General features: G+C 37.9%; 4 protein-coding genes and 1 long non-coding RNA gene across 14 annotated transcripts; 3 read left to right on the top strand and 2 right to left on the bottom strand.

Moving 5' to 3' along the window:
- Positions 1–45,595: 45,595 nt before the first annotated feature.
- On the bottom strand, positions 45,596–47,838 carry LOC121985714. Of its 4 annotated transcripts, none has more exons than XR_006113253.1 (4): positions 47,697–47,838; positions 46,597–47,608; positions 46,077–46,119; positions 45,596–45,976 (listed from the first exon to the last, which is right to left on the bottom strand). It is a non-coding gene; the product is annotated as an uncharacterized LOC121985714 (long non-coding RNA). The 4 variants fall into 4 exon arrangements; XR_006113249.1 differs by having other exon boundaries at positions 46,077–46,252; positions 47,236–47,608; XR_006113252.1 differs by having other exon boundaries at positions 46,077–46,122; positions 47,236–47,608.
- Positions 47,839–59,774: 11,936 nt separating this feature from the next.
- LOC122043555 (cytokinin dehydrogenase 6-like) lies at positions 59,775–61,520 on the bottom strand. The gene is made up of 3 exons (XM_042604180.1): positions 60,579–61,520; positions 60,196–60,476; positions 59,775–60,108 (listed from the first exon to the last, which is right to left on the bottom strand). The coding sequence occupies exons 1-3, from the start codon at positions 61,488–61,490 to the stop codon at positions 59,775–59,777; spliced, it is 1,527 nt and encodes a 508-aa protein (XP_042460114.1). The 5' UTR covers positions 61,491–61,520.
- Positions 61,521–73,095: 11,575 nt separating this feature from the next.
- On the top strand, positions 73,096–98,098 carry LOC121985689 (RNA polymerase II C-terminal domain phosphatase-like 1). 6 transcript variants are annotated; one of them, XR_006113242.1, is made up of 18 exons: positions 73,097–73,896; positions 75,706–76,182; positions 76,398–76,608; positions 76,805–76,962; positions 77,049–77,119; positions 77,220–77,325; positions 77,401–77,484; positions 77,571–78,137; positions 78,220–78,280; positions 80,465–80,595; positions 80,720–80,773; positions 83,567–83,663; positions 84,021–84,250; positions 84,332–84,418; positions 85,683–85,767; positions 86,144–86,209; positions 86,666–86,739; positions 97,276–98,098. XR_006113242.1 is itself a non-coding variant. In XM_042539300.1 (13 exons), exons 1-13 carry the CDS (start codon positions 73,639–73,641, stop codon positions 84,218–84,220), a joined length of 2,475 nt encoding a protein of 824 aa, XP_042395234.1. In that variant the 5' UTR covers positions 73,096–73,638; the 3' UTR covers positions 84,221–84,268. The 6 variants fall into 6 exon arrangements, 1 of the variants encoding a protein (XP_042395234.1); XR_006113247.1 differs by lacking the exon at positions 85,683–85,767; XR_006113243.1 differs by lacking the exon at positions 86,144–86,209.
- An 11,950-nt stretch (positions 98,099–110,048) lies between these two features.
- Positions 110,049–112,455, top strand: LOC122011350. 2 transcript variants are annotated; one of them, XM_042567842.1, is made up of 7 exons: positions 110,049–110,377; positions 110,508–110,597; positions 111,013–111,230; positions 111,330–111,450; positions 111,529–111,614; positions 111,770–111,861; positions 112,006–112,455. In XM_042567842.1, the coding sequence occupies exons 3-7, from the start codon at positions 111,046–111,048 to the stop codon at positions 112,263–112,265; spliced, it is 744 nt and encodes a 247-aa protein (XP_042423776.1). In that variant the 5' UTR covers positions 110,049–110,377; positions 110,508–110,597; positions 111,013–111,045; the 3' UTR covers positions 112,266–112,455. The 2 variants fall into 2 exon arrangements, with proteins under 2 accessions (XP_042423776.1, XP_042423703.1); XM_042567769.1 differs by having other exon boundaries at positions 110,050–110,377; positions 110,508–110,727; positions 112,006–112,454.
- Positions 112,456–114,787: 2,332 nt separating this feature from the next.
- Positions 114,788–120,806, top strand: LOC121985680 (probable RNA helicase SDE3). Its single transcript, XM_042539281.1, has 3 exons — positions 114,788–116,010; positions 119,232–119,456; positions 119,695–120,806. Exons 1-3 carry the CDS (start codon positions 114,904–114,906, stop codon positions 120,625–120,627), a joined length of 2,265 nt encoding a protein of 754 aa, XP_042395215.1. The 5' UTR covers positions 114,788–114,903; the 3' UTR covers positions 120,628–120,806.
- Positions 120,807–144,179: the final 23,373 nt, after the last annotated feature.

Raw genomic sequence — 144,179 nt, 5'->3', positions numbered from 1 at the left:
CAAGGTATCCAAAGATTTATCTTTAATTAAACTTGATGAATTATTTGCTGAATTTGAATTACATGAACAAATTAACGCTCAATCGTCCAAGAAGGGTATATCTTTGATTGCAAGTACAAGCAGAGTGCGCGAACTAAAAGCAAGATGCAGAACCAAATCGGAGTCAGAAGAAGAACCGGACTCAGACGATGATGACAATGAAATCATGGCCGAACTTGTCAATTTGGTAAGAAAGCTCTACAAAAAGAAGAAGGGCTTCAACAAGAAGAACATCAAGAAGGTGATCCAATCCAAGGAGGTTCAACCAAGTTCAAAGGTGAAGTTCGAAGTAACCTACTACGGCTGCAACCAAAAGAGACATATCAAAGCCAACTATCTGAATCAAAAGGATGCAAAGAAGCAAAGACAGAAGAAAGCTCTGAAGGCAACCTGGGACGAGTCTTCATCAGAAGAGTCCGATGAAGATCTCGAACAGACAAGCTTCCTTGCACTGACGGCCCAAGACCAAACCAACGAATCCGAAAGCGAGAATGAATCAGAAGTAGAATCAGAGAGAAGCCACGGATCTGTATCCATTTTTGAAGGGCCTAACTCCGATGTAAGTATTTCTCGGTTGCATAATCTAGTCAATTATCTTATGCATAAACTAGCTAAATCTAACATTCGGATCAAATCACTTCTAAAGGAGGTAACAACCCTTAAAGAAATGACTAACTCCAAATCCTTGACTGACCCTATTCAGGCTGAAACCTCAACTCAAGTCCAAAAGCTTGAGGAAGAGAATTCCAGCCTGAAAACTCAAGTCAAGAATTTGAAGTTCACATTGGAACGATTTACACTGGGTTCCAAGAATCTTGATTTGATTCTTGGAAAATAAAAAGTCATATACAATCAATTTGGACTAGGATTTAGGACAAAAAGGAAATACCGTTTATATCTATCAGTTGTTAACAGACCAAATAGAAAGACAATCCAAGCATGGGTACCTAAGTCTAACTTGGTTAATCAAGTTGGACTAGGTCAATATTGGGTCCCCAAGGATCAAGTCTATTACCATGATAGACCATATCGAGTCTATGATCCAAGGGGAGCCAATAGAAAGACTGTTTTTAAAATTGCTTGATGATTGCTTTTTCTATTTTTATATAAATGCTTAGATTATGTTAGATTAAGGACTCAGGTGTTGTTTACACTTGACTGGTTAGTCTTAGGAGTTTCAAAAGAAAAAGTAAATATATAATTTCTTTGAAAGGCTCTGTCTAAAAGTGGTGGATGATCTCATATCCAAGAAGGTCTAGTGCCTCGCCACAGCTTGGGAGTCAATCCTTGAAATGTGTATTTAATTGACTAATTGAAAAACCTAAGTCTAACACAAATGTAAATTAATCCTTAGACATAATCTAAATCAAAAGATAAAATTAACCATCTCACAACAACATATAAGGTTCCCTGATTGACAACTTAGAATCGGGTGAGATGGACCTATGATAAACTTGTTGGTGCAACGGGGCCGGCAAGAGGAAAGGGGTGAATTGTCTACAAATAAAGAATACCCTCCTCAAGACTTTTCAACTCAAATAAATAATAGCACCAATAAAAGATAAAATAGCAGTAATAAAAGAGAGACGGGAAATTTAACTTGGTTATAACCCAGGGGGTTGTTAATCCAAGACAGTCGAACAGCTCTACTAGAATGTCTCCTTCACTGTAGGCAGAGAAGTCTTTTTTATACACTAAGAACGCTCAGAAGTTGCTAGGAACTTAATATAGAGTTGAATGAATAATTTCCTAGCTCCAGGGGCCTTTATATAACTCTTGGAAATCTTATCTCGAGTGTTGAGGGTGCCTCCAACGAGGTTGACGGCGCCTCCAAGGGGTTTGACCGGATAAAACTCTATTTGATTGCAAACGACCACTTTGTCCAGGTCGAAGGCACCTCCAATGGCCTTGAAGGCGCCCTGGACTGGTTGAGGGCGCCTTCAAGGCAATGAAGGCGCTTCCAAGCCTGCAGTCAGCGTAGGCACCTTCAGCAATTCGTTGAAGGCGCCTCCAGTTAGTTTTTCCAGCTCCTTTTGACATGCTCTCTTCTTCCAATGTTCCGATTGCTTGGGTGATTGCGGCCAACCAAAATAGGGCTCACCCGAACTCAATTTCCGGCCTTCTCCTCGAGCAGGCTTCCGACCCGACTTCTCACCCCTCGAACGCCGTGCACGTTCTTCTCGTCCATCGGTGTCCTCTTCCGTAGCTCTATCGTCCTTCGGATGCACCAAGCCCGTCGGCTCCCTTCCCGTGCTGTGCTTTTCACTAACTGTATCTTCCGCTCGACTTCCTGCGCTCCTAAGCTCCTGCACACTTAGACACAGGGATCAAATAACAAACAAGGCCTAACCTAATTAACTTGGTTGATCACATCAAAACAATCACGGGGTCCAACAATCTCCCCCTTTTTGATGTGTATTAACCCAAGTTCAAGTTAGGGAAAAAAAAAGATAAGTAGTAATTTTAAAGAAATTACTAAACTAACATTTTAAGCAAAAAGATTGCAATTACAGAATTTGCAATACTAAGTTAAAAAAAATTAACTCCCCTAAACTTGTACCTATTTCTCCCCCTTTGATCACATAAAAAAAACATGGGGTAATAATTATCAAGCAAAAAATTTCAAGTTTAAAAACAATTTTCTTATGTAAATACTCAAGTTTTAAAATAGATCATTTTCAAAAGAAATTTTAAAAAAATATTCTAAGTAAATTTGCTAATTTAGGCCAAAAAAAATTTTTGAGAATTTTTCTAAGTATAAAAATATTTTTGAAAACTTAAAAAAAATGTTTGAAGAACTTTTAAAAGTATTATTTAATTCTAAATTTAATATTTTGCCAGAAATTTAATTAAATATTTTATTTCAATATTTTGGCTTCCAGGTCGTTGCGAGGCATTAAGCCTTCTTGTTATTAGAGCAACAACCACTTCCTTAGACAAAGCCTCATAAAGAAATTTTAACGTTTAATTTTCTCGTTGAAAGCTTTAACTAAAAAAAATTTAGTCTAGTAAAGATTTTGGAACCCAGTAAAGGTTCCTTCCTACTAGATTAATCAAGAACTTAGGGGATACATAACTTTTGGAAATTTTCCTAAGTTGTCTATGATATTTTCTAATGTACCAGTTTAATTTTCCATATAATTTGAGTTTTGATTTTGAAAATTTATTTAAGCATGCATAATTATTTTTTAATTTTTCAATTTTTCAATTTTTCAATTTCTCATTCTCTAATTTTAAATTATCGTACATTTCTAGTGGGCATGTTTTTGCTAAGTTTAACTTCAACTCATTATTCTCCTTTTCTAATTTAGCTAAGTCTTTAGTGAGAACTTTTATGAATTGAAAGGACTGCTTAGAAGTCAGATTACGTACCTCACTTACCTCTATATCTGATGCTCCCCCTTCATCGCAGCTTTCTTCTTCTGATGATCCTCCCCCCTTCATCTATGCTCATCTCCGAGCTGGTTTCTTCGAAAAGATGGTTGGTCATTAGTGCTAATCCTGAGAATGCTTCGACTTCTGATTCTGAGAATGAGGATTCATCCCATGTAGCCTTCAGACTCTTGCGCTTCGAGGACGTCGACCTTTGAGACTTCTTCTTGTCCCTTTTCTTTAGTTTTGGGCAGTCATTCTTGATGTGCCCTTCTTCGTTGTAGTTGTAGCATCGGATCATCCTTTTGTTGCATTGTTGTTTCCTTGATTGCGATCTAAATTTATTAGGTTTAATAAATTTATTTAACTTCCTTACCAATAGCGCTGCTTCAGTTTCATCGATCGACACTTCAGAGTCGGGATCATTCTTTTCGGCTTGTAGGGCAATATTGAGATTTGGCTTCTCTGCTTGTTTAGGCTCTGCAATTCGAGACTCGTGAAGTTCGAATGTAGAAAACAGATTTTCTAAAGTACTTACCTCAAAGTCCTTTGAGATGTAGTATGCATCTATTAAGGACGCCCATTCTTGAGACCTTGGGAAGGCGTTGAGTGCGTACCGGATTGAGTCTCAGTTTGTTACTAATTCTCCGAAGTTGTTCAATTGCGTTATCAGCTCCTTAATTCTCACTTGAAGTTGCGCTACAATTCGCCGTTGTTCATCCGGAGATTAGTCAGCTGAGTCCGGAGGATGTCACACCTTGCTAATTTCACTTCTGATGTGCCTTCGTGGAGCTCTAGGAATTTTTTCCAGAGGTCTTTGGCGGAGTCATAGCTTCTAATCTGACTTACTCCTAGGGCGGCAAAACGCTGAGCAAGTGAAATTCCGCCTTTCCGTTGGCCACGAAATTGGCTTGCTCCTTTTTTGTCTATTGGTACTCTTCTTTATCTTTTAGGGCTGAAAAACCAAATTTCATAGTTAGAAGAATGTCAAAATCCATTTTAAAAAATACCTTCATTCTTCGTCTCCATGTAGCCAAGTCTCCGTCGAACTTCGGGGGATGAAAGCTTGTTCTGACCATCGTCTTGATCCTTGTGTTTCAGTCGGCGGTTAGTCCTTCTGAGGCGGTCTAGCTCTGATACCACTTGTTGGTGCAACGGGGCTGGCAAGAGGGGAAGGGTGAATTGCCTACAAATAAAGAATACCCTCCTCAAGACTTTTCAACTTAAATAAATAATAGCACCAATAAAAGATAAAATAGCAGTAATAAAAGAGAGACAGGAAATTTAACTTGGTTACAACCCAGGGGGTTGTTAATCCAAGGCAGTCAAACATCTCTACTAGAATGTCTCCTTCACTGTAGGCGGAGAAACCTCTTTTACATACTAAGAACGCTCAGAAGTTGCTAGGAACTTAATACAGAGTTGAATAAATAATTTCCTAACTCCAGGGGCCTTTATATAGCTCCTAGAAATCCTATCTCGAGTGTTGAGGGCGCCTCCAACAAGGTTGAGGGTGCCTCCAAGGGGTTTGACCGGATAAAACTCTATCCGATTGCAAACGACCACTTTGGCCAGGTCGAAGGCGCCTCCAATGGCCTTAAAGGCACCCTGGACTGGTTGAGGGCGCCTTCAAGGCAATGAAGGCGCCTCCAAGCCTGCAATCAGCGCAAGCGCCTTTAGCAATTTGTTGAAGGCACCTCAAATTAGCTTTTCCAGCTCCTTTTGACTTGTTCTCTTCTTCCAAGGCTCTGATTGCTTGGGTAATTGCGGCAAACCAAAATAGGGCTCACCCGAACCCAATTTCCGGCCTTCTCCTCGAGCAGGCTTCCGACCCGGCTTCTCGCCCCTCGAACATCGCGCACATTCTTCTCGTCCACCAGTGTACTCTTCCGCAACTCTATCATCCTTCAGACGCACCGAACCCGTCGACCCCCTTCCCGTGCCATCCTTCTTGCTAGCTGCGTCTTCCGCTCGACTTCCTGTTCTCCTAAGCTCCTACACACTTAGACACAATGATCAAATAACAAATAGGATCTAACCTAACTTGGTTGATCACATCAAAACAACCACGGGGTCCAACAGAACTTAATCGAATTCAATCTAACTTAATTTAATTAATTAGTAATTTAATTTAATCAATTTCATTAATTCAATTTAATTAATCAACCTTAATTCAATCTAACCTAATATAATTAATTAGTAATTTAATTTTATCAATTTCATTAATTCAATTTAATTAATTTAATCTAATCAAATTAACTAATTAATTGTACCTAATCAAATTAACTAATCAATTTAACCCAATCAAATTAACTATTTAATTGAACCTAATCAAATTAACTAATTAATTGAATCAAATTAACTAATTAATTTAACTTAATCAAATTAACTAACTTAACCTAATTAATTTAACTAAATCTAATTCATAACTTAAATCTGAATAAACTATCTCACAATCACTCATAGGAATACCATGTTTAATCATCTAGACTGAGTGAGATGGAACATTAAGGAGTGATTTCAATCAAACTATCTCTTGAATCCATTAAATTGACTCAAATCAAATACTTTATGTGTAGGAACATAAAAATTTGGATCAATAGATGCTAGATAGTGGATGCTCCAGGCACATGACTGGAGATAGATTGAAATTCACTAAGTTGAAACTCAAGAACCTAGTGTCAATTGCATTCGGCAATGATGGAACCCTTAAGGTAATCATAACAGGTAATATCTAATTAAGTTCCGATTTCTATATTCGAAAAGTTCTACTGGTTGACCAATTCAATTTTAATTTACTTAGTATTAATCAGTTGTGTGACTCAGGATATTTAGTCACATTTTCAAAATCTGAGAGCTTAATTAAAAACATTAAAAATCATGAAATCACACTTAAGGGAATTAGGAAAAAGAATATTTATGCAATTGACTTGCCATCCTCTTCACTAACGTGTCTATTGACACAAAAAGAGGAAACTGAGTTGTGGCACAGGAGACTAGATCACACTCATACTAGACTCATTTCAAAAATGAGTCAAAATGACTTGGTTAGAGGTCTGCCCAAATTAAAATTTATAGAAAATTCAATTTGTAATGCTTGTCAACAGGGTAAACAAACCAAGTCAACTCACAAGTTAACCAAGTTAAATAGAACTAATTCAATACTTGAACTCTTATACTTAGACCTGTTTAATTCACATTGAGCCTGTTGGTTGCTACTCAGAATATAGTACTGGTTCCCCTGTACAAAAATTTTGTACAAGTCCCGAACCTTCCTTAACAACCTATTGTGTTCTTTAGAAATTAAATTTGGAATCGCAAACAGAACTTAACATTATTGATTCCAAATTCAACTTATCTGTTCTTAGAGGTTTAGACTTGGATCGCAAACGATACTTAACATTATTAATCCAAATCCACCCATGTTACAAATTCGATTAAATATTAATTTCAAAGATTGGCTTCCAAGTTAAACATGGCGAGGCACTAGGCCTTCTTGGGTATCAGAGCATCCACCACTTCCTAGACAAAACCTTTCAACGAAATTCAATATTTAATCTCCTTATAGTAACCCTAGGTTTAACCATTAAGAACAATCGAATCACAAGATCGAAAAACAAAAGAAACACAAAATCGAAACATAAATTTGATAGCCTAGAATCACTAGCCTCTTGTGTTTGGTATTTAAAGATTTAAACAAAAGAATGAACTAGTTATGATGCGGAAACTAATAACTAGTTATACCTTTTGTAGCTTATAGATCTCACGATCTTCTGTCGTATTTCTCTTCTTATCTCAGACGTCGTGTGAGCGACGATCTACTGAGACGAGAATCCACCCAAGACTCCTTCTCCTAGCAAGTTTCAGCCACCAACTCTTCTTGAAGGGAAGCTTTCTTTCTTTTCTTCTTCTCCACAAGCAACCGACCACTAAGATGAAAACAAGCCTCCAAGTGCTGCCGGCCTCAACAAAAGGAGAAGAGAGAAAGAAGAGAGGAGAGGGTCGGCCACCACCAAGGAAAAGAGATGAGAGAAATAATAGATGTGTTGTTAGGTGAGGCACCTCTACCTTCTCTTTTATATTCTTTGGTCTTAGCAATTAAGGAAAGTTTTAAACATAATTAAAACTTCCTTATTTTCCCTTGCCAATGAACAAAAGGAAAATTTAATTAAAAATTTCCTTTTATTCTTTTAATGGTCGGCCCCTACAAGTCCTACAAATTATGAAAGTTTTAAACACAAAATTAAAACTTCCTAATTTGTTTCCGAAAATATTTAAAACAAAAATTTCTCTTTAAAAAAATCCTTTCATGGTTGGTTATAAAAGAAAACTTTTATAAATTAAAATCTCTCTATTAAAATATGTAGATGATTACAAAAAGGAAAGTTTTCTCCAAAATTAAAATCTTCCTTTTAACTACAAATAAGTAAAGATATCAAACATTTCTCTTAATCTTTTGTAGAAACTATAAAAGGAAAGATTTAATTTTAAAACTCTCTTTTAAATCATGCCTTCCACATAAGGAAAGATTTTAAAAATAAAATCCCTTTTAATTTTATTGTGGTCGGTGACCAACTTGGGCTCCAAGTTAGGGCCGGCCACCTACTTGATCCATCCAAGGCTTATCTTGGTCGGCCCTTGCTTGGGCTCCAAGCTTGTCTTGGCCGGCCACCTTAGGATGGGTAAGAAGGTGGGTATGAGTGAGTATACCACTTTATAATTAAGAGATTACGATAGGGACCGAGAGGAGGAATTGATTTTGGTCTCCTGATAAACTTGAGCTTCCCGTGTTCGCCCCGAACACCCAACTCGAGTTCATCAATAATAACTCATTCCACTAAAGAGTTATTATTGAACTACTGCACCAATCCCATATTACTATATGAACTCTTTTTTATTATGAGTGTGTTAATCTCCCTGTGTTTAAGATATCGAATGTCCACTAATTAAATGAGTTACTGACAACTCACTTAATTAATATCTAACTCCAAGAGTAGTACCACTCAACCTTATTGTCATGTCGGACTAAGTCCACCTGCAGGGTTTACATGACAATCCTTATGAGCTCCTCTTGGGGATATCATCAACCTAGATTCCTAGGACACAGTTTCCTTCTATAATCAATAATACACACTATAAATAATATTATTTCCCAACTTATCAGGCCTATTGATTTATCGAACTAAATCGCACCCTTTGATAAATTAAAGAAATAAATATTAAGTATACGTGCTTGTTATTATATTAGGATTAAGAGCACACACTTCCATAATAACAGAGGTCTTATTCTTTTATTTAGTCAGTATAAAAAGAAACTACCTCAAATGGTCCTGCTCAATACACTCAGAGTGTACTAGTGTAATTTTATAGTCAAGATAAACTAATACCAAATTACACTATGATTATACCAATGATTTGTTCCTATCTATCTTAGTCGTGAACAACTGTTTATAACTTATAAGGAACTGATAACAAGATCTTCTGTGTGTGACACCACACACCATATTATCTACAATATAAATTAATTGAACAATTACACTTAGCATATAAATATAGACATTTGACCAATGTGATTCTTTATTTCAAAAATAATGTTTAAAAATAGCTAGGCTTTTAGTATACACTCTAACAATCTCCCACTTATACTAAAAGACTATGATGTCATAAACGCTGTCATACATCTAATTCTCATTCCTTCAACATGCCGATCAAAAGCTTTCGCCGGAAGGGTCTTAGTGAAAGGATCTGCCAGGTTATCTGCTGATGCAATCTTTGCAACAATAACTTCTCCTCGCTTCATGATGTCTCATATCAGGTGGTACTTACGCTCTATGTGTTTACTCGCCTTATGGGCTCGTGCTTCCTTCGAGTTTGCTACTACACCGCTATTATCACAATAAATTGTGATAATTTTGGGCAAACCAGGAATCACATCTAAGTCCATTAGGAAGTTCCTAAGTCATACAGCTTCTTTGGCTGCCTCAGAGGCTACCACATATTTAACTTCTATAGTTGAGTCTGAAACACATTTCTACTTAACACTCTTTCATGCAATGGCTCCACCTCCTAAAGTAAACAAATAGCCTGATGTAGACTTACTATTGTCCCTATCTGATTGGAAGTCAGAATCTGTGTAACCCATAAGGAGCAAATCATCTGACTGGTAAACTCGCATATAATCTCTAGTCCTTCTCAGGTACTTTAATATATGTTTTGCAGCAGTCCAATGTCCTTGTCCAGGGTTACTTTGATATCTGCTAACCATGCCCACTGTAAAATAGATATCCGGTCTCGTACACAACATTGTATACATTAGGCTTCCGACAGTCGATGCATAAAGAACTACCTTCATGTCCTCTATCTCCTTTGATGTCTTTGGAGACATCTCTTAGATAAAGCTACTCCATGCCTGAAAGGTAGAAAACCTTTCTTAGAGTCTTGCATGCTAAAACGAGTTAGGATTGTATCGATATATGAAGCTTGGGATAAGCACAACATTTTTTTCTTGCGATCCCTTATTACTTTGATCCCGAGAATATGTGCACATTTTCCCAAGTCCTTCATATCGAATTGCTTAGAGAACCATACTCTTACTTCCGACAACACTTTGATATTGTTTCCAACTAACAAAATGTCATCTACGTATAGTACAAGGAATATCACCACGTTTTCATCACACTTCTTGTATACACAAGACTCATCCGGACACTGAATAAATTCATACGACTGGATTAATTCATTAAACCGGATGTTCCAAGACCTTGAAGCTTGCTTCAGTCCATAAATAGACCGATTGAGCTTACATACTAGATGCTCTTTGCCCTTTGCAATAAACCCCTCTGGTTGCTTCATATGGATTGTTTCTTCAAGACTTCTGTTAAGGAAAGCTGTCTTGACATCCATTTTCCAAACCTCATAATCCATATGAGCGGCAATAGATAAGAGTATCCAGATAGACTTAAGCATGACCACCGGCGAAAAAGTTTCCTCATAATCGATTCCCTTTTTCTGAGTGTACCCTTTCGCAACAAGCCTTGCTTTGAAGGTTTCCACCTTCCCATCTGTCCCTCTTTTTCTTTTATAGATCCACTTATATCCAACGACTTTTACACCATTTGGTGGTTTAGAACCAAGCTCCCAGACCTTATTAGAATACATAGATTCTATTTCAGAATTCATCGCTCTTTGCCAAGATACTGCATCTTTATCTTGGAGTGCTTCATCTTATGTCCAGGGATCAGGTTCATGTTCACCAGGGATCAAGTCCGAAGACTCTCCCAAAAACATGAATCTTTCAGGTTGTCTTACAACCCTCCCACTACAACGAGGTACTGTATGTAACTATGCATCATTTGTGATATGTGTTGCAGTTTCTTGTGATATTTCATCTTGTATTGTTGGTACTAGACTAGACGTGTCCTCTCTAATTTCTTCTAGAACAATTTCACTCATGGGCTTATGATTCATTACATAATCTTCCTCTAAAAATTGAGCATTAGTGCTAACAATGATCTTCTGATTTTTAGGATTATAAAACAAATCACCTTTCGTTCCTTTAGGATATCCCACAAATAGATAAACTTCTGTACGTGATTCTAACTTATCAGTATCTCCCTTCAGCACACGTGCTGGACTACCACATATCCGAATATGACTTAGACTAGGCTTACATCCATTCCACAATTCCATGGGAGTAGAGGGTACTGATTTAGAAGATACCATATTCAGAATGTACACTATTGTTTCCAAAGCATATCCCCAAAATGAATTTGGTAATTCTGAATAACTCATCATCGATCTAACCATTTCCATAAGAGTCATATTCCTTCATTCTGCCACACCATTCTGTTGAGGCCTACCAGGTGTAGACAATTGGGATTGAATCCCGGCCTCTGATAAGTAATTCCTAAACTCTCCAAAGAGGTATTCGCCACCATGATCAGACCGTAGTGTCTTGATACTTTTACCATGATGTTTCTCCATATCAGCTTTGTACTCTTTGAACTTATCAAAGCACTCAGATTTGCGGCGCATCAAGTAAATGTATCCGTATCTCGAATAATCGTCTATAAAAGAGACAAAGTATTCGAAACCACCTCTTGCCTGGATAGACGTAGGACCACACAAATTAGAATGAACCTGTTCTAACACATCTTTGGCTCTATACCCCTTGGCCTTAAAAGGTCTCTTGGTCATTTTACCTTCCAAGCAAGATTCGCAAGTTGGAAAGTTTTCCAACACTAATGAACCCAAGGGTCCATTGACTTTTATCCTTTGAATCCTACTCAAGTTAATATGACCAAGCCTTAGATGCCAAAGATATGTTTGGTTCATTTCTGAAGGTTCCTTTCTCTTATTAGAATTAGAAGATGTGTTATTAATTTTCATTTGTTGCTTTGTGGGAGTAATTGGATTTAGAGTATACAAATTGCAAACAATGTACCAGAACAGATAATAACTCTATTTTTCTTGACAATCACTTTGTCATTAAAAGAAACAGTATATCCATCCAAAAATAGTTTAGAAACTGAAATTAAATTCTTTTTAAAAGTTGGTACAGAAAGATAATTTCTCAAAATCAAAATCCTATTCCTATCGAATGATAAGTAGACGTCTCCCACTGCAACAGCCGCCACTTTCGTAGCATTGCCCATGTAGACGGTTATCTCTCCCTCATATAGTCGTCGGGTTTCCTGGAACCCCTGTAATATATTGCAGACATAATCAGTGGCTCTTGTATCTACACACTAGGTGCTGGTAGATAATATCGCTAAACATGTTTCTGTTGGAATCCCAAGGTTGTTTTGGTGTGATCAACAAGTTAAGTTAGGTTCTGGGTTGTTCTAACCTTGTGTCTAAGTGTGCAGGAGTTTAGAAACACAGGTAGTCGAGCAGAAGACGCAGCTAGCGAGAAAAACGACAGTCCAAGGGACGAGGTGCTGCGAAAGTGTACACCGGCGGACGAGAAGGAAGCGTGCGGTGGTTCCGAGGGATGAAAGCCGGAGCGGAAGATTGCTCGGGGAACAAGAGACGCAGCTAGCGAGAAGGACAGCATGCGGTGCGTCTGAGGGACGAAGACTGCGGATGAGTACGCCGGTGGATGACAAGGAAACACGTGGCGATTCCGAGGGATGAGAAGCCGGAGGGAAGCCCGCTCGAGAAGACCGGAAGTTGGGTTCGGGTGAGCCCTTTTCCGGATGGCAAAGATCACCCAACCGAGGCGAAAAAAGTCAACCGGAGTTGACTTAGGGTCTGGGGCGCCCGGAACTGTCCGGGGCACCCAGACCAGCCCGAGGCACCCGGAGCAGTCCGGGGCGCCCGAAACAGTCCGGGGCGCCCGAAACAGTCCAGGGCCCCCGAAATGGCTCCGGGCGCCCGGACCTTGAAAATCGACCAAATCACATCAAACGCAATATGAACGTTGGGGATAAAGTTTTATCCACCCCAGGGCAGTCGGAACCCCTTCGGGGCACCCCGACCAAGGCTATAAATATAGCCTTGGTCCAGAAGCTTTTGAACGAACTCAGAACTGTAAATCCAACGCTTGTGCGCTTTAGAGTTTTAGTTGAGCTTCTTTCTTTTTGTACGTCAACGCTGTAGGAGGCTTCTCCGCCTGAAGGAGATCGATATTGGGCTTAATCTTCCTTGGATTAACAACCACATCGGTTGTAACCAAGTAAACACTCGTGCCTCTTATTTTATGCTTTTAATTTATTGCTTTGCTTTTCTTATGCAAGTGTTAGCTTAAAGAGTTCGAGAAGGGTTGTTTGCTTTTGTGTTTGCAGGATTTCCAACAACCCCCTTCTAGCTGGCCCAACGGTCCTACAAGTAGTATCAGAGCCGAGTACGCCTCAGAAGGACTAACCGCCGTCTGAAGCAACAAAACGATGGCCGAAGCTAGCGACTACCCACCTGCATTCGAGGGGGAGTTTTCTGTCTGGAAACAAAAAATGGAGGTATACCTTAATTGAGATTTTGGTATTTCTTTAATAATGAAATTTGGTCATGAAGAACCGAAGAACGCATACGGAGAAGAAATCGATAAACGTCTCTGGACTCACAAGCAACGTGAGGAGTTTATGGCAAATGCGCGAGCTAAATTTCACATTCTAACCGTAATACCTAAAGAAGATCTCGACAGAGTCGGAGAATACAAGAACGCAAAAGAACTTTGGGAAAAGTTCTTGAAGATCTACGAAGAACCAGCTGAAGCCGAATCCGACTCCTTGATGGACACCAAGCCGTTGACAAAATAATCCGAGAATGAGGAAACTGTCGAGATAGTCGATCTCCATCCCGAGGACACAGAAAGCTCATCCCAGGTGAGCATCAATGAAGGGGGAGAGATATTGGAAGAAAACAACTCAACAGGGGGAGAATCAACTGCTGATAAGGTAAGTCAGGTATGGTCTCCACCTTCTGAGCAATTGGATAAATTTATTGAAAACTGCCTGAAAATGAAAAGTTGCTTGGAAATTTTTGCGATTTAAAAATCGAATCATTGAAAGAGTTTTTTGGTTTACCAATAACTTTGAAAGAATTCTGCAAATTAAAAATATTATCAAAAGAATTCTTCGAACTGCAAAATGTTTTGACGAAAGATTCTTACGAATTAAAAATATTGTGATAAAAGAGTTTTGCAAGTTAGAAATTTTGTCGAAAGACTTTTGTAAATTGCAAAACATTTTTTTGAAATAATTATGCAAATTAGAAATGTTGTCAAAAACTTTCTTCTAATATTTTTTCGAATTACAAATTACTTTCTCGAAAGAGTTTTTCAAATTAAAAACTAAAAAATCATTAAATAATAATGAGTTGAAAGAATTTCGAACAATAGCTTGTCGATTAAAGATTCTCGACAAACTAATAATAGAAATTAACATGATACAACTTTCTGCATGTTTAATATTGTCTGCTTTAAATCTGAAAAATTGTGATCTAAAAAATAATGAAAGATTAAAATTGAAATTTAGCGATGTGGCTATAACTTGAGAATGAATTCTACTTAAATAATAAATAAATAAATACATAGAAAAATTTTTTAATGTCATCAATTTTCTTAAATTTTCTTGCATAAAGTTTTGGGCTGAGAAAAATTTTTTTAAGGTGAAAACTTAGAAATTTTCCAAAAATTATTCTTAACTTAGATATTTTCTCTGATATTTTGAGATTGCTGTTGTGAAAATTATTGCAAAATTTTCAAAGTTCTCAAATTTTTCTAAAAAGTTCTTCTTGACTTAGAAATTTTCCTTGACTTAGAAATATTTTCCAAAAAATCATTGAAAAAGATCTTTATAAATTTTCTAAGTGTCAACCCTTAGATTTTTCTTGCATCCCCAATTTTTTTATGTGATCAAAGGGGGAGAAGAAAAAGTATAAGTCTAGAGGGAGGTAGAAAATTAGAATTTTTTTTGAAATTTAATTTTTTCTATCTTGTTGCATGTTATTGCTAAATATATTATTGCATTATTCATGTCTATTTTTGACCCTAGCTTAACTTGGGTTGATCACATCAAAAAGGGGGAGATTGTTGGAACCCCAAGGTTGTTTTAGTGTGATAAAGTTAAGTTAGGTCCTGTGTTGTTCTAACCTTGTGTCTAAATGTGCAGGAGCTTAGGAACATAGATAGTCGAGCAGAAGACGCAGTCCGAGGGACGAGGTGTTGCGGAAGAGTACACTAGCGGACGAGAAGGAAGCGTGCGGTGGTTCCGAGGGACAAAAGTCGGAGCGGAAGATTGCTCGGGGAGCAAGAGACGCAACTAATGAGAAGGATGGCACGCGGTGCGTCCGAGGGACGAAGACTGCAGATGAGTATGCCGGTGAATGAGAAGGAAACATACGGCGATTCTGAGGGACGAGAAGCCGGAGGGAAGCCCGCTCGAGAAGACCGGAAGTTGGGTTCGGGTGAGCCCTTTTCCGAATGACAGAGATCACCCAACCGAGGCGAAAAAAGTCAACCGAAGTTGACTTAGGGTCTGGGGCGACCGGAACTGTCCGGGGCACCCGGACTAGCTTGGGGCGCCCGGAGCAGTCCGGGGCGCCTGAAACAGTCCGGGGTGCCCGGAATGGCTCCGGGTGCCCGGACCTTGAAAATCGACCAGATCGCGTCAAACGCGATCTTAACGTTGGGGATAAAGTTTTATCCCCCCTAGGGCGCCCGGAACCCCTTCGGGGCACCCCAACCAAGGCTATAAATATAGCCTTAGTATAGAAGCTTTTGAACGAACTCAGAACTGTAAATCCAATGCTTGTGCACTTTAGAGTTTTAGTTGAGTTTCTTTCTTTTTGTACATCAACGCTGTAAGAGGCTTCTCCGCTTGAAGGAGATCAATATTGGGCTTAATCTTCCTTGGATTAACAATCACATCGGTTGTAGCCAAGTAAACACTCGTGCCTCTTATTTTATGTTTTTAATTTATTGCTTTGCTTTTCTTATGCAAGTGTTAGCTTAAAGAGTTCGAGAAGGGTTGTTTGCTTTTGTGTTTGCAGGATTTCCAACAACCCCCTTCTAGCCGGCCCAAAGGTCCTACAGTTTCAACTACTAGAGAATAAGATATACCTTTATTGTTCTCTCTCCTACGAGGACAGTTCGCCTTCCAATGTCCCGACTGCTTGCAAATGAAGCACTTACCCTTCGGCTTCTTCATTCCTGCTTTAAGTCCAGTACCTAGAGATTGTTTCACTTTCTTTGTCGAGCCAGCTTGTTTCTTATTCTTCTTCTTGCCTTTCGACATAGAAGTAGAAACACTTTCAGTAAAGTGAATTTGAGAATTATGACGAAATAACCCTTCTGCTGCCTGAAGTTCTGTCAGTAGTTCTGCCAATGAATACATCCTTTTAATCATATTATAGTTCAGGAGGAACTGCTCAAAACTTTTGGGTAGCGTTTGGAGAATAATATCGACCTGGGCTTCCCATCGATTTCAGCCCCAAGGATTTGTATCTCGTTTAAGTAAGTCATCATCTTTAGGATATGATCCCTTACGGGTGTCCCTTCTGACATGGTGGTTGTCATTAATTTTCTCATTGCCTCTTGCCTAGCAGCCTGATTCTGGTGTCCGAAGAGTTCCTTGAGATTGTTCATCATGTCATAAGCAGTTGGCAAGTCCTGATGCTGATGTTGCAGTACATTTGACATTGAAGTCAAAATGTAACACCGCGTCATCTCATCTGCCTTTACCCATTTCTTATGATACTTAATCTTCTCTTCACTAGAATCACTATTAGGCACATTAGGGGAAACCTCTAACAGTACAAATTTATAGGCTTTAGCAGTAAGAACAATGTCCAGGTTTCTTTTCCAATCTATGTAATTGGGACCAATAAGTTTGTTCTCTTTTAGTATAATAGTCAGTGGGTTGAAAGTCATTCTAAGAATCATAAAATAAGTTTTGGTCAAGACTCTAAATTTAGAATAATATTGATTCCTCAAACAATACTATTTAAATTTATCAACACCTCAAAACACCATGAATTTTGCATGCCACGTTAATGTGAACGTATACAAATTCAACATTTGTAAGAGAATGTTTTACCCATTAATTTTATTATCTTGTCATCCTAACTTTATGACAAATAAAATTAATAGTTGGTTTTCCTTTGGTCACGCAGAAAATAGCAGTGATTCCGTTGGGGAGGATACTATTAAATGCGTCTAAGTGTATATCATTACTTGATACTTAGTCTATTAAATAGGATTGTGCCCCTTCAATTGGAGAAGATCACACGCTCCTAAATAATTTCCTATAACCATCCATAAAGGAAGTTTGATCTAGTGATCCGTAAACAAACTCATCCGTTGTGGAGGGAGGCACTCAGAGCTAACACACAAGTTTGTTGTATCACTTACAAACCTGTAATGGAGACCATGGAATTTATTTAAAATCCCTCTCCCACTTAGTTATTTAAGGTGAGGAATTTTTCATGCAAGCATACATCACATGCACACACACATCACAGTAAATAAAAGCAATAAATATGAAAATTAATTTTCCAACTATTATGACTTATTCCATCACTATCCTCCGTGTGCTGTCAACCCTAGGGTTCATGTCGTCGGGTCCATCGAGCTTCCAAGGCTGCGGAAATAAAAGGCAGAGATGCGCTAGAGGGGGGGGGTGAATAGCGCTCGTGGCTTTCACACGTTTCGGATTCGTAAAACTATCGAGTTAAAGGCAGCAGAAATAAAAGAAAACAAACGCGAACACAAGTATTTACTTGGTTCGGAGCCTGTGGCGACTCCTACTCCAAGGCCCGCGATCGTTGATCGCTTTCGATGGGCGACAACTATAATATCGAGAAATATTACAACTGAAGTACAATAAAGATTACAATTAAATAAACTGAAAAATAATACCGACAATAAAAGATTGAAGAATCGCAGCTTCGAGTCGTCGGTAACTTGTCGTAGCACTTCTAGGTCGTCTTGTTAGCAGTACACAGGAGAAAGGTAGCTTAAGAATTGATTATTTGCTGCTGCCTCAAGGCCTTCTTAAATACTTCGTTGAGGACGCCTCCAATGCCCCATGGAGGCACCTCCAACCCGAAGTTTTATCCCGCAATCCTCGCTGTCGATGAGCTCTCGTTGCTGCCTCTTATCCGCCTGAGGGTGCCTCCAATGCCCTATGGAGGCGCCTCCAAGAAGTAGTCCAAGGCGCCTCCACTGTCCTCTAAGGCGCCTCTAAGCTCACTGCTCAGACAACTCCAGCCTTGCACCCAAGGCGCCTCCAAGCTCCATGGAGGCGCCTCAGACACTGTTCATCCGAGGCTTAGTTTGTTCCTTTTATACCTGCAAGACACGTTAGTCCCAAAACAACAACATACCCTGCAAGACAGAGTTAGAACAGATATAAACATGATAAATCAAGTGATCGACAATCATGAGACTGTTTGGGTCTGACTTCGGATTTCCAACCGAAAATCCTAGGTCGACCCGACGCCTACTGTTCCCTCTGCGGGGAACGTGTCCTCACCTACTCTCTTCAGGAAAGATTACCTTATGCCAGTCCGGTCCTCCAAACCAACTGGACTTTCTGCCTAGGGTTACCATCCCCTAGGACCTAGGGTTATCGCCCCCTAGGGCTTTTCTCTACCTAGGGTTACCACCCCCTAGGACCCAAGGTTACCCCCCCCCCCCTTAGGATTTTCCTCCACTTAGGGTTCCTAAGGTTGCCGCCCCTTAAGGTTTTCCTCCACCTAGGGTTGCCACCCCCTAGGGTTTTTCTCCTTGCCTAACCACAGCTAGGACTTTTGCCTAAGAACATTTAGGACTTTCCTACAATCTCCATCAGACATGTTAGATCACAAATAAGCTTAACTTTGACTCTTTTGCCATTATCAAAACTTGGGTTCGATCGTCGGATGCTTCTCGCACCAACAATCTCCCCCTTTTTTATTATGGCAACTAAAATTCAAAGTTAAGTAAAATAAATGCATAAATAATCTTCAAAGTTTAAGTAAGAAACATAAGAAAGCTTAAGTAAATAAATTTAAATGCAAGCATAACTTAAGCTAAAACATACATAAACTTTTAACGATGTAAGGCTCCCCCTTAATAAGAGCTCTTTTTAAATTTTGCTTTGAATTTTCCTACTCTCCCCCTTTGCCATATATCGAAATAAACAAGGAAGTAAAAAGGAACAGTGATTAACGACCTTAGCTTGTTTTTAACCAAGGAAAGTTATTTTGACTTTGAAAAGTAACTCAGCTAAATCTGAAAAAAATATTGAATGGCTTAAAAAGCTAAGTAAGCTTGTAAAATGCTTAATTTGAAAAGTTAAGTTTGAAAGGCTTTGATAAAAATATTTCGTTAAATTCTTAAAGCCTTTTTAAGAGACATTTTCTTTATTTCGAAAAGCTTTTTGAACAATATTAAGTTAAAATTAAAAAAAAATTTCAAAAAAATACTTAGCTTAATTTTAAAAGAATCTAAAACGTATTTAGCTAAATTTTGAAAGAAGTTAAAATGTACTTAATTTAGAAAGCTTTTTGCAGAAAGAATTGAATTTTGAAAATACTTAAAAAAAAACTTTAAAACACTTAGTTAAATTTGGAAACCTTGTAAATAATATTTATCAATTTTAAAAAAAGCTAAAAACCACTTAGCTAACTTTAACAAGCCTTTTGAGAGATATCTAGCTAAGATATAGGTTAATTTGAATAGTAATTTGAGAAGACTTTGAAAAAGACTAAGTTTTAAATAAGCTTTTGAAAAAATAAGCTTGTAAAGTTGCAACTAAGGCCATTTTCACATAAGTTCAAGAAGTCCTAAAGTCCAAGCATGAGTAACTTAAAAATATTAAAATTAATCACTTAATCCTCTTGATCGCATGTCTAACCATTTAACTACTAGTTGATTACCTAGAGGGCAACAACTTTCACTTGGTTAGTCAAGTTAAGTCAATTGATCCAATTAGATTTAACTAGGTTTGGATGACTTAACTTGATTAATGAAATGCTGGTTTTTAACGCACAGACTTACTGCGATGCACAGAAATAAGCATTCTGAAGTCTAGGTTGTACCCTATGCATCTCACGCCGTTCTAAGTTTTTTTCAAACACAAGCAAGTTAAGCCTAGGGTGTTTATGAGATGCTCTGTTGAAACTAGAGGAACATGATTTCTAATGTTAGTGCCTAGGCTAAGTCCAAATTTTGAAAGTCTAATAAAATTGGGATTTTGAAAATATCATTTTACCTAGAGTTTAAAAACCAATTTGAGAGTAAAGAAGATTAAATAAGTGCTAACATAGATGAAAGTACAACTAATCAAACATCTAAGCAACCAAAGTACTAAGGAGATGTCCAGATCCAATATACAATACATGGATGTCTAGAATCAAATACAATGCATAGAAGGATAAAGTTAGGCAGAAGGATCGTCAGCTGGTGGTGGGGGCTGCTCAGGTGCAGGCTGTCCCTGATGAAGTGAGGAAAAGACGGAGGCTATCTCTACGCGAAGTAAGCGAAGTTCGTCCAGGATAAGCCATCATGACTGTGCGGACTGAACCTCGAGACGCATAAGTCGGTCCTCGATCAATAAGGAGGTGGATGGTCGTGTCGAGTTCGATGGCCCTATCGAAGTGGAGGGCTATCCATGAATATCCTCGGTTGTGAACTCTAACCAGTCCTCTCCCTCAGCTGGAGCAAAGAAGGCAATAAACTCATCGTCTGCCTCGGGCCCTCTCGGAGCAACGGCTGGTTGTGGTCTACCTTTCCAAGCTAGGATCCCCTCAGCGATGACGTCTATGTGGGCTAATCTGAGATTACGCTGCCCGAACTCATCATAATGTCCTAGAGGGATAATTGCCCTGAGTGGTATCTATCCCAAGGGTCGAGAAAATAGATGCCAAGATGTGACAGTAGGGCATGTGAATCTCAAGGGGTGTGACTAGACTGGATGCATGAACGATGTTATGGAACATATGTAATACTATATCAATGTCTAAGCGCTGACATAATGCATACAGGAAAAAGGAATGTGAAGGTCGCATCTTCGAGACATCCCGAGATGTGATCGACAAAATACATGCTGTCAAGACTCTGTACATAACATAGTCCTGAACCCTAAAGGAGAGTGACTTGAACTCAGTCATGACCTCTGGTCTCTCTTCCCCAAAGAAATACATGTAGATGATGTCTAATGTGATGTGGGAATAGAGGTTACCAAATGGTAAATCCCTAGCCGGGTAACACAAAAAGGAACATGCAGATGATCTAAGCTCTAGACTAGTGTGAAGCAAAGTAGGGGTAAACTGGATGTCCTGTCCACCAACTCTAATGGAGTAGGTCAGGTCGTCAACCTTCTCGAGGTTATTAAAGAAATGAGCACATAGGTCCTGATTTACTGCATGACTGCAATAAACCAGTTTACTAAGCTGATAGTGCTCTATCATCTGGATTCTAGGTTGACAAAATTGAGCAAAAAATGACCTATTCAAGTACCTAGGTTTAATATGGGTAAACTTATGTCTGGTGAACTCAATCCTATGCCGCTCTGAGGAGAACCTAGGATCGGTGGAAGGTATGCTAGCGGGAGCGGGATCAGTGTTTCGGCGTTTCCTATTTTGATTCAAGCAATTCATACAGCAAAGAAATGGACAAAAGTAAGATATACTGACAATAGATAAGTTAGGAGTATACCTAGGAGGCATCCTGAGGTTTAATGGAGGAAGAAGGCAGAAAATCAGGGTTGAAGGCACCTCGGATCGTTGGTTTTCAGCGAGAAAGTGATCTACAGCGAACTTTTTGTTCGCTGCATATGTCGACATTGAGGGTGCCTTCAAGCTCTTTGAAGGCACCTTCAATGGTGTGTTTAGGGCTCCTCGGACTTGGTCCGAGGCACCTTAGTGATTTTCGACGGAAAATTTCCTGTTGATCCTGGAGGGCTCCTCAACCATAGTAGAGGCGCCTTCGTTCGACGCTTTTAGAAGGGTTAGAAAAAAATTTATTTTTATTTATTTATAATTTTTAAAGAATTTTAAAATAATTTTTAAATAAGTTTTTAACTAAGTTTATAAAAGAATTTTTAAATAAATTTTTAAAAGAATTTTTAAATAAATTTTTAAATAAGTTTTTAAAAAGAATTTTTAAAAAGTCTTTTAAGTAAGTTTTTTAAATCAGTTTTTAAAAATAATTTTTAAATAAGTTTTTTTTAAAGAATTTTTAAATAAATTTTTTAAATAAGTTTTTTTAAAAGAATTTTTAAATAAGTTTTTTAAAAGAATTTTTAAATAAGTTTTTTAAATAAGTTTTTAAAAGAATTTTTAAATAAGTTTAAAAGAATTTTTAAATAAGTTTTTTTAAAATAAGTTTTTTTAAAGAATTTTTAAATAAGTTTTTTAAATAATTTTTTTTGAAACAATTTTTAAATAAGTTTTTAAAAGAATTTTTATATAAGTTTTTAAAATAATTTTTAAATAAGTTTTTAAAGCAATTTCTTAAATAAGTTTAATTTAATTTAATTTAATCCTTAGTCATCTCACCCGATCTAAATTTTTCAATCAGGGAATCCTATAGTTTTGTGAGATGAATTAGGTTCAATTATAGGGTTTGGTTTAACTTTGTGTTAGATTTAGGTTTAGCTTTGGGCTCAACAAATAGGTATTTTTTGGATAAACTTCTGGGCTATGATAGTGACCTGGACATCATTAGAGTAGTCATGCCTTCGAGGTTTTCCAAATAGTCCTATCCACTGAACTTAGTACAAAACCTTGGTCTAACTAGTTAGGATTCGTAAGGGGTAGCTTCGGTCAATTCCACTTAGTCAAATGCATCATGTCGAAGCCATATTTTTCTAGACATGCATAGACTAAGCTTCCCTAACGTATTATCATCCAAAACTTCACCAGTACCACGGGTCAAGTTAAACTGTTGTACCTTTTTATTCTAATCCTAATTACCCTGCCGGGTAGGTTACTTTTGATTACCCTGTCGCGTAGATTATTTTCAGCTATTCTGGAGCCTCCCCCTACATTATTAATTTTTGTATTTATTTAATTATTTAATTATTTATTTATTTAACTTTATGAATTAAATTTGAGTTATTATTCTTTTAATGGTTTATCTTTTTATCAAGATATTTTTTCTATTTGCTCCCCCTGGATCATATCCTCGATATGGTCTATCAAGGTAATGTACTTGATTCTTGGGAACTCAATAGTGACCAAGTCCAACTTGATTTACCAGGTTGGGCTTGGGTACCCATGCTTGGACTATCACACTATTTGGTCTGTTAATGAGTGATAAATAGGACCGAAATTTTTGTTTTACTTTAAATCCTAGTTTGGATCGATTGTAAACGGCTTTCTGTTTTCCAAGAATCAAGTCAAGATTCTTGGAACCCAGTGTAAACCATTCCAATGAAATTTTCAAATCCTCGACTTGACTTTTCAGGCTGGAATTTTCTTCCTCAAGTTTTTGGACTTGAGTTGAGGTTCCAGTCTGAACTGGGTCAGTCAAGGATTCGGTATTAATCGCTTCTTTAAGGAATGTTATCTCCTTTAGAAGCGACTTGATCTAAACATTGGACTTAGCTACTTTACGCATTAAATAATTAATTAAATTGTATAAACGACATTTACTTACAGAGGGGTTTGACCCTTCAGAAATGGATGCGGATCCGTGGCTTCTCTCGGACTCAGCTTCCTATTCATCCTCGCTTACGGACTCGTTGGTGTAGTCCCGGGCCGTCAACGCAAGAAAGCTTGCCTGCTCGAGTTCTTCGTCGTCGGATTCATTGGAAGAAGACTCGTCCCACGTCGCCTTCAGGACCTTCTTCCTTCTTGGTTTCTTTGGATCCTTCTGGTTTGGACAGTTCACCTTGATGTGCCCCTTCTAATTGCACCCGTAGCATGTCATCTTGAACTTTACCTTTGCTTGGGCCTCCTTAGCTTGGATTGAATTGTCTTTTTGAGGTCCTTCTTGTTGAAGCCTTTCTTTTTCTTGTAGAGCTTCCTCACCAGGTTGACGAATTCGGCTGTGAGTTCATCGTCGTCATTGTCTGAATCTGGTTCTTCATCTGAATCTGACTCCGGTTCGGTTCTGTGCTTTGATTTTGACTCGCGTGCTTTTCCTATACCTGCAATCAAAGCCAAACCTTTCTCGGCCGGATGTGAGTTAATCTGTTCATGAAGTTCAAACTCATCAAACAATTCATCTAATTTAATAGCAGAAAGGTCCTTAGAGACCTTGTAGGCATCTACCATGGATGTCCACTAGGTATTCCTCGGAAAGACATTTAAGGAATACCTGATTACATCCCTATTGTCTACCTTTTGCCCGATCGCATGTAGCCCATTGAGTAGATCTTGTATCCGGGAGTGGAGTTGGGTAGCTGTCTTACCTTCCTGCAATTTAATATTATATAACTTATTAAATATTAAGTCTCTTTTACTTACCTTGGTGTCGGACGTTCCTTCATGAAGCTTGATCAACTTCTCCCATAATTCCTTGGCGCTGGAGAAAGGGCCGACGCGGTTGAGCTCCTCTTTTGTTAGTTCACACTGGAGGGTGCAAGTAGCTCTGGCATTTGCTTCCACCTTCTTGATTAATGTTGGATCCCAGTTTTCGCAGGGTGTTGGTTTGTCGTCTCCATCAGTCGGTAGTTCAAATCCAGTCTTGACGATCATCCACATCTCGAACTGGATCTTCAGGAAAGTCTCCATTCTTCCCTTCTAGTACTCAAAATCATCTTCGGTGAAGGGAGGGGGACGGACAGTGCTGTAGCCTTCTTGTTGGGTCATTTAGAGAATATGCACAAAACAGACAAGCAAAAGGAATATCCCAGGACTTGATCTTGGATTAGTAGTGTGGGATATATTAAAGAAAAGCAAACTCAAGTGGTGTTGCACCAACTTCGAGTAGAAATCGACTCAATAAAAAAAAATAGATTGGAATATAGCAACAGTACTAATTCCAATTGACTCCGAAAATTGAAAAACACCACGAAAGACTTGCTTGATTAGTGGTTGCACCAAATCAAAGCTACCCCGCTCTAATACCAATTATTGGATCGAGATGCGCTAGAGGGGGGGGTGAATAGCGCTCGTGACTTTCACACGTTTTGGATTCGTAAAATTATCGAGTTAAAAGCAGCGGAAATAAAAGAGAACAAACGTGAACACAAGTATTTACTTGGTTCGGAGCCTGTGGCGACTCCTACTCTAAGGCCTGCGATTGTTGATCGCTTTCGATGGACGACAACTATAATATTGAGAAATATTACAACTGAAGTACAATAAGGATTACAATTAAATAAACTAAAAAATAATACCGACAACAAAAGATTGAAGAATCACAGCTTCGGGTCGTCGGTAACTTGTCGTAGCACTTCTGGGTCGTCTTGTTAGCAGCACACAGGAGAAAGGTAGCTTAAGAATTGATTATTTGTTGCTGCCTCGAGACCTGCTTAAATACTTCGTTGAGGGCACCTCCAATGCCCCATGGAGGCGCCTCCAACCCGAAGTTTTATCCCGCAATCCTCGTTGTTGATGAGCTCTCGCCGTTGCCTCTTATCTGCTTGAGGGCGCCTCCAATGCCCTATGGAGGTGCCTCCAAGAAGCAGTCCAAGGCGCCTCCACTGTCCTCTAAGGCGCCTCTAAGCTCACTGCGTAGACAACTCCAGCCTTGCACCCGAGGCGCCTGAGGCGCCTCCAAGCTCCATGGAGGCGCCTCGGACACTGTCATCCGAGGCTTAGCTTGTTCCTTTTGTACCTGCAAGATACGTTAGTCCCAAAATAACAACATACCCTGCAAGACAGAGTTAGAAAAGATATAAACATGATAAATCAAGTGTTCGACAGTCATCAGACTGTCCGGGTCTAACTTCGGATTTTCGACTGGAAACCCTAAGTTGACCCGACGCCTACTATTCCCTCTGCGGGGAACGCGTCTTCACCTACTCCCCTCAGGAGAGATTACCTGATGTCAATCTGGTTCTCCAAACTGACTGGACTTTCCGCCTAGGGTTACCACTTCCCTAGGACCTAGGGTTACAACCCCCTAGGGTTTTTCTCCATCTAGGGTTACCACCCCCTAGGACCTAAGGTCACCCCCCCCCCCCTTAGGATTTTCCTCCACCTAGGGTTCCTAAGGTTACCACCCCTTAGAATTTTCCTCCACCTAGGATTACCACCCCCTAGGACCTAGGGTTGCCACCCCCTAGGGTTTTTCTCCTTGCCTAACTGTAGCTAAGGTTTTTTCCTAAGAACACTTAGGACTTTCCTGCAATCTCCATCAAACATGTTAGATCACAAATAAGTTTAACTTTGACTCTTTTGTCATTATCAAAACTTGGGTTCGATCGTCAGATGTTTCCCGCACCAACACACACACCATGTTATCTACAATATAAATTAATTGAACAATTACACTTAACATATAAATGTAGACATTTGACCAATGTGTTTCTTTATTTCAAAAATAATATTTACAAAAAACTAGGCTTTTAGTATACACTCTAACAGAGTCAAGTCACTAAGCAAAAATCAATATTGGTTAGTCATAATCGAAGATTACTCAAGATTTACTTGGGTAAAATTTCTAAAAACCAAATATGAAACCTATGAGATTTTTAAAACCTTTTGTAAATTAATAGAAAATGGAAAAGACACTCAAATAAAAAAAATTAGAAGTGGTCATGGGGGAGAATTTGAAAACCACAAATTTATTGAATTTTATGAAATTAATGGATATAAACATGAATACTCATGCCCTAGAACCCCCCAACAAAATGGTCTAGCAGAACGTAAAAACAGAACCCTACAAGAAGCTGCTAGAACCATGTTGAATGAATATAATTTATCTAATCAATTCTGGGCTAAAGCAATTAATACTACATGTTATATATAAAATAGAATTTTAATTAATAAAATTCAAAATAAAACACCATATGAAGTATATTATAATAAAATTTCCAACTTAAACTATTTAAAGGTGTTTGGGTGTAAAGTTTTCATTCTAAACACCAAAGACTACTGAGAAAAATTTACATCAAAATTAACCCCAAGAATCTTTTTAGGGTACTCTACAACCAGTAGGACATGTAGAGTCTATAATAAAAATACCCTAAAAGTTGAAGAAATAATAAATGTAATTTTCGATGAAGAGAATAATTTTTTCAATGCAATAAATGAAAATATTAATACAGAAAATATTAACTCAAGAAACATAGAAGATGATGAAGAAATTCAACTTAAACCTAGTGAATTACAAGAACCAGTTATTGAGCCAAATATAAGACTAACAAGAGCAAGTACCAATCACCCATCTGACCAAATTTTGGGTGACCCAACTCTAGGAGTCAGAACTAGATCATCTTATAGAAATCTAAGTCAAATAGCCCTTATTTCCAAAATTGAACCCAAAACTATAGACGAAGCCCTACCAGACCCAGACTGGACATTAGCAACATAAGAGGAGTTAGCCTAATTTGAAAGAAATTAGGTCTGGGAACTAGTACCTAAACCCATTAACAAAACCATAGTTGACACTAAGTGGGTATTTAGGAACAAATTAGATGATCAGGGTGAAATAATTAGAAACAAAGTCAGACTAGTAGCAAAAGGGTTCAGCTAAGTAGAAGGGTTAGACTATGATGAAACCTATGCACCTGTAGCCAGACTTGAATCTATTAGGATGTTGCTGGTCAATGCAGCACATAAAGGATTCAAGTTATACCAAATGGATGTGAAATCCGCATTCTTAAATGGGTTCATCAAGGAAGAGGTCTACATAAGTCAACCCCCAAGATTTGAGGACTTGAACCACCCAAATCATATCTTTAGGTTAAAAATGACCTATATGGACTAAAACAAGCTCAGCTCCTAGGGCTTGGTATGAACGACTATCAAATTATCTAATATCTAAAGGATTTAAACAAGGTCATATAGATCAAACCCTATTTATGAAAATCTTAGAAAAAGATATTTTTATAGCCTAAATTTATGTAGACGATATAATTTTTTGTTCAACCAACACTAAATTCCTAAAAGAATTTACCAAATTAATGGAAAGTGAATTTGAAATGAGTCTAGTTGGGGAACCCAACTTTTTCTTAAGCTTACAAATTAAACAAATCAAAGATGGAATTTATATTTTTCAAACTAAATATGCTAAGGAGCTAATTTAAAAATTTAGCATGGAAAATTCAAAAAATATAAATACTACAATGTCAACTAATGTTAAAATTGACTCTGACTTAGAAGAAAAACCAGTAGACTTGAAATACTATCGAAGTGCGATAGGGAGCCTACTCTACTTAACTGCAAGTCGGCCCGATATTCTTTTTGTAGTAGGTATGTGTGCAAGATATCAATCTTGTGGAAAAGAGTCACACTTAACAAACGTTAAAAGAATACTTAGATATATTAAGGGAACCCTAAATATAGGACTCTAGTACCCTAGGACTTGCACCCTTGATCTAAGTGGCTATTCTGACTCAGATTATGTCAGGTGCAAATTAGATAGAAAAAGTACAAGTGGTAGCTGTCAATTTCTAGGTCAGTGCCTAGTAAGTTTGTCAAGCAGAAAGCAACATTGTGTTGCTTTATCCACTACTAAAGCTGAGTACATAGCTCTAAGAGAATGTGCATCTCAACTACTATGGATGATGTATACTCTAAAAGGCTATCAACTAGAATATCAAAATATAAAAATTTCAATTAATAACATAAGTTCAATCAATCTAACCAATAACCCAATTCGCCACTCAAGGACTAAACATATAGAAGTAAAACACCACCTTCTAAGGGATCATGTTGCTAAAGGTGACATTGTACTTAAGTATGTTGAATCCAAGTCAAACCTAGCTGACATTTTCACAAAACCCTTACCTGAACTTGAGTTCAATACACTTAGAAGATAAATAGGGATGTGCTTCGTAGAATAGAACTTATATTTTAAAAAAAATTATTTCTACTTATTTAAAAAAAAGTTTTTAAAACAGCTTGATTTTAAAATTTGGCTTTAAAATTCTAGGAAAAATATTTTTCAAAACTCCAATTTTGTTAGTTTTTCAAAATTTGAATTTAGCTTAGGAATTTCCTAGAAAGCATGTACCCCTAATTTTCAGCCAGAGCATCTCACAAGCACACTAGGATAACCTTGCTTGTGTATGAAAATACTTAGAATGGAGTGAGATGCATAGGGTACTCCCTGGACTTCGAAATGCTTATGTTTGTGCATCGACATAAGTCTGGGTAATAAATATCATATTAACATTAATCAAGTTAAGTTATCATGTCTTAGTTAAATCTAACTGGATCACTGATTTAACTTGACTAACCAAGTGAAAGTGATTGCCTTTTAGGTAAGCAACTAGTAGTTAATGGTTAGACATTTAGCTAAGGAAACTAGGTATTTGGTTTGAATTTTTAATTACTCATGCTTGGAATTAAGGACTTTGGAAAAGAAAACTAAGTTTTTTTTAATTGTCCTACTATTTTTGGTTCTAAGTGAAAGTAGACTTAGTTAAAGTTATACAAATTGATACTATTTAACCTAAGTACTTTTCGATTTTTGCTTTTTGAAACCCTAAAGTTTTTCAAAATATTCTTAAAGTTTTATCAAATATCTTTTTTAACTAAGATTTAGCTAAGTTACTTTTCAATGTCAATAAACTTTCCCTTAGCTAAACTACTTTCCAACCTTAGTTTTTGAGCAAAATATTTTAAAAAAATAAAAAGGAAAAGATTTTTTCTAACAATAGATTATTTTTGAAACTATGATTCCTATTAAACTTTGTGGTTTGTTTCCTTATCTTAGCTAAAAAATTTTACAATAAAATTTGTTCTAAAAGCTAAGTGTTTATCAAAATGGTTTAAGTAAAATAAGTTAGTTTTAGCTAAAGGTTCTTTTCTCATATTTTTAAAAGCTAAGCTTTTATAAGCTAAACTTTTATCACTCTTAATCTTAGTCTCTATCAATTTGTTGAAAAATCAATTTTTTTTTAGCAAGTGATGTCAAACAACATTTTCTTACCCCTTTCTTCACAAAGTTTTTTTGATATATGGCAAAGGGGGAGAATATAAGCAAATTAAAGTCAAATAAAGGAAATTTTGTCACACCCCAGGTAGTCCCTGCCAGAGAAAATTTCGACAGCATCTTCCCTGTACGGGTGACAATATGAAATTTTCTACAATGCCCTCAGGGCCACATATACATCGGTCAACACAGCCGGAACAATAACAATAAAAATAAAGGTACAAATATAGCAAGCATCCACGCAGTTTAATAGTAACAACTAAACATAAGCAAAGATAAGGAAAACATCGCAAAAATCCTACTCAACTACACTCATAAAGCACAAAACTGATATCCTACTCAACTACACTCATAAAGCACAAAACCGATATCATCCAAATAAAACCCCATCAATAACAAGGGATCGTACAAAAATCCAAATTTCAGCAGATACAAGTCTGAAACATAGTCTAACATAATAAGAAAAACCAAAACAAGGATCCAAAGTGGAAATCCTCGCAACCTGAAGGGGAACTAGCGATTGGAACTCCTCCGGACATCCTCAACCTAAAAAGAGTAATAACGGGGTGTGAGTCAAACACTCAGCGAATACCTAGTTGACATGCATAGTAAACTATAACAAATAGCAATAACTATGCGTACAGTCTCCTGATATAACATATAGAAAGTGCAGAACCAAAAGATAAGGAGTAACTATACTAACCAGAACCTGGGTATCAAGGTCGTCAGACCCAAAGTATCATAACTTCTGTATGCATGTCAAACAATGCATCCAACCAATATACAGCATATAAAGTGCAACAAACACAAGCAATAAGTGCACATAATGCATATGATGCCAATAACATGTCTTGGTCACCCCTGACGCCAGTCATCCATCTCACACACGATGGTGAGACCGAGTGGGTAGGGTTGTGACAACCGTGCACTCTGTCGTCACTGCTCCTGATGAGTGACCGAGTAGACGGGATGCTGTCGGAGTACACCTATCCTCCTACCCCAAATCATAAGTGGGGGAGCTCAATGCTCTCATCTCCCTGAGACAATTCAGTGGAGGGACCCCTGACGTGCTACCACGCTGCGTCACGCTACCCATGAGTGAACCAGCGGAGCACTGACAGAGCTAGCACTACACCCTGTCTGATATATCACTAACCCGTGAGTGGTGGTGTGTGCAGATCCATGTAACTGGCAATGCACTCAACAATAATGGAGCTGCTAACCGCTCAGCATGCAATCATGCAAGATGGTGCATGTCACTAAGCCGAGAAATATCCTAATCCTATCCCTCTCCATATAATGTGTACCAAGATATGTGGATCAAATGATATGATCTAGGTACACATGTCAAGCAGGGTATCTAACCAGTGCAGTATATCATAGAGCATGGCATGTCACTACCTCAGAAATAATAAACAAGTAACAAACAATACATGATCAGAAATAAATAGTGACATGCTGATGCAGATATAATCATAATTATTACTACTTGTTAAAATCTACTAGACATATCAACAAGACGTATCAAAATAGATAGGTCAAGGTACCCGCCTCCAATAGAAGTGGTCAAATCCGAAATAGATCCCTCGTCGAGATACCGTCTCGATTCAAAGTCCTGTAATAGCCATATTTAATTTAGCTACATATATATATCACATAGATAAAGAAATTTCTTATTTACCAGAACCCTAATTCATTCCACTATACAATTTGATTTAGGTCTAAACCTAAATCAACTTGAACTCTTCCAAATACGAACCTAATACCAGAGCAAATTTATACACCTTACCTCTACCTCAGACCTAATTCAATAACAACTCAACACGAAACTTAACCAAATTCTGATGCCTCAGCGCTGCTCCAATCCTGAGAAGTCTACTGCCAAATTTCTGGCCGCAGCTACCTGGAATTACTGATCCCTAAATCAAATACTCAAAATCAGCACTGATTGGATTTGTAACCCAACCTCAGATTGAAAGAGTACTACAACCAGTGATCAAATACAATCTAAGCAAAATCCCTAAATCCAAACTCTCTAGTTGTTACCTTGTTTATACCAGATGTTCACTGCTGGTGTCGATCCGACCAGATCCAAATCTATGTTGGCAACCTACCCTTCATCGGAGACTAAATAGACGGTGGCTGAGAGATCGGCAGCAGATCTGTGCCGACGAGGGAACGAACAGGGATCCAACAGAAAAGGAAAGGATGGTCGGTCGATGGATGTCCGACCAGAGAACTACCAGACTCAGATGGTGGCGAGCCGGCGTCGACGCCACGTCAAGGGGTAGGCAGTGGCTAGGGCACCATCAACAGTTCAACTCGGGTGCTTGGCTCCTGTCCCCAACCCGAAGAGGTGAAGGCTTGGGTGATACTCAGACGTCGGCGGCGATGAAGACGCGAGGAAGGAAGAAGAAGGGTTCGGCCGGCGATGAGAGATCGGATTGTGGCAGTCGGCTTCAGTCTAGGGAAAAAGATCGCTCGATTGGGGAGAGGAGAAGACAAGCCATTTCCTTGGCCTCTACTTTATGCACGCGATTAACGGAAGAGGCAAGGGCGCGCGGTTTTGGGAAGAAGAGGTAACGACGACGGGAGACGCGGGGGAAGGCGCGGGTCGGGGATAAAACGACGAAGGAGAGAAAAAGAAGTAAAGAAAAAGAAAGAAAAAAAATCAAACATTTCCTCATTTAAATGGGGTAGCCCAAACAGACTTTCCCGGACCCAATTTTATCCCTGTAACCTAGGTCATACGAGCTCCAAAAAATTCTCGAAAAATTTCTAAAAATTCTGGAAAATTTTCTTATGGTTATCCACCCTTTTTCAATATTTTACAAATTTTTCAAGTCCAAAAAAAAGGGGGAGCTTTTCTTAAGGGGGAGTTTGTTTTTAAAAAATTTATTTGTACTTGCACTGTTATTTAAATTCAGCTATGCTTGCGCTGTTCTTAAAATCTTTATTGCATTATTCTTTATACTTTATGTCTTTTTACTTAACTTTGAATTTTTGTTGTCATAATCAAAAAGGGAGAGATTATTGGTGCGGGAAGCATCCGACGATCGAACTTGAGTTTTGATAATGACAAAATATTCAAAGTTAAGGTTATTTGTGATCTAATGTATTTGAATGAGTTTGTAGGGAAAGTCCTAAGGTATCTTAGGCAAAAGTCCTAGCTGCAGTTAGGTAGGCAGAAAACCATAGGGATGGTAACCCTAGGCAGAAAGCCTTTGCGGGTCTAGGTCTTCGTGTTGGAGTGTATACTGAAAGCCTAAGCTTTTGTAAACATTTGTTTTGAATAAAGAATCACATTTGGTCAAATTATCTACATTTGTTTGTAGTTGTTCAATTAATTTATATTGTAGATAACATAGCATGTGGTGTCACATGCAGAAGATGATGTTATCAGTACCTTATAAATTATAAACAGTAGCTCACGACCAAAATGGAAAGGAACAAATCATTAGAAGGTCGTAGTGTAATTAGGTATCAGTTTATCTTGACTGTATAATTACACTAGTACACTTAGAGTGTATTGAGTAGGACCATTTGAGGTCGTTTCTTTTATACTGACTTTATAAAGGAACAAAGACCTCAGTTATTATGGAAGTGTGTGCTCTTAATCCTAATATAATAACAAGCACATATGTTTGATATTTATTTCTTTAATTTATCAATGGGTGAGATTTAGTTCGATGAATCAATAAGCCCGATAAATTGGGAAATGGTATCACTTATAGTGTGTGTTGTTGATTATAGAAGGAAGCTGTGTCCTAGAGATACTAGGTTGATAATGTCCTCAAGAGGAGCTCATAAGGATTGTCATGTTAAACCCTGCAGGTGGACTTAGTCCGACATGATGATAAGGTTGAGTGGTACTACTCTTGGACTAAGATATTAATTAAATGAGTTGTCAGTAACTCACTTAATTAGTGGACATTCGATATCTTAAACACAGGGAGACTAACACACTCATAATAAGAAGGAGCCCAAAAATGTAATTTGGGATTGGTGCGGTAGTTCAATAATAGTTCTTTAGTGGAATGAATTATTATTGATAAAATTAAGTTGTGTGTTCGGGGCGAACACGGGATGCTTAATTTTATCGGGAGACCAAAACCAATTCCTCCTCTCGGTCCCTATCGTAGCCTCTTATTTATAGAGTACTATACCCACCTATACCCACCTTCTATACCCACCTAAAGGGGCCGGCCAAGCTAGCTTGGGAACCAAGCTAGGGCCGGCCTAAGCATGGTTTAGGGTGGCCGGCCCTAGCTTGAACCCAAGCTAGAAGGGGCAGGCCACATTGAATTTAAAAAGAATTTTAATTTTAATTTTTATTATGTGGAAGATATAATTTATTACAGAGAATTAAAATTAAAATATCTCTCTTTAAAAGATCTACAAAAGATTAAAAGAAAGAGATTAGATCTCTTTCCTTATTTGTAGATTGGAAAGATATTTTATTTTTTCTCTTTGAAAATTATTCACATGTAGAAAATTAAAATTATAGAAATTTCTTTTTATCAACCATGAAGGGATTTTAAAAGGAAATTTTATTTTTTAAAATTTCCAAAGACAAATAAGGAAGTTTTAATTGTTGATTGAAACTCTCCTAATTTTTCTATTTGAGGTGGCCGGCCATGATTAGTTGATTAAGAAATTTTATTAAATTTTTCTTAATTAATTATTGTCAAATAAAGTTAAGGAAATTTTATTATAAATAAATTTCCTTATTTGCTAAAGCCAAGGAATATAAAAGAAGGGGTAGGGGTGCCTTCATGAGTGACAACCTCTATTATTCTCCCTCTCCTATTCCTTGGTGTGGCCGGCCAACATCTTCCCCCTCTCTTCCTCTTTGTGGTGGCCGAAACATCCCTCTTGCTTGGAGTTCTTGTGGTGGCCGGATACTACTTGGAGAAGAAGAAGAAGAAGGAGAGAAAGCTTGCATCCCTTGGAGCTTGGTTGGTGTTTTTCTTCTTCCTTGGTGAAGCGCTTTTGTTTTGGCCGAACCTAGCTAGGGAGGAGAAGAAGGTGATTGGTGGTTTCTCATCTTGGAAGATCGTTGCCCACACAACGTCCGAGGTTAGAAGAGGAATACGGTAGAAGATCAAGAGGTTTTTCTAGAAGGTATAACTAGTAATTTTTCCTTTCCGCATCATACTAGTTATTTATGGAAATAATACCAAATACAAGAGGCTTACGATTCTAGAATTTCGAATATGTTTTTCGATGTTGTGTTCTTTTATTTTTTTTTCTTGTGATTTGATTGTTCCTTTCGGTTAACCTAAAGTTATTTTAGGAAATTAAATATTAGCTTTCTATAAAAGGTTTTGTCTAGTCGGTGGTGGTTGCTCCCATATCCAAGAAGGTCATGTGCCTCGCCACGTCAGTACTGGGAACCAATTATGGAAATTAATATTTAATGGAATTAATAACTTAAGGTGACTTGGGTTGAACGTGTTAAGTTCCGCAGGAGATCCAAGTCAAAACCTAAAAGAACAAATAGATTAAGTTTTGGATCAAACGTGTTAAGTTCCGCAGGCGATCCAAAATTTAATTTAAAAGAACACATGGTAGCTAGGAAAAGGTTCAGATCTTTGTACAAAAATTTTGTACAGTGGAACCTCTAGGTTTTCCGAGTAGCAACCAACACTTCGGGTAAAAGTCCTAGAGTTGGAAATTCTAGGTAAAAATCCCGGTGTCGTGGATCGGGTGGAAAGTCTGGGCGGATCATGGAGCAGACGTCCAGTGGAAAGACCTGAAGACTCAAGCGTTGAGCAAAAGCCCAGTCGATCTAGAGGATTGAACTGGCAACATGTATACTCTCCTGAGTGGAGTAGGTGAGGACGTGTTCCCCGAAAGAGGGAACATTAGGCTTCGGTTTGACCTAGGGGTTCTGGTAAAAAATTCGAAGTCAGAACCGGACAGTCCGGTGACTATCAAACATTTATATTTATGTTTTTATTATGTACTAATTTTGAGCTGCAGGATATGCTTTGTATTTTAGGACTAACATATCTTGCAAGAACAAAAGAGCAAGTCTTGCCTTGGACGAACAGTACTCGAGACACCCTCTATGGAGCTTGGAGGCGCTTCGGGTGCAAGACCTGAGGAGTGCGTGCAGCAGAGCTGGAGGCGCCCTCATGGAGTGCTGAGGCGCCTCGAACAGCCTTGAAGGTGCCCTCTATGGCATTGGAGGCCCCCTCAAGTGGATAGGCTGCGAAAGAGTCAAATCTTATCCACGCTGCAGATCCACCGGGGATGGAGGCACCCTCAAGGGCATTGAAGGCGCCCTCAATGGCTTATATAAGCCTGTCTCGACCAGCAGTTTGAGATATCACAGTTTTGGCAATCCTTCTTCAGCGTACTGCTAACGAGATGATCCGGCAAAGCCGTAACTACATTCCGACGACCTGAAGCTTCCATTTTACGATTCCTTTGTAGTCGATATAATTTCTTTATAGCATTCTAAATTGTAATATTCTTTTGTAAGATTTCTAAACTGATAGTGAATTGTCCAAAATAAACGCTCAACGAGCGTGAGCCTTGGAGTAGGAGTCGCCCTAGGCTCCGAATCAAGTAAAACCAACCTGTGTACTTGGTGTGTCTTTCTTGCGCTGCTTTCTTTTAATTTCTGCTGCATTTACGCGATAGTTTTCTAAAACGAAAGTGAAAGCCACGAGCGCTATTCATCCCCCTTAGCGCGTTTCGATCCAACAACTAACGCTATGTTGGCTCGTCTCACTATGCGCAGGAGCGTTGAGGAGTTTCTCTAGATCTTTGGGAGTTCATCTTCATCAGAGATCATCGGAGCCAGTGCTCATCTTCGTAGATTTTAGACAGGATTATGGTATAAACATATCATATACAAGAAAATATCCAAATACATAATTCATACATCAACATTACATCACAACTTTTTCCTACATCTTAGATCTAGAGATCTACTCCATTGCGTAAGAAATACAACCAAGAGACAAGAAGAAGAATAATCTACAACTTAATATATAAGATAAAGAGAAGAGAATGCTTATCTATGCATCACCGGTCTTGTTGGATGAAATTCTAGCTCCGAAGGTGGATGAATCAGCGAAGATGAAACTTCTAAGGTTCCCCCAAGGAATTATGGCACTACGCAATCCACTCTTTCCCAAAGAATGGGGGCGAGCTCCAAGCCAAAGATGAGAGAAAATTGGGAGAAAATCCCCTTTTATAGCACTAGGCACGACCCTTGCTTGGGTCATGTCATGGTCGTGCCTTTTGGCACGGCCAAAGTATGAATGGTCTCGGGAAAGGAGGTATGCCGTGTGATTTCACATGGCATGCCTATGAATAGGCTCTGGTAAAGGGGCACAACCATGTCTCATGGCCCTGTGAAAAAACTTGACCCTAGCATGACCATGTTTCATTAATACATCTTTTAGACCATCTAAACATAGTTTTCTCTAGTTGAAGTCTAAAGCAAAGTTGTAGATCTTAAAATTGTCTACATTTTGATATTGGAATAGCCTATCACTCCAATCGAGGGAAAGGTAATGTCCATTTTAATTTCAGTATGTAGTGTAAAAAATTTCATATGGTTATCTTTTTTAAGACACAATCGTGCCTAAGAGGCACAACTAGAGCTTGGGAAAGATAGGATTTTCACACAACTATGCCTTATAGGCACAACCTAGAGACTTTGGAGGCTCTAGACTCTATTTTAGCTCAGTTTTCTATCAAATTTCTTTCGTAGGATCATGCACATGTCAAGGAACATGGCTAGAGCATATTCCTTAATTAAAACTCTAATTTGAAAGTCTTTTTAAAAGTCTTTTCCTTCATGTATATTTTATATGTTCATCTAGCCTGTGTTTAGTCTTTTTCTTTTCCGTTCTTCATTCCGAGTTGTGTCTTGTCGATAAAATAAGCAAAGAGTGGATCTCTGAATAAATAAATGGAAGTATGATATAATAATAAAATATGATACAATAAACATATATTATATGCATGAAATACAAGTAGATGTGCGTTAAAAAATGTCTAAAAACATATATAATTTACGCACATCACATTCATAACTACATGATTAAACCATTGTAAGTACTCCTTCAAATGTTGCTTGGGCTTTTGCTTAAGAGCGAATAGGTTATGCAGAGTTTTTTGATACCTTTGGTTGGTGACAAAGTCCTGCATGATCACAACCTCAAATTTCTTGAAGGTTCGAAAGAAGGAAGTGGGGAGGAGGTTGAACCACATCGGCGTTGAGCCTGAGAGAGTCATCAGGAAGACTCGACACTTGATGGCATCTGTGTGTTGATGAAGTAGGGAGGTATTCTCGAACTTGCATATATGGTATTTGGAGTCGGTTGTTCCATTGTATTCCATGATCAAAAGTGTCAGTTCATCTTGAAGGATGCTCCTAGAGAATGGAGGGCCTTGGGGAACTTTTGCTTCGCTAGATATGAGAGCTTTTCCTTTCAAAGGATCCTGATGTAGGGTGGGGGATTCAAAGGAAGACTCCCTCACCGTCGATGTATCAATCTGAGTGGGGAACGTAGAATGATGAGTTTCGATGAGTTGAGTTGACCTATGATGAGTAACCTGCGATACTCCTATAGACAGTTAGAGGGTTGGGCATAAGGGGTGTTGATTATTGGGACTGTCCTTGCAACACTACCTACACCGTCGCAATAACCTACTTGTCAAAATCCTTTGTCGTCATGGCGATGACATTAGGTCTTCCAGTGTCATCCATCTTAATGTTTCAGTTCAAATCTTAACTCAATGTTTCGTCAGACAACGTCAATTTGATTCTGCCTAAGAACGCCAACAAACGAGCCATCGATGAATAAGCATTAGTGTTGACTTGGTTGTCGATCGCCTAGCCATAGTAAGGACTTGTGAAGAGATTTGTAGGAGCCTGAAGGGGAGAAAATGATAAGGAGAGGGTTAAAATGATGGACGAGGGTTCCCTAGTGCAGTCACTCTGATGCTCATGTAAGTTTTTAGTAGAAAATGAAGAAAGAAGAACAGTAGTATAGTGTTTGTGAATGTGTGGTGTGTGCACGTCCCTATGCCCATATAATCGGGCTACCTTTTATAGAGTCGTGACCATGCTCTACGTGCTCCGAGATCCACGTTGGAGTATCCATATTTTCTGAAATAAATAGCTACATTGTACATCTCTTCTGGACTAAAAGGTGGCATTTACCATGTTTTTCAGAGAATAACAGCAATATTGCTCGTATCTTCAACGAGTAATAGCCTATCGCCTTGGTTGATAACAATCAAAGGTGTCACTCTAGTCAGTCAGGTTGATTTGGAATTGAGATCGACGTAGAGACAGACTCGGCGTGGAGTCGGAGTTGGAGTTAGGGTTACATGGAGTCGGGGGTAACCTCTCGTTGACTTTGACCACCATCTTTATGAGACTGTTGACCTTTTCCTACCCATATAGTATCCTTTGATTACTCCCTGTATCATTGAGAATATAAACTTAGCATATGGTTTATTTTAGTTGTACTTGTAGGTAGAAGCACTATAAGAAAATTTACAATTAACAACAGTTAAAAGACAACGATTTTAACAAAAACCGTTGTCTTTTTACATTTTTTTAACAAAGACAATGATTTTTAAAAAATCGTTGTCTTTTAGCATTGTTTGGAGGGGCTATGACAACAGATTTTTAAAACAATTGTGTTTAACTGTTGCTACAAGGGCTACAACAACGATTTTTCTGACCGTTGTCTTTTTATGCTTTTATAGATTTCAAGATAATAGATATTTTAGTTAAAATATTAATTTCATTAAACCTAAATATTTTACAAAGTCCCGAGCGCCAAAAAAACCCTCCCCTTCGTCAAAGACTTGCCTCTATCGCCCCCGACGCTTCTCCAGCAACTCGATGGTGAGGTGTTCAACAATGTCGACCATGACGGTGGCAATGGCAACGGAGATGGCGGTGATGTTATATTTCCTCTTCAGTCGGCTATTGGCTTCAACGAGAGCAGACAGGGAGGAGTGTGTCGGAGGGGGAAGATTATCCAAGGTGGGAGGGAGGATGGCGACGACGAGTAGGAGAAGGATCTCGTGAAGGCTGGCACAACCTCCGCTGATGTGGCGGGGGCGGTGGCGACGTTGGCTGACACTCTTTGATTCACTTACTCAGAGACGCTAGGGAAGTGGTCAATCAAGGACTTGGCCTTCGGGATTAAGTATCTAATGAGGCGGCAGGTTAGTACATTTGGATCTTTGTGGATCAGTTGATCTTTTCTTTATCCACCAACAAACTGTTCTTATGCTCGCATTTGTCCTTTTGGATCTTGAAATTTTGGAATTCTTCAATTGTATGATTTCATATTGGTGTTGTTGTTAGTTCTTTTTTGATTTTTTTTTATAGAATTTTTAAAGAATTGTCTGCTCAATAGGCTAAAAGTACTATTTCTTACTGATGTGCGTAGATATTATGATCGCTTATGCATGTTTTAATGCACATTCACTTACTTTATTTGTATATATTTTTTGCATGATCATCTCTCTTATTGTTTATTCAGTATTTATTACTCTTTTGTCAGAGACCTGTTCTTTGTTTGGTTTTATGTTGATAGGGATAACTTTTGGAGCGAAAACGACTATTGTCGATGCACCAGAGCAAAGCAGAGCACGGTCGTGCAACTCTGCACGGTCGTGTGGCCATTCCAGACAGAGGGCAGAGCACGACCGTGCAACCCTGCATGGTCGTGTGGTCATTCCCTGAGAGAAAGCAGAACACGGTCGTGCAACCTTGCACGACCGTGCCTCACAACCAGCAGCCAAGATCCACATGATCGTGTGAACCTCACACGGTCGTGAAGTGCAGCTCGAGCCAAAGCAAGACACAGTCGTGCAGATGTGGCACGATCATGCCACATAACCTAAAGAGAAGAAGAGCTTGTCCATGCGGATCTCGCACGGCCATGGCATGGGTCGTGCGGTGCCCGTGCCCTAGCCTATATAAAGGCTTTTAACTCTTCTCCTTAGGGGGGAGGCGAGTCGTCAGAAGAGATTTACCTTGGTATCGTTCCATGCTATCCCGGACCTCCGTTCAATGATCCGAGATCACCTTCATCACCGCATCAACTCCAGAAGCAGATGATTGGATCCGAAGATTACTCGACGTTATTGGATAAGAATCTCTTCTCTTTCTCTCTTCTCATTTGAGGATTGTATGCTTACTTATATTATGTCTTTAGGTTTTTCTCTTTCGTCTATAGAGTGGATCCTTTGTTCTAGGATCAGAGAGTAGTTGTGGATAGGGTTTGATGTAAGACTCATGTTTACGCCTTTACTCATTGGATGATTTCGTTTGCCTAGTTTCTATTTGATATGCATGAGACTTGTTGCTGAGATTACCTTGTCATATTAGTTGATTGTGTAGGAATTACTAATTTTGTAAAGAAAGGATCTTAGATCGTATATCCGAGGGGCCCTAGTGATAGGGGTAATCCATTCACAGACATCTAGGATACTTCCTTGAAAGGAGAGACAACTTCTCCAAAAGGAAGTAAGAGACCAAACCAAACCCCTATCTCTATCCCTAATGATACCGATTAGATTTGTATTCTTGTGATATACCAAGGTGCCCTAGTAACAGGGGTTAACCGTAACAGGACTTCACAAGGATCTTCTCTGTTTAGTGCTTAAGGATAGTAGCTTAAACTTCCGGTGAATGCATGTTGATTGACAATGAGGAAAAGATAAAACATGATACATCAGGTTCCACCACAACAAAATCGAACTCCTATAACTCTTCCTAAGCTAAGTTAACCTTTTTCTCTTTTTCTAGTTCTCACATCTATTTCCCCATTTCCTTTCTTCCTAAGAAATAGTTAACTTACAATCAACGGTAGTTTAGCTAATTCTACGTGAACAATCGTTAGTGCTTATAACCAGTTCTCATGGGATCGATAATCTTTTATTACTGATGACGTATTCATGCACTTACGGAAGCGTAACACTTACTTCCTTTCTAATGAATAGTTACTGATAGGGAGAATGCTAGTAATATTTTTGGAATCCACCTGTATTTAAATATAAAGAGGAGACAATGTTTGATTCGATAACAATTTACTTTTTATAATTTTAACCAATAATTCCCTTTGTTCCATCTTATGATTTAGAGAAATGAGAAAAACATGCAAAATAATAGTAAAAAAACTTGGTAATAACAAATTAGTGGCTGAATGAAGTTCTTAAGGACTAAATCATTACACTATCTGCCAATGTATTGATAAATAGTGTGGTCATGTTGATCCGTAACATAATAATTCTATTTGAATTTAAGCCCGTGTTATATTTTTGTTTCTCATAATAGGACAGTCAAATTCTTCATTCTCTAATATGTTTCATATCTTTCCAGAGTAACCTTTATATTGCAAGTGGTTGTACTGGTAGTGATTGTCTAGAGCTCAAAGGTTTTGAGATTATGGTTGAGTTGATTTGTTCATTAAAGTTGGTGAATCTCTACTATCTTTTCTCAAAAAGGCCATTCCTGGTTTTTCTTGAATCTGGTGGTTTTTTCTAAAGAAGATGTACTTCTCCAAGAACCCAAGGCAGGGGTGAGTAAGCATTACAATATACTGATAAGTGCATGCTAGTTCTTCTCTTTATCATATTGTTTAATGAAAATGTTCAGAAAAGACAGATTATGATGATATACTTTGGAGTTTCTGTGAAATTGACATTTGGCTTTTAATCTTATTTTGGTGTTACTCCTCATAATCTATCATATTATAGCTGAGAGTATCTTTGGCTAGGATTGGAAAGACAGTACCCGACGAAGAATATTCTATTGAAGGTATCATAGATTTTTATATTTTAGATTTTCTTTGATAAATTATGTCTTCAAAATGCTTGCATTTTTAACTCATTATACATTCCTTCAAATAATATGTACTCCACAAGTTCGCATTGATGCTTAAGATTATGTTGGACTTGCTCCTTGTTACTCTCTGATTGGTTGAGGTGTGATATGTATTTTTATTATTAATAATTGTTATTTATGGATACAGATGTTTGATTTACATTGCATTTCTTTTGATACTTTTGAATCACAACTAGTTGACTGTAAAAATCATCTAGTTCTTTTTTCTAGGATATTTTTTAGTTGAGCTTGTTGGATTATGGATGTCTCATATTCTTGCCATCTCTAGTTGCTGCTTCAGTTGTCTTTGTTTCTAGATACACTATTGATGCAAAAAACCATCCTTGGGTAAGAAAACTACTTGAGATAGATCTATATCATAACTATATTGTGTCAAGAACTAAACTCTCTTTAATTTATAGAGCAAGAAACTTACTGAGTGCACTGGCTAAAATGAAGTTGACTTGAAAGATTGCATCCAACCTTAAGGGTGTGACTGGCAAGTATTTTGACGATTGTAATGAGAAGGATATGAGTAATCACGCCAAGTATGATGAACTAGTAAGAAAGCTTTGGGATTTAAACGAGAAGATGGTTAAAGCCAATGAGCAAAGAACATTAAAGATAGGACGATAAGTAGCATCTACCAAGATTTTTTAAGTTCATGCAATAAGATATAATCGTGAGTAGTTTTGAATATCTTCTAATTAAAATTTCTTTGTGTGTGAGTAATTATGTTTATTATAGAAGTGTAAGGATGATAATTTACATATTTATATTGATTATTTATTTAATAATATGTTATTGATTGAAGTAGATTTGATTTTCATTCATCTTCTATTTATCTATGATATTAAAAGATAATAGTTTAAAATCATTCCAGAACTATTGTCTATCACATTTAAAGAACACCGTGTAAGGAACTAGGGCGCTAAATACGTGAAAGCGTAGCGGAAAACATCTAGTTCCTCTAGAAGATCCATGTGAAATGAAACCATATACTAAGTTTCTACATGATGTAGGGAGTTATACCTTTAATGTGTGCACATGAACTTCAGACAGCTTGGATTCTAACACGATTACACGTTCACGCCTCCAATGGTATCCACATGAACAAGCTTCTCGTTTGTCTCACAAACTCACAAAGTGGAGAAAGAAATAACCTTTGGTTGTGCTAGCATCCATAAGGTTGAGTTTCAGCCAAGAGGAGGAAGGTAGAAGAAGAAGACTAAAAGTTTTTCATCTAATGAAAATATCATCCATAAATCATATTTATATCCATCTCATGAATATCAAATGGTTTTTTCCTTTGGTCTTCCAATCCAATGGTTCAAAATTGACCATTCAATCCAATGATTCAAAATTAACCATTCATCTTCCTAGTTGAATTCAAATTCACCCAATAAGTCTAACTCATTGAACCATATCAATCCAAATTGACTCCATGAACATCAATCCAAATTGGCTCCATGAATCTAATCTGAATTAGACTCAATCTAATAATTAGATCCAATTGAGTCTAACTCAATGAGTCTAATTTGGATTAGATTCAATCCAATGATCCATCATATGAACTCATCTCCATATCAACTTGTTCTTTGTATGTGACCCAATAGGTTCTCGTAACGTTGACAATGTATCCAAATCAACATTTAGATACATAAGCAATGAGTAGCATCTAGCAAAACATCATTGCTACCCAAGTGATGAGAATATCGAGATCCAACTTAACATTTCCGTGGCTATTATCTTGTATGACTTGGTCCTTCTATCCTTGATATCTAGATTGATCAATGAGGCATAGATCATGTCATCATCTTATCAATCTTTGTGTTTCTTGATCTCTAAGTAGACACACTAAAACAAATAAGATCAATGTCACATATTGACTCATTTGAGCATAACCATGTATTCTTGTGTCCTACTAATCAAGGAGTCTGCGGATATCACTTCCGTCATATGGAAAGGATAGATCTCATCTACATCACTTACATCCCTCAGCATAAGTTATTGCATACCCAGTGATTGACTTTATAGTCTACTCTATTACAAGTGGCGTTTGTCGATACCAAAGTATACGTCTTATGTAGGGAACCGTAGTGACTTCAGGTCTAAAGACTATTCATACCAATAGTCACATGAGAATGTTTATGACACTCATATAATGATTCGTGAAATATTCTCACGGCGGGTCATTCAGTATATATATTCTCTAATATATACTCATGTATCAACCTGATATCTCATATCCATAACTTGTGAAATTAAGTCATCCGTTGACCTACATACTAGTCTCAACGCATTAATATTGTCCTTACATATTAATGCTTGACTAGGAATAGTTAAGAGTAGTGTTCTATATATATTTACACTACAAGAAAACATGGCTTCAGAGATGAAAAAATCCGTCTCTAAAAGTCATTTTTCTGTCTCTAAAGAATGTTTAAGACGGAATATTCCGTCTCAAAAATCAGTTAGTGAAAGCTCCGTAGCTAATTTTGAGACGGAAATATTTCGTCTCTAATTTCAAAAACAGATTAAACAACTGTTTATGAATCTATCTTTAATTTAACTAAATGAAATTAATTTCAAATGCAAATTTTGTTTCTAATTTTGTTTTAAATTTGTTTTTAGTCTGTCTCAATTATCTAACAAATATAATGTTAATCTGTTTATCAATCCATTTATAATTCTGTTTATAAATCCACATATAAATTTATTTGCAAATTTATCACTAATTTTATCAATATTTCATATTTACATATTACTTTGCAACAAGTAATCACAAATTTCAAATAAATTAAAATATTAAAAAAACTAATTTCTAAATCTAAAAGTACAATATGATTACCATTAAGATAAATAAACATTCACATCGTCTCGAGATAAAAGCAATCACACATTACGATTCCAATTTTCTTTTCCTTTTAATAATTTCTCCCTCCGCCCTCTTGCTAGTAACATGCATGTCTTCAATTTCTTGTGATGATTCTTTATTCTTCTTATTAGAGCAAATCTGTTGAAACTTTAATTGTTTGATCTTCCAAACTATCGATCGCGTTCAAGTTCATACACCCTCCCCTTACATGAGTCACCCATCACATCGCAGTAGAAAATTTGTCGCCCGCCACATCACATCATGATTGAAGATTGAATGAAGAATTAGTAGAGTAGTCATCAACATTTGATTTTTCTCTTTCTTGTTCCTGTTCATAATACAATAACTTATATTAGTCTAAAAAAATTTTTAAAAAAATGAGATACACACACGAAAACAATAATGAACAATTAATTATTTTTACTTACACTAACTCAAACCGATTTATTGTCCACGAACTCTCTGATACCGCTGCTAAAAATTAAAAGAAGAATGTAGGTAGATTTTTCAATAATAGAAACAAATATTTTGAATCTTTGTAAAGACTTCACATGGAGCCTGAAGATGGTCAAATATTCAGAATAAATAGAAGTATTATTTACACCTGTGAATGTTTCATCAGAAAGGTCAGAGAAAAAAATCAATTATCGGCTAAGTTAAGAAAGTTAAAAATTTAATCTGGTAAAAATTTTCTTCTCTATATGTTAGAGAAAAACAATCAGTTATTATTCAACTAATATTCATAATTCATAACTTCCTTTGAACATGTTTGCTATTGTATAAACCAGGATGCAAAGAAGTTTGATAGAAAATCAAGTCCTTTTAAAACTATAGGTTATTTGCAAGGAAAACCCAGAAAAAATGATTAAAATGGGCATTAAAACAGCCAAGTGTAATACATTACATCAATAGAAACGGTTATATGGAAAGGAACTAATAAAGAAATACCTTCTTTTGGTGATTAGAGAGATTTGGAAGTTGAAAATAAATCCTTTGCAATAAGAAAACATACACCTGACACATTCAATGAGTTTAACTAGAATACTGATGAAAAATTACTCGTACTTGAAGTAGCAAAGAACAAAGCCACACATCCGACACAGGAAAGGAACACAACTAAAGACAAGGACTACACAACTCAAGAGGAAATATAACCATAAGTAAGAGATTGCAATTGCAAAATGGTCTCAGTAACTAATTTAATACAGTATCTAGAAATCTTGTGACAGAAATGGAGGACACAAGTTGAACTAGTATCCAAGCCTTTGGCAAGCAAGTTGGCATGCTATTGACAGTGAAATGAAGCAAAATAATTAAGCAATTGCTTGTAAGCAAGGTTCTAGTGTGTGGAACTCAACGGATTTGGAGAAGCAAAAGCCAAAACTTACAAAAGGAAATGCAGACTAAAACCAGAATCAACTAAGCAGAAGAAACGGGATATTAATCAAGAAAATGGCACATTGGTAGATGTCGAACATCCAATAGTCAACAAATGCAGCAACAATCGCATCAAAATCAATCCCTAATCCAACACGAAAGGAAATGTCACCCAGCAAGATCACTTCATTTTCAATCTGGCCAACTCACCTATTCCTGCGGTCGCTTCTTCCACTTCCGGGCGGCATTCTGGCGGCATGTCGAAGGCGAAGGAGGATCACACCAGAGCCGGGATCGATGACCATGATCCCCTTGACCGGGAATTAAAGGAACAACTCCTCCTGCGCTCACTCAATCACCTTGCGGAGTGTGCCGTAGTTGAGGTTCTGTCAAAGTAGGTGAGCTCGTCTTCATAGTGCGCATAGTAGGGGCCATAGAGTCGGACCTCGAGGTGACAGGAGGCGTCGTCGTAGGAGAAGCAGTTGACAGACTTGGGGAGTAGCGCGTTAGGGAGGTTGTGGCTGTGGTTCCGGAGGAGGTCGTGGATGGTGGTGGAGCACAGGTGGATTTAAAAACATGGATTCTGTAATGCGATTTGGGGAAAGAAAAAACCTTTATTTGGTTGCTTTCGATCTTAGCGAAGATGACGATGTTGAGCACTAGAGGCTTACCAATGGCCGCTTTGAAGCGGCCGCAAGCGTCCTTGCTGCCGTGGCCCAGGTGTCCTCACCGCCATGCGAGGTGCACAACTTGCTCGAGAGAGGAGGTCGGCTACGAGAAGGATAATTAGGTTAGGAGCGATTTAAGAGGAAGGGAAAAGAAATTTAGAGAAAGGGAAAATAAAATACTTATATTTATATTTTATATGTATTTAATATTTATTTTTTTTATAAATTTATATGAAATATTATTTTAAATTTGTTTTATATTTCATCTTAAATTCCTTTTATATTATATTTTTTAAATGGAATACATCTATATTTTTTGTAACAAATATATGATTCGTATAAATTTAAAATAAATATTTTCATCTCAAGTTGTCATTAAATTTTAAAGGAATTTTTTATAAAAATTATATAATTTAAAATTCTATTTATAATCTATATTTATTTTTATTTATTAAAAGTTATTTATACTTTTGTCAAAATTTTATTTTAATTTATATCTTAATTTTTAAAAAATATTATATTTATAAACTGATCCGGCGGTAAGAACAGGGGACCCCCGTTCTGGAAAGTCAACGCCACGTGGAAGTCAAAGGTCCAGGTGGTCCATCGGAAAAGGATGGACTGACCGGACGCTCAAGAGAAGGTCGGACCGATCGGCCGACCGGAGAAGAGTGGCTGACCGACCGGATGGCCAATCGGTGTTTAACTGACGGCCAAAGGGCGCCCCGATGGGAGTCGGGATTCCGGCGCTCGATTGAGCAGGAATGAAGGGCCGAGCGGAAGTCACGCTCGGCCGAAGGCACAAGGTAACATACTGCTAACAGTCTCCGCAAAGTACATTACCGAGAATCTCCCAAGTAGACCATTATATATGTCCGGACGGACGTAAGGTGGGGGGTTGGCCGGCCGGACGCCCGGCAGGGAGTAAGGGGAAAAGGACAAGGGACAGCTTTTTTTTACAGTGGGCATGTTCTGCATTCAGGCCATACTCAAAATCCTACGACAGAAGGATCCGTTGTCCCATCAGAGACGTGCTCAAACTGTAGCAGTATGGGATCAGGTAAGCTCCTCTGACAAGCCCACACTACGGTATGGGAAAGGACACGTGTACACCTCGGTATGTGTGCACTCACTTCTCCACAGCCCTATATAAAGGCCCTCACCCTTCACCGGAGGTACGCGTTCTACAATTTTCGGAGCCACTTCGTTGTTCGCTTACCTGACTTGAGCGTCGGAGGGTCGTCGCTGGGAACCCCTTCCCGGCCCGACTTCTTTGCAGGATCGCCGGAAGTTCACACCAGCAGTCGAAGACCCACGTCAGCAACCGGAGAGCGCCACGTGCCCAGTGTCCGTTGATTCAGCTTTCGGACAGGATCAATTTGGCGTCGTCTGTGGGAACGCTCCTACATCCGAACGGAAGCAATGGACGAGGCTGGACGACAGCACACGGTGACGCTTTCCACGGAGGAACTTGACGCTCTAATCGAGTTGAGGGCCGCTAAGCTTGTGGAACAAAAATAGAAGGCACCAGCCGAACGGCCTGAGCAGCAAGCCACATCAGCATCAGGTGGCCGAGCGGAAGCACCACAGGCCATGGTTCCATTCCATCGAGCTTTCTTCCGCACTCCTCTTAAAGCCGCAGCAGCTAATCGCGATAGAGGCTCTTCGTCAGATAAAGTACCAATGCGGGATAATAGAAAAGGCAAAGCCCCCCAAGCGGACGCCTCGCCCGAGCGGGTCAATCGTCAGTTCTCAGAGGCCATCTTGAAGGACCCTCTACCAAAGCACTATGTGCCCCCGGCGATCGGTGAATACAATGGGACCACCGATCCGAATGATCATTTGGGTAAGTTCAACAATACCGCTACCCTTCATCAATACACAGACGGGGTTAAGTGTCGAGTTTTTCTTACCACCCTCTCGGGATCAGCTCAATGGTGGTTTCGGAGGTTGCCGGACAGATCCATCACAAGCTTCAAAGACTTCCGTACGACCTTCCTCCACCACTTTGCCAGCAGTCGGCGTTATCAAAAGACGAGTGTCAGCTTGTTCACCATCAAGCAAGAGCCAAGAGAGCCGCTCAGAGCTTATATCCAGCGGTTCAACCAGGTGGCCATGAACATTCCAACAGCCACCTCGGAAACAATTATGAACGCCTTCACACAAGGCCTCGTGGACGGGGACTTCTTCCGCTCGCTCATTCGGAAGTCGCCCCGAGACTACGACCATATGTTACACCAGGCCAACGAATACATCAACGTGGAGGAAGCCCAAGCGGCCCGAAGAAAAGAAACTCCGACCGAGCGGGTTCCACCTCCCGAGCGGAAGCCGCACACCGCTCATCAGCCTCCAAGAGGACCGAGGGCCGAAGCAATCCGCTCCCCCCATGCTATGACCCATTCCAAGAAGTAGCAGCCGAGCGGCCCAAGCCAAAAAAGAAGTGGACCCCCATGTTCTGCTCATTCCACCGGACGGACACTCACAACACCAGAGACTGTCGGAGTCTTCCCTTGATCGCTCATCCCGTTCCCCGGGGTGGTGGCTGTCAATCGCCATCAGCCGATGGGCGACAGAGGCCTCGTGAAGCCGATCGGACGATAACTGACAGGCGACAACAACAGACTCCCGAGCGACATCACTCTCCGAGACGGGAGAATCTCCGGATGTCTATGGAACGGCCCCGATCGTCCGCTCGGGAAGAAGAAAATAGAAGTAATACTTCCCGAGGCGAGATCAACATTATTGCTGGCGGGCAGACCGGAGGCGACTCTAACCGAGCAAGGAAGGCAAGCGTCCGGCAGCTCCAGATCCATGTGGTCGGCTGTAGTCAGGAAAGGGCGAGCGGACCCGAGATAAGCTTCGGGCCCAGAGACTTGGAAGGAGTCGAAGTGCCGTACGACGACGCTCTCCTTATCAAAGCGGTAATAGCCAATTACACTGTCCACCGCGTTTTTATTGACACAGGGAGCTCGGTCAATATCATATTCAAAAAAGCCTTCGACCAACTACAAATTGATCGAGCCGAGCTGCTGCCCATGACGACCCCCCTCTACGGGTTTACGGGTAACGAAGTTCAGCCGGTCGGACAGATCCGACTGGCTATCTCGCTGGGAGAAGAGCCGCTCAGGAGGACGCGGACAGCAAACTTCGTGGTGGTCGACTCTCCCTCGTCATACAACGTCATTTTGGGACGATCGGCGCTCAGCGAATTCCGAGCGGCTGTCTCCACCTTCCACTAGAAGATCAAGTTCCCCGTCGAGGACAAAGTGGGAGAAGTACGGGGAGATCAACTAGCAGCTCGGCGATGCTACGTCGAGATGGTCCGAGCAGAAGCCAATTCCGCTCGGAAGACGCCCCGGATCGAGGTAAACGCTATCACTGAAAAGCCACCCTCTTTGATTTATGAAGAAAAAGAGGAAGTGCAGATTCACCCGACCCGATCGGAGGTCACGACCTTCATTGCGTCCGATCTGGAGGCCAACCAGAAAGAGGAAGTGATCAAATGCCTCCAGAGAAACTGTGATGTCTTCGTCTGGTCGACGCATGAGCTGCCCGGGATTTCGCCGAGCATATCGCAGCACAAGCTACATGTCCGACCGGACGCTCGGCCGGTGAAGCAGAGAAAAAGGGATTTCAGCGCCGAGCAGAAAGCCATCATCCGGGCGGAAGTTGAGAAGCTTCTGAAGGTCGGCCATATACGCGAGGTACAGTTCCCGAGCTGGCTGGCGAACGTAATATTAGTATCCAAGTCGGGCAACAAGTGGAGAGTGTGCATAGATTTTCGGGATCTCAACAAAGCTTGCCCGAAAGACTTTTATCCTCTGCCGCGGATCGATCAACTGGTGGACTCCACCGCGAGCTGCGAGCTGATATGTATGCTCGACGCTTATCAAGGCTATCATCAAGTGCCGCTCGCCCCAGAAGATCAAGAAAAAGTCAGCTTTGTTACAGCCGGCGGCACCTACTGTTATAATGTAATGCCGTTCGGACTGAAGAACGCGGGAGCCACTTATCAGCGCTTTATGAACAAAGTATTCAAAGAGAAGATCGGGCGAAATCTGGAAGTATACGTGGACGACATTCTCGTCAAGTCCGTCCGAGCGGCTGATCTCTTCGAAGATATGGAGGAGACTTTCCGAACACTGCGGAAATACGGAGTTAAGCTGAAACCTCAGAAGTGCCTGTTCGGAGCAAAAGGCGGGCGTTTCTTGGGTTATATAGTGACCGAGCGAGGTATCGAAGCAAATCCTAGCAAGGTGAAAGCTCTACAAGAGATGCTGCCTCCCAGAAATCTGAGGGAAGTGCAGCGCTTGACCAGTCGGATAATTGCTCTGTCCAGGTTCATCTCTAAAACCGCCGACCGGAGCCTACCTTTCTTCAAAATCTTGCGCAAAGCTGCTAAGTTTCACTGGGACGGAGAATGCGATCGGGCTTTCGAAGATCTGAAGACATATTTGAACTCTCTCCCGGTACTAGCCAAGCCAGCTGCAGGCGAGCCGCTCTGTATCTACTTGTCTTCAACCGAGCAAGCAGTCGACTCGGCACTAGTGAGAGCGAGTGGAGAAGAGCCTGTATATTTTCTGAGCCATATTTTAAAAGATGCTGAATCTCGCTACACCGGGCTCGAGAAGCTGGCTTTCGCTTTGGTCCTCGCCGCTCGGCGCCTCCGCCCCTATTTCTTGGCTCATACCATCATCGTCCGGACGAATAGTCCATTGGGAAGAGTGTTGTTGAATCCAGAAGCGTCCGGACGGCTCATCAAATGGACGACAGAGTTGAGTGAATTCGACATTCAATACCAACCCCGTTCGGCGATAAAAGCGCAGTCCTTGACAGATTTTGTCACCGAAGTACAAAGGCCAGAGCCCGAAGCCATGTGGAAGATATTTGTGGACGGATCGTCCACTCGGCTCGGGAGCGGTATTGGTGTATTATTGCTGTCTCCCCAAGAAGAGAAGATGCATCTATCCGTCCGGCTTGATTATAGAGCTACGAATAATGAGGCAGAGTATGAAGCCCTTATAGCCGACTTACAGGCCGCCCGACATGTAGGGGTCGGACGGGTGATGCTGCATTCAGACTCTCAGTTGGCTGCTCAGCAGCTCATAGGTACCTTTGAGATTAACAACGCTCGGCTCAAACTCTATGCCGAAGCCTTTGAAAAACTCAAGGCCGACTTCAGAGAGGTTATTATCCAAAAGATACCCCGAACAGAGAACCAGGCGGCTGATGAGTTAGCCAAACTTGCAAGCTCAATAACGTCGGTCGCCATCCAGCAGCCAATTGAACAAGTATCTTTGGTGGCGCACGTCCACCGGATGGAGGGCCTCACGTTTCCGAGCGACTGGAGGACACCCATCATGGAGTTTCTGCACTCAGGCGCCACACCATCCGATCGGGATGAAGCCCAGCTGTTAAGAAGGAAAGTCGGTCGGTTCACACTCATTGGAGATCAATTATACAAGAAGGCATTCTCTCGCTCGCTGTTGAAATGCGTGAGCTCGGAAGACTCGGCGTACATCCTCCAAGAAGTACATCAAGGATCATGCGGAGGGCATCCGGGCGGACGATCGCTGGCTAAGAAGATCCTGCTGGCCGGATACTTCTGGTCAACCTTACAAGCAGACGCCGCTCAGACCGTGTCGACGTGCCTTTCTTGCCAAAGGTATCATAACTTCTCACACCGACCGGCGGAAGAAATGAGAGCAACTATTGTGTCCTGTCCGTTCGACCAATGGGGAATGGACATTGTGGGTCCATTTCCCATGGCAACTGGGCAGCGGAAATTTCTATTGGTAGCGGTCGATTATTTTTCCAAGTGGGTGGAGGCCGAGCCGCTAGCCAAGATCACCGAGCAGATGGTCAAGAAGTTTATTTGGCAGCACATCATCTGTCGGTTCGACATCCCTCGCCGACTGGTTTCCGACAACGGACGACAATTCACTGGAAAGTTGCTCGGAGATTGGTGTAAAAGTTATGGCATTGAGCAACACTTCACGTCCGTAGCATACCCCCAAAGCAATGGTCAAGCTGAAGTAGCCAATCGGGAAATTCTTCGCATTCTGCGCGCTCGGCTCGACCATTTGGGAGGAAGTTGGGTGGATGAAGTGTCGGGCGTCCTATGGGCCATCCGAACGACTCCAAAGGAAGGAACGGGCGTCACGCCTTTCCATCTGGTATACGGCGGCGAAGCGGTGATTCCTGTCGAAGTCGGTGTCGAGTCTGTCCGGATCCAGAATTACGATGAGGGCAACGCCGAGCGGAGAAACATGGAGCTGGATTTGGTTGATGAGGAGCGAGCCAAGGCGTCCGTCCGGCTAATGGCGTACCGTCAACGAATGAAGCAAAACTACAACCGACGTGTAATCCCCAGATCATTTCAGGTCGGCGACCTTGTCTGGAAGAAAGTAAAGCCGATCGGCGACGTTGGCAAGCTGGAAGCTCCTTGGGCGGGCCCCTTCAAAATCATTGAAAAGCTCCGTTCGGGTGCTTATTATTTGGAGGATGCAGACGGGCGGTAGCTAGATCGACCATGGAGCGCCAATCATCTCCAGCCGTATCGAGCGGGATGAGAGGTGCGCTAATGTAATTTCTCATGTACTTTGGTCGCCTATGTATTTGTAATGCAGGAAGCAAAAAACGATTAAGGATGGCGCATGGTTTCGCCTAACGGCAGGGTTAAAGTTGGCCTTAAAGCCCGTCGAGCTCCGACGTTAAAAATCGAGAGACGAGCTGGCGTCTATAAACCCTCCGAGCGGAAGACCATCGAGCTCCGACGTTAAAAATCAAGAGACGAGCCAGCGTCTATAAACCCTCCGAGCGGAAGACCGTCGAGCTCCGACGTTAAAAATCGAGAGACGAGCCGGCGTCTGTAAACCCTCCGAGCGGAAGACCGTCGAGCTCCGACGTTAAAAATCGAGAGACGAGCCGGCGTCTATAAACCCTCCGAGTGGAAGACCGTCGAGCTCCGACGTTAAAAATCAAGAGACGAGCCAGCGTCTATAAATCCTCCGAGCGGAAGATCGTCAGGCGCTGACGGTAAAATTCGACGTTAAAAGGCGAGCAACCGGAGTCTATAAATCCTCCGGACGGATAACTTTCTGCAAGGTCCTGCTCGGGTCTGCTGATAAGGCAAGAATAAAGAAAGCGTGGGGCCGAGCGGCTCCTTTATAAAATGCACTTAGCGCGAGAAAATTAGGACCGGCGCAAAAAGTTAAGGATGGGATGCTGGTCGAACAAACAAATAACAAAAGAGAAAATTCATTTACGTCGAACGGCGGACAGACAAAATTTATAATAATAGTCGCCCCGAACGGCAAGCTTACAAAAGACAGCAAACACTTAAAGAAAGTTCATAAACCCTTCATTCACTATCATCAAAATTAAAGAGAGAATCAGGGATGGAGCCCATCATGACCACCAGATCTTCGGGGGGGGGATCGACAGCTCGGTTGGTATGTGGCCCTTGGTCTTTAGATATTCGACTGCCACTTTGATCGCCTCTTCGAAAGTTAAGGACAGCTTGTCGCTGAACTTTTCGCCAAATTCATCCGAGCGGACGAATGCTTTGCGCGCTTCCGCCGACCGACCGGGCTCCCCAGCTTGATATTCTTTAAGAGTGGCTCCGGAAGCGTCAAGGGCCGCCTGTAGATCGTTCAAAGCCCCTTCCGCTTTAACCTGGTCGGCCGAGCGGCCCTCCCGTTCAGTCTTCAGCAAGGCGTCCAAGTCCTTTACCCGCTGTTCTAGCCCCCGGTTCTCCACCTTCATCATATCCATGTCGTCGATGGCTTTGCGCTTCCGGGTGGTCGCGGTCTTTATCTCCTTGTCCCGCTGCTTGACCAAAGCCTCGAGTCGAGCCACTTCGCTCGACAAGCCGGAGGACTTACCCCATTCGGCTTCCAGCAACTTTTTTGCCTTCTCCAGGGCGGCCGTTGACTGTCTGCTATCTCCCGCGGCTTTGAGCTTTTTCAGCTCATCCTCTAGTTCGGCTAGGCGATTGCTGATTGCAATATGCTCCACCCAATTCTGCAAACGGATAGGAGCAAGTTAGAAACTAAATCCAAATAACTAACATGGGAAAGAACATACCCCAGTCGCCTGTTGTAAATTGTTGTCGCCTAGCTGACCGGGAGTCATCATTGCAATTCCGAGCCGAGCATCCTCCCAGGCTTTGGCAAGAGGACCCGTAAGGATGATCTGCTGCTCGAGGACCACTGGTCGATCAGCAGCCGCCAAGTATTCCTCCGACGGAAGGCGCAGGACAGTTTTTATCAACCTTGGGCCGCTCGGATCACCCTGGGGCACAGTGGCCTTACCGGACGGCTCAACGGTGGAGGAAGAAGGATGATCGCCCAATCGCCTGAGACGCCGCTGGTTCGGGGAGGACTGGAGGGCGGCACCTCGGAGGTATCCCTTGGAGAGCCGCGCGGCGTTGGGGTACTCTCTATGGAGACCGTCCCGGATAGCACTGGAGCTGCATCGCCCCGCTCGGACTGCGGTTCATCAGATGGAGTTGGTTGAGTGGCTGGCTCTGGCCGTCTGCGTTTCCGAGTTGCCAGGGGTGCTTCGTCAGCCGAGCGGCCCTCCACCTCGACTTGAGTAGGCTCTATATCGCCCGCAGCCTCGCCGAGAGAGGCAGAAGCGTCTAAGGCTTCGGGGACACTCTGAGTCCCCTCACCCTCTCCGCTGGCCGGACCAGCTGAGGCCAAGCTCCGCTCGGCGACCTCCCTATTCTTGGCCGCCTCGATCTCAGCGGCTCGCAATTTCAGCCGCTCGGTAGCCTTGGCACGCCGCATGACTTCGGCTGCAGAAGCAAAGAATAAATCAGTTAGAACAAAAGAAAGGGGACAATAAGAGAACTTACTCAGGCTGCAAGACAAGTCGGCTGGAAGGGGGGACAAGCCGAATATATACATTACTCCTGGAAGGAGCAGCTTGTCGATATGGTAGCGCTGGCCGATCAGCCGGTCGGCTGCATGAAGGTAGGTCGGATCGCCCCTAAACTTGCCGAGCTCCGGCTGTGCTGGCATCGCTGTCTGCCATTTGATACGGAAGGCTGGTGGTTCGGGGAAACGCATGTAGAAAAAATGCTCTTTCCAGTGTTTATTGGAGCTTGGCATGTTATCAAAAAGGACGAAACCTATCATAGATTGGAAAACAAAAGTACCCCACTCGACTTGCTTAGGGTAGTAGAAGTAGTGGAACACTTTGGGGTCTAATGGGATGTTGTTTAGTTTAAAGAGAATTACCACCCCGCTCAGCAGCCTAATGGAGTTCGGAACTAGTTGGCCGAGCGGGATGCGAAAATAGTTGCACACTTGTAAGAAAAACTTATGTGGAGGAAAGCGTAGTCTGGCTAAAAATTGATCTCGAAAAAAGAGGACAATGTCGGGCGGCGGTTCATGAGGCCGGTCGGCGGGGGGTGGCTAATACTATGTGGTGGTCGGCAGGGATTTCATAGGTCCGAGCGAGGCGCAACGCGTCCTCCTCGTCAAACCGGCTCTCCATGGTCGTGTACCAAAGACCAGGAGCGTCGGCGGTCGGCTGGGAAGTGCTAGTCATGGTTGAAACACAGTAAAGAATTCGAGACAAAGAGAAGGGTTCGAACAAGAAAGAAAAGGTGGCAGACTGAAGGGGACAGCTAACAGAAAAAAGAAGAGGGAGGGAGCGAGGAAAAGGAAGGCTTACGAACAAAAGGGATGATCGAAAGGGGCCTCGGGGTCATCGGGGAGCTGAGACACGAGGTCGCCGGAGCAGAAAGAACAACGGGAAGTTGAAGGTCGACGAAGCAAGAATGCGGCCGAGAGAAGAGATCGCGAGATTTATAGCGTTAGCCTCGAACGGCCTCAGCCGTCCGATTCAGGTCGTGAAGAACGAGGCGATCATCCAACCGCTCATTTCAAACGGCGGCTGTCCCATCGGAGGTAACGCCACCGCCATACGCTGACAAAAGCGAGATCGCCACGTGTCAGCAGGACACGGGTCACATTTAATGAACGCCCCTTACTGCGCGCAGTGCACGTGCTTGGCAGTAAGGGAGAGGATTCAGCATGGATTCCAAGGGAATACAAGGCACGGGCAAGACACCGCCGAACGGATGAGCATCCCCAAGCCTGGCCGAGCGGACTAGTGTAGCGGCCGTTACTCAGTCAGATCGGCAGTCCAGTCAGTCGGACTTCGCCTCCTTCGACTAGACTTGAAGGGGAGGCAAGTGATCTGGCGGTAAGAACAGGGGACCCCCGTTCTGGGAAGTCAACGCCACGTGGAAGTCAAAGGTCCAGGTGGTCCATCGGAAAAGGATGGACTGACCGGACGCTCAAGAGAAGGTCGGACCGATCGGACGACCGGACGCTTGAGAGAAGGTCGGACCGATCGGCCGACCGGAGAAGAGTGGCTGACCGACCGGATGGCCAATCGGTGTTTAATTGACGGCCAAAGGGCGCCCCGATGGGAGTCGGGATTCCGACGCTCGATTGAGCAGGAATGAAGGGCCGAGCGGAAGTCACGCTCGGCCGAAGGCACAAGGTAACATACTGCTAACAGTCTCCGCAAAGTACATTACCGAGAATCTCCCAAGTAGACCATTATATATGTCCGGTCGGACGTAAGGTGGGGGGTTGGCCGGCCGGACGCCCGGCAGGGAGTAAGGGGAAAAGGACAAGGGACAGCTTTTTCTGACAGTGGGCATGTTCTGCGTTCAGGCCATACTCAAAATCCTACGACAGAAGGATCCGTTGTCCCATCAGAGACGTGCTCAAACTGTAGCAGTATGGGGTCAGGTAAGCTCCTCTGACAAGCCCACACTATGGTATGGGAAAGGACACGTGTACACCTCGGTATGTGTGCACTCACTTCTCCACAGCCCTATATAAAGGCCCTCACCCTTCACCGGAGGTACGCGTTCTACAATTTTCGGAGCCACTTCGTTGTTCGCTTACCTGACTTGAGCGTCGGAGGGTCGTCGCCGGGAACCCCTTCCCGGCCCGACTTCTTTGCAGGATTGCCGGAAGTTTGCACCAGCAGTCGAAGACCCACGTCAGCAACTGGAGAGCGTCACGTGCCCAGCGTCCGTTAATTTAGCTTTCGGACAGGATCATAAATAGAATGCTAAATTATGTAATAAATCCTTCTCTAAATTACATAAATATGAAATGGATTTTATTTCTATCAAAAAAAAATATCTCTAATTTATATAAATTTAAAACGGATTTTTTCTGTCTTAACTTTCCATTAAATTTTAAACAAATATTTTAATAGAAATTTTACCGTTTCAATTTTTGTTTGTAATCTGTATTTTTTTTGTTTATAAAAATTTATTTGTAATTCCGTCTCAAATTCATTTCAATTCCCGTCTCAATTTATTTTCCAAACATTATATTTTATTAAATTGAAACAGATTAGTAATTCTGTAGTAAGTCTGTCTCTGATTGACTTAAATCTGAAACAAATTTTAATTCTGTCTTAAAAATCTGTTTCTGAAGTCCTATTTTTTTGTATGTTACAATATCTCACTATATATTCAACCAATTGATATGTAGTAGATTAGAACCTCCTACTTTATTTTTTTTATTTAAAAGTTGCTTAATGAGCTTAACGAACGTGTTCATAAACTAACGAGCCGAATATTACGAAGCTTGAGCTTGGTTTGTTTATCTTAACGAGCCTCATTAAACGAGCTCAAACGAGCTTTTATTGATCGAGCTTCGAATAGCTTACGAACAGCTTGGTTCATTTACACCCTTAATTAGAATCTCCTACTTTAGGCTATTATTATACTTATTCATTCGACACTGAATTGAAATAAATATAATAATCAACTTCGTCTTTTATTAATAATAAAATATGATACAAATTAGGAGTCTTTTATAATCATCTCATAATTAATATTAGGGCTAATACTGATACAACGATTTTTAAACATTATAAAATTATTATTATTAATATTAAAAGATAATAATTTAAAAACCGTTATCATGAAGGGAGGTCTTCAATAATAGTATCAGTTATAATGATTTTAGAAAGGCAAAGATAACGGATAAAATCCGTTGGGTTTTAGTTTTATTGTTGCAGTGAAGGTCTTGTCTACGCATGCCTGCTTACGTGCGTAGCTTGATGTTCAATTACTTTGAATATCTGTTGCCCCGGCGACAACACTGCCTTTGGGTCATATCTCTGCTTCAACTGGACAAACTTTTTCCACTTAGTTAGTCCGAAGTGTCTCTCCCAATCGGCTTGCGTAGTATAATGAGGCCAATACTTCTTGAATTTGATCCCTTGTCGATCGCAGAACTCTAATATTTCATTGTTACGGGCATCAAAGCTCTTCCACTCCTCCTCGGTACTGGCAGTCCAAAGAGACTCCACAGTGTAAAAGACCTCCTCATCAGGAGCTACACCAGTCATGATATCGTTCCACCTGTGTGTGTACATATATGCATGCTAGAATTAGCTAAGTACTTTGTGTGCAACTTTACTTTAAATGGGGTATATAGATTATATATACCTGTTCTTGTTCATGGGGTAGAATAATATAACGCCCTTGGGGATAGTATTTTGAAGGATCCCTTTCAAGACCCCATCGTGGATGTCTCGGATTCTCGACATGGGCACCAAGATATGGATCCATGGATGGAAACATGTAGTACAAGAGTCGTCGCCAGTCATGGAGCTTTGTCTATGTGTCATCTCGATGTGGACTCTATTCAGGAAGTCCAGATGGTTCACATCTTTGCTGATGGCAAAGCCAGGGTTGAAGCTTAGCTGCTTCAGCAAGCCTTTAACTTTCTGCGATCAGTAATACGTACAATTAATCCGTCAGGTACTGCTAATTAATTATGGTTTCTTACTGTTTAGCGAGAACTAGCTAGCTATATGATTAATTATAACCTGATCTGCCTCAGAGGCCGAGTCGAAGAACACGGCCCCTTCCAAGAAGTACATTCTGTCAAACTCGGCAGCGAGCCGATTGATTCTCTCGGTGTCTTCGTTCGAGTAGAAGGTCGGGTCGTCGACTTTCTGGTGATTCAGGAGGGCCTGCCCCTCGATGTAGTCGAAACCGTCGGGGTGTGACAACGAGATCAGGAACTCTTGGTCCCTTGTGAAGCTATGGAAGTCGGTGTAGAATAGCCTCAGCCACCGAACCCTCGCCGGCGCTGAGCGGAGACCGATCCGGGCTCGGGTGATGACGCCCAACTGGCCGAGGCCGCCGAGGACTCCGTAGAATAAGTCCGAGTTCAACTCCGGGGAGCAAGTTATCATCTCTCCTTTTCCGGTTATGACGTCCAACTCGAGGACGCTACAAACATGCGGGCCGTGCCGGAAAACCATGCCGCCAATACCGCCATTCGAAAGCGTGCCTCCGACCGTCAAGTATAAGTAGTCCACACATGATCGCAGCGACAGCCCGTGCCGCAATGTCTCCTCCAGCACGCTGATCCACAGCTGCTCGCCCCCGACGTCGACGTACATCCCATCCACCGACACACTGATCCTCCGCCCTCCGACGCGGAGCGCCGCCATGTTGATGACCACGCCGCCGGGCGCGAAGGCCTGCCCACGGGTGGAGCCTCCGTTGCCCCAGGCAGCTACGGGGAACGGCGAGTCAGAGTCGTACGCAAAGCGGAGGAGCGCCGCGATGTCCTCTGCCGACGAGGGGCAGAAAATAGCCGTCGGAGGCGCAGCGCGGTTGATGCCGCCGTAGTCGGTGACGAATGGGGCCATGGAGTCACCGTCGAAATTGAGCTTGCTTGCGATCCCACGTGGGATGTTGTCGATCCACTGTGAGATTGGGATCACCATGTCCACTGTTTGCTACGACCGTGACGGTTAGTTTCAGGTTTTGACAGGTAATGGCCGGAGGGAGTCGGATTTATCATTTCTGGCTGTTGCTGATCAGAATATTTTATATTAAAGAATATCTTAGCTGTATTTCACTCAGTTTTCTAAATTTTTTAAAAGGTGTATTCTATCCAAATATTTACTTCATTCTCAAAATATGTGTTCTACCCCATCCATTTCGCTGTTAATATTTACCTAACTGTACTGTAGTTGAACAGATTGAAAAAAATTATATATATAATAATAATAATATATTGCCATTAACGCTCAACGTTGTAAATGCTCTTACATTTTTAAACAGATTTTTTTTTATTTTATTAGGCCATTTTTGTTAGGTGTAATGGAATTAAATTTATAATGTAATAAATTTATAATATAATATGATATAATTAATATTCTATTATTAGTAACAGAGTTATACCATATCATTTGATTAAAGGGTTATTATATTTTATTTTATATATATATATAGCTATGTAATTTATATTATTATAAAATGATAAAAATAACTTATAATCTCTGTCGGTTACGGTCAACGGTGATGACAAAGGCCATCAGAGTAGTGACGATCGACGGTGGTGGGTGGCGGGCGGTGGCGACAGTCGTCAGTGATCGTTAGCGCTATCGGCGAGTGACGACAACCGTCGACGATGACAGCCATCGGTGCTACCGGTGAGCGGAGAAACTTCTATAAATATATTAGGCTAACAACGTTAAAAAGTATAATTTTCTCAATCTTTTAACTAAGATCAAGTATAGTATATGCTCTTATCAATTTAATATCTAATATAAAAGTTAAGTTAATTTTTTATGGGTGTGACATATCCTTACCAAGTCTAATTTATAGATTTGGAGAACTAATTTATATGTATTTATATATTATATTACATATGCAACTTACAAACTCAATAGTTAGTATAAATAAATTAAGGAGATAAAATAAGAAAGTTTTTGATTTAATTTTATTTTTTTTCTCCTTTTATTTTATTAAATTTGCTTCACCCTGGTTGTTTGCTTACACTACAAGGAAACCTCATACAACTACAAATTTTATCGCTAACTTAGTGATCAAATATTATTTCAGCCGCTAATTAGTGACAAAATTATTTAATCATGTCGCTAAATTAGTGACCGAATATTATTTTGATTGCTAATTAGCGATAGAATTTTAATTTCATTATTAATTAGTGATTGAAATAATATTTGGTCACTGATTTAGTGATAGAATTATAAATCCGTCTCCCATTGCTATATTAGCAACGTAAATAAACTCCCATTGCTAAATTAGCGATGAAAATTTAATTTCATCACTAATGTAGCAAAGGAAATTAATTATGTCGTTATTGTAGCAACAAATTGTAAGCACCCTAGGGTAATTTTGATATGATCAACCGAGTGAAGTTAGATTCTGTAGATTTGATACCTTGTGTCTAAGTGTGCATGAACTTAGGAACACAAAAAGTTAAGCGAAAGATGTAGTGAGCGAGAAGGATGGCACGGGAAGCGAGTTAACGGGTTTGGTGCATCCAAAAGACGAAGAACTGGGAAGAGTACACCGATAGAGCGAGAATGATGAACGCAGAGCATCTGAGGGATGAGAAGCTGGGGAGGAAGTTTGCTCAAGGAGAAGGTCAGAGTTGGATTCAGGTGAACTCAACTCTAGACGACCGAACCATCACCGAGGCGAACGGAGGTTAAAGAATGGTCAACCTGAAAGTTGACCATTCTAGGCGCCTGAATTCCAAGCGATGGATCCCTTATAGGCACCTGGATTGGGTGCCCATGTTAGCAAGATATGTTGATAAAGCGGATGAGGACGACAACCACATCAACGGACTCCAAGCGCCCAGATTGCTTCTAGGCACATAGATCGGAAAAGTCATCCAGAGATGTTGAGCTAACCATTGCTAGAGTGGATCGAAATTGTCGAATTTAGACCCTTGGATAGCTGCCACGTTAACAAATCGTCAAATCGAAGACGAAGGCTATAAAAAGAGGGTTGATGCTCGAAGTTCAATACAACACTCCTGTTTAACTCTTTCTTTTATGTTTTCAAATTCGTACTATGCTCAACTGTTATAAGAGACTTCTTCATCTCTAGATTGTGTTTGAAGAATGAGATCTTGATAGTGTGTTTCTTAGTCTTGAACTAGCGACTTCCTACTTGTAAACTAAGTAAACACTTGGCCTCTTTCTTTTACATGTTATTTTCATTTTGTTATTGAGTGTATGTCTTTACTAGTTCTTCAGCAAGAGAAAAATTATTTTAAATTTGCAGATCGCTATTCGCCCCCCTCCCCTTCTAGCTCTATAAACCACTTCCACTGCACCAACAATTGATATCAGAACTCAACCACTTTAAAAGGACTAACCATGAGCTAAAGTAATAAGAAGATGGTCAGATCTAGCATCGACCCACCTAAGTTCGATGGGGAGTTCACACTTTGGAAGGGTCGTATAGAGGTATTTTTCAAATTAGATTTTGATATATTGCTAATAATTAAATATGATTTTGAAGCACCTAGGGATGAGAACGGAGAAGAGAAGGAAGAGTATCAATGGAATAAAAAGCAGCAGATTGACTTTATGGACAATGAAAAAATACAGTTCCATCTGCTGAGTGTACTACTACCCTAAAAAGTCAATCGGATCAGTGTCCACAACTCTATCAAAGAACTCTAGGAGAAATTTCTAGAACTTCATGAAGGAACATCAGAGACAAAGCTAGTAAGATGGAACATCCTCTGAAATCAACTGACAAACCTTTGGATGAAAAAGGGAGAGAAGGTGGCTCAACTGTACACAAAGATCAAAGAGCTGATCACTGGACTGAACAACCTTAGAAAAACAGTTTCAAATCCAGATTTTTTGCATAGGTTATATATGTTTCTAGGCATTGTTTGACGCACATTTATTTACATTTCATGAGTACAATCTATATTTATTGCATCATATTTCTTTATAATGTCTTACTTCCATTCCTTTTATTCGGGAATCTGCTCTTGACTTGTTTTGATTGACTGGATGCAATTTAGAGTATAATAGAGTGGAAAGGCACATTGAAGCAACTTTGAAAGATCAACAAAAGGGGTCGTGCCAAGAGGCATGGTCGTGTACCTTCTCCCAAGCAAAAACAAGAGCAAGCCATGCCCTTAGGGCATGGCTATGCCCCCCACCAGAGATGAAGTAGGCTCCAGTTGTGCCTACTACTAGAAGTCAGTTAGGGGGTGACCTTGTGAAACCACACGGTCGTGGCCCCTTCTAGAGCTCAACCAAAGGTTGGTCATGCCCTAAGCACGACCATGCCTCCCCATCCAGGGGAGGCACATGCCCTAGCGGTGCCAAGGAGGCACGACCATGACACGGGTCAGGCAGGGGTCATGCTCCCTCCTATAAAAGGGGGTTTCTTCCCTTTTTCACACATCTTATGTTCCAATATAGGATTGAGGCTCCGCTCCTTTCCTTGGGGAACGGTTCTTCCCTCTTGGGAGAACCCTAAAACCTCCATCTTTGCTGATTTGCCCGATTTGTCCACCTCCGGAGCAAGAATTGCAAGCAAGAAGACCGGTGACACATAGATAAACATTCTCCTCTCTTTATCGTGTGTATTGAGTTGTAAATTTAAAATAATTTTTTTGAAAATAATTTTGAAAACCTATAAATCTATTTTCTTAAAAATATTTTTCAACTTTGATTGATTATTGGTTGGGTGTATTAACTATATAAATTATTGTTGTTTCTCACTTAAATCTTTAGATCTTTAAGTTAATCATGACCCTTAGACACATATAGGAATGCCTTTCTTGTGATTAAGAAGGATATCTAAAAAGAGTGTCTAGTTAAGGGGGAAAGATTATATTGAAAGACATATTTTTCAAAATGAAATATTTTTGAAAATCACTTTTATCTTCAAAAAGAGTTTTGAAAAATTTTGATTTCAAATATTCTTTTAAGCATTATCTTTTCAAAATCATATTCTTCAAACTCTTTTTTTTTAAATATTTTTAAAAAAATCATACTTTGAAACTTCCTTTAAAACTTTTTCATACTTTGAAAAACTCTTTGCAAATCTTTTTTAAATTTATTTTTATGAAAACTCTTATTCCTTGTCAAATATTTTTGAAAATATTCTGAAAAAAAATTAAAGCATTCATTCTTCTAGACCTTGGTGTTGTAAAAATATTTTAAGCCCATATATATATATTTGAAAGATTTTACTTATTAAATTCCTTGAAAATACTTTTGAAATTAGCTGAATGAAATTACAAACTCCTTCAAAAGAATTTTTGACACTAAGAACTGATATCTTTGATGGATGTTCAGTTTGAAAAACCCAATAACTGATTAAATTTCTTTACACAACTCACTGTACAGCTTCCTCAAGCCCTCAAGAATTTTTCACACTTTGTATCTTTTCAGAAATTTGTAACAGAATTTGTAAGGCCTAATTATGCAAGATAACCATTTGTTCCTTTCTTAACAGCAAGCATTCTCCCTGTTTGAACTCAAATTCTGAAGTAAAAACTGATCAATTCTGAGGCCATCTCTAGTGGAACTCCTGTATGCATTTTAACAACTCAACAAAAGGGTTCAGAAAATCAGTTCAAGGACTCAATTTCAAAAGTTAGCTTCAAGGTAGTTGCTAGTCTTGAACAATTTTGATAATAACTATAATGCAAAATAGAATTGCAGTATCAGAAAATTGGCAATCTTCATTTAAGGAATTTGCTTGAATCATGAAGAATTAAGTATGGCACAGGGTATCATTCAGCTCTGTAAGAATTAAGCTGATGAAGTCAGCATCATCAGTTGGCATTGCTGCTATAAATAGCATAATGCTAACTAAACAAGTATCCAAGTATCAGAAATACTTTCTTGCTTTTCAATCCAGCAACAACTCGTTCACCACAAGTGTGTGAATGTTCCAAATTCAGGCTTTACAAGAAAATCTATAAATCACAACTCATCAACTCTTCAGATTTTAGATTCCAGAGCACTTCACATCAAGAGTATCAATTTCTGAATTGAATCAATGTCAGTTTAGAAATCAGAATCTATGAGAAGGAATTTCGTTCAACAATGCAATTTGTAACCACCAAGAATTCAACTTAATAACTTCTGATTTCTAGCACTTAAATTTCAGAATCTGAATAACAATCTCTAGCAGACTTCATTTTCAGAATCATAACTCAGACCAACTCTTTTTTTTTACTGATTACTGCATTTGTTGTGGTAAGACAGTTTGAGAAATACTTTTAATTCATTCACATATGCTGCTGCATTTAATTCTTCAATGACCAGAGAATTTCAATGAAAACTTGGCACGCAACATGTTGAAACATCAGTAATGAAACCATTCCCTTCTTTTTTAAAACTACTGCATTTCTTTTTTAAAACTCCACAGAATAAATTTCAGAAATCAGTAAAGTCCAGATTATACATATCCCTTGATTAACAAAGTAAGAAATCTCAACCAAGTTGATTTTTCAAACATCAATAACATGAAACCTTTCAAAAATCAGCATCCTTCATCTTCGAATTCATTCCTACAGATTTTCCATTTTGCAGTTTCATGTCAACCTCTTTTCCTTACACTGCCTGACCACTCTTCATTCCCTTAGAATTGCAAAAGACATAGTTATATAATCCAATTAAATAGATGCAACATTAAACAATAACTAATTACAATCAACATCTAAAATTGAGCATACTGATTAGAATACTCAGCATAACAAGATACCACAGAACACTAAGGAGCTCCATTGGTCAACTTACAGTTTAAGACACCAGCTCCTTTCCTTCTCTTGAACATTTCAAACAATTTCTTCTTACTATTTCATTTCCAGAGGAAGCCAAATTCATCACTTTGATTTCTGTAACAGATTTCAGAGATCAGCTCTTATAGATTTAGTCTCAGAATTTAGATTCTCTTGAACTTAAAAACCTTCAAGCGACTTAATACTCCACAGTTAGTCCAAGTTGTTATCTTTAATGCAATTTTTCAGCATTACAGTTCTGGATAGAACCCAAGCTGCAGAATTGTTTCAGGTTCCATTTTCCAGTTGTGTGTTTCTGTTTGGTATCAATCCCCTATCTTCCAAGACTCTAGAATGGAGTAATCTCCGCAATTCATGAATGCATAGGTCAAATTCAGATATCAGTCCAAACAACTTTAGAAATGAAGCTGCAAATATAAATGTTTGGATCTATGATCTTCAGCAATCTCTTCATAGCATACATTTTAATTCTGCACATTCTGTACTATTCCAGCAACAAATTCTCTGTTTTTTTTTTCAGTAGTAGCATTTGTTAGATCCCTGGATTTAAGTTTCAGAAATAGTATTTCTGGCTTTGACAGGTTTTGAATCACATGCACTAGTCCAACTTTTCAATAAAGACATCTGAACTTTGCAGATTTAGCTCCAGAAAGCTTCAATTAAGGTTCCAATTGACACTCAAATGTTCAGTAGGTATTGCATACAGAATGTGGAATACAGATCTTCACACAATTCCTTCACTGCTGCACCATACAGCAACCCCTTCATAACAATTTCAGAAATGAAACTGATTTTCCCGAGCTGGTTGGAATTTCCTTCAAGAGTTTATAGGAAAGAACATTCTAAATGAATAAGACCAGTGATAATTGTCCAATTCCTTGGCGGTTCCTTTTACTTTCTTTTAGCTTTCCATTCCTGCAAAGTAGCAATTGGCAGCTCTCAGGCGTTTACAGAACTGCACAGGAGTCTGAATTTCCAGATTGGCACACTTAATTGCTAATTCTGATGCTACTGCTCCCTTATTTCAAGCTTTAACAAATTACTTCTATATGACTGTGCAATCATTTCATCAGATAATAGCTTGATTTCCATCATATTTCAGCTTCATAACATCAAAGAGAATGTTTAGTGCAATTCCAGAAATCCATATTTGCAGGATTTCATGGTCTGAACTCATTCTTCAAGCCCTCAATTCCTACTCTTCAAAATCAACAAATAATCTTGGCACTAAACAGTGCAGTGCACTTGAACAATTCCAGAAAATCAGTTGCTTCAGTTTCCATTAAATCCCTGTAATACCAAATGATCAATGAAAGAACAAAATCTGCACTTAAAATGCCCACTGATCAATTCCTGAAATTTCAGAACTTGTATTCTTGCACCTTAAAATCTGCACTTAAAATGCAGTTCTGTTCCAGATTTTTTTAAGGATTAATGATAAACAAATTCCCTAAAAGCTATAGCACAGCTCATGGATAGGCACACCATCAGAATAGTCAGATTTCAGTTCCTTCAACATATGTCTCCTAAGGTCTTGAATGTGTCAACATAGTATCAAGTCTTAAAATTCTAAGCAAGTAGAGCTTACTCTTGACATGATAAAACTCAAGTTATGGATACATTTAGCACAGAACATTTAGAGTCATTCATTCTTAACAACATTTTCAACATTTCTTTTTCCAGAACAGTAGAAATTCCAACCTTAAAACCTTTAGCATTTAACTCCATTGCATCTTTCCAAAATTCCATCATTAGCTTGAATTTGAATCCCAAACATTAACAAATGAATCCAAACATTCAAAATCATTATACCCCTCTCCCACACTTAATTCTTTGTTATCTTGCAAAATCTAACTCATCAAGTATTCAACCAAAATACTCAATAAAAGAATGACCAGCAAAGATTATCAAAAATTAAAATGCTAGATGAGAATGTATAAAGAAAATTGTGAGGAAAGGAATTGAAAAGTATGAAGGGGAACAAAATTGACAAAATCCTCAATTTCCATGCACACAAATGCTATTGTGACTTTGAAAAGAAACTAAGCAAGTTCTAAAGTTTCAATTGCTATGAGTGTATGTCACACAAAGATAAAATAGTGTTTAGGTTTAAAATGGTCCTCTCTAGGTATTTTTATTACAATCAAGCTCAATTGATCAAATAGGAATCCACTATCACACTAACCAATATCATGCAAGAAAAGCATCCAATCATGCCACATGACCTAAAATTGATGATCAAATTTAATAAACTTTTATCATCTTAAAAATATTACTTAGAAAATTCCCATGAAGAATTTATTCAAAATGAAAAGGCTATGTACTAACAAAATACAAAGTATGAAAGCAAATGTAGAAACAAAATGCAAAATGCAAAGTATGAAACTAAAGAAATGCATAAAAAGAATTTATTAACAAAGCATGAATTAAAATGCAAAAGAAAACTAAATTAGAACCAACTCCCCTTTCATTCCGGTGGTCAAAGAAGATTTAGCAAAAGAATCCACACCGGTAGAGGTGTAATTCTGGTTCTACTAAAATTCTTTTTATTCTTCATTTTTTCTTTCAAAGTTTTTTCTGGAGGATGGAGGTGGTTCAGTTCAAGCATCCACTCCGGAAGCTTGTATTCTCCTACAACATCAATAAAAGGAAACTCCTTCCACACGCATGTGGGATAAGAAAAAGATAGGAGAACATTAGTGTGGGTATAAAATATATCAATAAATGAATCACATCTAATAAAATCAATGAACGGTACCTCTATTAAATTTTCTGATGAATCACAAAAAATACTCACCTTGTCGTTTTGAACGGTACCTGGAGTGGTGATTGTTACCTCCTCTTCATCATGTAAATGCTCAAGCTCTGGTTCTGGTGAATGTTCATCCTCATGTAGTGATTCTTGGGTGCTTGGCTCCACAGCACAAGTCCCTACACTTACATCTTCAATTCTTGGTGTTCTTGAGGTAATGCTTCCAGTAAGCATTCCCCTACACTTAAATCATCTTCTACAATTAAATTTTCAATTCCTGCATCATTCACAACATCTAGAGCAACATCATTAGTAGAATCAAAATTATATTCAACTACATCATCACAACAATAAAAAGTACTTAAAGAATCTAGTGAAGAAGTTGATGCAGTGTCAGGCCTGACAAGAGCTCCACAATCCAACTCCTCACTTGCGGTTTGTGTTTGTAACTGCTGAATGGATGATCCAATTTGATCCAACTGATTCTGTATATTCTGTATCCTTGAGAATTGCTGCTCTTGATGGTCTCTCATTTGTTGCATAATATCTTTGAGTTTCCATGTTGACTCATCCATCTGAGGATTATTTTGTTGAAAAGATTGTGGCATAAAATTCGTTGAAACCTCTTGAAATCCATATGAACTCTGGTAAGATGGATATGGCTCAATAAATTGTCCTTGTGCATTTTCATACCTGAAACATGAATGATCCACCCAATTAGAATTAAAACCATTTTGAAATGATTCATACCTATTTTGTTGATCCATGTATGGGTACTATTGATACTCAGGCTGAAAATGTTGATTTTCCATTCCACCTCCAAAATTCTGAAAATATGGATCCATGCTAAAGAAATCTCCTGTTCTTCACTACAACATTAAAAATCAATGTTAGAAGATTCAAGAGCATAAAGTTTCAAACACATGATAACATGAACAGTTAAATCACTTAATAATTCAAGAACAAACCAATATGAAAATACAAAAAGAAATAAGCAATCAAATCAATCAAGATGCTAACAAAATAAATCAATCAATGTTCAATCTAAAATTAACACACACTACTAGTTATTTCTTCCCCGACAATGGCGCCAAAATTTGGTATCTGCCTTTTTCATGTCACGTGACATATCAAATTAATAAAGATTGGAACTAGACTAAAATAATACGTGTAGTAAGGAGTCCCAAGTCATATTTTAACCTATGATAATGTCATTCGGAACTAAGGGTAAAAGCCACTCTAGCATAATAGATTGACATTCAAACATCCATGTAAGATACAAAGCGTTATGTATTGTAACCTTGTGATTTTTAATTTTACATGCTAAATTGTCAGATATGATGTGGACTTCATTTTGTTTAGCATGTTTTTTTTGTAGCTAATGCTGCAAATTTTTGATTTTGTAAGTTAACTTATGAATTATTATTGATTAATATATATTGATTGTAACTCTATTATGTGACATTTTCTATTTGGATTACTATTTGTTATAGTTAGAAAGATTAAAAGAAATTCTCAACATTAAGAGAGAAAACATGAAATGGACAATCCGTATGGATGAAGTATTTATTGAGGCATTATTAAATCAGCACTACCAAGGATTTCGAGTGGATGAGACATTTACAACTAATGCATATAATAACATTATCATCAAATTGAAAGAAAATCTTCAAAGGAATTCACTAAAGACTATTTGAAGAATCGAATGAAGACACTCAAGGAACATTTCAATGAGTCTTATGATTTTTTTAGGAATGGAAAATTAAGTGATTTTTCTTGAAATCCATTTACAAAAACTTGATGGGTTGAACTTGAAGTTTGGGAACAACTTATAAAGGTAGGTGTTAATTAGAATTTTAATTGTTATTTTGTTTCATTTATTTTTCATCAGAAATTGATATGTCTTTTGTTAATTTTTATAGGAGAAACTGGAAGACAAACGTTGTGAGCAACTATAATAATTTGGAAGAACTCTTTGCTAAAGATAGAGCAACAGGAGAAGGTGCTGAAACAACAAAAGAAAAAGGCAAGCTTTGGATGAATAAAATAAATGGAGTGCAGGTTGAAAGTATTATCAATATTGATCGGCTGGTCTGTGAAAAAGAAATAAGTTTGGAAGACTTTTGCTATTCAAGTAAAGATTTGGATGCACCATATTGAAAATATAACGACAAAAAGAATCTAGGTTCAACAAATTCATAAAGGAAGAAAAAAAAAGTCTCAAATGATGAAGAACTCGAGGTTCTAAAGTTTGCACTTGACAATGTTGTTGAGGTAATTAGAGAGGAGATTTTCATTCTCCAAAATTCTAGAACTAGAGTTTATATAAAGAATGAGATCTACAATGAGTTGATTACTATTGGAGCTGAAGAAAATTAGATTGATGATTGCTACATTTTTCTCACTAAATATCCGGATAAAGCAAGAATTTTTTTGGGGTGTCTAGCAGAAAGATGCAAGAATATTTTGAATAAGTTGGTGTTTTATTCTCATTCTTGAATATCAGCATGCTATGAGTAATGAAAATACTTTTGAAGATAAAAAAATTATCTTCAATGATAGATCTTTCTTTATATACCTTTTGTATTAGGATCTATAAATTAAATGAAATTATATAGATGTACATGTTCATGTATGGGTAGAGAATGTCTTGTGTCATTTTTGATGAAGTTAATATCTTGAAATGAATCATGATTTAATGATTACATCTTTATTAAATTGATTTATTTTTTATATTATTGGGAGTTTTGAATTTGTAAAAATTATTTAAATTTTCTTATGGTAAAACATATTTACATTGTCTGTGTTGTTTAGCAACGGATAATTTTGAAGTTTTTCATGATAAATAAATTTATTGACTGATATACCAAACATATAATTAAAAATAAAAAAATAAAAAATATATCAGCCTTTGGTTGGAATGACGGTGACGTGGTCCGTGAGAAAAGCGTGTTTAAATTGCTAATTCGAATGCGGTACAGATCAACCATTATGTTTGTTTTCACATTTAACTAATGTTATTTGGCTTTTAAAGCGATCGCTTTCGCTCGTCACCCTTCCAATCCAACCATCGTAGCGCTAGGGTTTCAGATTCCCAACGCTGGCTCCTGAGAGCCAGCGAAACGAAACGGGGAAGAACACCTAGGAACCCCCGAATCGCCTCCCTCGCGAAACCAACTGTAAATTTCCGATCTCAAACGGCGGAGCCATTAAACCCCTCTTCCCGTAATGAATCCGAGCTCCGGCGATAATTCCTCTTCCAGCAGGACAGATTAAAGAAAACCTTTTCGTAAGAACAGATCTAATCTCTGAGAACCTCGAATTACAGATTTGCACCACTTGGAAGATGAACCCGGACCTCAGAAAGTTTTGGTCTTTTCTTACAGGAGTGAAGATCATAACTGAACTCCTTTTCCTTGGTTGCTGAAAGATCTATGACTCCCTTTTTCTCTCTGCTTTTCCTTTCTGAGACCGGACTTTGAATTTTAAGTGTTTACTGAACGATCGGACCTAGATTTGTTGATCTTGCTGAAGAAAATTTGGTTTTTGATCATCAAATTCCCATCTTGATTCTGTAAAAATGGTTAAATCGGCTGTTTACTACGAAAATTCCTTCCTTGGGGAAGTGGAAATCATTCCCCAGAACTCGAACTCTGGTTCATGGATGACGGAGATCCGGATCTCCCATCTATCCCCTCCTGGCGAACGATGTCCACCTCTTGCTGTTCTACACGCTGTTGCTTCCGGTGGCGTCTGCTTCAAGATGGAGTCAAAGTCGCCACCGTCCAACGATTCGCGGTTGCTCTCTTTGCACTCTACTCTCGACACTGAGAATAAGGTAATATTCCCCAAATGGAAACAAAACACACACCAAAATACTTCTATGACAACTCCTGGATGATTAAGAGTGAATCTTTCCGTACACCGTGTAAAAATATCACGCACATGAACTTGTTAGAGATCGTTCTTTTTGAGGAGGGAATAAGCTGCTGAAATTCACTTTTCATGATCTGATTAGACAAATGTCGCTCTAGCAAAACTTAGTTATCTGGGATTATTTGAATAAGTGAAGATACGATGATTAAAGAGGAAAAGATAATTTTCTTTAATTACTATGTGAAGTTTTACTAATATTCATTTGAGTTGATTGCTTGATCTGTGATGTGTTACATTAATTATCTAGTCGGAGTGATCAATTTTAAGATGTTTAAAGATGATTTTCTTTAGTTGCTGTGCCCACAACTGGGGGACAAAGATATTCATGATAAGTTTTATTAATATTCACTTAAGTTGATTGCTTGATTTGTGAAGTGTTTTGATACTTGTGTGGTTCAAGTGATCAATTTTTTGCAGACACGTTTTTTTTTTTTTTTTGCATTGCATGCTATTGATAAACAGGAAACGGCCATATATATATTATGATTGATTGTGGCATCTTTTGCTTGCATGCATGTAGATTTGTACATTTAACTTACATGAGAGATCATGGGAGATCACATTTATTAGTTGATTATGGTAAAAGTGAAGATTCACTAGCTACGAAAGACATTTGATTGCATCCGTTGCAACTTTTGTAAATAATTTCTATTTTATTGGTTTTCCCCCTTTTGAGACTGTCTTAAACAATTATTATAAAACTTCTAACACTGGGTAAATTTTGTTTCAGTTAGTGTTTATAATCCATTTAGTATGAATTTTAACAACATTAAAAATAAGAGGAATTGACTTACTTTATTCATTCCTTGTGAATTTCTTCGCTATTATCACATTGTCTTGCATTAAAATTTGAAGCATGAGACAACTGGAACATATGAAGGGGATAGAATTCTCATGGCTGTGTAAACAAGAATGATAGCAAGTGGCTGTTGTTCAACAGAATCATTTTTAAGCGTGATTAAAGATATAAAAGAATGAAAGCATTGACTTTTTTTACTGATTTAGTTTAGGTTTTTTTTTGCCTATTAAAGATTGTTTTTGATATAGACAAAAATATACAAGTGTGTGTGTGTTTGTAAATTTCCTTGTCCTGCCTTAGGTAACAATTTTTTTGATATTTCCAATGTCACCAATTTTTTTCTTGATGGATATTCTAGGAATAAATCAATATTATTTTTCACTACTGATAAAGTTTATACATAAAAAATTATATTTTGAAATATATTTGTAAATATCTTTCCTTGATTTTTAAATCCTATATTGTTTTGTTCTTACGCCAATGCTGAAAAATACTAGCACATTTTGTGGCCTACTTGGCTGCAAATTTACTCTTAGATTTGCTAAGCAAATTTCCTGTTTTGTTTTGCATAGTAAACTTCGTATGTATGCAAGGTGTTTTGGATCTACCAATGAGGTATTTGAACTTCATATTCCTTATCTCTGCATAACTCAAGAAGGTTTTTATTGGGTGATATTGAAAAGGCACGTAACATGTCAATATTTCATATGGCGATCATGCTGAAACTATGAACATTGCTTTATTTGCTCAATAAGCTTTCATAGACTATAGCTTAATTTTCTATTCCAGGCTTATGATTAATACTTGTGAGGAGAGTAGAGGAAGGCCTAGGAAACTATTAGAAGAAAGAACGAAGTTTATGATGTAATGCTGCACGTTTTTTTTTTTTTTTGATTTTCAATGTGCTTGCAGACTGCTGTTGTTCCAATAGGTGAAGCAGAGTTGCACCTTGTGGCAATGGCTTCGAAAAAAAATCCTACTCCAATTCCCTGTTTCTGGGGGTTTATTCTTCCATCAGGATTATATGATTCATCTCTTACAATGTTGAATCTAAGGTGCCTTGCTATAGTGTTTGATCTGGATGAAACACTTCTAGTTGCTAATACAATGCGCTCATTTGAGGATCGAATTGATGCACTTCAACGAAAAGTAAACAATGCAACAGATCCTCAACGCATTGCTGGCATGGTCTTGGAGATCCAACGATACCAAGAAGACAAATCTTTCTTGAAACAATATGCCGAAAATGACCAGGTCATTGAGAATGGGAAATTTTATAAGGTTCAAGCTGAGATGGTCCCCCCTTTGTCTGATAGCCATCAGTTGATTGCACGACCAGTAATAAGGTTACAAGAGAAAAACATTATCCTGACACGTGTAAATCCATTGGTATGTTTTTTATACTGCCACTTAAAATCCAATTGCACTTTATTTAGTTTTGCTCTTTCTAGACTTTGAAAATAGTAGTTAATCATGATTCATTGACACCATATTTTGCATGATAATGGAATCATTACATCATTTTATTTTAAAATCTCCTTGCTTTTCTGTGTCAATAAAATCAGTTTGAGTAAAGAGCACAATTTTACTTAATTCTATTTCAGATAAGAGATACAAGTGTTCTTGTACGATTGAGGCCTGCTTGGGAAGATCTTCGAAGTTATCTAACGGCAAGAGGTCGCAAGCGCTTTGAGGTCTATGTGTGTACATTGGCTGAAAGAGATTATGCTTTGGAAATGTGGAGGCTTTTAGATCCAGAGTCTAACTTGATCAACTCATCAAAGCTCCTTGACCGCATAATTTGTGTTAAGTCAGGTATGTCACACACATCTTGTTAGTGTGGTACATGGTATATTATTTTTGTACACTATCATATGCAAGCTCCTGTATTAAGAATACTTGTTACACAACTGTTGAGGTATCTCTGCATGTATCTGTTGATTTTTCTCTGTTTCCGAAGGCCTAGGTTGTGTTTTTTATGTATTGATGTTATTTGATTATCCTACCATAGGCTCAAGAAAGTCACTGCTTAATGTCTTCCACGATGGGGTATGCCATCCAAAGATGGCACTTGTAATTGATGATCGTCTGAAAGTATGGGATGAAAAAGATCAACCACAAGTTCATGTTGTTCCTGCTTTTTCCCCATATTATGCTCCTCAAGCAGAGGTATGGTGAATCCCTTTATGGATGAGATGCTTTATATATTGTAATCATTCTTACTATATATTAAAAAGTGATTCAACCTTTCATAGACAAATATCACCATCCCAGTTTTATATGTTGCAAGAAATGTTGCTTGCAACGTTAGAGGAGCCTTTTTCAGGTAAGTGCTTCATTAAGTTGAGTTTGTTATGCATGCTTCCAGCTACCGTACTATTAGATCTTTCATTTGACAGGTTTTTTTTTTCTTTTCTTTTTCTTAGGGAATTTGATGAGAGTATACTACCACGGATTGGTGAAATATCCTATGAAGATGAAATGAGAGATTTTCCAGCTGCTTCTGATGTGGGCAACTTCTTGATATCTGAGGTAAACCTGGTTTCTAACTTTAGGACTTGTGTTTCCTTTTTCACTTCTATTTTAGTTTTTTTTGGCCTGGTTTAGGATGATTGTTCAACAATGAATATAAACAAAGATCAGCTAGGTTTTGATGGTACAGCTGATACTCAGGCCGAGAGGAAAAAGAAGGTTTCTTTCTTTCTTTTCTCTCTTTTAGTTTTGATATTTCATGCATAAAAGATGTTCTTTTAGCATTGCCAATTTCAATTTTTCAGGAAACAAACTGCAGCATTCAAGTAATTAAGCCAATGGCTACTAACTTTGGGCCAATGCCAGTATCTTCTCCACAACACGTAATTCCTACATTAGGGACCACTTCTTTGGCAGCTATGCAAATGATGGTGCCTTTACCAAATAATCAAGTTACTCAGCCTGTTACAGTAGGTAGGTCTGTAAGTGAATTAACCTTTCCTGAAACTAGCTTCCAAGGCTCTCCCGCTAGAGAAGAGGGTGAAGTTCCTGAATCAGAATTAGATCCAGACACAAGGAGAAGGCTTCTTATATTGCAACATGGTCAGGACACAAGAGAATCTACTGCTACATTTCCTGTGAGCCCCCCACTTCATGTCTCAATATCTCCTGCACATCCACAAGGAAATTGGTTTCCATTAGAAGAAGCGATGAACCCAAGACAGCAGAAAAGAACATCTAAAGAATTAAGCAGAGATCCAGATCCTGCAAGATACAGAAAATGCTCTAGGCATCCATCTTTCATGCAAGGGAGAGATAACTCTGTTCCTTCAGATAGAGTTCTTCATGAAACTAGAAGGTTTACCATGCAGGTAGTGTGTGGTCTTGACCTGGCAAATTTGTCTTGAACTGTGGAATTGAGTGATTTATGTTTACTACATTAATGACTCTCAGTTGCACAATGGAGGCAAATGTGTTCGCCCAAATTATTCATCAAACTTCAATTCCTTCCAAGGTACTATGCATGATCAAAGATTGCATTAATTCACTGATCCCTCTTAGACTTTTATCATATTTCTGAAAAAAATGTTTTTTGATTTTACTCGTGCTCTTTTTGCTTGACAACACTCTTTGTATTCCAACTTTTGTTGGTTGACCATATAGCTCTCTACTTGTGCGACTTTCTATGTTGAATTAATTTGTGCGTAAAAGTTAAAGAATTTTTCTTTGGATTTACAAGGTTGTCAAATTTAGTTTCTTCTAGCTATGCTTTATCAAAAACTTAATTTTAATAATATATTGTCTCTTGTTATGCCTGCTTATATTTATTAGATGTCTGTCCATTCTCCTGAATTTGCGCTTGAAGTTGCTGCATTGTTGTCCCATGTCTTATCTAGGGATCGATATTTAGGCTACCAGTTAGATGTGAATATTTGTTCATGAATACTGACTATTATCTTTCTTGTCCAAATAATTTTCAAGTAAAAAAAGAAGCTCGAATTAGTTGGTGCCACATAAAAACTTTAAAAGTGTGATTATGTAGCAAATATGTCTTGACAATGTTCACAACTATTGCCTGAGTGGAATTGGTATAGGACATTGAAGTTGGAACATACTAACCTTTTTATATTTTATATTTTATATTTTATATTTTATATTTTATATTTATATTTTAACATGTTAGTTTCCTACACTTAGTGTCTTACTTGTATAGGCCTTTTTTTTGGTGATCCAAGTGTTCGGGCTTCGTCCGACTAATCCTTAAGGTTGATAGTCTTTCCCTATTTTGTCTAACGGGTAAATCCGAAGTATTACTTATGCATACTTAGAAGTTGACTTCTAGAATATTCGTCCAATTTGGGATTTGAACCTTGGCTCTTTTATTGTTCCTCTTATTGTATAACCCTTTTCTTGTACTAGCATGTGATGGTAGATTGATTGAACATGGATCCATGTTGAATGGTGAGATAAGATCCATGTAGCCAACTCAATTAGTGGGGACTCATGGTTTGTTGCTGTTGTGTAGAACAAAAGTGGCTGGTTGAGTTCAGAAATGATCAAATGTGGCTGATACATCAAAAAACTATAAAGGCTTAAGGTTAACATTTCCTCTTTAATCGCAGCCTGACATCTATCAATATCCTAACTTTGAACTCAACCATCCAATCTCTACAACAACAAGAATCCATGAATCCCTACTAATTAAGTTGGCTACATAGGTCTTATCTCACCATTTGAGATAGATCCATGCTCAATCAATCTAGGCTTGTTGTTGAATAGATTGGATTGGTTGAGCTCAATTGAACGGTAGTGATACATGTAGGGCTCAGATTAAAGGGGAAAGATTGTGTAACCTTAGGCCTCATTAGCACTTAATTTTTGATGTATCAATCACTTTTGATCATTTTTGAGACGGACAATAAAATATTGAAGCAGTTTTGCTGATCAAAACAGTGCATCAATCATCGCCTGATGCTTGATGCTTCCTCTTGGAGAGGTAGCTATTACTGTCCAATTCATTTTGGAAGGACAGGCTAGGCCAAGTTTGAGGATGATTTGAGGTTTGAATGTGGAAGAGTGATGTCATATCTTTCTTGACATGACTCAGGTTGTTACTCTAATATGTTATTGTAGACACACTTATTGCATTGATAGATGTACCTAGTGATGCAAACATGACTCTTTATTCTAATTGATAATATCTGAGCACGTATAAATGGGAGGGAGTTCTGTCCAAACATGCTGTTGTTTTTATCAGATGAGCCTATTATACCAGTCAGGATACCCGCCATTGGAAGACAGCTGAATTTGTGAATCTGTTCTCTGTTTACTAATGATGCACCCGTACTTGGTTATTGGACAGTATGCCTTTTTATATATTATGTTACTTATTTCTTGCCTATCATGCACATTGCGTTTTCTTTATCAAATAATGTCTTGCTTTGGTTTCCATTCATTGATTTAGCAATTTATCTTTCAAATGGCTGGTGGTAGACATCATAGATGTACATTTGCTGGAAACACATTCACTTATTTATCTCTTGTTTCTTAAGATAAACTGTTTAATGCTCAAAATTTGCTGGATTTCTCCAAGACAATTTTGTTTGTAATCTTTCCTTTTCTGCTTACAACTAAGTTGGTGAGACCCTTCTTAGAATCAATGGACCATTCCATGTTAATCAAACTTGCAATATTGAAGGTGAGATGCTGGTGGGAGAAAATATTTCAAGTCACAAAGCTGCCCAATTTGAACAAAGACAAGCTACCATAGAGAGAGCAGATTCCCCTGCTAGAGTTTTACAAGAAATAGCAACAAAATGTGGAAATAAGGTGTTACTGAATGACTTATATACCTGCTTATATTAATACAAGATGTGTTGAAAAGGAAGATATTCATATAGTAGATATTGGTATCAAGGAGCTAACTATATATTCTTTCTCTACATTTGTGTAGATGGAGTTTCGAACCGCTCTTTCTGATGCGACAGAACTGCAATTTTCTATTGAGGTAAGAATATGGTCAACAATGTTGCTTTTGGGACCCAAATTCCATTTTTTTTTTATTTTCATTAATATCCTCTTGCACTAGTTTAATTTCTCAGATGATTCTTTTAAGTTAATTTGTGTAAGCATTATTCATATATAAAGATTTAAGATTCCTATTTTTTTTTTCTTTTAATAGGGGCATGCTGTTTCATGCCATCTTATCTCAATTATGCTTTGGTTAGCATAACTGATATATCAAGATTTAGGAATTTATTTGATGTAGCACAAGAATGTTTTGATACTAAATTGACTCAACACCAAAATTAAACCCTCAAATTACTTAAAAATATTGAACCAAAATTGATGAAGTAAAGGGATACTATATAGAGAAAAAGAAAAAGAATCTCACAAAGGAAAACATCCCAGAGATTAATCAAAGGAAAATTTTATTAAATGAAAATTGATTAATACAAAGATATATGATATTTTATATTATCAATTAAACTAGAAAAGAAATATCACTAATTGAAAAATATAAATACATTCTCACCAAATTAAAAGAACCCTTACCAAAGCTAAAAGATACCAAATTTTCTATGCCTATACTAGTACAATTACCAAAATAAATTACAAGTTCATCATTCAAATTTAAAATTGGTTCCTTGTTTGCATTATTATTTTGGTTCTATTGTTGTTTCGAGTAGGGGTATCTTATTCTATATGATCTTATATCTATTACAACTATTATTAGTATTTTGTGTAAAAAATAAATACGATAATTTCCTATATTGAAATGAATTTTGTAATAATTTATATATTGAATTCTAATGTGTCGATACATCACGTGGAATTTTTTTATGTCTTATTCTATTAATTTTACAAAATCTATCCAATTGTTTCATTATACTAGGATGTGACCATAAATAAGAAATATAAATTTTAATTGATTTAATTTGATTTTTTTTATAAAAAATTTAATTCATCTTGGACGCATAAATTTAAAATATGGCATACACATCGAATATGAAAAGATAAACCACCAATAGCAAGTTAATATATAAACCTAAATTCGTCAATACTTGCAGTATTAAAACTAACATTATCCAATGATATTGAAAATATTTTGGAAGTTAATCTTATATTCTTCTAAAATTAAACAAATTAATTGAGATATGTTGTAAGTGTTTGCTTCATCAAAGGCTCAATGGCCACTCTAAATATGAGAATATAAAAATACCTTATTATTTAATTTATTAAATTTTTAAATTTAAATCTTTTTTTATCTTGTGTAACTAATTTTTTAATTATATGAGTAAGTGTAGTTCGGGGAACATGTTTAACAATTGGGTTAAGTGATTCTTTACAAAAATTCTCAAATGTGTATTTAGACCCAAAACTAAAAATGATTCTCTTAATTTAATATTAGAATATTTAATAAACTAGTCAATGAAAATATAGACAGTTGTGTTTGAGAATGTTCGGCTCTAAACTGAGTCGGTGGCGTGTCCTTCAATAATTCATAATCGTCACTCGATTGAAATTTATAAGAGACCTTGCAATATTTACATTTTGCACGCATTTCTTCGTACGAAAGATAGTTTTTTCAAAATGTTTAGTAAAAATAATTGATTTTAAAGATGAAGTAACCTGAACCTTAGAAGTTTCAATACTTTCTTGCATCTAACAGAAGTTGCTTTGGTTTATCATCGGTAAATTGAATATCATTGAGATCCACATTCAGAATTGCTATTTCATTATAGAATTGAAGTTGAAAACAATTGAGATTTTAGAATTTAGAGACAAGAGTAGAGTAGAGTAGTTGATGTAAAAATAATGAAATGAATAGCCTATTTATAGAGATTGGGGAATAACGGTCACTTGATCATAGCCAATGATAAAAAATTAGTCAAATAATCTCATCTGTTCAAAAAAAGAGGAAAAAGCTGCTGTAATGGTCAGAATTGCTGGTTCCAATGGTAAAAAAATTGCTTGGACTAGTAGCTTGAAGTTTGAACCGCCGGTTCATGGTTAAAGCTGGGCTTGAAGTGTAACTGACCTGTTTGGGGACAGACCGATTACGATTTTAGCCCATTTAACTAGGTCAATGGGTAATTAGACTGTTGACTCGGTTATGGGTCCGAGCCAGGTCTAGTTGAAAGGGATATAGTGATGGTGATTATGGATGGATTGACAATGGAGGTGGTAGGCTGGTGGAGTAGTTTGATGATGAAAGATGGTGAAGGTAGATGAGATGCAAAAGTGGTAGTAGATGGATGAGAATACTGTGAGAAGAGATCATTAAGGCATTAGACTTTTATACCAATTAATGTAAATACCAATTCAAACTCTTAAAATACAATGAAAATTGGACAGAAAATTGGGATAAAGTTGATAAAACAAAAGAGAATAATTTTGTTGACAGAGAAAAAGAACCTCATAAAGGGGAGAAATTTCACACAGAGAATTAACAAAATTTTATTAATTAAAACTTTCTATTATATTGATAGGGCAACTCTTTTATAGACTCAACTTTAACCAAATTAGGAAAAAAATAGACCATAATCCCATCAAAGATTACTACCAAATTAAAAGATACCAACACCTAAGATAGAAAATTATTAAAATCAATTTATTGTTTTCTTCATTTTTTTGCATCAAATGGTAGCTTAAGCTTATCTTCTTAACTATTGCTAACATATGGTAGAAGAAAGAAAATTGAGTAGCTTAATATGTAATTATAAAAATTTTGAAGGATTTTATTGCTGACTTTTGCTCTTTTCCTAAGTATCTTGAGACACATCCATTTTCTTCCCAGATTTGGTTTGTCGGGGAAAAGTTAGGTGATGGTGTTGGAAAAACAAGGAAGGAAGCTCTACAACAAGCTGCTGAGATATCCCTTAGATATCTGGCTGGTACATCTTTTGCTACAGTAGCTATACTGGAATTATAAAAGTCTAACCTAATGCTAGAGGACATTTAATTTACTGATTTTTTCCAGTTCATAATACCTTGTTTCCATTTCATGAAGTTGTGCCAATTCCTTTTATGATGTATTTTATTAGCCTTTTAGAACTTTGTATTAATGTGATTTCTATTTATCGATTTAATCTAATTCTAACCTTGCCCTGTCAGAAGTTTTCCCTTGTTACACATTATCCTTGAAACCTTGTTTACTTTTTTTTTTTTCTTTTCATTTTACTTTTTTGCAGTCATCATATGTTAAAGAATTTTTTCTGTGCACATAATGATATCCTCATTTTTTATTCCAGAGAAATACTTGAAGACTTCTCTCACTGGCCCAAATATCACAGGAGATATATGTGTGTTCTCAGAGAACAAGAAACATGGTCTTGTAAATGATTCATCTTCTTTTGGTTATCAGTCATGCCCCAGAAATGATGTTTTGCCAGTTGCAAGTACTTCAGAAGATTCTCGTACAATGGATCAAAGATCACTGGGTTCACAATGACCATCTTCTGTCACTTCCCTCACAGAACTTGTCTGTATCACCACTTCTTGATGGCATTTCTCTGCATATTCCAGTTTTTCCCCCCTCGTATTTTATTGTTCTTTTGTGCAGTGTGTTATGGAGGGTTTTAGCCTTGTTCTTAATGACGAGTCTCTAGTTTCAAATGTTGCAGTTAATAAAGGAGAAGTATCTACACAGGTTTTTCTCCAACCTTTAACTTTATTTTTTATATTCTAGTTTGAGGTAAATAAATAATGGACTAATTATTCACCTGCATTGTCATTATGGCTACCATCTTTTGTCAACTGCATTGTCGTCATGGCTACCATCTTATGTCAACTGCAAACCACGTAGTAGATACTTTGAGAAATTCCGAGAAACTCATTTACTGGACACAAAATTGTATCTGATCTCCTTCTGCATATCATTTCTGAGATTGCTTAGTATTGCAAGTTATGAGTAGAAATGTGGACCATTGTATGACCAAGTATTTGGAATACATTTGGTATTTTGTCTGAAGCTAATAAGCTCATAAACATCTGAACCCATTCTCTTCTAATTGATATGGTTTAGGTAAACATCCTTTAAAAGCCTTTCCTGTGTCAAATTGACCAAAATTATTCTTTTCTGGGTTCTCACAACTAGTAAGTACCCAAATTTTCAGGTTTTCTTTCAGATTATTCCTTGAGGATGTATACGCATGGTTGGCAACATCAGTGCTAGTTTTGGAAATTTAAAAACTTATATTTCAGCCGCATCAGATAGTGTAATCGGAACTGGTAAAATTTTTTGGAAAAATATGGATATAATATAACAACAAATTTTAATCAATTTTTATTCTAATCAACTCAATTTATTTAATACAATTAGTTGTAGTTAATAACCTTACATTCAAAATCTAAGTTGAGTTGATGTAATTGCGGTTCAACTAATTAGAATAAAATTCAATTGATCAGATTAATCTATGATTTAAAATTTGATTAATTAAATTACTTTAATAGTTTAAAATCTGATTTAAGGTAATTCTTATTTTAAGTCTGATATAATCCATGTTTTAATCTATTTAAATTAAAATCTGTTTTATTAAATCAAATTTAATTCTGATTAAATCAATGTTATTAATTTTAGTTAATTATATTGGATTCAAAATCCAATTTAAATTTATTTAATCGTAATTAAATTAATTAAGTTAAAATCTGATTTAATTTAATCAATATGATATTTAAAATATTATTAATTAAATTAATTTAATATATTTAAAACTCTAATTTATTTTGTTTAAAACACTTATCTTATTCTTCTTATTATAATATTTTAATTATTATTTTAGTTATTGGCATTACTAAAAGTTAGATAAAACTCTTAACTTACTTGCCTTCATGCAACAAACTCATGAACAATACTTCTCGAACTTGCCCCATCCTGTGAATAGCCAAACTCACACGCATCCATGTTCGAACAGAACTTGCATACAAGGGCGCCCTGGACTTTTCCTATGCCTCAAACAAGTATTCCACAATCTCTCCAACTCACTTCCTTCAAATAAGGTATCATGTCTTACTCAATTCCATCTGTAAAACTTCTATTTTTTTTTTTTTTTTTATTTAAGCAAATTTGTTGATTTTGTAATGTTGCCTTAGTAGGAATTGGATTGGATTTGTCCAATCTTGATCCAGATTGGGGTTGGGCTGATTTTTCCAAACCATAGTATACAGCAAAAGATGCCTTTGTTGTAAAAACTGGTTCCTGTATGAACTGTTTAGGTCATTTTGATGGGAACTTCAAAACTCAATCAATGACATTTATCTCTGGAATCCTCTTCAACTTACTATTTATAAACAAATTTTCTAAAGGTTTCTTTAGTTGTATGTAAAAGAGAAACAAAGTAGTTAGTTTATGTTAAAATGTAATTAAGTGTTTCAGGTAGAAATAGCAGGTCAGATATTGGGACGAGGAGTCTGAACAACTTGGGATGAAGCTGAGATCCTGGTACTATGATTTCTCTTCATCCCATGCATTGTGATTTAAGGCACTTAGCGTTACATAGGATGAAACTGCACAATGGTATGATATTGGTGAGGTTGAAATATTACTGCAAAATGGTGTATATATATATATATATCTGGACACATCCATAACTTGAATAAACAGTATTATGCCAATGACCAGAATTCAAGTCTTCATTTCTTTGCCACTTTTAGTGCAATTAGCGTTATGATGATGAGTTGTTGAAGGAATCCTATAGTCACTATTCTTGTTTTGCCTCTGATTTGTCACTATTCCTGTTGTCAATTGTATTGGGGGGAGGGGTGACTTAGTGGTTCTATGGTTCTGTTATAGAGGCTCATTTGCTAGTATCTGCAGCTATTCCATGGGATAATGTTGTATATTTAGTCATCATTATAAATTTATTTATCCAATCTTAAGATTGCATCTTTCCTACAGGTTGCTGAGGAAGCCCATGGAATGTTGAGGTCCATGCTTGGTCAATTCACTCATAAATTCTCTAGTTCACCAAGGTGAGAAAATTATTTTATTTTGGAATTTCAAGATATGTACTCTGTTTTTAAACTTTAATGATTGAAAATTCTCAAGCAAGAGAAAAGTTGCAATAGGTCTCAGGAGATAATATATTACTTATTAGGAAAGAACTAACATGGAAAACTAGTTGAGATATATCACGTTAATTTTCAAACTTTTTTACACAGCACTGTCGTGGTGTGTTTTAATACTTGTTTTTTTAAACGTTTTTTATTTGAAGTCACTATGCCATAATTGTAATTGATTTTAGTTGAAATAGTTTGTATATGGTCTTGTATCATGATCTTGATTAGTAATGGACCAAGATAGTCACAGGTTAATGTAGGTAGTTATAGACAAAGTCCATAGGAGTTAGCTGTATAGGCTTAGTCAAAAGTCTAAATGTGAGTTGAAGTAGTTCATATATAACTCCACCAAAGGATCTAGCTAGCCAATTACTAATAGGATATGTGAGACTAGAGAATAAAATGGTGCATGGATTGAGATGCCAAGTTGTTCTAAACCAACGAATCACGAGAGAAATAGAGGAGAGAGAGAGAGGGAGAGAAAGAGTACCTTGGAGAGAGATGGGCAAAAGTGGGCACAATGAGCACAACAATGGATGACAAGTGTTGTGGGCAATAAGATGGATTAGGAAAGAGCCTAGGGAGCCTAGGGATCAGAGGAAATGGAGGATGAATGCATATAGAGAGAGAAAAGGGAATTAAATATAATTTTTAACTTCTCAAAAATACTGCTATCTTAATTAAATACATTCAACCAACTCATTCTATATATAAACTTGGTTTAATGTTAATTTTGCCATAATAGATCCTATTCTAGTTCGATTTTAGCCCCCTTGATCATAGTTATCATATTTACTCCATGAGCTACATATAATCCTAAATTGACTTCTACTCCACCTTAAAACTCAAAATATTAATTTGATTTAGCTTAATTATTTTTTTTAAAAAATAAAATTTAATATGATAAAATTAGGTATCTAACATTATAATCGCGCAACTGCGAGTGCACGATCGTCGTCAAGTAATAAAAAGTATCGATCCCATAAAGACTAGAAATTGAGTACCGATCTACGATGTGAAAACAGTTATCTAGAGAATTTGAAAGATGTGTAAATCTTTAGAAAACAGAGAAAATCGCAAGAAAAAGTTTATAGGGAGAAATCCGATGTTAAGAAGTGATCCTAAGACTTCGGTTTCACCACAATCACCGTTGACAATCTAATTTATATTTTGGTCTCCAAATTCTCATTGGTTGTTTAGGTAGGTAGACAATCTCGATTTAATCGACATGTTTTTCTGGAATTACACTAGTGTATCCACCCAAACACAATGCCTACTTTTAGGGCAGCATTGTTGAAGAATTTCTTTCTCATGAAGGTTCCTGTCACGATGCCCCACGATTCACGAGTTGCCTTCCCTTACTTCATGATGCCGAATCGAGACGAACCCATTGAGCTATGTGACTGCCCACGGAATCCTCATGGTAACCCAATCTACTTTCGTGACTGACACCCCACATCTTGGTATTCTACGAGTTGGAGGATTATGTTCACCTTTCGGTCCTTCCCTGCACGGCTGCATCCCTTGGGATACGAAAACTTGTTTTTGGCATCAAGTTCACGTATGCATAGTAGAGTCGAACCACAAGCAAATAAAGAAACACAAATATATATATCAAACTACGGAAAAAAATAGGATGTATGCATGTCAAAGGTTTACTCCATGGTTTGTAAAATCGTGATCTTGGATTGTAGAATCGTACGATCTGGAACGCCGAATCGATCCTGGATCTTGCAGAATTGTTTTTTTAGTGGGTGCCTGATTTCTAGTATTCTGCGGAATTAACATGTTTTTAAAAGATTGTTTCCGACGTTCTTGTTTGAATCAAATATTTCAATAGTTTCTGATACGTGAGCTGCTTTAGTTTCCGATACGTCAGCTGCTTTGTTGACCTTTAAACTAAGTTATCCTGTGAACGTAACATTCTTGAGGTTGATGCGATTATTGTTATTTGTGTTGGTAGAAATGTTATGCTCTTTAATTTGTGATATGAAAAATATAAATATTAGTGAGTGCTATAGTGCTAGAATGATAGTTAAAGTACTAATGAATTTAAATTTATACATGTAATAATGTCAAATGTGGTGTTGAGTGCCGACGATTGTATGTATATATAAAATTATTAATCTATTTATATGTAAATGACTTTTTTTGATTTTTTTTTCTAAATATTAATCATTTACCATAAAATGTTAAGGGTTTATGGTTGGATCATACGATTCTACGATCCGATTATGACCGATCCGATTCTGACTCCAAATTGGTCTTGCGTGATCACGATTTTACAAATTATGGGCTACTCTCTAGTTCTAAAATCAAAAGTACTACTCGGACATGGAGTTACAACAAGAAGACATAATTTGAATAAGCTCCAAACACGAACTAGAATTCCTCCTACTCCTTGGAATGACTCTCCTAGGGTTCCTTATCACACGGGAACTTCTCCCCTCTCCACGAGCCTTGGGGATTCTTTTGTACCCTCCTCCGGCTTTAGAATCAGAAGGAATTTCCAAAAATACAAATCTGAGAATTTTACGATAGGATGACACAACCGTGTCTTTCTTTGTGACCTCGGCAAAAATAGGACACGATCATGTGTTTTACACATGGTCGAACTGTGTGTTGGGACACGATCATGCCTGGCAAGCATGGTCAGGCTGTGGGTCTCTCTGAGACGTGGCCCGTGGGCACGGACCAACCGTGTGTAGCTTTGGAAAGCACAAGGTCACTCCGTCTTCGCTCTTTGTCGTTCCGAGGAACACACCCGTGTCTTAGACACGTTGAGAGGGTGTTCCTTGCTTTATGTCTTCGTTCCAATGCTCTTTTAACTCTGTTTTAGCTTCGATTCTTCGTTCTGTACAATGAAACAACACGAGCAAATCTTCGAACAAGAAAATAGCAAAACAATAATAAAAGGGAATAAACTATGTAATGTATGCTCCTAAGATATCACATGATGTGTATAAAATGTTGGACCCCGTGATAGTTTTGATGTGATCAACCAAGTTGGTTAGGGACCCTCGGGATGGACTTTCCAGGAGCTATAAAAAGGCCCCTGGAGCTAGGAATTCAACAACAACTCAAGCAATCAATCCCTAAGCAATTCCTAGCAGTAGTTCTGAGCAATTAGAGTGTAAAAGGCTTCTCCGCCTTCAGAGAAGGAGAATTTTCTTAGTGCGCTTTTCACTGCCTTGGATTAACAACCTTCTTGGTTGTAACCAGGTTAAATTTCTGTTTCTGCTTTTATTTTCTGTCTTTATTATTTTACTACTGTATTTATTCTGAGTTGAAATCCGAGGAGGGTAGTTTCATTTTTGTTTACAGCAATTCACCGCCCTCTTACCGGTCTTCGCTGCACCAACATAAAATGCTAATAAAAACCCTATATGAAATACACTTATCACATTAGTGAATTTTTTTTTTAGTTCTAACCTTGTGACATCGAGAAACACGTAAAGATTGTGTGAGTAAGTGAGGAGAAAATTAAGCTCAATGAGATTGTGTTAAGCTTCTACTTTTCTTTTTCTTTTATATCTTCTCTCAACTTTGGGTTGAAGGTTAAACAACAACTAAGGTTTGACATAACACTTTGATTAACTTAAAATTTATTTGATTAAGAAAATAATTCATAAATTTATTTTACTATTTTTATTTTATTGGAATATCATTGAAAATAGATGATGGTTACAAATATGTGTGCATTGATCATGCTAGATTAATTTTTTTGAAAAAAAATTTGTTCATCTAAATTTAAAGGGATAAAAAAATATTCACATTCATTTTCTTTTCTAAAAAGTCTTAAATTTGATCGAGACAAGTTTGAGTTGAGTTTCATACTTGATTACTTAAAAATTGTATGCTTATAAAACTAAACAAATAAAATTACAAAATTTAAAATTTAATTTTAATTTAAAATATAATATTTTAACACCCGAATCTCTTAATTTTTTTAGACTCTAATAATTGTAGTCATGTGGAAGAAAAAAACCAAATTAAAATCTAAAACATAATTTTGTGTTATTCTTATTTCATTGCATCCATAAGTTTTGTTTGGGTTTTATCAAACAAATTACAATAAACAAAATAATATTTAATGCTAAAATTGTTTTATCAAATGTTAATTAACAAATTTATAATGTAATATGCAAACCTATAAAAATATAACTTCAACAATGAAAATCTTTCAAGCCTTTAAATATGAAATCACTTCAATGTTGTAGAAGTTGAAAACAAAGCATGCCTCGGTTTATATAAAACCATGGAAAGTTTCATTCTCTTGTTGCTTGTTCTAGCATTCTATCTATAAAAGTTAAATAGATTATAAGGATAAATTATCATAAAATGAAAGTAGTTTAGAGTCCACAAGACTAAAGCTAAAAATTAAATTAATTAGTTGCAAATATTTTCAAGAAGCCAACTTTTGCACACTTTTCTCGAGCAAAGGAAGGAGATTGCATCGGTTTACCCACTAAGAGTTACAACTTTGGCGGGAGCATGTGAATAGATGTTAGTTACTACAAAGAACACACTACCCAGATGATCCCTAGCAATATTAGTGATGTCTTGTGAATAGAGAATCATCGTCTGGGTAGCCATTGTTCTCCATAAGTAGCCTTTTCATCAAGAGGAAGGTGGTTTCGCAAGGAGGTGAGTTTGTCTTCCATGCAAGTCGTTGATCAAACCTTGTCTTATGGGTAGAGCTATCAAATAGGTCAGCCCACCAAAAACCCATCATCTGGCATGGTGTTGGCTGCCAACTTGGCGGGCTGAGAAATTGATGTGTGTATATTATATACATTTTTATGCATATTTTAACGTATATCTACTAGTATTTCATGAGCATAATTTATATTTATTGTACCCTATTTCATTATAATATCATATTTTTACTCATTTTGTTCGGAGATTTGCTTTTTGCTTGCTTTGATTGATAGGATGTGTTTTCGGAGCAAAAATGGAGTAAAATGCCTTAAAACGTGAAGTTAAAGGAAGGAGCATGCTCACACGAAACATACATGAAGGAAAAGGCATTTAAAAAACTTTTAAATTGGAGATTTAATCAAGGAATACGCTCTAGTCATGTTCCTTGACACGTGTATGATCCTACGGAAGAAATTTGATGCAAAACAGAGTCTACAGTCTCCAAAAGATCCGGGCCATGCCTATGAGACACGACCATGTGACAATCAAGTCTTTGGCATGCTTTGGTTGTATGGATTTCACACGACCGTGTCTAAACACAGGCACGATCGTGTGGAATTTTCTACACTGCAGATTGAAAGTAAAGCAACCATAACTTTTTGCTCGGTTGGAGTTACGGGTTGTTCTTTATATCAAAATGTAGATAACTTCAAGATCTATAACTTTGCCATAGACTTCAACTAGAGAAAACCACATCTTGATCGTCTAAAAGACGTTTCCATGAGACCGCTATGCAGAGCCATGCCAGGGTCATGCCAGGATCAAGTTATGGCCATGTGGAATCCACACGACCGCAACACAACCATGTAATGGCCATGCCAGGGCCATGTGGAATCCACACAATCGTGTGGAATTTCCAGAGAAGCAAAGTTAGGCCGTGTGAACTACACGGGCCGTATGAGATTTCTGGAAACCAAGGAGACTTTGTCCGTGTGGATTCACACGGCCGTAGCACGGGTCGTGCCCAGCCCGTGCCTAGTGCTATAAAAGGGGTTTTTCTCCCCTTTTCACTCATCTTTAGCTTGAGGCTTGCCCCCATTCCTTGGGGAAGGATTTTCCCCCTTGGGGGAGCCCTAGATCTTCCATTTTCACCGATCCGTCCACCTCCGGAGCAAGGATTGCATCCAAGAAGACCGGCGACACACCGATAAGCATTCTCTTCTCTTTCAATCCATGTTTTGAGTTGTAGATTGCTTAACTTCTTGTCTCTTGGTTGTATTTCCTTCACAATGGAGTAGATCTCTAGATCTAGGATGTAGGAAGTAGTTATGATGTGTTGTGGATGTATGAACTATGTATTTGGACATTTTCTTATGCTATGATATGTTTTATGACTTGTTTCTGTGTGTTGTGCCTTGTATGTGTTTGACAAAATGTGTGTGAGGCCAATACATTCAGATGTAGAGTTTTGATCACCATGTAGAGGAAGGGCCTTAGATTGTAAGACCATGGAACCTTGTGACAGGAGGTATCCCTTACTTTCTACGGCGTTTTCTTGAAACAGAAATCGATTCTCTACTAAGGAGGTTAATTAGAATTTTAGGAGTTTTTCCCAAATTAATGTTAGGAAGTGACTTGTGTAATCTAGTGATTGTATGACCGGGGGCCCTGGGACAAAGGGTATTCCTTTAACCGGACTTTCTAGGTTACCTTTCCTACTTAATTGCATTAATTTATCGTTAGGTAGTAAATTGGATAACTATAGCGATTGTATGACTAGGGGCCAGTGACAGAAGGTATTCCTTTAACCGGATTTTCTATAGTTGTTTCTTTACTTATTGGCGTTAGAACTTGGGTAGATTCTTCAGTGCGACTTTCCCGGGGTTGTGTCGAACTTTAGTTAAAATTCCTATACGAGTATAAGCATGGAGTTACGTAGATGAACAATGCAGAGGGACATTAATTAGCATTATAACGAAACCGAAATCTTAGAATCTATCATCCTTCATTCACTTACGCTCCTCTCTCTCTATTCTCTCTTTCTTTCCCTCTCTCTTCTCTCAATCTCTCTTTCTTGCGTTTGTGTACCATATTTTGATTGTCTAGATAATTTGTCGTGTGAAGTTAACTAGTGCTGAATCAACAATCCTCGTGGGATCGATATTTTATTACTTGGTGACAACTTGCGGGCTCACATTAGAAATTCCTAACTTAATTCAAGGTGGATTGCGGGTTAGCCGGGCAAGTCCTCAAGCCCACCCAAAAATAACAAAAAATATAGAAAATGTTAGAATTTCAAAGTTTGGGTTACAGATTAGGCGGGTCAACCGAGCTTATTGAGTTTTCTACTTTTGTTTTAAGTTTTTTATTTTTTTTTCTTCTCAACCTGCAAATCCGCCATGGGTTAGCTCGCGTGGACTCATAACCCACGCAGGTTAGCTCGTTTAGACCTGCTTTTAAATGGATTGATAAAATTTTAACCCAATCTGCTTAAATTATTGGGTGAGGCAGGCCAACTCGTCTAGACCAATCAATCCGACGGCACCAACCCAAATTGACAACTCTACTTATAGGAGGGTAGATAGCACGCCATGGTTCTCATTGGCAAGTGGTAAGGGCAACCAGTATCCCAGTCTTGTCAAAGGGAGATGATAAGTAACGAATGGTGATGAATCTTTGGTGGCGGTTGTTGATGAAGATAGTGTTACTATGAACTTTTAAAGTGGAGGGGAGTGAATGCATTTATTTTCAGTGGGATCTGGACTCTGTTGCTGCAATAGATTCCTCAGTAGTTGCTTCATTTGTTATTGTCCCTGAAGGCTAGGTCGAAAGCAAAAGCTGATGATATGTGCATAGGCAATGGGGATAGTGGGCATGTACAATGATTTGTCCAAGGTGGAGGGGATAATTAGGACTTGTTAGGAATGGGCAATAAAAACCTACATAGCGAACCTGAAAATTCAGGAGTTTTTAGGGTTTGAGACTTACATGTTCAAATTCAAGTTTGGATCTGTTTTCCTGGATACAAGACCCTTTAGAATCCCCATCCAAACCAGTAATAGTAGGAATACTATTTATGTAACAATATAATATTATAATATGTTTTCGTTAAATAACAGGTATCTTAAAACTTGAAGACATCAAAAAACCTAATCTCGAATGAATGAAAAAAATCTAGCTTGTTATTATTATATATTATTTTTTTGGTTTTGATTTCAGGTATGATGGAGTTTTTCTTATAACCCCACTTTATCCATGCTCACCCGTAGAACTGGTGGATTTCTTAACCAGTTCTCAAGAGGACTGCACAAATGTTTAGTTGATCACTGTAACAAGACTGCATTTGTTCAGCTTTTCACATATCTCACCTATAACTTAATCAGATCTCTTGATTCTAAGGAACCATATGGCATATATGGATATAAAAGCCTCAACCAGCAAAAATGCAATAAATATGCAATGCCAGAATCAATGTCTAAATCCACTTGTCTGTATATCCTAGTACGACTAATAGAACTCAGATATATTATTGAACTCTTTATCCAATGTTGATGTGGGTAAATTGGTTGCAGATGTGACAAGCAGCATATGCTGTATCCCTGTTCACCAAACTGAAAGGGCAAGCACCTCGACCTAGAGAGTGATGTCATGTGCCTTGATATTTACCATGCAACTGAAAGAATTCATATTTGGACTGTTCCACCTTGAACAAATATTGAACGGGTCTATTTATATAGGTAGTGATTAAACCTTAAGCTGATAATATTTGGCAAAGAGTTGTATACCCAGCGTGTATTCTGTCGTTACAAGGAATTGCAATCATAATCATAGTTGTCGTCAACAAATGATAGGAGATCCAGAATTCTTTTCTTTGCTTCATTTATCCCTTCATATGTGATAAGAAGTCTGTTTCAAACAAACAAAATATTAGGTACACAAAAATCATAACACGTTAATATAATTCTGCTCGCCAAAATACCTGTCTACTATTGGTCAAATTATATTTGTTTAGTACTCAAAGATACTGTTTAATGTAGGTCATCATGAACTAAATTCTTCATGTTATATGAGTTCAACAATGAGACTTCACTTGCCCCTGGAGCAATGATGCAATGGTTAAGCCCTCCAACCAAGGGATTTAAGGTTCGAATTTCAGCTGCGGCGCAGCAGGGGATTTTCCCCTCATTGAGAAGCGAGCCTAAAAATGCTCGTCTCTCAATGAGTCTGGTGCTGGTGGAACACTTTCGTGGGATTGGGCCGGACACCCCGGGATTAATCGGTTCTAAGAGTTGGATATGTGGTGTCAACTTAAAAAAACTTCACTTATAATAAGACGAACCTGACTTGCATTGTCCGTTTTGTACTGTTAAATGTGCTTGATTATAATAGTGACGGTCTCATATGCAATTAATGCTTCAAATTAAATGAATACTTAGGTTGCTATTTCAATTTGTATAATTTAGTTATCAAATTGCTGGAAAGTTGATAAGAATCATTTTGAGTTTATGCATGTTAAGTTTATACTTGTAAAACTGTCTGTAAGCGGTGTTGGTATTTTTAGTCGATGCTTCTTATCGTATTCATAGTTGTCATCAACAAATGATAGGAAATCCAGAATTCTTTTCTTTGCTTCATTTATCCCTGCATATGTGATGAAGTCTGTTTCAAACAAACAAAATATTAGCTACACGAAAATCCTAACACGTTAATATAATTGCGCTCGCCAAAATACTTTTGTCTACTATTGGTCAAATTATATTTGTTTAGTACTTGAAGATACTGTTTAATGTAGGTTATCATAAACTGAATGCTTCATGCTACATGAGTTCAAAAATGAGATTCACTTAAAATAAGACTAACCTGACTTGCATTGTCAGTTTCATAGTGTTAATTGTGTTTGATTATAATAGTGGCCGTCTCATCTGCAATTAATGCTTCAAATTAAATGAATACTTAGGTTGCAATTTTAATGTGTATACTTTAGTTATCAAATTGCTGGAAAGTTGATAAGAAGCATTTTGAGTTTTTGCATGTTAAGTTTATACTTGTTAAACTGTCTAAGCCGATAAAACTTGGTACTTTTAATCAATGCTTCTTATTGGGGTTGCAAATGAGCTAAATGTTCGTAACAAGTTTAATATTTAATTCGATAAAACTTGGTTTTGTTCATTCAATAATAAAAAAAAATATAAAATAAACAAGCTTAAAGTTCATTAATAATTTATGAATAAACTTATCCATTAACTTTTGCAAAATTTATTTTTAAATTTTTTATTCCAATATATAAAAGTATAGTAATTTATAATTTTTTTATAATTGTAAATTAATTATGATATGTTAAAAATAAGGAAATGATATAAGTTTCATATATTAGATAAACATTAACCTAATTTATAAGGATACTAAAGTTGTTAGCTGAGCTCGATAAAGAGCTTGAGCTCGACCTGAGCTCAATAAGATTTCAAAATAAGAAAATAATGTAAGTTTCATGTCTTAAATAAACATTTAACCCAACTTATAAGGATAATAATGTTCATTGTTGAGCTCGATAAAAAACTGGAGCTCTGGCTGAGTTCGATAAAATTTCTAATAAACGAGCTTGAATAAACTCGATAAGTAAATAAAGACACAGTTTAGTTCAGCTCAGCTGGTTTATACCCCTACTTCTCATAGAAACAAATACAGGTTCAATTGCTAGTAATTGTGCTTTCCTTCCTTTTCTATGTTACTTTCGAAATGTTTTCTGTCTTATGTACATACTTCCGATGATTAACTTCCTCATCTTTTTTTACTGCATTTTAATTTTAGGTCACTATCTACAATTCCACATAAGCGCTTCAGGCAAGGAATTTCACTGTCATTTCACCAACTTCCATCTTGAAGATATTCCAGAAATGAAACTCCTATCCCATGACTAAGCTACACCTTTGGTCATTTCCTAGCCTATCCACTGCCTAGGAAGCTTAGGCAGAGGCATAGTGAGCTGACTAATCGGGGATGCCAGAAGAGCTGAATCTTGTCCATTCTTGACCAACGTAGGTGGAATATATATAATTAGGAACCATGTATATACATCTCATGCGGAGTGTTGTTTTAGTTTGCAGCCATCATGTTTGGGATCAGTTTACTACTTGAACCAGGGCAACACGTCTTTGTTTTACTATGCTGTCTCTTTGCCAAAAAAAAAAAAAAAAAAATTACGGCAGGGGGCCCTTGAGAGATTTCTCATTTTCTGCTTTTAGGATTGTGCTAGTTTTGCCTTCATAATCCAGCATTTCTAAGTTGTCTTCCAGTCTAAGTCTGGTGGCAAGTTCAATTAGGTATGGTTTGGATGAAATCCTAAATGTACATCCATTGTATCATATGCACTTTCACAGCTCCAAATGCACTTTTGGATTATGAAGATCTCGCACAGAATGCTTTAGGAGCAACCTGATCAATTGAGACGAGATGAAGTTTTAGTTGTATGAGTTGTGAATTGAGATGAAATGAAATTTGTAGCTGTAAGAGTTGTATCTGAATGGCCTATTGTTGTTGTAATTGAATGAAATTGTTCTCCGTTTACGGTGGGAGTAACAAGCTTATGTGAATAGTTAATTCTTTTCGAATTCAGCCTTTTATTTTCTTGTTCCTTTGATAGGGAGCAAAGATTGCGACTTATCTCTGCATATTTCTTTACAGTCTCAATAATAACAATTCTCTGGAAATGGGAATCTTTGAACAACTCAAACGACGATAATTCCCTTGCAGCATTTATCAAATTTTTTACTAGCAACTTCTCACTTTCTTCTCACAACTCCATTGCCTTCTCTCGGATAACTAATTCTTCGGACAATTGGTCTTTAAATGATGCTGCAGTTGCAGCTCACCACCAACTTTGTCAAGTTCAGATCGCTAATCTACTATATCAACGAAGATTGCGGTAATAGACTTCTTCATCTTCTCCAGACCTTTTGCTTTTTCTCAGATGATGCCACAAGTTGCAATTCTGACTTGTCCTATTTCATCTAGCTCGGATCACTAGCCAGTTATATTAGCAATCATCGCAATAACAACAAGGATAAGTCATGAGTCCCAACTACTGATGATGATTGACTACTTTGATAAGTCATGAGTCCAATTATTACCTGTGCGAGTATTTGCCTGCTTCATATTTGGAGAATGATGTGCAAGCCTTTTGCGTGCTTCCTCTTTGGATACGAAGCTTTGGCAATACTCTTGAAAGGGAAGGAAGAAGAGGCAAAAGGGAAGACATGCAAGTCTAAGCCATTCACTGAGACTAAAATGTTAATAACTAATGAAGTTCATTAAGAACATGAATGATCTATTCTATAACTAAATTATTACAAATTAAATTTTTAGAGTGAATGAAAAATTAATGTTCGATTCCAAGTTACTCGAGCAATGGAGAAAAGCACAAGTAATTTTTGAATTGGGTTCATATGTAATGAGCAGAGGTACTAACTTATATATTAGTATATTCCATAGACGTGCATATGTGTGCGCTAACTTATAAATGCGCAAATGATCGTATTGCACAAGATGAAATCGGATTACTCTGAAGGTTCAACGACCTAATATAAGGATTAACCACTAGAGGCCATGAGTGGGCTTCAAATTAAGCTTTCAATGGATTGCTTTCTAAGAAGGCTAACCAGGCTATCGTGTGTCTAAATAAGAGAGTTGAATAGGTGTTAGGAGAGCAATTGAATAGTTTCAATCGCTTTGATTCAATTTCGTGTGCTCGTCTACAATTTATTAATACATAGCGGAAACAAAATAATACAACACAACAGAAAATATACAAATACAAACAGATTTTACTTGTTCACCACCTACCAAGGGCGTTAAATCTTAGTCCTAGTCCTAGCGAATTATCACCACTAACCTTCTTCTTCTCAGATATGTTCTGGAGGCGAAAAAGGCTTTACAACATGTTTCTTGTAACAAACACAAGTAATACAACCAAATACAAAGATACAAATGAAATCAAAATAAACAAACTTTCAATGTGAAAACTTTACTTTGGCTTCTTTGTCACTTGGGATTGCTTCTTAATGATAGGAATGCAGCAACACTTCATCTCCAATCTCTCAAAAACTGACACCTTCAAATTTTCATGAAACCCTCTTTTAAAGGATCACTTTCTAGGTAAAAATCGCCTAACAATTGATTGCTAGACTCCACCATGTTGGATTTTATTTTCTTTAGGTGGGCTCACTTGCTATTTGTTAGCGTACAGATTTATGCCGTTAAAAATCCAAACCCAATAAATGATCAACTTAATTTAACTCGGATTTTAGCTATTGGATTTGGATTTGTATGTGTAGAACATATAATTCATCATTAATAATAGGATAATAATGGTGTGGATCCTCTATATATTGGATTGGTCCCCTTTGAATTAAGGATCGGAACTCCTCGTTTCCCATTGACGAGAGTTTTCAACGCCGTCACCTTAGCTCCTTCGGAAGACCTCTCCTTCCTCTTCTTCTTTTGCAGGGATTTCGGGATCTCTAGGATGGCTCTCTACGATGATAGCTCTTCTGTTGCATTTAGATTCCATTGTCGTATACAATTTTAGTATTTTCTTTTCTATGCCATGCTTCCTATGAAACTAGATTAGGTTGTTTTCTTTTGTTCAAGTTCTTTTTGTTTGTAGAATTCATGTGGCTTAAGAGAAAACTCCATATCTAATAAGTGGTATTAGAGCCTTATTGTTTCATCGTTTTCATGGCAATAAAGTTAGGGTTTTCCGTCGAATTATTGTTTTCATGTTAGATTAAGTTTTACTAGTATTTGATCGTCGAAAATCTTATAAAAGATAACCTAGGATAGCCATTGCCATGGTCAGCCAATCTATTACCAAGCCAAAATTTACAAACAGAATTGTTTGGAATCGATTGACCAAGTTAATAAGTTGAAGCCAATCGATTGTTATATGATTGAATTGAGGTTCAATTGCTTCTAGTAATTGATTTGTGTCAAGCACCAATCAATTGCTATTTGAAGGGTTGGGCACAAAATTAATTTTGATTAATTAGCTAGATTGACTGTAGCTACCAATCGATTGACCATTTTGGCAATCGATTGATAGCCTTGAAATCAATACAGAATTGATTTTACTCGATCAACCAAATTGATTGAAGTCACCAATATGCTAAAAGTATTTGACCCAAATGAATTTTTTTTTATGCCAGATATATGTTTAAGAATAGCTTACAATTGTTTCTACAGGGGTGCCTAGTTGGCTATAGGGTGATAGATTTATTGCAATAGGATAAAGATCAATTCTCGGTTGACAATCGATTGACCAAGTTAATAAGTTGAAGCCAATCGATTGTTATATGATTGAATTGAGGTTCAATTGCTTCTAGTAATTGATTTGTGTCAAGCACCAATCAATTGCTATTTGAAGGGTTGGGCACAAAATTAATTTTGATTTAAAATTCATTTAGGTTGAGTGAGAGAATATTAGATAGTTGCCATTTTGATAACTAACTTGCTTATCAAAACTGAATAATTGTAAGTAACTTCATAAATAAAAGTTATTAAAAATAAAATTACTTATCCATCTACATAGATACTAATGCTAATAATAATAATAATAATAATAATTGGTTGTGCCCACAGGGTTGTTAATGATCATTTGGTTAGAGGGTGACATATTTATTATAATGGGGCAGAGGTCAATTTTCGTCCTCTCCCCTGCTAGCCACTTGACGTATTACAATGGTTTTATCATCATCCTTGTAATATCAAAATATATTAAAAATATTAATCACACTTTCATGTTGATGTAGAAATTAAGAAAAAGAAAAAACTAGCCATATTATTGAATCCAAAAATTGATCTATAGAAATACAAAGTATAAGGTTTTATATAGTTCAGTTAAGAACCCTAAACTTTAAATATAAAAAAGGAAAAAAAGACCAAATTACCCAAAAAAAATTATAAACAAATAAATATATATAACCTAATATCCTCCTCAAACGTACGATGCTACAACTAGAAGCATTAAGAGTTTGTCAGATAGGAAATTGAAGTGTGAAGTGGAATGTGACTTGAAAAACATATCAACAATTTGTAGCTTTGAAAGAACAAAAGACAATGTGATAGTGGCAATCTAAAGATGGTGACGAGTAATGTGACAATCAATTTCAATATGTTTCGTCCACTCATGAAAAATTGAATTGCGTGTAATTTGAATAACACTCTGATTATCACAATATAATGGAGTAGGTTAATGAAGAAAGACACTCATATCCGCAAGCAACCAGTACAACCAAACTATCTCACAAGTAGTTGAGGCCATGGTACGATACTCAGCTTCTGTGGAAGATATAGAAATAACATATTATTTTTTACTTTTCCAAGAAATGAGGGAGTCACCAAGAAAAATGCAAAAACTAGTAGTAGATTTACGATCCGTAGGATCACCAGCCCAATCCACATCAGAGTATGCACGGAATTCAAGAGATAAAGTAGAAATAAATAAAAGGCTTTGAATTGAGTGCCCTTAAGATATCTGAGAATACGAAGAACAACAACCCAATGAACTGTAGTTGGTGCAGCAACAAATTAACTAACCACATAAACAACATATGCAATATATGGACGAGTCACATTGAGATAAACCAAGCTTCCAACAATAGTTCTGTACAAACTAGGATCCGACAAAGGTGAGCCATAAGATGGAGAATATCTAGCATTAGTCTCAATAAGAGTATCAATGACTCTATTATCAGTAAGACAAGCATGCTCGAACAAATTAGATATATACTTTGATTGGGATAAAAGATAATATTTCGAGGAATAAACAACCTTAATGCCCAGAAAGTAGTATAGTATACCTAAGTCTTTCATAGCAAAACAACGAGCTAACTCAGACTTCAGGGAAGCAATTTCATTAGAAGCATTATCAGTAATAATTATGTCATCAATGTATAATGATAAAGAATATGATTTGCACTCATACATCTAACAAATAATGTTGAATCATGATTACTAGGATGAAAACCAAGTGAAGTAATCACTATAGAGAACTTCTCAAACCAAGCATGATGTGCTTGTTTGAGACCATAAAGCGCTTTATGAAGTTTGCAAACTTCACCAGGTTGGTGTGAAATACCAAGAGGAGGTGTCATATAAATTTTTTCATGAAGATCACCATTTAGAAATGCATTCTTAACATCCATCTGAGATATTCTCCATCGACACACAGAAGCAACAACAATCAGAGTACGAACAATCGTCATTTTTACAACAGGAGAAAATGTTTCCTCATAATTCATATGTCATACTCCTGAAAATAACCTTTAGCAATAAGACGAGCTTTATATCATTTGATAGATCTATCAAATTTAGTTTTGATCTTATACACCCAACGATAACCAATAGTGTATTTTCCTGATGGCAACGTAACCAAATCCCATGTATGAGTCTGATGCAAAGCAGTTAGTTCATTAACCATAGCACTATGCCAAAGTGAATTACAAATAACTTCTCTATAGGATACAAGCTCAGAAAGACAATGAATATATGTAACAAATGAAGCAAAAAAAATGAGAATAACAAGAGTAAGCAAAATCTGGTAGTTTAGTAGACTTACAAACACGAGTGGGTTGACGACGGTGGAGAGAAGGATCATCTACAATCTCAGGAGGTGATTGAGTAGTGGAAGAAGGAGCATGTGGAGTGGATATCTCAGGAATCAAAGTATTAGATTCAGTTGAGCTATCAGTAGGAACTATGAGTGAAGTTTTCTTAGTGTTGATATTGAAAGGATCAATGCAAAGAAAATCTGACTTTGTCATATTATGTGAACTAGCTAGAATAGAAAAGAATGGAATATGCTAAAAAAATATAACATGATGAGAGACATATAATTTTTGACTAACGAGATCAAAACAATGATATCCTTTTTGAGTAACACTGTAACCCAAAAAGACATAAAGAGCAGACCGAGAGGCTAATTTATTACACTCGATATGTGGACAAAGGACAAAACAAATACAACAAAAAACATGCAAAAAGGAATAAAGAGGAGCATGCCCATACAATTTTCAAAAGGTGACAAGCTTAAATTGTGTGAGGTTGGAATTTTATTAATCACATGAGCAGCGGTAAGGATTGCTTCCCCCCAAAAAGGTACTAAGAACACTGACAGACAATAAAACTAAATGAGGTATTTCAACAAGATGCCTATGTTTTCGTTCAACCACACCATTCTGTTCAGGAGTATTTGTACAAGATGTTTGATTAATAGTACCATCAGAAGCAAGTAATTATGAAAAATGATTCGAAGTGTATTTACTCCCCAAATCACAACGAAAACACTTTATAACACTAGAATGTTGAGTTTTCATAAGAGCTCTAAAGTTATTGAAAATGGTAAGATAATCAGACCTGTGTTTCATAATATATACCCAAATATAACGAGTGCAATCATCAATAAATGAAACATAATACCTTGACCTCCCCTCTTTTTGTAGGAATAGGAGAGGGTCCCCACGCATCAGAATGAATAAGATCAAATAGAACAGAAGAAAAAAAAAGACTTTTAGAAAATGGTAAGGTAGAAAATTTGGTCAGTTTATAACCACTACAATCAGAAATATTAGAACTTTTTAAAGGTCCTAATACTCCTATAGAAGCTAAAAACTGCAAAAGAGATTGTGAAATATGACCTAAACGAGAGTGCTACAAATAAAAATCAGAAGATGAACGACTCAGATGAAAAGATGATAAACCACACTCGAAGCTACAACTTCTATTACTTTGAGTTGATTTAAAACATAGAGTCCTCCTTGAATACGACCTATCCCAATCAGCCTTTGAGATTGCGGGTCCTGAACATAACAATTGGATGAAGAAAAAGAGACTAGGTATCTAGACTCACATAATTAACTAACAAAAAAAAATTAAAGTAAGACTCGGAATATAATAAACATCAGTAAGAGATAAACAAGATGTAACAATTGAATCGACACCTATTAATAACATAGGAGTACCATCAGCAGTCACAATAGATATAAATGAATGGCGAGAAAAAGAAACAAAAGATGATAAATTAGATAACATATGATGGGAGACACCAGATTCCAAAATCCTGCATAAGGATGAAGATATACCTAAAATACTAGACGATGACAAACCTATATAAGAGGAAGCTGACATGGCAGAGGGTTGTGAAGCAAGGAACCGTTGAAACTACTCCAACATATACGGATTAGATTTCCATGAAGCATTTGTGCGACCAGGCATGATGACAGAACGAATAATGCTCAGAATAGCCAAACAATAAGAATATATATCTGTATGATTCGTAAAACCTGGTGTCAAGACAACCTGTGGTCACATAAAGAATTCGAAGCAAAAAAGGATGTCAAACGTAGAAATCGGTAGCATAGGGCGTTGGTGTTGAAATCAGTAGAAAAGGACGTCAATGCCAAAATCGGTAGCACAGGGTGTCGACACCGAAATTGATAGAAAAGAACGTTGACATTGAAATCGGTAGCATAGGATGTCGGTGCCGAAATCGCCAGAAAAGAGCGTCGACATCGAAATCGACAGAAAAGAGTTTCGTCGCTGAAATCGGCAGAAAAGAGCATCAGCACCGAAATCGGTAGGATAGGGCGTGACACTGAAATCGACAGAAAAGAGCGTCGACGTCGAAATTGGCAACACAAGGTGTTGGCGCCGAAATCAGTAGAAAAAGATGTCGCGCCGAAATTAATAGCAGCAGTAGGAGACAACAACGGCAACAGAAAGCAATAACAAGGGGCGGTAAAAAAATTAGGTCAGAGAAGGAGAACCGCTTTGATACAATGTAGAAATTAAGAAAAGAAAAAACTAGTCATATTATTGAATCTAAAAATTGATGTATAAAAATACAAAGTATAAGGTCTTATATAGTTCAGATAAAAAACCCTAAACTTTAAATATAAAAGAGAAAAAGATCAAATTGTCCTAAAAATTATAACAAATAAATTTATATAATCTAACTGAAGCATTTTCCATGCATTTCTTTGTGTTTTATCTAATCTCGTAGGACGGAGATTAAGGTGTAAAATTTGAAATTGCTATACTCCTTCCACCTCAACGGTGTAGCTTGTTTTGCCATGACAATCCCAACACTCTATACTGATCACTCAGTAAGGGTGGTAAATCATGCCTTGATATTCATTAATATTGTCAGTAACCCTGCTTCTTCATGGATTTCAGATTTGTCAAGCATCATAAAATGCTACCTCGATCTCATGTGCCAAGCTTGGCCTTTTGGCACGTCTGGAGGCATACACAAATAGCAATATCTTTAATGAAGCAAGGCAAGCCGTTAAAGCGCATCTATCTTTTTTAATGAAGCAAGGCAATCTCCTGCAGACTATGGACTAGTCGAGCTGGCACAAAAATTGATACTCATTACAACTTGTTACTGGATAGCTTTGGTAGAGAAACATATAGCTTGATACTGACTTTGTTCAAGGAGGATATAGTCAAGTCTTCTTCAAGATTCTCAGGTTCGTTTCGACTCTATCACAATGCTAAATGCTTACCGACTCTAAAGCCGTAAATGTGTTTTTGTGTGTGTATGTATGTGCGTGAATAAGCCTATAAAATCGATCTATAAGAATATTCAAACAAAAATTACTATCAACCGTTTCTAAAGATTGCTACAGCTACAAAGCCATTTTGTTCTTCCTTTTCTCCTTATTATTATATTTTTCCATTTCATCATTATTATCATTATTGTATTTTCAAAATAAGTATAAAGAAATACACCAATTCCTACTCATGCTAGATCTAAAACACTGACAAAGTGCTCCAATATGCACATGTATTGACTTGCTGTTCTTGTTTCGCGTCCGATAAATTAATTATTATATGAGGAAAAGAAACAAAATAACCTAATTATTATATATGGATTTTCACAGTTGATTAGGTTTCGAGTCACTGTCTATTCCCATGATAGCGATATGTAATGCTAAATAATTCGTTATAGGTACGGAGTAGAAATCGGCCAAGCACTAATTGGATAACGAATAAAATGAGGGAAATGATGCTTCTTCCATAAGGAATATGCTCATTGTAGTCTATCCTTCTGCTCGATTTTCTAATTTATATCTTATAGGTTTTTTTGTCCAAAGTTTGGATCCACCTTTCAACTCGTGATCAGATCTTGTATCCTGAGATGTAACATATATTAAAATTTAGGCCGGTTTATTGTTCATGCTCAAGTCAGTCAAGAAGAAGAAGAAAAAAAAGACAAAAAAAAAAGAGCTTGGTAGAGAAAAATTACTTTTGTTTGCAAGAATAAGAAGATCATTGTAATCTCTTTTAGTGCTTATATAACTATCAGAAAGCGATCTTCACGTTATTCTTCATGTTCTTCCCACTTTTTCTCATGAGTTACGTTGGTGAAGAATAAGGAATCAAAGAAATCACCTATGACACCTATTGTCTACTTCTCTGACTCTCTAATCGTCATGTATTGTTAACCAAAAATTTCTGAGCTTCTGAAGCTTAAAAGGACTTAATTATATTACTTGGCAGAATAGATTGATTTCAATAGCATCATAACTTTATTCTACTATAGTTTTACGGTAGCAGTGTGATTAGGGGTGAGCAGTAAATTTGTCAAACCGACCAACTCGTTCATACCGATCCAAATCGTACCGAAAAAAAACTACCAGATATAGGGTCAGATGTAGAGTCCTGATATTGCATTATCTGATCTAGTAGGGTTAGATAATTTTTTATCCCAATAATCAAACCAACCCGATCCACGATCACCCCTATTTGTAGCAGCTACTGTCGATAAGCTGCTATATGTTGTAGTAGCTATTACTAATTAGCTACTACAACGTGTAATGGGTAATGTCTATTATCATTTTAAAATATTTTATTTTTTTATTATGTTTATATTTATATTTTATATTTCATTGGATATAGGGCCGGATTTCTAAATAACTGGCAAATTGTCGGATATCTGATACATAAGAACCGTCAAATATAAGGTTGGGTGTAGGGTCCTGATATTATTACATTATTTGATTTAATAGGATGGGATAATTTTTTACCTTGAATCCGATTCATGATCATCCCTAAATGTGATACGGTAACATAGAGAATGTGGTTCTCGGATAATAACGGGAGGTTACCATGTGGTAAAAGGATAATTTTTTACCTCAATAATTAAATGAATCCGATTCATGATTATCCCTAAATGTGATATTGTAACATAGAGAATGTGGTTGCTCGGATAATAACGGGAGGTTACCATGTATCATAGAGAATGTGATTGCTCAGATAATAATTGGAGATATTATAATAGTGATTGCTTGGATAATAATTGGAGGGTATTGTAGCAATGATTGCTCGGATAATACTTAGAGGTTGCTATAGCAATGATTCCTCGAATTACAATTGGAGGTTTCTATAGCAACTAAGTTTACCGTAGCAATTATCTCTCAGATAATAATTGGACGTACTGCAAGCAGCGATTGCCCTGATAATATTTGGAGGAATTGTAGCCGTGAAGGTTATTGTAGCAGTTAGGATAATAATGGATAGTTACTCTAGCTCCAAGCATTTTGGTTGCTTGGGTAAAATTTTATCCTATTGCTTGGTGATCTAGGTTGCCTAGAGGATCCTCGTCATATTGATCGGAGGAACTTAACCCTATTGCTCGGTAGATTTTGACTATATTACTCGGCAGATCTTGCCTCAAATATTTGGATGGAAATAATTTGAATTTGAGAAAAGATAATCCCATGATTTGGAGATAAATTTAGTTATCATCATATGCCCCTCTTTCAAGTCGGATTGAGGATCAAAATAGAATAAAATATAATAAAAAAGTATTTAAAAATTCTTAATTCAGAAATAATCTGATTATCATCAATCTTTTTATAGATGATTGTGAGATTGACCGTAAATCTGATTACCATCAATTTTTTCATAGATGATTGTAAAATTGACCGTGTGAGATGCTGAAAGTGGCGTTTGACGTTTTTCATAAAGCTCATTTATTTTAGCTAGAAGATTAATTACAATTTTTAGCATGAGTTAATAAAGTTTTAGGGTTATATTAATAATATTAAAACAAATTATTACACCCATTCCAAATTGATCTTTTTTTTTAAAAAAAAAGAGCATGATCTATTTATATCGTAAAAGGGTATTATTTTTTATTTGAAATATCCTTGTGCTCATTTTAAAAAATATTTCATCATAACTACTGTAAAGTGGCACAGTTTTAATTGAAGTTATCCATGCCGTTAGAATAATATGTCTTCGTGGAATAATTTGGACCAAAATTGCAGCATTTTCGAACAACATCTTTGCTCAAGTTTATTAAAATTGCATCATCATGGAACAACAACTTTGATCAAAATTACTTCAAGGCGGTGTAACTTTTTAAAACTGATCAAAATTGTTCTAAAGTTGTGTAATTTTACTCAAAGTTCTTTTAAGGTGATGCAACTTTAGTTAAAGTTATTTTAAGATGATGAAATTTTAATCAAAAATTATTTTAAGATAGAGTATAGAGGACTATTTTAAATATTAAATTATAGATAGAGTGCTGATTTAATAATTATTTAAAAAAGAAAAGCTTTTTTTTAACTATATGGATAAAAATATGCTTTCTGCCACCAAAATTTATTAAATTTTAAAGCTTAAATCTCTTGCGGTCATCAGAATTTAATCCTTTTATAATTTATTAAATAGATCTGATGCCCCATGCAACTCTGAAACATTGTATTTAAAAAATCGTATAAATTTAAATATCAATCCACATCGAAAATGAATTTTTTAAAACAGCCGGATCAAAGTCAACATGTCATTAAAATCGATCCTAATGAATTATAATAATAATAATAATTATTATTAATAATCTAAATATTTTGTATTCCCTATATTTTAAATCTTGAGTGCATGAGAAATGTGCTTATTATTTATTAAAATAAAAGGTGAAACCGTTGCTCTTAGGATTGTCCCACATTTTCTAAAATAGTTAAAAAAAAGGGGCATTTATTATAGTACAATAACCTTTTATGTCAGACACCGATCTATTTTAGAATTAACTAAAGTTCTACCAGAGCAAACGTCAACATAAATATCAACTGCCCTAACTCATATACTGGACAAATAATCATTTCTCACTATAAAAAATAAAGAATTAATATTATTTCAAAAAGATTTATTAACTTCTAAGATATATTAGAACAACAATCAATGCAAAATACCAATTGTTCCACTCCGGGGCAAAAAATTATTTCTCACTCTAACAAAAAAAACAAAGAATTATTATTATTTCAAAAGGATTTATTAAACTTTTTTTTTTTTTTTTTTTTTTTTGCCCTTACTGGATTACCTGATACGCTATGCCAACTCAATAGATATCAACTCTTGCCGAGTTTCTTGACTTTTTCATGAAATTTTCTTCTAGAAGATATATATATACATTCCAAAAAAGTTATCATACTTCTCTAAGAAACTAATCCAAATCATCAGATAATTTGGAGAAAAAAAGACATGGTTGAAGATCTTATCCTGACCTGAATTCAAATACCAGCATTAATTAATTGTTTTTCAACTCCATGCTCTTCACCTTTTCCACCAACTTGTTGATGCCATTGATAACTCCAATTCTGTCTCTGTTTCCTCTCCAACAGCAGTTCCTGAAACCTATCAGTTTCATATGCTGATCCAAAGTCAAACGTTTACACTCGGTGATTCCTGCAACCTCCATCTCCTATCTTCCAGTTTAAGACGGAGAAAAGAAAAGATTTGACTGCCTCGTAAGCTTTTCTGGCTTTCTCTCCATGTTGAGCGAATGACCAATCGCCGAACACCAATCTGTTTCCTCCAAAATTTGACTTTTGGGAGCAATATCGGAGACAAGGTCAAGCAGCTTAAATCTCGCTCCCAACTTTGCAAGAATAATAGGAGAGAGGAGATCTTATTCCTCAATCCCTAAAACGGAGGAAAAAAAAAGCTTTCTTTTTTGTTCTAATTCTTCTTTTTCTCGTTAGGGGGAGCGAAAGAATCAATTTTTGCTCGAAAGGCGAGACGAGAATGACGCTGGGAGGCGAGGAGCTTGTCAAGGTTGAATCTTGCGTAAGGTTTGCGCTCCTGTAACGCTAGTCTATTTCTTTCCCTCTCATAATGACGGAGAAATGGCGAGGCCGCTCCAATCTCCAGAGTTTCCTCGACTCCACCACTCCTTCGATGCCGTCCCACAAACTCCCCAAGGTCTCACTCTTTTCTTGACCTGCTGGTATCTCATAAACATGCCTCCGCACTGTTTGATCTTTTTCCTAAGATATTTTTGGTTTTGCTAAGACGCTTCGCATATCTGCACAAATTTATGATGAAATCTATCATTTTTTTTATTGTGTGCGCGTGTGTGTGTGTGTAAGAACGCATAGTTTTAGTAGTTAAGAATAACATTTGAAACTATCTAATTGATGCTCACTTGTTACTTCAACTACACACAATTCATGTGCTTTTAGTTATCTGAGTTACAACTCTTCACAGTCATGGTGTCGAGACCTGAACAATCTTTGGCAAATGGTCGGAAAGGACAGTGTCGAGTTCTTCAACCTTGGAGACTTATGGGAGCAGTACTGTGAATGGAGTGCTTATGGCGCCGGCGTCCCGGTCTGCCTACAAAGTGAGGAGATGGTTGTGCAATATTATGTGCCATACCTATCTAGTGTTCAGATTTACACTAACAAAGCTCCTGCGGGTGCCAGGTTCTCCATCTGTACCTATTCATTGATTACTGAGTAGTTATAATTTCAGATTCAATGGAAGGCTGCAATTTAGTTGGACTGGTTGTTGTTATGGATTAGGGATGTTAAGCAGAATGGTGGGAATAATACTGTTAGTTGGAATGGTGAGCAAGTTGGACACTTATACTTAGAGTTTTCTGAAAGTACTTCCCCTTATGGAAGAGTTCCTCTTCTAGACAAGGTAAGTTGTGCTTATGAGGTTAGTTCTTCTAAACATTTTCAATTTCTTGCTTTCTAATTCTTCTCTTATTTGGGATAGGTACTCGAGTTGTCTCATTCACACCCAGGTTTGTTTTCTTTCAAGAGTACAGAACTCTCACCAGCCAGTTGGATGTCTGTAGCCTGGTATGCCATACCTACATTTTTTCACTGAATGTTACCTACAACTTTTCACTTTTATCGTTGATTATGTTTGGAAGTATAACAAAGGAAATGCTTTGATCTGAAAGTTATAAATGAGCATTATTTTATTTCAAGGTTCAATTACTTTTGTCAAACAGGTATCCTATTTATCATATCCCAACAAGACGTAGCGTGAAGGAGTTGTCTGTGTGTTTCTTGACTTATCATACCTTGTCCTCTTTCTTTCAAGGTATGTCTTTATTTTGAGGTCAAGGTGTGTACTTAGTAAAAGTAGTGTAAGTATTTATCTCGGAAAGCCTACTATCAACTAACATTCTAGTTTATAACTAGTAATGTGTATGAGATTATCAACTGAATTACTGGAATCTTACAGATGAGGTTCATGGAAGCATAACTGATTTGAATTTTATCCAATCTGGGAAGAATGAATTCAGATCTAAGGAAAAGTGCAGCCGCATCTATCTTCCTCCATTTGGATTGGCAACTTACAAGCTTCAGGGGAACCTTTGGACAATGCCAGAATCAGGAGACCAGGAAAGAATCACCTCTCTATTTACTGCTGCAGATTCATGGCTGAAGAAGCTCAAAGTCCAACACCATGACTTCACTTACTTTACCACACACTTTCTTTGAGCATATAGAATTAGTGAAAGGAATCTATTAGATTATAATTGAGTGTTTGAATTACAGGAAACAGAAAATTCTAGACTAGATATGTTTATAGATTTTCTCCATTGCATCTATTCTGAACTAAATCTTAAAGTAGTTTCTGAAGTAGAGGCTCATTTATTCTTTTCAACAGATGTGGTTCTTTGGGACCAAAAAACTGAATTTATTAGATAGTCTAGGAATGACTTCCTTGGACAAATCCAATGAACTGAGATCTGTTGCACTTATATAACATTCTATGGAAGGAGTGTGCATAAACTTTCCTTTTGGGTATTGGTTCGTAACACAAACAAACCCATGATAGTTAGTCCTTTCAATTGATCTTCCAAACCTTGAATCATATTTCTAGATCTAACTAAATCATTCATTTTTTGTATAAAATTAAAATTGTACATCTTCTCGAGTACACATTTCTTTCTTGTTTTTTTTTCTGTGATTTGGTTACTTTATCTTGATACTTGTAGTGGTTCGGAGTTTCCCTTTTTTTGACGTCTTCTTTAATTTGGCTTTTTTACTTGAGGACATCGATCTTGATAGTGACCTTTTTCCCTGTAAGCAAAGCCTATAATATGTTTTTGAAATTTAGAGTACCTTCCATAGTTGAGACTGAGATTTGAAGGAACTATGGTGCTTTCCTTTACTACTGGTTCGATGAGATTTAAAGTTCTGGCTTTCCTCTTTAGAGGTGGAGGTAGGAGTCAATGGTCTTTCGTCTTCGACTACTCCATCAATAACAAGTGGTTCTTCTTGTAGCACTCTTTTGGTGATTCATGCACTAATGTGGGATTTTCATGAATCATAACTAATTTGTCCTACAACTTCTTTGTGTCCACATACTCACCAATCGTGAGCAAATCTTCATTAAGCAAAGTACAGCCTAATAGTTTCATTACCTTTTACCTTGAACTTCTTCTTCTCGAGCGCTTTCCCTTCTTTGACTTTTGGTGCTTGAAATCTTTTTTTATGCTTATCTAACATTCAAAGTGAATGTAGAAGTAGTGCGCTATCATCTTTTACTAATAATAGAGACTTCTTCATATGGTAGAGGTGGAAGATAAAAGTAGTTGGCCATTTCGATGGGATGTCGATTTGATATTTTGGAGAATTTAGTTTGATGCCAAAAGCAAGATCGAGTGTGATGATATAGGAAGGGTGAATAGTGCAATAGGAGAAATTTAGAAGTAAAATAATAAATGTAGTGGAAATATAAATACAAGAAACACATATATTTACATAGTTTGGAACCCCTTGCCGCATATGAACTTGTGTGGTGAGTCAAACTCTTAGAAGCTACTTTCTTAAAAATCTTCTTTAGTCAAGAAAAAATTATATTGAGCGTTTATTATTATATTTTATCATACTAGTTTAACTGCTTTTAAAACTGTCATTTAAGTTTTAAAATAATTTCACGATAAAAAAAATCGACATTCTCCTCTATTTTAATAATGTTGTATGTATTCTATTTAAAATATTTTTCTCAATTTCTTCATCTTTATAATAAAATATATTATGATTATGTTCACATAACTTAGCTAAATATTTAGCCGTTAACAAGCTAACTACATATGTGTTTAAACTTGTTTGTTTAGCTTAACAAGCTGTTTAAACTTGTTTGTTTAATTAATTTTGTGTATATTGAATGAACATAAACAAACTTTTATTAAGCCGAACACCAAGCTTATTCACGAACACTTGGTTCATTTACAACCCTAATTGTCATTGCCATTACCTTATTCCCAACAAGTACTTCGCGCCTTGTCAAGTAACCTGTACCTTCAATCTTCAGACACTCCATTAGTATACACATAGACTAACTTTAAACTTAGTCATGCATCAAAACATAGATTTAATATGATATTCTGAGTATCACTAATTACCAGTCAGAGATGTTCCTAAAGTAAGTGCATAGTTAAAATCCTATGCAATAGGTTTTCCAGCTATCTAGATTTATAGATTTCATATTTTCTCATAAATTATTATTTTAAATATTTTATTATTTAGAAAAACAAACTTAAAATAAAAATTAAAAAATTAGAAAAAATGAAAAAGGTAGAAAAAAATAAGAAATAGAGTTCCTCTCAGTATGAGGAAGCTCCTTCACGGGAGCCATGTAGACTATGGAAAATTTTATGTGAATGCTCTAACAATAGCAGGTGACCGACGTGTTATTGTTGTTTTCTATTATCGTTATGGGCAGGTGAGAGTGCAAGATTGGAAGAGTAAATATTCCCGAAAAAATCAAAGCGAACATAGTTTCGATGATAAATTAAAACAAACTCCGCCTTTAATGATTTTTTTTTTTAAAAATCATGACGCGCGGTCAGTCAAAGTCTACAATGATTCTCTCCTACATCTACAACAGCGAACACAGACAGCAATGCAACTGAATTTAATCATTGAAAAGTTGATCAATCAGAAATCATAATTGTTTGTTTGGCAATCGAATTAAAACAGGCGATCTGTTCTTCCTTCGCTACAAACTACAAAGACTTCATGTTTCAAGTCCGCGGAAGCATTCTCATGTACGAGAAAAAGCAGTGACTGTCTCCACTAAGTCTCTGCTCCTTTGTTCGTCTCTCCAGACTAGAGATCGAGATCGAGCATGGGGTGCTTCCTCGATGTGTTGCGCTGCATCTTCTGCTGCAGAGATGACGACGACGCTTTCGATCGATTAAACGTGAGTAGGTGGAGCAGCAGCAGCACCAACCACTGGGGAAACTACCATCGCGTCGAGGATTTTCCGATACGATCGCCGTTGCTATCTAGAAATTCCTCATCGTCGGTGTCGTATCCTTCAACTACCACCTTACTGTATCCGTGCAAGCCTTCAGTGACTTCTCCGCCGTTAAATGCTTCTGTTTCTCCGTCCCCCTCTTTGCTATCTAGGTTTTCCACCGCCTCCGGTCCTCTCCCATCGAAGCAGCCTAACGATTCTGCCCCAAAAGTTTCTTCCGGAGCTTCCCGATCTTCTTCTTCCCCACCGAAATCGAAGACTTTGCCTTTCAGTCCACTGTCTTCATCTCGCCCATCGGAATCGAAGACTTTACCTTTCAGTTCACAGTTCCAACAGGCTGATGCCAGTTGGAGATCGCCGGGAACAACCACGAGCAAGCAAAAGCACACGCCTGACGCAAGAGACGGAAATCCTGAACTGAATGGGAAGATTTCTGCCAAGGTGCCTGATTCCACTCACATTTGGGTTACGCATCAGGCCACGACGAAGCCCTCTAAACCCTCCTTAAATGCTTCTGCTTCTCCCTTGACCTCTTCAGTCTCATCCAAACATCCTGCCTCATCATCGCATGGGCCTTCCACTCTAGTCTGGAAAAAGCGTCAATCGACCTCGAATTACCATGACAAATCTTCGCTTTTGTCATCGACTACTCTTCCATCAAATACCTCCAACTTCACAGATACGTTTGAATCTTCTTTCCAAAAGCAACAGACACGGAAACCTGAGATTAGTCGTCATGATTTTACTCTGATATTTAAGGACTACTCTTCCGACTCTTCATCATCTACTACTCCCCACTCATCCGAGGCTTCTCCATTTTCCAAAAAACGTACACTTGCTGAAAGATACGAGATCCCTGAGGATATCGAGGAGCTGATCAAGATCGATATGTTGCCTGCAATGATGCCATTAAACCCACACGGTTATGCTGATTATTTCCGTATTTTGCTTTACGCAGAAGATTATGAACTCGAGGTACTCTCTTGTCACAAAGCGAATCCTCATTTCTTGGCATTAATATTACTAAGGCTGATCACTTTTCTAACAGTTTAAGCTTTTGAGGTTGTCACTTCTGAATCAAATATGCAAAGGTGATCTATAATTTTGTTCAAATTATAGGGGGAATAAGTTGATGAATCAAATCATGAGAAACTCTTAGAAAGCGTGAGAAGAATAAGATATGGAAAATGAACTATTGAAACATAATTTGACTATATGCTGAACAGATCAACTATAGATTCTTTCTAAAAGAGATTACTAATGGAGAAATATTGAGAAAGGAATATGTGTATGTATGCTCATTCGCACATAACTTTTCATTGACAAAAAGGTTTGTGATGGACTTTCTACATAGTTATTATGGTGGATTTTAGATGAAATATATAGCAATTATATCAATGTAATGAATGCTATAAGAATAATAATATAATTATTAGTGTGAGGGATATTGAAAATAAATTAGTTTCCTATAATTATAGGTTTACAGAAAGATTTAGCTTAACACAGATTATGTTTCAGTAATATTAGATTGACTTGCTATTCCTAAAGAAGATAAGCAATTTTGATGTATTTTACTTAGAAATTATGTTGTCTCATTTGATAAGAGTATAGATAGAATAAAGTTAAAAGCTGAAAATGTGGAGAGAAATTTTGGAAGTAAAAATTTAAATTAAGTGGAGCTAAGATATATATACATATATATATGAATTATAGTTTTGACTATAAGAAAAGGAAAGGCAGGGAATATGTATGCATATGGCAATTAAAGGAGTCTTAGAAATGTTGGATAGATTATACAAAGAAAAATTGATGAATGTGTCATTAATAGGATATGGATGTTCAAAATAGAAGGAAAAAAAATTGGAGTCCCATGTAATCATCACGTGCTCAGGTCAAAAGGCGAAGAGCTGATAATATTTAAGACACCTCAATACAATAAAGTTGTCGAGCGGATGAATGGCCATTGTGGAGAAAATGAGGAGCATGTTATGATGACACAATCACCTGAGTTTCTTTGAAGGGAGACAATGAAATAGCATATTTATTGACTAGTTCCCCCATCAATTGAATAGTTCCTCCATCAATTCTATTAGTTTGTTAGAGTGAGCTTACAATGAAAATAATATATGTTATAATCATATGAGAATAGTTGGTTGTAGGGCTTTTATTCACTGTGCCATGAGGACCTTGATATTCATTCTATATAGAAATGTAGTGTGTAGTTGTACATTTATGATCCTGAATAGAAGAAGATAATAAGAAGTAGAGAAATAGACCTCCATTAGCATGAGGCTATAGTGATATAGAGAGGTCAAAGAAGACTTGCAATTTACCTAAAGTAAAATTGTAGATCTCCCAGCAGTTTCTACTCATTTATAGTCTACTCCTGAATCAATAACTGACCTGGAGTTTTTATATATAAGTGGCTAGGTGTGGAATAAAATGTGACAATATAGTCAGAAAAAGATGTAGCTCTGGGGAGCAACTTCCACCAATTGTTAACCTTATAGTAAAGAGGTTGAATAGAACAAATGGAGCCAAATTGAATGCAAGAGGTACAATGCTATGCAAATAAAGATCTTTGGATAAAAATTATGCAAGAAGAGATGAAATCTCTTTGTTGAGTTGCCACATGATATATAATCTATAAAGAACAAATGGGTGATTGAGTTGAAGAAAGGTCACAATAAGTTGTTTCAATACAAGCTCATCCAATGGTAAAAGGGTTCGGTCGAAAGAAGGGTATTGTCTTTGTTCAGAGCTTTTTTCCACTTATGAAGATAACATCTATTCAAGTTGTGTTGGGTCGGGAAACTAGCTTGAATCATGAGCTTGGACAGTGTGATGCCAAGTTCGCTTTCTTGCATGGACTTTGAGTAGGAGATATATATGGAGAAGCCATCTGAATTTTAAGATAAGAGGAAGAAACATATGGTTGAAGAAGAGCTTGTTATAGTATACAACTAGAAACTGATATGAAAAGGTAGACTCCCATTTACTAGCTTAGGCTACTAAAGAGAAGATTTTGATTCATGTGTAAATTTTAGATTATACTCACATGGTAATCTTGATATCCTATTCCTCTATGTGGATGATATGTTAATTATATGGTATGATAGTATTATGATTGATTAGTTGAAGAAGAGTTAGTAGATCATATAATATATAGAATTTGGTGCTAACCATATGCATTCTAGGTATAGAAATTCCTCAAGATGAAAAGCTAGACAGTTGTGGCTCTTATAAGAGAAATATGTTGAACAAGTTTTAGAAAGGTTCAACATATAGATGCTGAGGCAGTCACAACTCTCTTATCCAGTCATTTTAAGTTGACTAAAGGTACTAGGGAGATCTCAGAAGTAGAGATGGCAAAGATTCTGTAGTCCTTTTCAATTGGATCACACATGTATACTATGGTAGTAAACTAAGTGGATCTTCAAGTGTTTTAAAGGTATGATCGGTTAGCACTATGCTTTGAGGATGATAGTATACTCTTCAGATTTAAACATGAAAGGGAAAGAGGATGGGTGGAAGTCCACTTTAAGTTATTTGTTCACCATTATAGGGGGTTTATTTTTTCGCAAACCAAATTGTAAAAATAATTTGTGTGGTTGTGTTTTGGACTCTTTTACAATTTTGATGTTTTTTCCCATACAGCTAAGCACATATAGAGATATTCTTCAACCCAAGAGGATGTAGTCAAAAAGAATTATCTTGTAGCCTTTTGCAATTTCTTTTACAAATTTTGGTCTGCATCAATCAAAAGATGCATATGTTCATTAACATGGTCTGGTCAGAAGGTGCATATATTGATCCATATTATCTATACTTATGTTTGCTATCAGCGATCACCCACCTCTCTTTCTATTCCTCCATTTTCTCTTTGATCTATACACCTTAGAACATTATTTCCAAAGATTGGGAATGCTGAATAGCAAACCTGGGGTTTGTTGTATAATTTGCTAAATCCAAGCAAATTTTTTTTAATGTTGTCAAGTGGTATTCTTTTATTCTTACCAAACTGAAATATTGTCAACACAGAACTCTTGCACATTCTTTTCATTACTGTAGTATTGCATTTCTATATAGCTTATTACCTCAAAAATTTTAAATCAGTTTCTATCTTTGATGTATTGTTTAATTCAGTTTCTTTCATGCTATTGGTCTCAATTTACCATGCTGATCTTTTTACATAGAAATGGAGCGAATATTTACTGGAAGGAGTTACTCTCGAGTTGCGAGAAAAGAAAGACTCTAAAATTCATAATTTGAGAGAGACTTCTAAGACAAAAAACCGTCGGAATGATCAACACTCTTTTGTAGCATTCGAGATTGAAGCTGTTCGTGAAAGACCTTATCTTTTATCAAGAGATTTTGTCTTTGTGCAGCCCTCAGACCAGATATCTGCTGAACGTTTCAAGGTTTGTTTCTCAGATTCTTCTTAATGTGCAATGGAAATGTTGAGCTATACTTCCAGCATTGCATCATGATATTTAGATATTTTATGTGCCCTAAAGATAGTCTTGAAGGTGCTATGCTTTAACACAACATTCGAGACAATTTTATCTTTTCACCTGTGACATACTTGTGTAGTCTTGGTTTATCATCTAACATTTAGATCTCTTGCTCTCTTTTTTCCATTTTATCCAAAAAAACCAGGGAGTCATTGTTTGTGTGGTAAAGAGCAGAACTGTTTTAGTAGAGTTTGGACGCGATTTTCACAAACAACATTCATCAACGAAAAAGTATAATGTTAGCTTCTCCTTCAATAGAGTTTGCTTGAAAAGATCTCATATTGCAATCTCAGCTGCAACAAATCCTTTGCTGTGTAAGATCCTCTTCCCAAATCCCAAAGGCATTACTGATTATGCAAGCTCAGATGGGAACATGGTTTCTCCAACCATCCAGTCTTCCATTAAGCATTATCATGTAATTCGAAGAATCCTAAACTGTAAAGGTCTTGTCCCCTATCTCATAGAAGGACCCCTCGCCTACGAGTTTGGAGAACTCACTGCCACTGGGAAATTTATTCAAGAAGCAGTCATCCAAATACATAGGAATGTTGTTAGCTCCAAAATACTAATATGCACTCCGAGGAACATGACGTGCGATGCATTGATGAGGAGTTTACTCGACGAGATTCCAAAGACCAAGTTGTTCCGAGCTAATGCTACCTTCCGAGACATGGAACTTGTGCCAGATGACATTATGCCAACATGCCTGTTTAAAGGGGAGTGCTTCACTTGTCCTCCTGTTGATAGGCTCAGAGAATTCAACATTGTTTCTTCCACCTACATGAGTAGTTTCAGACTTCACAATGCGGGAATTGAAGCCAACCATTTTAGTCACATTTTCTTGGTGGATGCATCTTCTTCGATGGAGCCTGAAGCGATTGTGGCTCTTGCAAATCTAGTTTGTGAGAAGACTGTCATCGTAATTACAGGCTCGATGAATGATTTTCCACGTTGGGTGAGATCAGAAATTGGGAGGAGAAGGAATGGACTGAGGAGATCATTGTTCCATAGGCTTATGGAGATTGAACCCTACTCTTCTATAGATTCTAAGCATGCAGCCAGTATTAGATCTGGCTAGCAGAATGTATATAGTAAAATTATAGTGTCATTTCATATATAAAATAAGTTGTATGTGTATATTGATCCTCAGATGAGAACTGAAACTATGTCATGGCATAATCACGACAATTGTACATGTTTTTGCACACTATAAGCAAACCTCAAGACAAGTCTTCCATTGAGGTTGTTTTTTCTTTATTTGTTTTCATGCAATGTGTGCAAATTTATCAGCATTTTTAGTAAGTATTACCGGTTAGAAATGTTGGAATAAACAATATTTTATCGGAGATTTATGGGGTATTAGTTGAATTTAAATTACACTGAATTAAATTTAACTTATAGTTGAAATGACATGAGCGGATAATCTCAGGCTGTTAGCAGGGGTTGATTTCTGTTAATTGTTGAGTGCAGACCAAGCTTCGAGTCCGAGCGGACTTAATGGACGGGCGGGCGAGTAGTAGATTGGCCGACCGGACAGTAAGGCCGAGCAAGTTCGGTCAGACGGAGAGCAGTGAGTGAGAGGCCGGGACAAGAAGACAGGCCGAGCGATCAGAGAGGCCGGTCGGGCGAAGCAGGTCAAGCGGCTGAAGGAGCAGAGGAGCTCAAGCGGGCGAACAACCTCCCGAGCGGGAAAAAGGACTGAGGCTTGCGAGAGTCGCAATTTCCTTGAAACAGATTCACCCACCTCCGGCTGTACTTCGAGGCTCACTAGGGTCGTCTGTTTCTCAGGATACAACGGTTGACCGTGATTCCCACCAAGCACTGGTAGTGACGGCGAACTGAGTGACACTCGATTGCTATCACGGGCACTCTGCCGAGCAGGAGTTGCACGACAGAGGAGGAGGGAATGAAGGTGGAGAGCTTCTGCTTGTGTTGCTGAGTGTCCTCTGTCTGTGATCAGAACCTCCTTATATAGGAGCTCAGATCAACGACAGCGTTAATGGTCGATTAATGACCATTACTCGCCGAGCAATGAAACGTTCACCGTTTCACTTATTATCACTCGACCGTTTTGATTCTGCATTAATCTTGAATTTAATGCATCCGTTACACAACAACAAAAGGTTTACGTGGCAAAATGTTAGTTGTTCCACTTGGGCATTCGGCGCGCAGGTCGTGCCCGCACACGAGTCAACATGGTTCAGTGCAATACGGACCCTGGATTTGCACCCATTGCGCACCCACGCGTGAGAGAGAGCCTCTCCCCATATTTGTTCACATCCTTAATGCATGTGAATCAATATAAAACTAACCAACATGCCATAAAACTCCCAATGTGGGACTAAAGTTCCATTCACAATGGAGCATCTATCCTCTTCCACATCTTCTCCATTCACACGTATTCAACAATCCCCCATACGAATGGAGATAGGGTATGTGATAACATTCAACAGTTGAGTCAAGTATAGGATAGGTAGGTTTTTCCATTTGAACCTTTCCTTGTGAAGATTTGGTTGCTTACTGGCTGATAGTAGACACGATGTCCTTGAACTATAATGCCGTCTATATAAGCAGTGGCAAATCTCACCCAAGACTAATCCTGATACAACTCAATTCTCATAAGTGTGTTTGTTCTTGGTCATGAACACGCCTGATTCTGTGAGAAGCTCTAAGAATTGTACCTCCAATTCTCTTCGAAGTGGTCCCACCTCTTTCTTACATAGGTGATCCCTCAAGAGTTGTCATATACTCTTCTTGATCATTAAAAGCCCATCGGCTTACCCTGGTCTAGTCACTGTTTCATTGGGCTATCCCCCACAATGTGTCTAGTCAGTGCAGATTAGTTACCCCTTTAAATCTAGTTCTTGGGATCTCCAGTCAACATAGGTCGGGTGTCCTCTGCACTGATCGCTGATAACGGCATCAAGCTCATTCCTCGTGATGAACTTGCAACTAACTCTCGATTTAACCCTTTGGTTAGCAGATCCACTAGGTCTTTAGCTTCACATAGTCAACAGTGATAACTCCCGTTGAGAGTAGTTGTCTAATGACATTATGTGTACGACGTATATGTCTAGACTTGTCATTATATAGATGGTTCTGTGCCTAACCAATTATTGATTGACTATCGCAATGTATGCAAATTGTCGGCACAAGTTTCGACTATCGTGGAATATCTTCTAAGAATTGATGTAGCCATTCAGTCTCTTCACCACATTTGTCAAGAGTTATAAACTCAGATTTTATCATGGATCTAGTTATTACGGTTTGCTTAGAAGATTTCTAAGAATGGTTGCACCGCCAAGAGTGAATACATATCCACTCGTATACTTGGAGTCTTTTATGTCAGATATCCAACTCGCATTGTTATATCCTTTTATCACAGCAGGATGTTTCGTATTACGCATCCATATTCACCAGTATACCTCAAGTATCTTAGTACTCTTGTTATCCCTTTCTAGTGCGCAACACCGAGATTACTCGTGTATCTACTCAGTTTACTTACTGCGTAGGCTAAGTCTGGTCGTGTACAACTCATCAGGTATATCAGATTTCCAATCACTCAAGAGTACTCTATCTGTGAGATACTTTTACTTTGATTTTTCGATAGATGTTGACTCGTATCTATCGTCATTTGTGCCAATGCAGTATCATCGTTGGTGAATTTTTCAAGAATCTTGTCCACGTAATATGACTGACTAAGAACAAGTCCTTCTGTCATTTTAAGAATTTTGATTCTTAGAATCACATCAGCTAGGCCCATATCTTTCATGTCAAATCTTGAGTTTAACATATCTTTAGTAAATTTGATTATCTTATCATTACTCTCAATCATAAGTATGTCATCTACATATATGCACAAGATGACATAGTCATTCTCTGTAGCTTTCATGTAGACACATTTATCATATTCATTAATTTTGAATCTACATTCCTCATGACATTGTCAAATTTCTCATGCCACTACCTTGGTGCTTGTTTTAAGCTATATAATGACTTCACCAATCTACAAACTTTGTTCTTTTGTCCTGGTACAGAAAATCCCTCAGGTTGCTCCATGTAGATTTTCTCTTCTAAATCCCCGTTTAGAAAGGCAGTCTTTATATCCATATGATGTATTTCAAGATTCCATAGAGCGACAATAGCCAACAATACTCTAATGGAAGTTATTCTCGATACCGGAGAATACGTATCAAAGTAATCAAGACCTTCTTGTTGTCGGTATCCTTTGATTACCATTCTGATCTTATACTTATTAATTATGCCATTTGATTTCATTTTCTTCTTGAAGATCCACTTGCAACCTAGTGGTTTACTTCTCAGAGGAAGATCTACAAGTTCTCAAGTGTGATTTTGTAAGATAGAGTCTATCTCAGATGCAATTGTCTCTCGCCAGTGAGGTCTATTAGAAGAGCCTACAGCTTCTGAGTAACTTCGGGGCTCACTTTCCAACATGAAGGTGATAAAATCCGATCCATAAGATTTTTCTATCCGAGCTCTTTTACTCCGTCTAAGCTCTCAACCTCCACTAGTTCCTCATCATCATCTTCACCTTGTGTTTTATATGTCTACTTTGAAGAGCTAGCATCCTCTCGGGTCTTATACGGAAACACATGCTCGAAGAATGAGACGTTTCTCGACTATATTATCGAGTTCTTGTGTATCTCCGGTATTTATGATTCATACACAACAAATCGATAAGCACTGCTGTTTTGTGCATATTCAATAAATATGCAATTAACAGTTTTTGATCCTATCTTAATCCTTTTCGGATCAGGCACCAACACTTTAGGAAGACATCCCTACATTCGTAAGTATTTGTAGGACGGTTGCCTTCCATTCCATAACTCATAAGGGCTCTTATCTATTTTCTTTTGGGGCACCTTATTTAAAAGGTAATTAGCTGTTAATACAGCTTCCCCCCACATGAACTTTGGCAATCCAGAGCTCAATAGAAAAGTATTCATCATCTCCTTTAGAGTTCGATTCTTTTGCTCAACAACTTTATTTTACTGAGGAGTATAAGGAGCTGTTGTTTCGTGTCTGATCACATGTTCAACACACAACTCAACAAACGGTGATACATATTCATTGCCTCGGTCACTTCGAACCACCTTAATCTTTCTATTAAGCTGGTTTTCAACCTCATTATTATAGAGAGCAAATTTCTCTATAGCTTCATCCTTACTTTTAAGAAGATACACATAATAGTATTTTGTGTTATCATCTACAAAAGTAATGAAGTATTTATTACCACCACATGTTGACATACTTTTTAGGTCGTACACATCAGTGTGGATTAGGTCAAGTGGTTCGTTACTTTTTTCAATATGTTGAAAGGATGACATTGTCATTTTCGCTTCAACACAAATCTCATACTTGTGTTTTGGGTCAAGGTGGAATATAGGTATGCTTTGTATATTTATTAATCTACGTAATACATCATAGTTAACATGTCCTAGTCTACCATGCCACAAACACGAAGACTCAAGCATATAAGTGGAAGAGCTTTCATTCTTATTTATTTTGAGCCTAATGACCATTACATTGAGCTTGAATAGCCTATCAGATACATAACCCATTCCTACAAACATTCCATTCATCAATAATACAACTCTGTCTGACTCAAAAATAATGTGAAAGCTATGCTTGCTTAACAGTGATCCGGACACTAGATTCTTCCGAATCTCCGGAACATACAACACATTGTTTAGAGTAAGGTCCTTGCCCGAGGTCATCTTCAGCACCACCTTTCCTTGGCCTATAATGTCCGAGGTTGTTGAGTTCCCCATGAACAGTTTGTCTTTAGTAACTTCTTCAAAGTTGTGGAGCAGCTCCTTGTTGCAGCACATATGCCTGGTGGCTACAGTATCGATCCACCATTGCTGCGGGTTTGAACCGACCAGGTTTAGCTCTGAGACCACTGCGCAGAGGTCGTCCATTTCTGGTCCCTCATTCAGGTTGACCTCCTGCTTCTTCTTTGACTTCCTGTACTTCGAAGATTTGTGACCCACTATGTCACAGTTGAAGCACTTCCTAGAGAACTTCTTCTTGCTGATGCCTCCTCTGGGTCCTATCTTGGAAGACTTGGGGTTCTTCCGTTTCAAGCTTTGACCGTGCTTGACCACGTTGGCTTTCACAGTAGCTTGAGAGAACAGTTCCATCTCGAACTCTTATTGTCTTCTTTGATGCGAAGTTTATCAATGAGTTCCTCCACATTCATCTCCTTCCGATTGTGCTTTAGGTAGTTCTTGAAGTCCTTCCACCTGGGAGACAACTTCTCAATGATAGCAGCTACCTGAAAGGTTTCACTTAGAACCATCCCTTCTGAGTGGATCTCATGTAAGATCACCTGAAGCTCTTGGACTTGGCTGATCACCGCCTTAGAGTCAACCATCTTGTAATCTAGGAATCGACCCATGATGAACTTCTTGGCCCCTGCATCCTTCGTCTTGTACTTTTTGTCTAGGGATTCCCACAGCTCCTTAGCCGTTCTTTTCAAGCTATACACAGCGTACAACGAGTTGACAAGGCAGTTGAGGATGTAGTTTCGACAAAGGAATTCAGAATGAGTCCATGCCTTTACTGCACTGATGGTTTGTGCATCAGCATCCTCAGCACGCTTGGGAGGGTCATCGATCAAAACCAAGCCAGGTTGAGTATGGTCAAGTAGAAGAGCATCTTCTGCTGCCACCTCTTAAAGTTTAATCTACTGATTTCTCTGGCTTTTCCCCATGATTGATTGACATAGTTTCAATCGGGGCGGAGGGAGCCTTCAGGTGTTGAGTCTGTTGCACCTCAATATCTGTTCTATGGTCATCTCAACAGAATCGAGTCTATTTTAAGATTGTTGGATTAAACAATTTGTTGCCGGAGATTTATGGGATATTAGCTGAATTTAGACTACACTGAATTAAATTCAACTTACAGTCGAGATGACCTGAGCGGATAATCTCAGACTGCCAGCAGAGGCTAGTTTCTACTAATTGCTGAGTGCAGACCGAGCTTCGAGTCCTAGCAGCAAAGTCCGAGCAGACTTAATGGACGAGCGAGCAAGCAGTAGATTGACCGACCGGACAGTAAGACCGAACAAGTTCGATCAGACAGAGAGTAAATTGGACGAGAAGTCGATCGGACAAGAAGACAGGCCGAGTGATCAGAGAATTTTATTTTGATGTCAGTTTGACTTTTAAGAAGATACAAGTACATGTATATAGCTCGTTGAGCATCTATTCTGATATGACATTTTGTCAGACATAAATAGTTGTCTAAAGGCTATCTTGCATCTCTTTATATAAATATTTACTGAAATATTTAATCAATACTTAATATTGTTTAATGTTTAGATGTGGTGGAGCAAGTCAGCACCACTTAACTTTTGCCTAGTAGAAAAAAAATCATTTTCCCTGATGTGGTGGAGCAAGTCAACACCATATGCCAGAGTAAGTCAAAAGTGAAGCTGAGTTGAAAGTCAAGTCAAGTTAGAAGACCTCAAGTCAAATTCATTTGAGTCACATTCAAGTTTCGTCAATCATAATTTAGAATTCTGATTCGACACGACAATTATTAGTGTACTGATCATCAAGAAGTGTGTCTCTCGGTCAAGAGGGAAGAGATGTGTCTTCTCGATCAAGAGGGAAGAAGTATGTCCTTTAGGAACCTAGACCATCCTTTCATTCTATTTAAAGTAGCTTGTTGCATCATAAGGGAGAGAATTCAATTGTTTTCTACTCTCTTTACTATTCATCTTCTCCGTTCATTTCTCCATCTTTTCTATGAGGTCAAACTTGAGAATCGGAGGGACCTTGCCAAGGTTTGCCTTGGCTCCCCTTTAATGTCTCCCTTGAATCTTTTTAGACCTCTGTCCAAATATTCCTTTGGTGCTTGGTAGTTGGAAGCCAATTTCCCGAGTTGCTGACCTCTAGAGTTGTCAAGCTCCATACATGCCAATCTCTCGACATGTTGATCTACCATCCTACCAACTTGCCAAGGAGAGCTGACCTAACTGAAGCCTAACTTGAAACTGAAGAAAGTCTACCTGACTGGTATCTAGCTAGCTGATAGTACTCGGCTATAGTTACTTTGCTGAGTCATCCTATCCTTTATCTCAAATTGAATTAAATTGGTGTCATTTGTGAAAAATCTAAGCTAAAATGTTGAGATGGGAGACACCTCAAAAGGTCACGAAAAAAGAGGACCTGTTACCGAAGGAAGGAGTCCTATCGCATGGCTAGAATCAATCGCCCCTCACTTCTGTTATACTCGGTCATTCATGGAATGCTTTCCATCCCCGACCTTACCGCATTTTAGAAGGATCTCTTGGGTTAAGTTATTTATTTTGATTTTTTATATGTTCTCTCAAAATATTTATGCTGCAATGCTTTATTACCCTAAATATTTCTTTAAGAGAATTGTTAGTCTATGTAAATCTCTTCAAGCAAGTTACCTCCAAACTGACTTTTCCTTTGTAAGGGACAAAGTCGACTATCGATAATTCCCTCTATTTGGGATAGATACATCCATCAACTTTTTCTTTGTTAGGGATAGAGTCGCCATCGATAATTCCCTCTATCTAGGATAGAGGCGTCCATAAACATTCCTTCTATCTGAGATAGAGGTATTCATCAACATATTCCCTCTTGTGTAGTATAGAGGCCTCCTTCAGTTTATCCTCTTGACAGATGTATTGTCCATCGACATTTCCCTTTGTCTTCCCTCTGTCAGAGTTGTCATCTCCAAGTTTAATATGTCATCTCATTTCTAATGAAGTTATATTTTTGTTTACTATCAACAGTGGTCTTAGGGACAAAGTAACTTTGAATTTTTCTCCATCTGGCACGAGGTCGCCTCCAACATTCCACTATTCGGAACCATGCCACTGCTTGTTATCTCCTCTGCATCGAGCATAGTCGCCATTTTCAGGTTCCTGAGGCAACATTAGGTGGCTCGACAACAATAGGTGACCACATAGGCCTTGCTATCATTCATCTTGCAGACGAAGCTGACTCAACACAAACATCCAGTTAGTCGAATTACTATCTCCAATTAGATTTGGCAATAGACTTGTAATGTGGTGGAGAAAGTTAACACCACGTGACATAGTCAAGTCAAAAGTCAAGATGAGTTAGCTCGAGTTCAGTCAAACCGAGCTTGGGTTGAGTTGGCCCTCGCTAGAAGACCTCAAATCAAATTCATTCAAGTCACATTAGAGTTTGGCCTGCCACAATTTGGAATTCTAATTCGACACGATATTTCACTGACCATCAAGAGGTGTGTTTCAGTCAAGAGGGAAGAGGTGTGTCTTCTTGATCGAGAGGGAAGAGGTATGTCCTTTGAGAATTAAGACTATCCTTCACTCTCTATTTAAAGGTAATTGGTTGCGACATCAAGGGAGACAATTCAATTATTTTCTACTCTCTTTACTATTCATTTTCTCCATTCATTTTCTCCATCTTTTCTCTGAGGTCTAACTTGAGTGTAAGTTCGCCTTGGCTCCTTCTAACATTTCCCTTGAGTCTTTCTATACTTCTGTCTAAAGATTCCTTTAGTGCTCAGCAATTGGAAGTCGACCTCCCGAGTTGCCAACCTCTCGAGTTGCCGATCTTTAGACTTATCGATCTCCCGACTTGTCAGTCTCCTGACCTGTCGATCTCTAGACTAATCTCTTGATCTGTAGATTTACCATCCTGCTAGCTTGTCGAGGAGAGCCAGCCTGATTGAAGCTTGACCTAAAGAAAATCAACCCGATGATATCCAGTCGGCCAAAAGTACTCGGCTGTAGTTACTTTGCTGAGTCATCCCATCCTTGATCTCAGACTGGATAATTCCCTCAAATACCTCGATGAAAAGTGCATTAGCTGTGAGCAATCTACTCCAAGTGTTGCTACAATTCACTTGTTGCTATTGTCATTAACTTGCACTATGCTTCCGTAGAGGATATTGAGACAATCATCTATTTTTTAGTTTTGTTAGACAAAGGAAATCCTTCTAGAATAATAAAAAATATCTAACAAGATGCACTAAGTCAATGGACTACTTGCCTAGTTTGAGTTACAATGCATGATGAGTTGGGAAGAAAAGCTTTTAGAGCAAGATTCCCTATTCCCTATTCTTGTTTAGATATCATAAAGTATGTATTATAACATCTCATTGTTCTTGCCTCAAAGCTTGCATGAATTTAGGCAAAACAAAATTTGAGTAGCATAACTTTGGTTGAGAAATAAAGGGGGTGAATAATATTACAAATTTTATGAACTAATAATTAAATAAATAATAGATAAACAAAGTAATAGCATAGAAGAAATAAATATTAATCTAACAATTTATCAATTTTAAATCAGGAATACAAATTATGCATAGTTAAAACAAAGAAGAAATAGACACATACAATAATAATAAAAATGTGATTCTTATTTGTAATTTCTAATAAATGGAGAAATATTATAGAAAAAAATCTAAAAAATTAAACATAATTATAAAATGAGGCAACATAAAAAAAAATTGAAAATGTACTCCAGGTGTTGTTGATTAGAATTTTAGTGCAGAGTTGTGGCATGTAGCAACACAAAAATTACAAAAGAGCACAAGAATAGAGAAGAATGATGATAGATTGGTGTTTTTCGAGCTTTGTCTCGAATCTCCTTTTATAGCACTCTCTCGGTCGCTTAAAGCTCTCCAGGCATCTGTATTCATGCTGATGTGGCTACAACTTCTATTCATGAGATAACATTACTGAAGCTTCTCTGGGCTCTGGTCTCCCATAATCCTCCGGTTGCCTAGAGGTTAAATTTGATCTTGACCTGACTTACTTGGATTATTAATAAGTGCCATCTTTCTGGTGGCCTGGAAGCTGCTCCGGTCGCCCATACGCTCCAGTTGCCCCCACCTAACTACAATCTCCTAGACATTCCTAAATCTTTCATCAAGAATTATCACCACCAGCTAGTCACCCCGAACTTCCTTCGGTTGTCTGGAACCGTCGAACCGATTCCCTACAATTATTACATGTAATGAGTAGGATATAAAATCTAAAGTTACTCACACTTACTTGACTAGATTTGAACTCATCTAGTTTGGGTATCCAAGTAATTAGCTCCCTGCTAATTTCACACACTAGACTTATTTTCCAAGCAATCATCTCCCAACTGATTCCACACACTTGGACTTGTGCCAAGCAATCAGCTCCTAGCCAATTTCATACACTTGGACTTGATTCACCTAGCTCCCAGCTAGGACTTTTTTGCTCAGTTCCCAATTAAGACTTAGCTCCTACTTAACTCTCAATCATGAGTTCATCATTAGTTAGCTTCACTCACCTAGACTTTGCAACCATCAAGTAACCTACACATGTATACTTGGCACCAAGTTGTTAGATCACTAACAAATCTAAGTTTAACCTTAGTTATGTAACAAAATTCTAGGTTAAATGTCATACACTCAACATCAATAATATCTTTCTTTTGATAGTATAAAAACTAAGTTAAAGTTAGTAAATAATAGCTAATAATAAATAATTGTGAGTTGTATATTCAATGTATGATAAAATAATTGAAAGAAAATGCAATAATACATGAATATTTAATTTATTTTCTCCTCCTTAAATATTGCTCCCCCTTAATCATATAAGGTTTGTTTAAATTTGTAAACAATAAATTTACTTGATATTTAATACTTATTTTATTTCTTTCCCCCTTTTTTTTTATATAAAAAATGAGCTAAATAGGAAAGAAGAAATAAGTAAATCAAGGTAAAATAAGATCAAGTGTAATGAATAAATAAATCCAACAATTTATTAAAATTTTCTTCAATCCATGTCAAGATAAAGTCAAACATAATTAATGATAACTTCCAAAATGATCTAAGACAAGTTGGTCTAGTCAGAAGGCAGGGTTTGCTGGCTTGTAGGTTGAGATCATCTATTTTTCCATAAGTTGAAATCTACGAGTGATGTTTGTCTCGAGTTGAGTCATGAGTTCCTCTAAGGTTAAAGATGATGAACTTGTGGTAGGTGCCTGTGGTGCTGGAGATGTGGGTAGCTAATCTGTATCAATAATGAGCTCAGTTGGGATCTCATCAATCTCTATATAGGTCTGTCTATTATTCTTCCAGACTAATATATTTCCTCTGAGGGCCATTTTGTCTAGGTTAAACTGGATAACCTATCGTGTTGGAATTATTTAAGGGTTAGATATTTCCTATGTTAACATGGATATCGAAAGATTTGAAGATGGTCAAGATGTGATAGTATGGCATAAGGACTTGGTTGTTCCATGATGAATGATGGCTTTGAAAATGTGTAAGGTTAAGTTAATATCCAATTTTTGTCTAAGTGCATATAAGAGAAATGAGTGAAAGAACCATATTACAACTAGACTTTGAGCGTGAATTGATAAGATACATGAGACAAGGACTTTATACAAAGTATAATCTTTAGCTTGAAGTTTACCATATCGAAAGTTAATGACAGTCGAATTTTGATTATCGTCAAAGAAGTATATATAAATTAGACTTAATGTTTATGAGAGAAAGGACTAGGAAAGGGTAATGTCATAGTCGGAAAACAAATGATTGTGGAGGAAGATGGATGAAGCTCAAGTCCGTCCTTGATAGATTGGGTGGAAATGTAATATCAATACCACCATCTAGAGATATGTAAGAAAGATTGTTATTCTAGTCAAGTTGTTATAGATTTCAGAGTACAAATCAAGATTGATTGTCTGGTTGCAATAGATGAGTTTATATATATAAACCAAAGTGTGAAATAATTTCAAGAATGTCTGAACAATAATCTGAAAAGAATTATCGACTTAGGAATTTAGGAGGTATGAGAATATAGGTGGTTTGTTTATACCTAAGCCTAATCTAGAGTCGAAATTTGTTGATGTGTTGGCTTGAGTTGATTGACATCTAGATCTAATAAGAGAAATAATCAAAGTGAGAGAAAAAAATGATTTGCAAAATTAAATAAAGAAGACTTAACTAGGCATGGTGATTGGAAGGGAGGAGAACTAGAACTTGATAAAGGAATACAAATCCAGTCTTGAACATGAAACAAATCAAAAGATAGGTTTTGGATTGAACCTTGGTGGTTGCCCGATGTTGATTTTATAAAGGGAATACGATTGACAACCCAAGGGGGTATACGGTCGACTGAATATTAATTTTTATCATAGTTGGTTAGTTCTGTTAGAGTTTTCTTTGGTTAAAATTTTATTTCCAAGTAGAAATATTTCGAATATAAGTTTCATAGGAATTGAAAAGATAAAATCTCTGTTGGTGAAAGAAGTACTAGATAATTGAATCTGATTTTGATGTTGGCAAAGAGTTCAAAGTTAAGTTATATTGTGATCTAATCATGTTGATTAAGTGTTCAGGTAGCTCAACTAAAAAGTCCTAGTAGGTCAAGTTAATTAGATACTAGGTATTACAAAAGTCATAGTGGATACTAGGCAAAGACAAAAGTCCTATTAAGTTAAGTTGACTGGATACTAAGCAAGGGAAAGCCCTACTAGGTCAGATGGACCGCATACTAGATAGAAGACTTGGCAGATCGAGTACCCCAGGAGAAATGTCCAGACGGGTCAGAGAACCAAAGGTCTAGCAGGTTGATAGGTCTAGAGGATTGAAAATCAAGAGGACGTCGTGGAGGTCGAAGGATCGAATGTTGAGCAAGAAGTCCAAATAGGTCTGAAGGATCAAATGTTTGATAAGGCAGGAGAAGTAGGTGAGGATGTGTTTCCTTAATGGGAATAGCAGACATCAGTCTAACCTAGGTTTCATTAAACATTCAAAAGTCAAGACCAGATAGTCCCAAGACTGTCAAATTAATTTATGGTTGCTTTTACATTATGTTTGTGTGCTAACTTTGTGATATAACCAACCGAAACAAATGGCTTGGACAAAGTTCCAGATGCCTAGAGAAGTTTTTGGGTGCTGGAAGGTTCTAGGTGCCGAAAGGTTCCAAGCGCCTTGGATTAGTCCCAGGTTCCTGGAATCCAAGAGACCTAAGACATCCCAGGCGCTTGGAATCCAGGCGCCCTGGAACATCCCATGTGTCTAGAATCCAAGGCGCCCTGGACCAAAATACATATAACAAATGGATAATGCGCGATTGCATCAAATCGAATGAAGCTTACTACAGGCACCCTAGGTCATTTGAGGCACCCTGGATACACTATAAATACAACCTTCGACCAACAACTCTACACAACACTTTTCTATGCTCAAACAATCTTCGTGCTGCTCCAACAACGATGATCAAGCTTCATTCCTTTTATTATCAATATTATTATTATTGTCTTTAATTATTTTGCATACTTAGATTTTTGTAAACATCGAATCTTTAATGGATTGTTTATCGGAAGCAATCAATAATTGTTGGCCTTGGACTAGCAACATATGTTGTGAACCAAGTAAAAAAGAAATTGTGTTAGCGTTGTATTTGATTTCTATTTCTACTATCTCTTGATTTTTTAAAAAATGTAAAAAAGTAACACACGCTATTCACCCCCTCTAACGCTTCTTAATTTGATCCTATAACATCCATATGATTTCACACACTTAGACTTTTTACCAAGCAATCATCCTCCAGGTGATTCCACACACTTGGACTTGAGTCACTAGCCTCCAATTAGGAATTTGTCTGTTAAACTTTAATCACTTAGACTTGATTCACCTAGCCTACAACTAGAAATTTTTTCTACTTGGTCACAATCAAGACGTAGCTTGTCTCCACTAGGACTTAATTACTACAGTTCATAACTAGGACTTTAACATCTATCAAGTACTCTGCACCTTGTTATGAAGCTGCAAGTGCACGACTACATCCCCAGTAATAAAAATATCAATCCCACAGAGACTGTTGATTAAGCACGAGTTGACTTCGTACAGTGAATTCCCTAGACAAATGAAAGGTTGGTTGGAAAAGAGAGAGTGAGAGAAAGATTAAAGAGAAGGAATAAGAGATGATCTTGGAAGGGGATGGATGATAGATGCTAAGATTTCAATTTTGTTACGATGCTAGTTAATGTCCCTATGCATTGTTCATCTACCTAACTCCAAGCTTACACTCGTGTAGGAATTCTAACTAAATTCTAGCACCCCGATGTAGGTTGCACCGGAGAGTCTATGGTTATACGTTTCTAGATTACATAGTCACTTCCTAACATTAACTTGGGAGAAACTCCTAAAACTCTAATTGAAACCCCTAGTAGAGCATTGATCCCTATTTCAAGGGAATATTATGGAAAGTAGGGGATACCCCTGTCACCGAATCCCATGATCTTACAATCCACGACACCTCCTCTATATGGTGACCAACTCTTTACAGATTAATCCCTATATTAAGATCTTTTGTCTATAGAAAGTGGATAAGTATCGATATCCTCTGTCATTAAGGGCATAATATATCCGGTTGAATGAGTATCCTCTATCACTAAGGATCCCCTGATTATCTAGTTAAGTAGCAACCTTAACATAAAGATAAACCTCTCACTTCTACATGTTTACAACATTCACACATTTCATCAAACACATAAAAGACATAACATATAGAATGTTAGTTAGAGCCCTAGAGCCAATCATTTGATGATTGTATGGACTCATTGTATCATATTCTTGTATATTAATAAAGGCATTTAGTTTGGTTATTATACTTACTTATATTGGTGCCAAATAAACTAAGTATAATAGCGTCCTTGAGTAGAAGATTCTCACCTATATCAATCGGTTAGTTGAACCGATAGTGAGATGATATAGGGAACACTACTCTAAATCATTCCTAGTCGAGTATTAACATTCAGGGACAATGTTAATGCAATAAGACTAGCATGTAGGTCAACACGATGACTTGATCTCACAAGTCATGGATATGGAGATATCAAGTTGACACATGGGTATGCATTGGAGAATGTATACTGAATGACCCACCATGAGAAAGTATCATGGATCGTTATATGAGTGTCATATACTTTCTCATGTGGCTATTAGTATGACTATTAGTCCTTAGACCTGAAGTCACCATGGATCCCTACATAAGGAGTTATGTACTTTGGTTTCGTCAAACGTCACCCGTAACTGGGTGGACTATAAAGGCGATTACTGGGTATATAACGAATTATGTAGAGGGATGTGAGTGATGTAGATGTGATCTATCCCTCCCATATGACGGGAGCGACATCGGTATTCTTGATAGAGTGAGACCACTAAGTGCATGGCCATGCCTAAATGAGTCAACATTAGATGTTGAACTCATTTGATCGAGTGAGTCTACTTGGAGTTCAAGATTTAGATTGATTAGAGGATGACACGGTCTATGCCTCATATTGATCAATCTAGATGTCTAGGATAGAAGGACAATGTTACATATTGTGAGGAGTCACAATTAGTAGTCACAAGGTGATGTTGGATCTCAACATTCTTGTAACTTGGGTAGCAATGATGTATTGCTAGATGCCGCTCATTGCTTATGTTTCTAAAGGAGTTTAGAAACATTGCCAACGTTACAAGAACCTATTGGGTCACACACAAAGAACAAGTGGATGGAGATTAGGTTCATATGATGAACCAATTGGATTAGGTTCATATGATGCACCAAAGATTGGATTCAAATTAGACTTATTGAGTTAGACTCAATTAGATTCAATTGTTGAATAAGTCTAATTTAAATTTGATTCATTGAGTCAATTTATATTAATAAATTGAGATTCATTAAATTGAAATTGACTTGAATCAAATGTTGGATTTAACTCAACAAGGAAGAAATTGGTCAATTTTGACTTGACCAAATGAAAGTTGAAACATCAAGTTTGACTTGATGCATTGCCACATCATGTAGGTTGACTCATCCTACATGACATGACACATCCTTGCCACATCATCACCACCTCATAATGGTGTGCCACCTCATAGAGGTTACACACCCATTCCTTTTAATGTGGCCGGCCACATTAAATGAGGGGGTTACATTTGTGTGGCCGGCCACACATTTGATGGTGTGTGAATGCAATTGATTTGCATTCATTCTTGCTTCTTCTTCCTTGGATGCTTGCTTCTCTTGGTGGTTGCCGTGACTTCCATGGTGGTGAGAAGGTGTTGAGTTTCATCCAAGAAAAGATAAGAGAGTGTGAAGGACGAAAGAAGAGGATACTACTAGTTGAGTATGTGAGAGTCTTCTTGTTTTCTCTCTTTTCTCCCTTTTTCAATCCCATCCGAGAGCTCTAGAAAGTGCTAGCACACTTGGGGCTCTCTTCTCCATCCTTGAGTGCTAGAGAGCACTCCTTGTTCGTGTGGATATCACTAGAGAAGTATCTACCTTGATACTTTGGAGATCCGACACGTACCTTGGACGAGCGGGAATTTTGCGAGGGCATGCTTCAAAGGTAAAAGCTCTCAACATGTAGATCTAGGAGTAGATCTAAAGTTTTTGAAACTCGTACTTGTATTTCGTTCGGTTTTCCTTGCACGGATCTACGGCTTTGGGTGATTCGGGGTTTCTGGGACTCGAAAAGCAATTTTCGCGGCCCGAAAAACCTAACAGTGGTATCAGAGCCACGTGCAAGGCTTGTACGAGTTTAATTTTTTGGTTTTATGAAAACTAAAGTTTCTGTAATTTTTTGTAAAATTATGATTTTTGGGTTTTTATGAGTATTTTTCTCGAGTAATCGAAGCACAAGTGTTTAGACGCTTGTAGGCTTCGACTACCGGGAAGTTTTTTCCAAAACGGTGATGTTTCGACCCAAATTCGTTTGGGACAGCGAGCGAAGGCGCTGTAGGATCACTTAGGAGCAACTCACGATGGTTAGATCGTGGGTAGGGGCACTCCCCCTAACCCCGCAAGGGGATTTGCTTCGGGATCACCGGGAAAATTCTTCTCAAAGGTTTCATCCCAAATCATTTTGGGACAGCGAGTTTAGGCGCTGTTGGATCGCAAAGGAACCCTCGCGATGGTTAGATCGCGGGTAGGGGCGCTGTCCCTGGCCCCGCAAGGGGATCCGTTCCGCGATTGCGCCTGAAACCGCTAAACGGGACCGCCGGGAAATTTTACTCGTAAAAATTGTAAAAATTAATTTTAAAATTATAGAAAATTATGAAAAATATATAATTTTGAATTATATATTAATTTTGTGATAGTCATGGCCCAAAAACCCAATATGATTGGATTGTGTTGTAATTCATAATACGGCCTGCGTGCCGTTATGTGTTTGCGCGTGTTGTATGTTTTTATTTTTCCGTGACCTGCGCGTCGTGCCTTTCTCTTATATTCTTGTTGTAAATTAGATTTAGACTCGAATGTAACTCGAGTTTCAAATTGTAATGTACAAATTGAAGCGGTGGAGGGTCCACACGAGACGGAGTTCCGAGGCGGGCACGAGCAACACAAGGTGGTCAAAGGGAGGAGCTTGGAGAAGCTGTTGACCCTAGGTTGACCATTCGATCTTCTCATTGACTTGAGAAGATCGTAGTAGGGCCATAACTAAATCACAAATAGATTAATTAGTTAATTGATTATGTATATGATGCATGTTTAATAAGTAATTAATTAATTAGTGCCTTACGATTAGATTAGATCTAAGTCGTGCACATGATGCACCCTTGCAATTAGATTAGATCTAAGTCGTGCACAAGATGCATCCTTTTCGATTAGATTAGATCTCGATCGAACCAACTCTAAATGCCTAACCGTGCCGTGATACCTATCACTACCTCGATCACATGTATTGTTGAATCTGCCAAAGTAGAGCAATACATATTATCTTGGTAGGGTACGGAGGGACAATCTTGGTCCCGCCTATCAACGCATGGGTGAATACAAAATCAATTAGATTGAGTATTCCTAGTTGCTCGGTTGGATCGAGTCAACTATAGGCATTATTCCAACGGTTGGAAAAGATAGGTCAAAATCACATCTATATTAACTCTCGGGCGTATTAGCCAAAGCTAACTCGAGTTTTAATATAAATGCGGATATTGATTCTATAAACAAGAGTTGCATAGAGATGTAATTGGTAATCGTTACCTACCGATCATACTAAGCCTTGGGCGTATTAGCCAAAGCTAATTCAAGGGTTAGTATGATGTGGATCTTGTCCCACAAGAATTATAGAATTCAGTGGGAGCATCATTTAATTAAAGGCCTAATTAAATGATTTTAAAAGAATATGATATTTATTTCTGCAAATTTTTCTGTTGTAGATAACTATGACGTCGAACACGAATTCCTTCTCCCTGCGATCTGTCCTTGAGAAGGACAAGCTCAATGGAGCGAATTTCCTGGACTGGTACAGGAACTTGAGAATAGTTCTCACCCAAGAACGTAAACTGTACGTTCTGGAGCAGCCCATTCCGGAGGCTCCTGCCAATGCCCCCGAGCCGACAAAGATGCTTATAAGAAGCATCAAGACGACGCATTAGATGTGTCCTGTCTAATGCTCGCGACCATGAACTCAGAGCTTCAGAAGCAACATGAGTTGATGGGCGCTTACGATATGGTTGAACATCTTCGCCAACTATATCAGGGACAAGCGAGGCATGAGAGATTTGAGATCTCGAAGGCACTGTTTCAGTGCAAGATGTCAGACGGGGCTCCTGTAGGTCCTTATGTACTCAAGATGATTGGATACATAGAGAACCTACAAAGACTGGGGTTCCCACTTGGCCAAGAGCTGGCCACTGACTTGATCTTGCAGTCCTTGTCAGATAGCTATAGTTAATTCGTTCTCAACTATAACATGAACGAGATTGACAAGCCACTGCCCGAGCTACTTAGTATGTTACGAACTGCTGAGATTAACCTTAAGAAGGTTAAGCCCATTCTGATGGTCCAGAAGCACAAGGGTAAAGGCAAGCCCAAAGGTAAGGGAAAGTCCCAAACCAAGGGCAAAAGCAAGGCACTGAAGCCTAAAGGAGGGGTCGCCAAGGATGCTACCTGCTTCCACTGCGGTCAGACCGGGCACTGGAAGAGGAACTGCAAGGTATACTTGGAGGATCTAAAGAAGAAGCGAAGTGAGACTTCCACTTCAGGTATATATGTTATAGAAGTCAATCTATCTATTTCTACATCATGGGTATTAGATACTGGATGTGCTTCTCACATTTGTACTGATGTGCAGGCGCTGAGAAATAGCAGAGCATTGACAAAGGGCGAGGTGGACCTACGAGTAGGCAATGGAGCACGGGTTGCTGTTGTTGCTGTAGGGACTTACCATCTATCTCTGCCCTCTGGGCTTGTACTAGATTTAGACGATTGTTATTATGTGCCTGCTCTTATTAAGAACATAGTTTCAGTTTCTTGTTTGGACAAGAAAGGTTACTTTTAATAAAAGACAAATGTTGTTCTGTTTATTTAAAAGATATGTTCTATTGTAGTGCACCTCTGATAAACGGACTCTATATTCTAGATCTAGAGAGCTCTATCTATAACGTTAGTACCAAGAGGTTCAAATCGAACGATATGAACCACACCTATCTCTGGCACTGTCGCTTAGGTCATATAAATGACAAGCGCTTATCCCAGCTCCATAAGGATGGTTTGCTGGACTCATTTGATTTTGAATCATATAAGATATGCGAGTCATGCCTACGAGGCAAGATGACCAAGACTCCCTTTAGTGGGCACAGCGAGAGAGCGACTGATTTGTTAGGACTCATACATAGTGATGTATGTGGCCCTTTCAATGTCGCTGCTAGAGGCGGTTATAGGTACTTCATCACATTTACTGATGACTTCAGTAGATATGATTATGTGTACTTGATGACACATAAGTCCGAATCCTTTGAAAAGTTCAAAGAATTCAAGAATGAAGTACAGAACCAGCTTGGCAAGAGTATTAAAATACTTCGATCAGATCGAGGTGGTGAATACTTAAGCTATGAGTTTCGTGACTATTTAGCTGAGTGTGGGATTCTATCCCAACTCACTACTCCTGGAACATCACAGTGGAATGGTGTATCCGAAAGGAGGAATCGTACCTTATTAGATATGGTACGATCTATAATGAGTCACACAGATCTTCCGATATATTTTTGGGGCTATGCTCTAGACACGGCAGCTTTCATTCTCAACTGAGTTCCATCCAAGGCCGTGATAAAGACACCATATAGGATATGGACTGGGAGAGATGCCCAGGTGTCTTTTATGAGGATTTGGGGTTGTGAGGCTTACGTATGACGTCAAGTCTCAGACAAGTTAGGACCCAAATCCGACAAGTGCTACTTCATTGGATATCCCAAGGAAACTAAGGGATATTACTTCTACATTCCCAGTCAGCACAAGGTAGTTATGGCAAAGACTGGGGTCTTTCTAGAAAGAGACTTTGTTTCTAGAAAGACTAGTGGGAGCCCGTTTGATCTTGAAGAAGTTCAAGATGCGAACGATAGCACTGAAGCCTCGATGGGAGTTGAACTGGAACCACAAAGTGTTGTGGATGATGTTGTTCCTCAAGGAGTTGAGGAACAACAACCAGTTCAAGTAGACATACCTCTTCGCAGATCTAATAGGGTACGTCGTCAGCCAGAGAGATATTCATTTCTCTTGTCTGACCATGATGACATTGTGCTCATAGAGGATGAGCCTACCACCTATCAGGAAGCTGTGATGAGACCAGATTCCGAGATATGGCAGGTGGATGTCAAAACCACATTTCTGAAAGGAAACTTGTTTTTTTGTAGATCCACCACAGCATACTAGCAGAGTATACAAGCTGCATAAGCTAGCTTCTCGGAGCTGAAATCTTTGATTTGATGATGCAATCAAACAGTTTGGTTTCATCAAGAACGAAGATGATCCTTGTGTCTATAAGAAGGTAGTTGGGAACACAGTTATCTTCCTTATATTGTATGTGGATGACATACTACTCATTGGGGTAACATCTCTTTGCTTCAGTCTGTGAAGACTTGGCTAGGAAGTTGTTTCTCAATGAAGGACTTAGGTGAAGCATCTCGTATTCTGGGAATACAGATCTATAGAGAAAGATCTAAGAGATTGCTTGGCCTAAGTCAGAGTACATATAATGACAAGGTACTCCTTCGGTTTGTCATGCAGAACTCCAAGAAGGGATTTCTGCCTATGTCACATGGCGTGAGTCTTTCGAAGACTCAAGGTCCTTCTTCTAGAGAGGAGAGAGACCACATGGATCAGATCCCTTATGCCTCAGCCATAGGGTCTATCATGTACGCCATGCTATGTACTCAACCTGATGTCTCGTATGATTTGAGAATGACGAGCAGATACCAGTCAGATCCAGGTGAAAGTCACTGGATAGTGGTCAAGAATATTCTTAAGTACTTATGAAGGACTAAAGAATATTTCTTGATATATGGAGGCAATGATGAGCTAACTGTAAAGGGTTACAGTGATGCCAGCTTCCAGACCGATCAGGATGATTAAAGATCACAGTCGAGGTTCGTGTTTTGCTTGAATGGTAGTGCTATGAGCTGGCAGAGTTCACAGCAGTTCTACAACGTTTCTATCTCATTCGAGAGATTATCGATAGAGGAGATGTGAAGATTTGCAGAGTATCTATAGAAGCTAACATCGCAGATCCCTTGACCAAGCCTTTGGCACAGAGAAAGCATGATGGTCACACTAGGTCATTAGGCCTTAGAGCCTATACTGATTGGCACTAGTGCTAGTGGGAGATTGTTAGTTAGAGCCCTAGAGCCAATCATTTGATGATTGTATGGACTCATTGTATCATATTCTTGTATATTAATAAAGGCATTTAGTTTGGTTATTATACTTACTTATATTGGTGCCAAATAAACTAAGTATAATAGCGTCCTTGAGTAGAAGGTTCTCACCTATATCAATCGGTTAGTTGAACCGATAGTGAGATGATATAGGGAACACTACTCTAAATCATTCCTAGTCGAGTATTAACATTCAGGGACAATGTTAATGCAATAAAACTAGTATGTAGGTCAACTCGATGACTTGATCTCACAAGTCATGGATATGGAGATATCAAGTTGACACATGGGTATGCATTGGAGAATGTATACTGAATGACCCGCCATGAGAAAGTATCATGGATCGTTATACGAGTGTCATATACTTTCTCATGTGGATATTAGTATGACTATTAGTCCTTAGACCTGAAGTCACCATGGATCCCTACATAAGGAGTTATGTACTTTGGTTTCGTCAAACGTCACCCGTAACTGGGTGGACTATAAAGGCGATTACTGGGTATATAACGAATTATGTAGAGGGATGCGAGTGATGTAGATGGGATCTATCCCTCCCATATGACGGGAGCGACATCGGTATTCTTGATAGAGTGAGACCACTAAGTGCATGGCCATGCCCAAATGAGTCAACATTAGATGTTGAGCTCATTTGATCGAGTGAGTCTACTTGGAGTTCAAGATTTAGATTGATTAGAGGATGACACGGTCTATGCCTCATATTGATCAATCTAGATGTCTAGGATAGAAGGACAATGTCACATATTGTGAGGAGTCACAATTAGTAGTCACAAGGTGATATTGGATCTCAACATTCTTGTAACTTGGGTAGCAATAATGTATTGCTAGATGCCGCTCATTGCTTATGTTTCTAAAGGAGTTTAGAAACATTGCCAACGTTACAAGAACCTATTGGGTCACACACAAAGAACAAGTGGATGGAGATTAGGTTCATATGATGAACCAATTGGATTAGGTTCATATGATGCACCAAAGATTGGATTCAAATTAGACTTATTGAGTTAGACTCAATTAGATTCAATTGTTGAATGAGTCTAATTTAAATTTGATTCATTGAGTCAATTTATATTAATGAATTGAGATTCATTAAATTGAAATTGACTTGAATCAAATGTTGGATTTAACTCAACAAGGAAGAAATTGGTCTATTTTGACTTGACCAAATGAAAGTTGAAACACCAAGTTTGACTTGATGCATTGCCACATCATGTAGGTTGACTCATCCTACATGGCATGCCACATCATCACCACCTCATAGTGGTGTGCCACCTCATGGAGGTTACACACCCATTCCTTTTAATGTGGCCGACCACATTAAATGAGGGGGTTACATTTGTGTGGCCGGCCACACATTTGATGGTGTGTGAATGCAATTGATTTGCATTCATTCTTGCTTCTTCTTCCTTGGATGCTTGCTTCTCTTGGTGGTTGCCGTGACTTCCATGGTGGTGAGAAGGTGTTGAGTTTCATCCAAGAAAAGATAAGAGAGTGTGAAGGACGAAAGAAGAGGATACTACTAGTTGAGTATGTGAGAGTCTTCTTGTTTTCTCTCTTTTCTCCCTTTTTCAATCCCATCCGAGAGCTCTAGAAAGTGCTAGCACACTTGGGGCTCTCTTCTCCATCCTTGAGTGCTAGAGAGCACTCCTTGTTCGTGTGGATATCACTAGAGAAGTATCTACCTTGATACTTTGGAGATCCGACACGTACCTTGGACGAGCGGGAATTTTGCGAGGGCACGCTTCAAAGGTAAAAGCTCTCAACATGTAGATCTAGGAGTAGATCTAAAGTTTTTGAAACTCGTACTTGTATTTCGTTCGGTTTTCCTTGCACGGATCTACGGCTTTGGATGATTCGGGGTTTTCGCGACGCGAAAAGCGGTTTTCGCGGCCCGAAAAACCCAACATAGAACAAGTAGTAAACATATCA

This window comes from Zingiber officinale, chromosome 1B (assembly GCF_018446385.1).
Source record: "Zingiber officinale cultivar Zhangliang chromosome 1B, Zo_v1.1, whole genome shotgun sequence".
Taxonomy (NCBI): domain Eukaryota; kingdom Viridiplantae; phylum Streptophyta; class Magnoliopsida; order Zingiberales; family Zingiberaceae; genus Zingiber; species Zingiber officinale.
This window is presented reverse-complemented; position numbering and strand designations above follow the sequence as displayed.

What these genes read in the sequence shown, in the direction of transcription:
- LOC122043555 (XM_042604180.1), bottom strand. Translation starts at nt 61,490, where the DNA reads ATGGTGATCCCAATCTCACAGTGGATCGACAACATCCCACGTGGGATC. An exon ending in CGGCCTCTGAGGCAGATCAG is followed by an intron (nt 60,477 to 60,578) that starts GTTATAATTAAT and finishes TACTGATCGCAG; the next exon opens with AAAGTTAAAGGCTTGCTGAA. An exon ending in TACCCCATGAACAAGAACAG is followed by an intron (nt 60,109 to 60,195) that starts GTATATATAATC and finishes GTACACACACAG; the next exon opens with GTGGAACGATATCATGACTG.
- LOC121985689 (XM_042539300.1), top strand. Translation starts at nt 73,639, where the DNA reads ATGGTTAAATCGGCTGTTTACTACGAAAATTCCTTCCTTGGGGAAGTG. An exon ending in GCAACTTCTTGATATCTGAG is followed by an intron (nt 77,326 to 77,400) that starts GTAAACCTGGTT and finishes GGCCTGGTTTAG; the next exon opens with GATGATTGTTCAACAATGAA. An exon ending in CTAGAAGGTTTACCATGCAG is followed by an intron (nt 78,138 to 78,219) that starts GTAGTGTGTGGT and finishes AATGACTCTCAG; the next exon opens with TTGCACAATGGAGGCAAATG.
- LOC122011350 (XM_042567769.1), top strand. Translation starts at nt 110,641, where the DNA reads ATGACGGAGAAATGGCGAGGCCGCTCCAATCTCCAGAGTTTCCTCGAC. An exon ending in CGTCCCACAAACTCCCCAAG is followed by an intron (nt 110,728 to 111,012) that starts GTCTCACTCTTT and finishes AACTCTTCACAG; the next exon opens with TCATGGTGTCGAGACCTGAA. An exon ending in AGTTGGATGTCTGTAGCCTG is followed by an intron (nt 111,615 to 111,769) that starts GTATGCCATACC and finishes TTTGTCAAACAG; the next exon opens with GTATCCTATTTATCATATCC.
- LOC121985680 (XM_042539281.1), top strand. Translation starts at nt 114,904, where the DNA reads ATGGGGTGCTTCCTCGATGTGTTGCGCTGCATCTTCTGCTGCAGAGAT. An exon ending in CAGAAGATTATGAACTCGAG is followed by an intron (nt 116,011 to 119,231) that starts GTACTCTCTTGT and finishes CTTTTTACATAG; the next exon opens with AAATGGAGCGAATATTTACT. An exon ending in TATCTGCTGAACGTTTCAAG is followed by an intron (nt 119,457 to 119,694) that starts GTTTGTTTCTCA and finishes CAAAAAAACCAG; the next exon opens with GGAGTCATTGTTTGTGTGGT.